Consider the following 116,976-nt stretch of genomic DNA (forward strand, 5'->3'; position numbering starts at 1 on the left):
GCGGCTGCAGAAATGCCCCTGTCCGGTCGCGTCTTCCCGCCGCACAGGAAATTGATTTTTTCCCAACCGGGCTCTCTGGTGTGGTTTTCCTTGGCTGTGACACTCAACCAGCTCACACCTTCGGCGATGCAGAGCCAGAAACCTCAAAGAGCACACCCTTGTTGTAAAGGAAGCCACCAGATCACGCCACATTGCGTAATCGTCATGTTTGCGGAGAAAGCCAAGCTGAACGCCGTCCAGGATGTACCTGCACACTGCTGACGGGAGGGAAGGGTTAAGGCAGCCAACTGGCTCGCTGCGGTGCCCGCGTCCTGAATGCCTGCTGTAGTCCACTCTCTGCTGCGGCCTGTACCGGGATTATGAAAACAAACGAGGAAACCCAACAAACTGTATTACACTTGGCATAAGGACAGGCCAGGAAGCTGTTAAAGGCATACTTCTTCTCTCCCTCTCCTCCAGGTGTTGAGCTCATTTATATTAACCCTGACCCGAAGAGCATGAGTCAAGTGATACACAGAGTAAACAGAAAAGAGTGGACATCTTCAGCTCTCAAACATCACTCTGTCTGTCACTGATGCTGAGGTCACTTCCTCAGTTCCTCAGGAGTTCAAAATAAGTGAGGCATAGACCTTACATTGGTCTTTTTCTTGATGAAAATGACTGTTTCTCTCAAGCTTTTTCCACTTTTTTTGTCTGTTCAACATTCATGCAACCTATTTGCTGACTAATCAGCACGTTAGGAAATAATTCTCTGCCTATTAATTGTATGTCCCTTGGTAAGGTTTTTGTGTAATAAATTGTGCAGCACTTATCACACATATCCGCTGATGATTTGAACTCAGGATATGTTCAAATCATGTGAATGTGTCCAAATCATCAGGATATGTCCTTGTGGTAAAGATTCTTAACAATACACTAATATTACTTGAAGAAAAAGAACGCCATCACATGACATATAATTAAAAGAAAGGGAATTAGCTGCCCACCTGTACAAATTACTCAGCAAACTTTTATGAACAGAACTGAACTGAACTGTTTTATTGTTAAGCAAAAACAATGAAAAACAAAAAATGATTGGTTTAAATTGGTTTAAATTGAATTGGTTTAAGATATGTGCCGTATGTCTTACAAGCCCATGAGCCACTAGATCACATCTTCCTCCCCTGCAGGCTGGCTTCATACAGAGAGATGGATGGTGTTTGGCTCCAACAGGAAGTTAGAACCTCACTTAGGCCACCGTGGCAACATGATGTCCATGTGCAGGCTGTATTTCTAATCACTGCACTCCTCTCACTTGAAGAGGCAGGTAGGTAAACTTCCTTTGCCCTTCTCTTCTCAGCTAATATTTGTTTTAATAATTAATTACCTATACCATTTTAAGCAGACATTAGATCCAAGTTATGAGGTAAATTGCTGTCACTTGCTTTGTTGTGTCACACATGTTCAGCTACAATGAATTTTGTCCCAGGATTCCAAATGCAGTTCTTATTCTAGGTGAAAGGTCTCTGGTGGCTGTACATATAAGCATTCAATTACAGCAAAAGGCTGCCATATGTAACTACTTTGCGTATTTGAGAATACTTCAGTAAAAATGTCAGATTAAACTCATACACAGAAAAATATATATTTTGGCATCGAAGAAATGCCATTGCACTGCAGTCTACTGCAGACAGAGGCCTAGAACCTGAGGTCTGTGTCATTGAGAAGATTGGTTTTCCACTGTAGGCAAGTGATTTAACAGTGGGTGGGCAGTTTGCCCTAGATGGAAAGTAAAGGGCTGCTTATATATAACTTGTTTTTTTCTTGAAGCTCCAGGTGAATATATAGGCCTCATTCATCTGAGCAGGTCACAGACATGTTGTAAAGTTGAGTTTTTGTTGGTTGGCACAGCAGTCGGTGTATATTATATTTCTGTGTACTCAAGATTGTTCTAGGGATGTTTGGATTTGTGTTCAAAACCTCTCTGAACTGCCTAGCCCAGTCCTACAAAGACACACAATTTCCCTCCAGTTAGTCATGCACACCACCTTGTCGAGAGGACAGCTGTGTTGGAGTTGGAATGAGCAAATAAACTTCTTGAGTTACGTTTGGCGAGAGAATCCCTAAGAATTAAAACCAATAGCCGACTGTACTGTTTGGAAACAAATCAAAAGGTTGCGGAAACAATGATGATTGGGTAGTAGCCAGGGCTCAGGTCAGGTCCAGACTCCAGTGGATTGTGTTCCAATCAGGACTTGGCGCAACGCTTGGCTTTTGAGAACCTGCTGCTGATGGTCGGTCAGCTGAGCATATTGGCAGGCTCAGGCCCCACTTCAGCATGGGAAATGTTCCTTCCTATTAAGAGAGTTTGGCCCTCATCAAAAGACTCCTGACCTAAGCAAGACAATGGCCCAGAGATGCAGAACACATCATGACAAGGGAGATAAGATGAACTGTGGAGTCCTTTAGATTACAGATGTGGTGATTTTTTAACATTTCCACACAGCAGGCAAGACAGAATAAAAATCAGACTGGTTGTTACAAGTATATTTGTTTCAACAGGACCACTGAGCGAAACTGAACTATTATTGGGTATCATATCTTGTTAATTAAAACATCAAAAGAAAGACATTTGGTCTTGACCAATAGTATAGTTGATAAATATATTTTAAACACTGAAGAGCTATAGTTGATCCAGTTATGAATTTTTATGTACAAGAAATCCTGCACATTTCTGTTTAAATGATATTTACCCAATTAAATTGCCAAAAGGGATTATTATCCAAATCAGACAATGGAAGTTGTAGAGAAGCTGACCGGTACTTCTCCAATAAATGAGCCCAAAAGAACAAAAGTTTAAAAACCAATTATTTATTTTAAAACCAAACAAAGAAACAAAGGAAACCTGCCTATACACAAACAGCAGCAGGGACAAAGTGAGCCTTTCCAGCTCTGCAGCCACACCTGTATCTAGTCAGGCCTCAATCAGAAAGGTGTGGCTCGTTATCCAATAGGCTGGTACCCCACACAAACACAGGTGCTCATAGTCAAACAATGATTGATAATCAATTAACAATTAGGCTTTAGGGAGAGGTGGTGAAGGCTCTCCTTCACAGAAGTCATATGCAGCAAACGTAAACACTGAGTTTACGCTGAGTAAAAATTCATTTGATATACATTTTGGGTACATTTCAAACACCAATATTGTAATTGGTATTGTAGAATATGAAAGAAATTATGTCATTGTATGGATGACAGAAATAATAATACCACTGCTGTAATATAAAAGAAGTGTTGAAAGAATGTGAAGAAATGTAAGCCCTCTGTGTTTTATTGCACACTTGCATCAGTGTGGGTGTTCATAAGGAAGTTGTATAAAGGTTAGGAGCACATAGGGGAGTTGTAATATGTTCTTCCTGATAAAACTGTAACAAGCGCATGATCAGGATCAGCCTGTTGGATAAGCGGATGCAAATGAATTACAAAGAACGGGAGACCAGGCTGTCCTTCTTGGCGCAGGCTCAGAGTCAAGGACACAGTGCAGCCATGAGGTCATGTAGAAGTTGAGACTGTTCTTGAAAATGTTTCAAGACCTATGAAAATGGAGCTGTTTTTTTTCTTTTTTTTTATAAAGTCCTTCCTCTGTGTTAATGCCAGCTAACAAACAATGTGTACTCGTAATAGTAACCAGCATAGCTTATTACAAATTGGTGGTAGACGTGGGATTTCTGGGGAAACAACGATCTTAACCGCCAAAACTGGGAACTGAACCCTGGTCCCACTATGTAATACTTTCTGCCCTTCTCACAGACAGTCAGGTGGTCTTAATTAGGGCCAAACCTGAATATGACAGTGTCATTGATGAATTTGTTACAATCAGAATTAATCTGACATGGTGCTGGAGCCTATGCTGTGAAGTGTTAATTGCAGTTTGAATATGGTGGTGGTGTTCACTAATTTGGTATGCAGTTGTAAAATTACCACCTCATTATCTGCTACTGTCTATTCATTATACTATGGCAGGGTTTGCTGATCGAACCGACAATAGACAGCAGTGTATTTGGAATACTGAGCCTTACAACATACTATACTGAGTTTTATAGACTTTTGTAAAATGAAGAGAAGAAAGCTATTTTGAAGTTGAGTTCTGCCTTTGAAACTACATTCATTTGGGTTTATGACTCCTGCAATGGCACTATGGCAGAGATCACAGTCAACGGGGTCAGGATTACTAGTTTGGATACACCAGTAGGATGCAGTGGCCAATCTTAATGTTGCTTCTCTGAAAAAAAACAGCCAATCAGCCAATACCACACTCTATGTCCTCTCCCGTTACGTAAGTGATAGCCCATTCAGGCAAAATCTGAAGATCTGAAAACCATGAAATTTATCAGAAAACTTGCGATGACCCAATATCTCATCACAACACATCACAACCAACTCCCTGCTTGTCTATGTACAGTATATGCATTTGTTTCAAACTTACAGAACACTTTCTAAAGATATTAAGGAACAGATACTCTCCATTAAAGCTATTCTCCAATGTGATCCAGTTACAAAGAAATGTGAATGCATCATGCCATAAATATATTGGAAAAACACATGCTGTGGGCAAAGTGTATCTTAATGTGTCGTATTTAGCTCCTATTTAATGGATGATATCGTTCAAAGTGTATGCGTTATATAACGTTCACTTAAACGTGAGTGGGACTTTGTGATCGAATTAGTATATAGCATTTATATTACTGGCAGTTGATTGCTGTTTGAGTTTCTCGTTTTGTTTACAACCAAACAACATTTTGTGACGTTTTGGAATAAGGTCCAATTGTCAGCTTATATACTTCAAATTAAACGAAATATACAAAAATTAGAATAGAATATCAATAGGTGTTTACTTTTCAAAACCATGTTTGAGACATGAAGATGCGTTGGGTAATGAAAATGAAACAATCTACAATGTAAAATACAGCATAACACGCGAATGCTAAATTGATACGATTTCTCTAGTATGGCTAGTATTTTCTAATTATTGCTATTAATTCAAAAATGATTTCGTCTGCGTCTAATTCTTTTGTCGACGGTATTTTTGCTTGCCTGTCTAGATGTCAAACTATCAATCTAAACTCCCATCAAAGACTCCAATCCAAATTACTGTCGATCTCTTCCCTGGTTTTACCATGCGTAAATAGCCCGTAATCAGAAGCAATCCGGGGAGCCGTAAGTGATGCTACGTTTTGTATAGCCTAGTTCATCAGTCGCCCTCGTTTATTTTTATTTATTTATTTATTTTTTGTAGTTTTCCTTACAGCGATATTCATTTTTAAGTATATTTACATTTCGATTAAGTGCCATATTACAAGTTTCAAATAATTAAACGTTGTATATCTTCTATATTAATGGATTTATCTCAAAATATTTGTTTCCCAATGAATGTAGGCTATATTCTATATCTGTGAGATTTTTTCTTTGCAAATCAAAAGCGTTTTTCTAATATTCTCCTTGTGCGGGAGACAGATTTCCAGGCAAATCCAAATCCATTCTTTCCACGAACTCCACCACGGTGTTTTGCTTCCGCGCCTGCTGTTTTCACTTCCATTGTGATACTCCGGCTCTCACTTTACTCTGAGTTTCTGTGAGTGTGTGGAAGCAGGCAGAGAGAGACTTGTATTTTTTTTTTGTTATCATCGCTTTTAATGATATTCTTTTTTTCCTTTACGGATATCCGGAAGATGCATTGATGTCGCTGTCAAAAACTGAGGGAGGTTGTTTGGCTTACAGGACGCGTTTTAGTAACAAAGTTGAGAAGTAGCTCGCTCGATAGTTCCGTTCAAGTTTTCCCTGGGCTGCAGAGAGAATTCCCAGTTTACTATACAGCTAACTAAGCTAGCCATCATGGCGAGGCGGCCAGTGGAGGGATCTGTGATTTTAACCTGTATTACTTCCTCTGTGCGGCATGAGAGCTCTCAACTTCATTGGAATAAAGATAAAATTATTACTTGGAGTCTCGTAACGATCTGCACGCTGATGTGCTGTGGATTTTGTGGTGCAGACACCGAGTTTTCCATCTTGGAAGAAGCGCAAGTTTTAGCAGTTCAGATGAAAAAGCTGTCCTCGCAGGAGCTGGGAGTTTTCACTATGCAGGTAACTGAAATTTAATGCTGTCTTCCAGTGCGGTTTCGTGTGTTGCTGCGGAGGGCGACCATTTTCGTTTGGGAAGTGTTTTGAAGTTTGTTTGGGGCTGCGTGAAACTGATTTTAGTTTTATTAAATATATGAATTCAGTCATTCATACACATCAAAAGTTAGTGCCGAAACACAAAATCTATTGCATGTGAGAATTTTGACGCGATTTATTGAAAACTTGAAAATATGTGTGTATGCCAGAAACTAATATGCCAGTTTTTGTTATCCAAGTGTGTTTTTCAAATATTATTTCATCAGCAGGATTAATTTGCCTGTTTTGCTGAAAGATAGACTAGGGGCTCGCTGGTCGATATGCGGACATCGATAGCTCCTTAACTATTGTTGACTATCTCATCTAACGCCCTTTATCGAGTTGAATGGACGGTTATTTCAAAATTGATAACCCATCGACAGACTACATGTTTTCTTTCTTTGGGCTGATAGTGATTCGGTCCAGCTATTTATCTTTGTTGCGCTCAATTTGGCCGTGCTGCTGCTGCTGCGGTGATTGGCGTGTGTGTGCAATCAGATAAGTGAAATTCTTAGCTGTGATTTTTTATATTCCCATGTATCCAATTTATTATTACGTTTGTAATTTTTGGACAAGACCGGTTACTTTCAACTTTGCCATCTAAGTTTAATTCAGTTTTGTCGACCAAAAGAAAAAGAGTATTACCGACGATTATTATAGATTATTCCCACATGGTGTTCAGTTCAACCCAAAAATGTAGTTAATTTTGGAGATGCTACAGAAACCCTATACCGCTACCTTATAGCTACATAGTACGCACAGTTTTATGCGAGAGAATTATTTAAAACTGGACGCAATCAAAGCCTTTTCAGAAGTAGTCTGCATATAATTATAATTAATGGCTATACCTTACGTTCTCCCCGCAGTCAGTAGCATAATGAGGAGTTTATGTAAATTGTGATTAGGGTGTAATGCTATTAGATAAACACAACGTTAACGGGTGGGGTCTTCATTAAATAGTTTACAGCTGAAATATGACGTTCATCGGCCCGATGTGGGGGTGTTTGATGTCGTGGTAATTTAGTTTTTAGGGTCAACCAACAAATGGCAAACTGTTATTGTGGTGTGATGTGTGGTGGACATCCTAACACTTCACAGAAAACGTGCATAGAGGTGGTCAGTAGGGGGCCTGGCCCAAATGGCGTTTCATCTCTCAGAAGGGCTTTATCCCGCTGCCATGACCCATCTTTGAGGCCTACACTTTTCCCAGAGCTACTCCTTTGTCACACTCAAATGGTAATTCACTTTTTATTCTCTCGCTCGCTCTGCCATAGGTCGATTCATTCACGTTTACTGTAGAATTCCCCCCATTAAATATATGTATGTATATAGATGTATGTCATGGCTTTGTCAGGTCTCACTCAAAAGAACGTTCTGCAAATGGTGTGAATTTTTGCCTTTAATTTTCCATAAGTGCTGGTTAGTAAAATGCAGAGCTTTTTAAAAAATTCTTATTGCATGAATGCATATTTGAATGTGTGACAGAAATATTAAAAATGGATATTTCTTTCTAGAATAGCTTTCTTTTGTTACAGGTTTAATTTAAATATACAGTTTGGTGAGGCAGTCATTAATGATGTGAGTTTGTCACTTTCTTAATTTTCTTTTTAGCATTTACTGTATATGTTTGATGACTTATGATGGTTGAATGTGAACACACCACAGAGAGATGGAGAAGAATGCTTGGTATAATTTAGGCCTAATTCTAATTTGATTTGTCTCCTCATGGACGGTTGGCTTTTCATATGTACATGGTATCTAAGACCAAGAAGTTTGTCATGGATGTAGGGTAATTTTGCTATATACAAATATCAGATGTACCAGTTGATTCCCTTATTAATCAGGTGAATTTTGAGGGAGGTTTCATCTAATATTTTACTAAGCATTGGAACTGCCACTCATTCATGGGCTGTTCTCCAGAACCTGACAGGTCCTCAGAATGTATTTTCTATCAATCAACAGTAAATGAGTAAATACTTAAATAAATAAAACATACCTGTGATCTTAAATAATCTTGTTCGGCACGTCGGGTTGGCTTTATAGTGTACATCCATTTTTTTCCAGAAATACAATTTTATTTTTAATGGAATTGCACAGGTTGTATTTTCCTCTGTGTCAGACAGAAGTAATTTAGTGTGCATTCTGTTAAGTCTTCTGAGTCAGTGGGTCAAGTTGATACAATCTAACATGAAGTAATTGATTTATCAAGTGGATTGAAGTGCACACACACAGTGAATTGTTTCCCTATTCTGATATAAATTAAATTTAATGGAAATGTTCCTGCTGTTTTCACTGTTGAGAAGCAGACAGATTGGCATTGAAACGCATTTAATATTAGGGAAGACTGCATGGAATCACATTGTGTGAAAATATTTTCTTTCAGAATGGGTGTTTAGTACTCTAAATTTGACCTGATTTATTCATTTATAGGGCTATGAAGTGTCTCTTATTTTTTCATTTTTATTTGAAGTCGAGCTGTTGTGTTCATTGTATGAAGTTACCATACGCATTAATATTTTCTAGGCTTTGGTTAACTGACAGCCTAACTGTGAACTTGGTCGTTTTTTCTGATTTCAAAGGAGTGCTTCATTGGTAAATGTTTTACAAACAGTCCTGAGAGTGTTCAGTGTTCAGATCGGGGTATATTGACATGTACTGGTGTGAGAGGCAGCGGTATCACTTTACTTAGGGAACATTTTCTTCTCTGTGAGAATATATGAGGGGAAATGTCAATAGTTCTCTCTCTGGGGCTCCTTTTCCCAGGTAGCAATTTTCCCCTCTGAATATTGGTCCCAATAATCGTCGGCCGGGTTGTGGTTTGCTTTCAGGTTTGTGTGTTGAGGCCACCTAATATGCTAATGATGGCAGTAGACGAGGGACCTGTGAAGAGTCCGGGGGAAAGGGGGTTGCAGTTTCCCCATCCTCTGTGCATGATTCTGGGTTGGTCGTCTTCCAAGGACAACAGTCTTAAGAGGCTATCTAAATCCTTTCGCTGCGGAATTATTTTTGTTGTACAGAGCTTGGAAGAGTCTGCGCAGCACCTCTCTCTCTCCTCCTGAGACTACTCCCTGCATCGATCTGGGGAGGAGGGGCGGACGAATGGTAGCAAGGGGAAAAAAAATAAAATCAGAATTTCTAATCCCTCTCAGAATTGTAGCGTCAGAAGCTAGGGGGGCTATGTTACTGACGTGACTGTTCTTTCATCCGCAATTACTGCCTGCCTCATGCATTCAGCTGACACCACATCGAAACGAAAGGTACATTAGCTGGTTAAAGTGATCACAAAAGACTTGCACATGTCTGATTCAAATTCAAATTTCAAATGAGCAACACAGCGGCCAGGTGTGTTGGGGCAATCTGCAGCAATGATCTGTTATTGCGGTATTACAGTAGGGAAAATGCTGCTTTTTCTCATGAGAAGAGCAGCTAGCATTCACAGCGCAATTACTGGAACTATTACCATTATTTTTTTACACTAATTTTTTGCATCTCTTTGATATTTCCGAGGACAGCATGAACACCTTAGCTTTTCTTTTAAGGAAACCACTGTCATTTGGGGAAAGGCAACCAGCATCAGCTGCAATTAAAAAAAGTTGTTTATATGTGAATGAATCATATTGGTGGACATCAGTCTTTGTTTAGTCGTGTCATAGTTGTTGGGTGGGAACATCTCCTATTGAGTGAGCCGTTGACACGGCCTATGCTAATGAGCCATCAAATTAATGAGTCATCCTTCAAGCTGGAGCAGCGGGAGTTGCCTCAGGGGTGCTTTCTCTGTGGAGGGTCTCTGTGGATATCACCTCCTCTGTCCTGAAATCTCCCACTTCACAAGTACCATTCCTGCTGCAGGTTCTCTGCTCCTTTGTGTGGAACAGTGAACTCCTTGTGACCTCACCTCACCGCATTCTCTAACCCCCCCCCCCCCCCCCCCCCCCAAAAAAAAAGAACTGGGGCTGGTCGGTTTGGTGTTTGAGTTATTTGAGAGCTGTGGGCATTTTCCAATGCAATGCATTTTCAGTAAATCACAGTTGCAAGCCTCTCATTCCCATAAAATTTCCAAGGGGTCCCATTGTTTTCTGGAATAGTTGATTTATAAGAGAATGTTTCCATCAGGTAGATGCACTTCTTAACAGGATTCCAAGTCGTGTTTTTTTCTGTGTGACAAAACCATGATGCCATTACCCAAAATGACGTGGCTTAACAACATATATTACTTTTTCAGAGCAGTCTGCTTTTGGCCTTGCCCCGCATGGCTGTCAGCGTATTTTCTAAGAAAGGCTCACATGTGCCAGGCCGAAAGATCTCTTCAAAGGAAAAGCTGCTGAATCAAAAGATTGTCGCTGCTATGGTTCTTGTCTCTTTTTTTCCACATAGGTGCGGGACCTCAAAAGCTCATTGCCTCTGTGAAGGAACGTTTCCTCACAAAATGCGCACATGAAAGATGTGTAGACGTCATTATATACGTATGGCCGCTGGAAGCGTGAAACAGATGTGGTCGGATCACGTGGTTTGGCAGCCATGTTAAGCATGGCAGGCTTACAAAGATGTCTCTTCTTCAGGCGCTTTAAGGCACACTGACGTTAATCTTTGGAAACAGAATCTGTGGAAGTATAACAGTAATACAGGCCTCGGGAAGGCACTTGTAAGTGAATGCTGACTACATCTTGTTTCCCTTTGCTTGATTGCACCCTATCAGACACAGACGTCTGTGAAGATGGCAACCCCTGCCCTGAAATGTTATGGTGTGGAAGTATAGATGTGATAAAAACTAGAATTTTGGCATTTGTTGCATTTTGGAAGCTGAGTCTGTTGTCACTTTCCTATCTGAGTGAATCAAGACCAAAATAATTTTGCGGGTACTGCATTCTTTTTAGTTTGCGAGCAGCTGAATGTCATATCAAATTTCTGCAGTTCATGTCTTTAATTGCTTGTAAGGCATTGTCTAATACATTTTTATAGATTTTATCAAGTAAGTAGTATCAAGAATAGATTTATTAAGTAGATGAACCGTGTGTGACATTAATTTGAGAAAATGGAAGTACCTGTAAAATGTGAATGATGCTTCAAAACCATTAACGTCCAGACTTGTAGAGATATCCCAAATCTCTGACTATATTTCGAATGCATGTATAATCACACCTTTGGGTCTCAGCTTTTGGTGCTTAAAGTTGTGTTAGTGACTAACCAGAGCACAACAAGTTGTGTGGAAAAGAGGACAAAATGGCACGTGGTTAGAAGTGAAACACACACTTTAGAGACCTCTTTCACTCAGGGAAGGAGAGGGTCTCACTGTCCTGAGATGTGCTGTTGGCTTTGGCAGATCTCCAGGCACTGAGGTACCCCCAGTTCCTGGACCCCCCTGTTTTTTTTTACTGTGAGGAGGATGAATATGGTGCATTGGAGATGAATTGGGAAGCACACCATAAGAGGGCTTAGTACTGGTGAGCAAATGATTTTTCAGTGCTCAAAACAATTTTTCAGCTTCATCATTTTTCACCCACCTTTGTCTGATGGATATTCAGTATATTGTATCTTCGCACAAACTTGCCCCAAGCATATCGTGCCGTAGTTAACAATCTGGAAAGAAATGTTCCAAGGCCACTATCTAAAAGACATTTCAGTATGCTTTGATTTGTGTGCTCCGTTAAATATGAAAACAAACTTGCCCCTTTCTCTTTTCACAATTTATTAACCGCTGTCAAAGATGTCTTTATGTGTATTTTTTTTGTTTCCCGCAGTCTTAAAAAACAGGAATAAAGGCCACATAATGTGGAAGGTTTTATCTTAATTTCTTCTTCAAAATAGTTTAAGGATGAGCTCAAAGCTGAGCTGAGGTTTGAAAAGAGACAGCCCTCTGTTTAGTTTTCTTTGAATTTTATCTTCCGCTGAAACGATGAAATAAGATGGCTGCAGTTACCGACCCCATATGTTTGGAGATGTGCCTTACTTCTCTCAGCCCTTTTCTTTTTTTTTTTTTTAACAGGATGTGTAATTAACTGGCCTTATTTAATCAATTCACACTCACTCATTCACACTCGCACATACTGAGTTCTTCTAGAAAGAAAGCTTTATGGGAGCCAGCTATTGTGTGGCCAAAGATCCTTCAGTTAGTTCCTGCAGGACTGACACAGAATGGCAGGGGAAAGGACCTTATCACTTCAGCCTTCAATTGGGCACAATGAGGGCTGATATGAACTCTCCAAAAAAGGGGGGGGGGGGGTGAAAGGAGCTGCAGTGTTGGAAGAATTGTGGGTGGGTGTGTGGGGGGGGGACCAGCGATACTCCCTCTCCAGTATGTGCGTTTGTTAGGCCAGTGCATTCCCCCTCCCCACCCCCCCAAGTGGAAGCTTTGCATTCCCAATGAGTAGAGAGAAGGGCCCCCACTGCTAAGGATGGGGCTGCATTTTCCATTTGTTTCTTTTTAACCCAGCAGTCCTCTCCTCTCACTGGCTGTTTCTCCCTCGCCATCCACCTTTGTTACATTTTCTGGCACATTCTACGCACGCTATTTATTGGTGGTGGATTAAGGATGTTGTGGGAAATGGAACGGAGGGCGCCGATCTACTTGAAGCCCTCAGTTTTGATAATAAAAACCCTCTCACTATTGTTGCATGTTACATTTTGAAGTACATAAGCACCAGATTTGTGTGTGTGTTTTTTTTTTTTTTCCCTTCAGCTGCGCTAGGTGAGCTAGCGGGAATGATAGATTAGGCTTGCGTGGTAAAGAGTAAACAGAAAGTGGCCCCCTGTTGTCACAGGACTGTTTGTGTCATTTCGCTCTGCTTGTGGTACTAAAGGCAGAGTTATGTATGTGTGCGCCTGTGTGTTTGTGTGTGAGAGAGAATTTCAGTGTGGCGGTCAGGACTATGGGGGGGCTCTTGGGGGGGGGCGGGGGGGCTCTTAGGGGTGGAGGGCCAGTAGGATGAAAAGCCCCACAATGCCGAGCGACACAGGGAGGTCACTGTCCAGGCAGCGCCGCTCTTTTATTGTCATGAATAAATAAATAACTCCACTTCATTAATCCTGAATCCTCTTTCAGAGGCCTCTCTGTGCCGGGGTTACAGAGGTGATCTGTGTTATTGTAACTCCGCTCCATTCACATAAATCCGGCACATTGCCCATAGTGAAGTCCCCAGTCCTGTGGAAACTCTTGCAATGTCTGTATACTTTCGGAGTGTATTGTATGTCTGTTTGTAAATGAAGGCTTTCCAGTTATGTCATTTCTTTGCTACGTTATAGTAATTACGCTGTAGATTGAAAGTATTCATTTAAGGTCTAAAGATAATGTTTTGGGTATTGTCAGATTAGCAGAGATACGCAGATTGTAAATTGTAGGCTCTCCTCAGTGGAAGTTGCTTCCAAAGTATGGTATCAAGAATGAGCTGCATTGATGCGCAGTTATGGTAATGAAATAAAGCTATGCATTATAGCTGTATAAATATGATGACAAAAGTAACCCTCCTTATTACAGCCTCTGTCAGAATGAAGGGCAGGGGAGCCGAATGCGCAGAGAAGGCTTCTTTGTGTAAGGAGTTGTGCTCCCTCTATCTCCCCCATCTCACACAAGGCCTTTGTGTTCCGTTCACTGACTGTTCCTGCAAGCCAAAGTGTCTGCTTATCTGTGCTGGGATCGTAGCCCTCCAGGAAGCGTCTGCGCTGGGGGCGCTGAGGGTAGGGATTTTGTCTTGGTAACAGACTGTGATGGTTGCGTGCTGGCGGGTTCAGATGGCGGGGGTATGTCACGCTCCTGTTTCACTCTTGTGCCCAATCGTGTTTCCGCTGCCTGTAAGGGCCAACGTAGGGCGGCCCAGATTGCTGTTGACCCAACAAGCAATCTGGTGTTGGACCCTCTAAAGCAGGCCATGGGCCGGGATAGCTAACCTCATAGCCACGACTGCTGAGATCCAGTATGCCGGCTCAAGTTACAGCTCAATGGCTGTTGCAAGTTTGAGCTGCTGTTAGTGGCTAGTTACTTTTTCCTTTCTGGATTTTTATAATCCATTCTTGTGTCTATATCCAAGCCTTCTGCCCACTTTGTCATATTCTGTATATTGTGTGTGCGCACATGCGTGTGAAATAAATTAAAACAGCTTTGTCTAATGAGAATATAAGATAATTGGCCAAGAATTGTGAGGATTGTGAGATTTTTTTGAAATATACTTGTGCAGCAGGCTTTGAATTACATATCCATAGATTCTGCCTTTTCTCTGTTATTTTTGGTTGTTTTTTTACATGCTAATAAACCACAATCTGTTCGAAAGGATCTCTGTGATCTCACTGTTTTTGTTTTGTCTAGCCTGTGTTGCACAGTATATGCCAATTAAAAAAAAAATAACGAGCTCGGGTTTGCCTCAGTGCTGGGGAAACCGGCAGTTTTTTCATTAGCACATTTTAAGGTGAGTTATAACGTGGTGCAGAAACACTTTGGGGATTGTTTTGCGTCGTTTTCCTTATTTGGAACGATTCTTTGCATAATGTTGGTGCAAGCGTAAAGGTGACGTGCTAATTTAAATCACGTTGAAGAAGCCGTCATCAGATCACAGTAGTCTGAGTAGACGGTACCTGTGACATTCCTTGCATTGTTCTAGTCTGTGGGTTTCTTCCCGCCCGTGCCCATTGCACGTGATGTCATGCAGATCAGCCTAACAGCCTGCTTTGTGAAAATTTCCATTAAGTGGAAGAACAGCTGGGCTGTGCTGCCAAACTCGGCTATAGCCGCTCCATAATGCTAAACCGGTTTGTAGTGTCACAGGCACATATGGACTCTCCTACATCATGCACTTCTGTGAACACCTGAGGACAATATAGGACTAAAGGGAACACTGTGACTCATGGCTAAAAAGAAATTATTACATGTTATGTTATATTCTGACACTAGCCTTTTTCCTGGGTGAAGTGGGTGGACATCAGTTGTTTCTTCAAATGTTTTCTCCAAAACTGCTGTTTTGCTGCCACTAGTTATGTACAGACTACACAATTGCACTATAAGTAGTAGAGGGTTGTTTGGGGAAATAACTCAGTGAGGGTTTTTATCTGTCCTCCTTGTTGTTTTCTTCCCGTTTCATCTTATATCTTTGTTTTTCTTCCACACAGAATTCATGATAGCAAACCAGGTGCACTTAGTGCATGTATATCACCAAGTCAAACATAAATGCAGGATGCTGTCCAGTTAGCATAGTACAGGTAATGGTAAATAGAAATAGGGATGAATGCAATGTTAGGTAGCTTAGAAAGTATTTGCTTAGAAAGTATTAGGTGAAAGTATTTGCTGCAGGAAGGATAGACCGAATAAAGGGTTTTGTGATCAAAATGCGTAAACAGTAAAGGAAGTGTTTTGGGGACAGGCAGAGCTGGATAGAGGTTTTGGCGTGTGAATGGGGGCTAATTTATGATTATATTTAATTTAATTTAAAATGTATGAACTGTTTTAGCCTTAAAAAGATATTATTCAGGAAATGAATAAATTACTGACTTTGTACGTGCGCACGGGAGGTTTTTTCAGTGATAGAATTCATAATGCAGAAAAAATATGTCTTGTGCAAGTTAAAGTTGAACTTATCTCCACCAATGCACACAGAACATACACACAATAGTTCATTTGTTGACATACCCCGGTAATTCTATTCTGACTCCCTGCTGTTGTTGAAAAAGCATGGAAAATACAATGAAGTAAAATGTGTTAACATGATATACAGTTTGGTGTTCATTAGGCCTAGTTATTCAAATGGCAGGAGTGTTTTCCAGTTCATTCTGGTGATTAAACCAAAATCTTTAAAGGGAGATTAAAATGCACTCCCTATATGTTTTAAACACCCCCCCCCCCGCCACCCCTTTCTGTCGTAGAGGAAGCTGGCCTGTCCTTGGGTTTGTGTGTACTGGTGTTGCCAAGTCTAAACCCCTCCTTATGTGTCTCTAATTGCGCTCGGTGTTGAAATCTCAGCCAGCGCTTGGTATTTCTCAGTTGGTTCACTGTCTCTAGAGATGAAACAGGAAGTGACCTCAGATGACGTTTGACCCTTGTCCCCCCCCCCCCCCCCCCCCTCACTCGCGCAGGGTTGTTTGGAACATGAAAGGGGGTGCAATTCTTTTGAAAAAAAAAGAGGCACTAATTGGGAGGCAGCGATGAGTGTTTGGCTTTGAGTCTAATAGGAAGGGAAAAAATGGCTCGGCAAACACGCGGCAGCTGTGTTTTGCTGTTACTGCTCCAAGTTCAGGGTGAATCTCACCAAGGACACCGTCACGTTATCTGCCTCGAGTCATTCGGAACGTGACACCATTGTAACGGGAGGGAAACTGCTTTGATGTTAAACACAGCACTGTACATTTCCTTGTGCCGGTATATAAATGTAATACTGGTTCTCTAAGGAACTGTGCTGAATTTTGCAGGACATAAACAAGCAAGCCCCACCTATTCCCTCTGGGGAGCCCCAGGTGCTTGTGTGTCTGTGTGTGGGTTTGTTTGTTGTGTTATTGCTTTATAAGTGAGCTGTGGTAAAACAAAAAAAAGTCACAATTGGGTATGTTTTATGTATCAATTACTTGCATGCATAATTAAACATTCTGAACTTTGTATGCCTAGAACCTGTCTTGACTCATTTTCCAGTTGACGACACAAGTCGTTTTTATTCTGAGCCAGAGTTTTCATTAGTGTGAACAGACAAATATAAAACCTTGTAAAACAAAGCTAATTTTCCATTTTTTCCATTGCTCTCTGATCACTTGAACGCCTTACAAATTAATAAGGATTTGTACCTTATGATAGGCACATTGCACTAACTGCACATTGATAACCTCACAGGAAGCTTCTGCATAACTGTTGGTGTCAATAAGCGACCCATGGAAAATAAGCATCATTTTGTGACAAGGTGTAGTGCTTTCCCTTCACTAATGAAAACCTCTGCTACAGTAATGTTGGCTTACATCAGGCCGTCTGTTTGCAGGCTTACACGACACACATCTGAGTGCTCTGTAGTGCATGTAGATGCTCAATACATATCACAGTGCATAAAGTGTTGTTTTTTTGACAGGACCTCTCCTTTAAAAAAAGCCATATCTGGATTCAAGTAGTTTACTTTCCTTTGCATTTTAACAGCAGGCTCAATAATACTTTCAAATGATGGTTTTAGTTGCACAGAGAATCTCTGCCCTCAGTGCCCTGACAGTTACCTGTGATCTCATACGAGATGTTCCGATAAGTTGAGATGAGGGATGTAGAGAAAGCAGCTTCAACCACACACAATCAATGAATAATTAGCCTTTTTCACCTTACTGAAAAATACATATGAAGAGCAGCATTTTTTTCTCTCTTTCTGAGATTTCTGTTCTGCTGTTTGATTTCTGTGCTACCAGGGTCACGTGTGCTACACGTTTCTGGCTCAGAAACGCGACGCGACAGTCGCGGCTAGCGTAAGCGCATCGTTGCAGACAAACAGAAGTTTGGGAGCCGCGTTAAGCTGGGGATCTCTGTGGAGTTACAGCGTTTCATGTTGTGCCGGTGGAGCAGTAGCGCTAATCTAGATCTTTAGGCGAGTTTCACCACTGAGGAAAGTGGGTCTCGTTGTTCAGACACTGCAGACAATGGGCCCCTTCTCTGCTGGTTACTTTTTCACGCAAGAAGTGGGAATCTCTAGTGTCAAATGCAGATTCAGCTGGGGTTTTCTGTCGTGTGAGGGCATAATACTACTGCAGTCTTAAATGCTCATTTTTGTACTGCAGGCAACACGCAAAAATAACAGCAGCTCACTGGTAGTCTAATGAGGGACAGAGGTGCATTGCGGAGAGAAAGGAGCTGTACTGTAACAGCTGGCCCTGCAGCAAACATTCATAAATATTTGTGAAGTTTGAATTTTGAAACAAATACAACAAGTCTGTTTCAAAAATGCTCAAACATCATACAGTGCAGTACAGTCAAAATATCATGAGTACGCTAAGTGGTAACAACAGTCACTGGCACAAGCCCTCATTAAATGCCCTGCAGTTCAGAAATCACGGTTTCGAAAGCAGTGTTTTCGCAGAATAGCTTGTAATCATCCTTTACCCTGCTGCTTTAATGTGCTTTTCTCTTTGCTTCATCGTCTAGATTTGCATATCAAGTTTTCATATAAAGAATTGTAGCTGGCTTTGGTGTGTTCAAATGATCGCTAGATCCAAGACCATCAAAGAGATTTTGCTGTTGGAAGTAGGAGACATTTGTCAAAACAAAAACCTCTTGTAGCTTTTGCCCTCAGTTTGGTGGCTAATGGCAGAGATAAATGCCCTGCTTTTTAGCCAAGTTCACCTTGTGGCTTCAGTCAAATGTTCACTCTACATTGTAATAAGTAGAACGTAGCCAGATGTCCTCACACCTGGTGTGCCGACCCACTTTGAGAGCACACGTGTGAGAGGGAGAGAGCTAAGCTAATGACTTATCTGAGCAAGGAGCCCATTTCACTCCCAGTTGGGAGTACCATTATTGTTCGCATTGCAAACATCAACACCAGCATCAGTTGACTAAGCTGTAAAAGAAAATTCAGGGAAATATTGAAAATGTGTTCTGGTTGAGCGTGTGGTATGCACTCGATTGCATTGTGTTGTGTTTTCCTCAGCAGACCGTTACCCAGATTGGCTCACATAGAGTACAGATTTACATGTTATCCATTTAGAGTGTGCGGCAATTCAGATACCTTGGCCAAAGGTACAACAGCAGTGCCCCACCCAGGAATTGAACCAGCAACCTTTGGGTTACAAGCCCTGCATCTTAATCTTGTCGTTACACCTTACATTGATTCCCTTATCACGGCTCTGTCTGTATGCCAAGGTTGTGATGACAGGTGCATTTTAATTTCTCACTTCGCCCGAAATGGTCTGGCAGTGAAGTATCAGTGAAGTGCCGAACTGCGTTGCCTCAGTTGTGCATCATAGTTGGTGAAGCAATGAAAATGTGTCTGCTCCGCAACTGCATCTTCAAAAAGCTGTGGACAGAGTGCATTTTCCAGAGGGAATTGAAAACCCAGGGCCACTTTGGGAAAGGTAGTCTAGAAGGAAAACATTGGGAAAGAAAAACAACCAATATAGACAGGTAATGGCAAGTGAAAATGCCTTGTTTCATTTGCCAAGCTCGACTGTAGCTAGATAGCCACAGTAGAAAAAAGGCCATGTACACAATGTACTTTTCTTCTGTTGCATTTTCTGCAGTGCTAGACTTCAGTCAGAGGTAAGCCACTTTTCTGTTCTGTCTCTGTGGCACTGCTAGCTGCCTCATGTTACCTAAAACTACCACCTGCTCACTACCAGTTTAGCTAGTTGGCTAACTGGGTGGACAAATGATGCAAATAAACAAATTTACCTTATTGTATACCCTGCTGCATTGTTTGGTCTGTAGCATTAGATAATTTGTAGATATTGTTTCCATGTATTTTGCAAACTCGCTTGCTAGCTAGTAGCCTAGTTGTTCAGAGGAGACAGCAGTGTGAATGAAACTAAAATAAATGTTCTCCTTCCTTCTCCCACTTTGTGAATGACTTCCCTGTCTGGGTGATTCAGTGTTGACTTTTCTGATAATTACTATTTATGAGAGATTGCTCTGTTTACTTTGCACTGTCCCAGTCTGTTTCATCCTTTGTCAGTTCCATAAACACACCTACAGTACTGAGTGTTCTAATGTGCCAGCAGAGTGTGGCTACGCTCTGGTCACATTGAATACTATGTAGCTAACTCTGCTTAGAACTACCAGCTTAAACTCTACCTCACTTCTAGCTTACTGTGAGTAGAATTGGCCTCACAATAGTGACTACATTCAGGCACACCCGGACATAATATGTGATTTTTAAATGAGAATGAATGAATCAAGAGGACTCGTAGGTGGCTGGAGCGATGGCCAATTGTAGGTTATGGCAGGCAACAGGTTATAACAGGGGCTGAGGGAACGATCTTCTCATCCAGCGATGACCTGGGTTTCCTGTTCATTCATTGGGGGGGGGGGGGGGGTATTCCAGTGGTGCAGGGTGAACACTGTTCATGGAGGTCAGAATAGGAGGGCAAAGTGATTGAGCATAGTATGTAATGGGCAGTGCAGCACTTTGTATTGTCAGCAGGGACAGGGACCATAGCAGCATACTGGCGAGCTGAGAGGCGAGGATAAGACGCGTGCCCATGAAGGTGATCCGAGACTGTTTGCTCTGGAGAAATCATTGCGAGGATGTTCTACTAAGTACGTGGGATTTGATTTGTGTAAGCTTATCTCGACTTTCTGCCTGAAAATGTTTCATGGGCTGAAGCATAATTTAACACATGTTAACACATGTAATCCTTAAAACATGGACTTAGAAAAGTGAACTAAGTGAGAATGTTATCTGGCCTCAGGTCATTATCTTCAGCAGGGGTGTGTGGTGAATTAGGAATGTCTGAGACATAATCTGAGAATAGATTTCCTCTGAGGGTACATTTTAGACATGGCTGCAAAGGTTTGGACTAATTCTGTGGGTGTTTTGGACTGCTTGTCTGGGTGTTTTTGTACGGTTTGCTGGGTGTTTTTGTATTGTTTGCTGGGTGTGTGGGACTGGTTCTCTGGGTGTTTTGGACAGGTTGTCTGGGGGTTTGGACGGGTTCTGTGTGTATTTTTGTAAGGTTGGCTGGGTGTTTTGGTCAGGTGTGGCGGGTGTTTGGGGAATGTTTGCAGGCCGTTTGAGGGCGTCGCTGAGCGAAGGTGCCTCGTTGTGCGCAGTGCTGCTGGCGGAGCTTCAGTGGCAGCGGTGACGGCTGGCTGGGCCTGTGCCAGGCTGTCTCTTTAGTGGAGCCTTGGGGACAGCTTGTTAGCTCCCTGGCTGCCGCTGAAAGGGGATCATGAGGAATGAATGTCTGAGGAGAGAGTGCAACGGAACACTGTGGGAATGCAGGTGGTCCGAGGCGGCCTGCTGGGACTGGAACATCGTGCTCGGACAGAGGGAGAGAGAGAGAGAGTGTGTGTGTGTGTGTGTGTGTGTGTGTGTGTGTGTGTGTGTGTGTGTGTGTGTGTGTGTGTATGTGTGTGTTTGTGTTTGATTATGTGTGATTGTGCATATGTGTTTGCTTGTGTGTGTGTGCGCGCGTGCGCTTCTTTATGTGTGATTATGCGTGTGTGTATCTGTGTTTTTGTGTTTGTTTCAGATTGTGTGTGTGTTTATGTGTTTGTGTGTGTGTGTGTGTGTGTGTGTGTGTGTGTATGTGTATAAGTTTTTCTGTTTGTGTTTGTGTGTTTATGTGTTATTGCTTGTGACTTTGTGTTCCAGGGTCTTCTGTTTAGAGATCTCAGGACTCCAGTATTATGCACCTAACAGCCATATAGGCCATCTGTAAGTAAGCACCATTGTCCAGTGATGACTAGGTCTTATGCCTACATCCACCAGAAAACTCATTAGCGTTCAGTGTGAAACGAGGTGCACAGTGTCTGGGTCTGGATTGTCAAAATGTAAAGTAGAAAATTAGGACATTTGTAAGCAGAATGTTGCCTTTATTAATGACCCATTTCCTGTGAGCTGTATGAGGTTGGTATCTCTCTCAGATTTTGCTGAACAAATATCTGGGGCTTTGTGGACATGCTGAGTTGAGAATCCGCAGTCATTGATTTTGGGGGGAAAAAAATCCCCTTTTAAGTTGTAACCAGGCAAAAATCAACCAGATGTGAAATCCTGACCGTGAACAGCAAAACTTACCCTAGGCTCAGTTTAAATCTACTTTAAATTCTCAAACTTTTTTATCAATATTGTATGGTATAAGGTTAGCCTATGTGTAGCATTAGCTTGGAGTTGCAGGGTCAAGAACATAGATGTGTTTGCTGTGGATGTGTCTGAAATGTGTGAGGTAAAATTTGAACCATTGACACATAACATTCACTTAGCTGTCACCCACACACATACGTTGGGAGAAAACAAAAAAGTCGATTATAGATTTGGATACATTTTTTTCCTTGTCTTACTTTTATTGGTATTTTAACATTTTGTTAAAAAGAATTTTTCTAACACAACCATGCAAATTCACTCAGATATACAGTAGTCACTGAGGCAGGCAGAGAGAAGCTTACATGTCACCACGCCTGGACAACATTTACACACAAATATACATGCAGATACAAAGGCATACAGATAACCAACAAACAAATGTTACAGGACTTCAGGAGTTACCTTACAATGAAGGAAAAGGGTTTTTTTCCTGTGCCTTCTGAGGCTGGTCTTTAAGGATGTCATCTTATTGTAGCCAATTAGAGAATTGGTCAAGACTTCTTTCTCTCAGTATGTGGTGTTTAGCAACCGCACTTCAAATAGTAGTAAATTCATTTAAGATATTAAATACAACAAAATTGTCTGGTGAAGATGCATCATCAGTTAGTTATGTGATGTATTAATGGGTCCCAACACAAGGAGTGGCCTGTATGTAGCAAACATTGTGAAAGTGAAATGAAATTGATGCGTGTCAGCAATGTTTCTTAATAGTTTCATTAAATGACAGTTTTGAAAGCGTCATTCACCTTATAATTGCTGTCAGGTGCAAAGTGTCCTTGAGCTTTAACATGGTTGTAAAGTGATACTTCTAATACTTGAATACCGATTCCATTTAAAATGGTCTCTGGGAGTGTTTTGAATGCAGTGTGGACCAGTGTTAGAGATCAAGATGGAGTTGCTTGGACTGAGATGAGGATGATGATGAATTGATGATAAGGATGGTGATGATAGTGTGTGTGTCTGTGTGTGTGTTTGAGCATGAGTCTGCCTCTTTGTGAGAGAGATACGATTTAGTCCAAAGTAGTATCGGCAGTGAAATTTTCTTGTCAGTTCAGTTATTAGCACAGCATGTGGTGTGCTCCCCTTAGGTGAGATGAACTTGAAATGAGTTAAAAGGGCATAATTTCTCTGACAGAAAAGTAGGTCTGCTCTGAAAGGAACGACACTTTTAGGTTACTTTCAGTTTAGCTGAAACTGAATTCCAGGAATCGACAGGTCTAATAAAAAAAAAAAGTGGTTTCAGTAACAGTGCATTTGCAATTCCCATTTTGAACTGCTCGAGCAGCGAGAATCTGGTAAGAACAAAAGGCCGGCGTATGAAGCACTGTTGTTTGTTGTCCTGATTATTTAACAGCTTTGTTTTAACACTGCACAGTGTAGACTTAGATTATTTCTCGTTTGCTTTTGGACGTTTCATTCTTCCTTAAGCCTTCTCTCTGGAACGGAGCATGCTCTCTGCTGTACTTCAGGAATTAGGATTAGATTGGTCTTTCATCATGATGTCAATCTTAGTTTGGGTATCTAACAAAGGATTAGGTGTTGGTTTGTTTGTTACAACACCGATGCCTTGGCAAGTGTTAAAAACAACAGCTAGACCCAACAGCGCCATGTCTCACTTTTGGCAGCAAGGAACCAGAGTGTTTATTTTTAATGAGAAGTTAAATAAATTGCAGAGATAGCAATCTGGAGACATGTTGCTGCTCTGTACATTGTAGACTGCTAAAGCCCTATAGATGGGACAACTGTTACTTTGAGCGTTGGAAATGTGTCAGCGTTTCATATCCGATGTATACAAAGGCCGAGTTTTGGGAACCACGCCTGGTCTCTTCCAGATAAATACAGTGACATAAAATGGTGGTGTTTTATGTCACTGTGTTTAGGTGGAGCTCTTTTCAAGAAGCTGTTGGATGATATGATTGCAGGATGTTTAAAAAAGAGCTTTCGTTGTGAACATGTAAAAAATCTCCCCTTTGTAATGAACACATCTGTGGCCAAGTCCTCCAGACCACCGAAGCATGAGATTTATATACATGGTCACTCATAAACATGTTGTGTATAAATATCAGATTTCCATATACAAAAATCTTCCAGTTTGAAAATGTGTGTTTACTGACTTGATTTGTACATGAGAATAGCTTGGTCTTTTTGTAAGCTTACATTTTATTTATGTGCAGCTCAACCTCTTAGAAATATTTTGCTTACAAAGCGGCATAAGTTTCCTTATACAGAAAACGCCATGCATTTTGTTGTTTTCATTCTTCCTGCACATGACCGGCCTCAGCGGGCCTCATTTGGATGGTCCGAGCGCGTCTCTTATCACACTCGATCTATTTCTGAAGCTGGCCTGCCACCCCCACCCCGCCTTACTCCTTCCTCTCTGTGGCTTTGGGTGGGTGGTGGGGGGGAAAAAGGCGGGGGGAGTGGGGGGTAAGGGGGGGGGGGGGTGAAGCTCATTTTGTTTGCGGAGCCACAGGAATCTCAACCGCATGCAAAGGATTTCACGTCTAATCAGCCAGTGCCCTCGGCGATGGCCCGTCGTTGGCCCGCCGCGGCCGCGGGGAGGGGGGGGGCCGCACATGTGTGACCTGGCGCTCTCTCTCTCTCCCAGGCCTCCAGGGACTGGAGCGGCGCTCAGGCCGCCCCAAGATGGAGGGGGCTGCCGGGGCCCCGCATTCCAGCAGTGCGTGTCTGTGTCTGTTGCTCCATGATGTTGCAGCCTGTTGCTCTTAAATGCTGCAGTTACACCGGCCAACAAAATCTATTCCTCTTAATACAGATCAACATGTTACAGCCTTATATTTTCTGCTGTTCATATATTTCTTTGATGTGTTGTTGCATTAGTTTGTGTGTGTGGTGCAGAGTTAGCATAACCTCTCACTTATCTGTTTTGTTCATGACTTGTTTAGTGTTGTAAATGTTTTTGGTTTGCTCTCCTGTTTTTCTAATAAGCCATCATTTCTTCCCTTCTCTCAGAACTTATCCATCAGCTTGATGGAATTATCAGTGAAATTCTGTCTATGTGTGTTAAATTTTATATCTTTTTTATCTTCTAACATATGCGATATTCTCTAAATCACATTGTGTCAGTTGGGAATTTGCTCGCAGTTTTATTTGTTATAATTATCACAGTGTTGGCAATAATAATGATCATGATTTATAATTATGATTTGTCAGCGCCCTCAGTGTACATATGAATTCCCTGCAGAGGGAATTAAACAGAATTAAGTGCTAGGAAGCTAACAAACATTTCCACCATTACATCAGACTTTTAAAACTTTCATTAACTTACTGAACATGGGACGTAATAAGCTTGCTATGACTTGTGTGTTTGTTTTGTTGTGTTTGATCAAGTTACACCTCATGTTATTGCTCAAGGTGATTTTTTGATCACTGTGCTATAGATTTTTGTATGTGTCACATCTGTGTCTGAGGTAAATTCAGACTTCCAAATTCCTATATTCTGCCATCAAGACAACCCATTATCTGTGTGAGTGAATCACAAGCACATGATTATGTAAAATATCCACAGGTTTATTAGATACAGCTGATGAACCTATAGGATGTATTATGGTCAGTGACAGGTAAAAGATTGTGTGACTTATACTTATTAAGAGGATTAGTATATTTTTCATGTTGTAGTAAAATTTCAGGAATTAATCCTAACCAACGGGGAATCTGTGGCCATTTTACTCATTATGTTTTAGTAACGCACAGAATTTATTTCTGTCCAGTTTAGTATAATATTAGCCCAACTATTTTCACGCCATTAATTTGTTTATTTTTTCCTACAGATTCATTTCTGCTAAATGTGTCCCCATAGGTTATTCCTGTGGAGTTACAGCTGTGGATCTTGGCCTGGTGTTGGCCTGGGTTTTTTGGTGGGACATGAGGACTGGAGTGGGATGCAGCCGCTGAAACGCTTCTTTGTTGAGTGGCACAGTAACTCTGCAGCGCTGCGCTACCATTCCCCGCCTCCCGCCATAAGGGAGCGTTTTATGGCGGACTTCTCTTTCCCAAATTGTCTGCCTTTTACTGCCTGGCTGGAGGTTTAATTGTTACGTGAGGGATGGTGACGGTTTTTAAGGGGGTAATTAGCGCGCTCCTCCTCGGCGGCACCGTCGGGAACGGTATCTGACTTGTCTGTAGCGCACAGGGCTAGTTCCTTTTGAGCGTCCCTCGACGAGCTGGACGCAGTTATCTCTGCTCCGCAGCCTAACCCAGCTTCTCCCAGCTCCGCTGCCCGTCTCTGTGTCAGTAATAACGCGTGGTGTCTGCTCACAGAGGGTAATGTGAATGAGCGCTAATGCCTGACCGCGGAAAATGCCGGAAGAAAAGGCTGTGAGGAGGAGGGTGTCTGTGTGGGGGGAAAGTTCTGTGGCAAAGGTTTAGCGTGAGGTTAGGCCGGTCTGTGCTGCAGTAGATTCACTGAGGCGTGCTGCAGCGGTGTAGGCTGGGCTTTTGAAGAGCGCTCCGGCGCGGCCTCTTTGTGTGTAAACTTCCCCTCACAATGGCTTCCCGGCTGGGGTGAGGGGGGCCTCCTCCTCCTCGGAGCCCTGTCCTCATTAATGGCTCCCGCGCCTGTGCTGGTCTGGCCGGGCTGTGGCAGTGGAGAGAAGATGGCCGCCTGGCCGAGAGCAGGCCCTGCGGAGGTCGGTGAGGCGCTGCGGGGGCCCCTCTGTCAGAGACTAATCGACTTGGACAGCTCAGGAGACCTCCGCCGCCATCAACCCCCAAACCCGTCAGCCAGCGTGGCCCCCGAAGGGGAGGCCCTTGCCTAACGGAGCGCGCACACATCGCTGCTGGAACCCGGGTCTGCTGAACCGCTGCCAGTCACCGTGGACAGACCCGTGCCCTCCGGGCCGAAGCCCACGGCGGGAGCCCTCTCTATCCGAGCGGAATCCGCTAGAATCGCAGCGTGGCCGGAGCCACCAAGGAAACGTGGAGTGAATAGCCAAGAAACGGGAAGGTTTAGGCCTCTGGGCCTTGTTGTAGGGCGGGTGTGCATCAGTCCCCAGCCTCCCCTGTGTTTGTTACTCAGTAATATCTCTGTCTGAGCCGTGCGCTCCCTGACCTGTCAGCTCCCGGCGGAGTCTGCAGCCGCACAGTGTGTTGGCGTACACACGGGAAACCCAGCAAGAAGCAGCCGGCGTCGTGCGCGGGGGCGGGAGCGGGATTCTCCGACAGCCCGGAGTTCCCCGCGAATCAGGCGGCTGTCCCGTGTGACGGCCCCTGCGGTGACGGCTTCCTGTTAGATGCCGCCGCAATGTCAGCTCGTGTCACTTCCGTCACTGTGACCGCCGGGGTGGTGGGGTTGTGGGGGGTGGGCCTGTTTTGCGTTGTGCCTTACTGTTGTCATCTCCGGGCTGCTCCAGATGCTCCTCTCAAGTCGTCGCACTGGAATGTTCTGGCGGGTCCATCAAAGCGTGCAAACCCCCCCCCACGCACGGATGCGGTCCCGTTCCCCGGCTCCCCTCCACGCCGCCGATAACGCAAACGCCTTCTCCCGCTCCGCTCGGCTTAGCGCGCTGGAAGGACACCGCACTTTATGTGTGTTCTTTGGCATGGCGGCTTCCTGCTGCAGATGGGGGTCACTGCTAATAAAACGTTCCACAGCCTGAGACTGCGTCGTCTTTATGCGAGGAAATGCCGTGAGGAGGAGGAATCAAAAGTGCAGACTTGGAGCGCCGGGGCCGTAATCTCTCATCCTCTGAATGAGTGAACCAGCGCAGGTCGTCTTTCGGCATCTGTTTGCTGCCGTTTCCTTTGTTTCCCGGGATGAGGGGGGAGGTTGACTTTTTTCCACCTCTCCCCTCTCTGTAGTCCATTTCCTCTCCCGAACCTCCGATGAAGAATGCCAACCAAAACGTGTCAGGAGCCAACGGTGGAGCACAAGAAGGAAGTGATCGCACCCCAACCGAAAGGTTGCTGGTTCGATTCACCACTTGGGCACTGCTGCTGTACCCTTGGGCAAGGTACTTGACTGACAATTGCCTCAGTAAACGTCTAGCTGTATAAATGGATAATGTAAAAAAAAAAACTGTTGCTCTGGATAAGAAGTGTCTGCTGAATGCCAGTAATTTAACGTAATGTCAATAATAAGCTGCTTCTGAAGCCGCCTTCAGAGCAGCAGTTTGAGAGCACCGTGAAAGCAGTGGTCCTGTCGCTTTGATGGGTGTCGCCCGGGCCTCTCGGAGGTGCCTCCGCGCTGTCCTGTGAGGAGGACCACCTCTGAGCCACTTAAGGGCGTTCCCTCTCCCTCTCCCATTCCGAAAAACACTTGCAATAAGTCCTCTGCTGCCAGTGTTGTGGTTTAGCTGCAGCGGAGGATATTGCGCTGTTCCTCAGATATATGGTCCTGAGGTGGAAAACAGATCGGGAGCAGCGGTTGGTCAGGAGAGGTTGGGTTTACCTTGGCGGGCCCGACCTGAAGCTCTGCCACTAACAAGCCTTAAGGCGCAGTTTGATGGGCTTTATTGCCTTATTCTGAAACGGGCTCTCTGGGACATTTTTGTCTCTTTTTTTGTGCGAAATCTGGTTCTCTCCTTGCATCCGAATCGGGGCCTCCTCACCCTCGCCCATGCCCTTGGTGTCGTGAACTCTCTCCGCGCTTGGAACGGCAAGCCGGGCCTGGGCTGGCGGCAGCGCGGTGTTGCCCTCCGCGCGGCTTCGGCAGCAGGGTGAGAACCCGCTGTCGGTGCCAGCGTCACAGCGGCGCGTCTCGGCGGGCTCAGCCCGGTTCCAAGGGGGTGTGGGCGAGACCGAGGGCACGGCGGGGGGGCTGAAACGCCCACCGAAACGACCCGCTGTCTGTGGGAGCTGCGGGCTGGACCGTGCTCCAGCAGCATGGTGCCAGGGACCCGACACGGGCAGCACACACCCAGATCTCAGCTGCTAATGCGAAACACACACACACACACACACACACTCTCATATCCAGAACGAGGTGGAAACACTGCGTTGGCGTCTTATTTGCCTGTTTATTAATACGGTATCCGTTGACATCCAAGAAAACAGAAACGCCCTCTTCTCCTCTGCAGCTTGCAAATGCCCCAAGTCTAATTCCAGCATATTCTATGATGTTTGCACATGCACCGTGTGGGAGACTCTCTTTGATTTATCTTCCATGTACTTGTCTGCGAGTAAAAGGGAAAAAAAGGCATTCAGGTGTTTTCGCTTTGATCAGTGAGAGAAACTACAGTGGAGGGAATCATTAGATATTATTCCCAGTGCGTCCGTCCGTCCGTCCCCCCCCCCCCTTAGCTTTGACTAAAGTTTGCCCGGCTCTCCGGGTGTGCGTGAGACGCGCCGCCGAGGAGGGCAGATTGGGGAGGAGGAGGAGGTGTAATCGCAGATGTGCACTATGTTCAGGGGAGCATCCCTTATTCTGGCAGGCCTGAGAGGAGCGTTACTGAGTCCATGGGAGCTTGCAGATTTATGCGCTTTGGCCGCGGAGGAGCAGTTCAGGTGGCCCGGGCGCTCTCGCCGTAGTAAAGGCTCCGCCGCTTTTTCGCCCCTGGCTGAGGTGCTGACCCCTGGCAGATGTTTCGTGTCCCGTCTCTGCCTCCTCGCCCTCGGGGATTACGGCGCTGTAAACAGGCCTTGGGACTTCTGAGAGGTTCCAGCCGCAGAAGACATTCCTTGTTGGTGTTCTTAAGCTCCGAGTGAGTTTGCCACCGACACCCAGTTAAATAAAAACCAGAAAGCGGGCTGACGGCAAAGCTGGGAGTGAAGCCGTGCACCGCATCTGTTTCTTCTGAAGGCCAGCAGCGGTTCAGGTTTTTGGGTGAAGCTTGCCAAGCAGTCCCTGGGTTTACCTGGGTTCATACGATTACAGCATGCAAGAACCATTTCCTGAGTTTGTGCAGAGGTTCTTAATACAGTCGCTGTTTGGCACAGCTTAGGTACTTTTTTTTTTTTTTTTTTTTTTAAGGTAACTCTTTAGAAGACCAGAGGAGCCATAGTTTTAAAATCAGGGTGCAGGCCGGAGGAGGAGAGGGTGAGGGGGCATTGTGCTCCTCTTGGTTAGGTTTACATTTACATTTATTCATATGGCAGATGCTTTTATCCAAAGCGACTTACAGTACAATACAGTACATCATAAGCAAAAAAGCCACATAAGGAGTCAACAATATTAGAAGCACATCAGGACCAAGTTTCAGTAGTTGGCCAGACAAGGTACAAGCTAGCTGGTAGAGATGAAAGTGCATGAAACCATAGAGAATTTTTTTTTATGGAAAACATTTGGATCTCCACAGAAACGGCCAGCCTTAAGTGTCACACCATCATATGGTAGTCCCTCTGGAAAACCATTACCGTCTCCATTTTGATCAGGAGTCTTCAAAGGAACCCCCCCCCCCCTTTTTTTTTTTGGGTCAGGGGGGAGACAGCAGACGCCTTTATGACTCACCGCCCCGGTCCCTGACCATAGCTCCTTTGGCAAATGTCGGTCGGCTTCCTGTCCTTCAACTGGTGGACCGGCCGTCTGAGTTTGATTTAGCACGGCGCAACCTCCTTTGCTTTCAGATCTCCTGACCGCACAGCAAACACGGTCTGATGAGCCGGGCTAATCCTGGCAGGAAGTGGGGGAGCTAGCTACTCCTCGGGTCTGGGGGAGATGGATGAGCTCGGGGAATGTCAGGCTGAGATGTGAGCTCAGCCGGGTTTTTTTTTTTTTTTTTTTCTTCCCTCCCTCTCTCTTTGGCCTGCTCAGAGAGGGGCTTTGTTTTTGAGGCTTAGAGTCTCTCGCTGACACTCAGGCAACCTTTTAATGCCTTCTGGAGGAGAGATCAGAGATGAAACACTTTCTATTTTCGTCCTTGCCACTTCTTATTTACTTATTCTCTCAAATCAGCCGAAATTTCGCAATGGGATCAGAGACGAAACGCTGTCTGTTTTCTGTCTGTATCACTTTGTGTTTGCCTGCTTCATCACGGCGTCTCACTTTCTTCTTTGCAAATAAAAAGTTGACATTTTTAGATGAAGGTGACGGGGAATCTTGTAATCTTCCCTGTAAAGTGCCTATCCAGAGATGTTTAAGGACTTCAGCATATAAGAATCCCTAACAACTTGTTTGCTGAGTTTATGTAGGTGTGGTGCTGAGTACTCAACCATGTGGGCACTAGAAAGCATTTAGTCTGTCATTTTGACCCTTAGAAAAACAGACTGCTGATTCAACCCTAGATAGCAACATTGAAGATGGATTTGATTTCTTGTTTCTGTTATTGGCTATGGTAGCGGGCGCCTTGGAAGTTAAAAGACCAGAACCTTTCTCCTTGAAAACGTGCGGTGTGAAGTATGTGGCAGATTAATCGATTATCCAACTTCAAGAGCTGCGGAAAAATTTTTTTTGATAATCAATGTCACGCGCATCCCTTGTTGTCAGCGCTCCACCTCCATGTTTTACAGCTACGAGTAAAAGACTGAAAATACATCATTCTGTCATGCTCCAGTTTTAGAGCAAATCTTTGTAAATCCTCTGGACGTCTAGAGTTCTTTTCGCTGTTCAACATCGATCATGAACGCCGGATCCTCCAGCGCTGGAGGGATATCGTTTGTCTCGGAACGTTCTTGCCTGCACTAGCCGGTGCGTATGTGGAAAGAGGGAGCACCACTGAACACGCTGCAGCTCAACAGTTATCTTTGTTATTGAGGCCCCCCCCTTTTACATGTGGAAACCATTATATCCTGTCTGCCTGAGCAAAAGAAAACAGTGGCGCTGTGGATTTGAGATGGGCGAGAGGACAGGCTCCGTGACTCACTGCCTCAGTGGGCCCTCCGATGTTTTCTCTGAGGGGTTTGTTATTGTAGGACCTCGCTCTGTGACGGCTGTCTCCTCTGTAAGGGACAGCTAAGCCACAGATCACAACAGGGTTCCAGCTCCAAACTGAAAAGCGTATGCCTTTGTCGTTTGTGTATGTGCTGTCTTTGGGTCAACCATTTTGTTTCGTATACACAGATTTGCCGATGCGCTTATGAGTAAGACTCTCTGGGCTCCTCTGAATGTACAGCTAACGAGGTGGCTGGTAAATGGCCCTCCATATTCTGTCATCCCGAGCAGGCATAATGTCGGCGGTCTTGAAACGGCAGATACTTTCCCTCCATTTTTGTGCGCATTCTGTTTTGTCAGTACTGTAAAAATGGTACCCATGGATACGCACAGAAGTCATTATTCTAAAAAGCCTCGCCAGTTTGTGGGCCTTAAAACAGCACATTTCCTCACTTCTGAAAATCAAACAAATAATACTGTAGAAATATTTATTTAAACAAACGGTCTGTCACCGTGATCAATTATTGCAATGGAATTTGTGTGCCATGACAACTCAGTCACCCGTTGACGCGCACGGATAAAAATGGGGAGAGAAATGTTTTCCTTTCCTGCATGTGGAACTAATTTTCCCATGTTTCTGCCCAGCACAATACCCCTCAGCTGTCTCACGGGTTACTTTTCAAATGGAGAAGGGAAAAAAAAACCTGTATTGTTCTGCTCACCATCTTCAAAGACCTGTGTCTGTTGCTGGCCGGTGAAGCGGCTTTGGGGATTTAGAAATGTAAAAAAAAAAAAAAAAAATTGGTCTGGAAGATGTGACAAATTTAATTTACTCCTTTTGCTGCCTTCAGAATGAACCAGAGGGGGTTTTGGCAAGCTTCGAAGGTTGGTCATTTAATTAAGCAACGCAAGCACTCTATGGGAATTGAGACAAATGAATTAGGGTTTGTTTTTCTTTGTCTGAACGGTTCATTTGAAGAGGATGTTAGCGATTTGTTTTCATCCGTGTGCCGAAGGAGCTTCGACTCGTCGCTCGAAAACGGTGTGCCGCGCTATGTGAAGGCTCCACTGCAGTTGATTACGTTGAGGAAGACATTTCTAAACCTGTTGTACCTTAGTGCGGTGGGGGGGGGGGGGGGGGGGGGGGTTTGCATCGGAGACCTTTGCGCCGGTGAAGCAGAGCAGCGTTTTCAGACAGCATCCGCAGGTGCGGGGGGCTTTCTGGCTGGATCCTGTTTTGTAGCCGTCATGTCTTTAGAAGCCGAGTGGAAGGGAAAAAAGCACATCAGAGGCAAAGCAAAGACGCCTCATTCTCGGCTCCGGCCCTTTGTAGTGCAATGAGCATATTGGTTCTGAGAGGGAGGGGAGTGGTGGTGGGGGGGGGGGGGGGTAAAAACGCTACCTGCAGCAGGAAGCAGCAGCAGCAGCACCTTTTCCCAGGCTCCTGGAGCTGCTTTTGTCTGGCCTTTCATCTGCCTTGGTTTATGCGCCATCTCTGGCAGACCGGGTGAACCGGGGGGCTCCCAGCTGCTCTAAACCCACTTCAATGTAGGCGCCATTTCCCTCAAGCGCACAGGCTTTACCTGGGAGCTGAGTGGCCGTGGCGTGGGCTGGACAGAGACGCCGGGCGGCGGCCGGCAGAAAGAGGGGTGGCGAGGGGGGAGGCCAGCAGTCGGATGCAGATGCGGGAGTGACCCCCGCGCACCCCCCCAACCCCACCCCGGGTGTGACTGCAGGTTGGGCAGCCCCGGGCCCGGTCCACCCCAAAGACAATTACAATGTACCCTAAAGAGAGGATTAGGGAACTTATCTGCAAGCTGCTTTATGTGATTGCACCCTTTCACTAGCTGGTACAATCCCAAATTAATGTGGATTACCGCTCTGGGCTGGCCTTTGAAGACGGCTGAATTGCTAATAGGTTTATCCCTCAGCTGCACCATTTTAATGGAAATGCTTCAGAGCCGGCGACTCTGGCGGGATGATTTAAGGAATCTATTTTCGCGCCGTGTGTGTCAGCTGTTTCACTGAGCAAAGCCTGGAAACGGCACTTAAGAGCGACTTTATCGAGATGAGAGAGTCACTGTTAAGGGCCCGTCCAATTTTGCGCATACCAAGGAGACAGGATGCCTAGACAGGGAGAGAAAGTGTGCTTTATTTACTGCAGTCCTTGTAAGTTTGGTCCTCAAGAATGGCCTTTACGGAGTTAATTTCCCATAGTTTGCAGCGTTGCAGGAAGACACAGTAAAACGTAGTGGAGCTGCAACTGGACTCAATAAAGCGCAGCGTGAGATTTAGGAAGTCAGTGAAAAGGATGTAAGTGATGATCATCGTTGCTGAGTGTTTCCAGTCGAAAGGGTGTCTACTCGGCACGCTCCTAGTGATTTTGGGGGTGAAGGCCCCCACGAGATGCTTGGCTCCTCCCCCAGCCCCCAGGAGGAGCCACTCCGCCACGGTCGCCGGCCGATATTGCGGCGGCTCGGGTTTCGAGCTGCGAAAATTCCACCCCGCCCGGGGCAGAGCTGCGAAAGTCATCAGAGCAGCTCGAAAAACAAACCCTCGGAGCTGGGGGAAGAAGAGAGGCGACGCCCGCCTCTCTCTTTCCCTCCCTCCCTCCCTCTCTCTCTCTCTCTCTCTGTCTGTTTGTGCCCGTGTTTATTTTACTAGCGGCCCAAAGCGGGGAATTCTTCACTTCTTTATTTATGGATTTCGTGTCCTGAGCCCTTTTATGAAAGAGCCAGGGCGGCGTTCGCTCGGCGCTTTATTTGGCAGATGATAGCCGGTGAAGGCCCCTGCTTTGTGTTGCCTGTGTTTGCGTTTTGCAGCCTCATGTCAGAATACAGCCACGGCAGGCCTCTGAAGGCCCCTGAGTATGTTTCGGAGGTGTCCTGAGTCAACCCCTGCTTCTCAAACTGGCTCCCAGAGTACGAGTGAGAGATGCACCCTTTCCTTTTTGCTTGCTAAATCCCTATCAGAGCTGAAAATGGCTGCCTTCCTCATTGATTTGGGAAGTCTGGTGATAAACATTCCGGTGCTTATACGTTGACGGTAGTTTTGACAGGTTCGCGGTTAAAACCGGAAAAGGAAGGAGAGCGGCCATTCCTGCTTCCGTGGCGCTGTCCCAGATCTCCTCCCACGGCATTGGAGCCTGTCGCTGTTTGACTGCTAAATTGCACTGAGCACTGCTGGGGGATTAGGGTACCTTGCCGGCGTTGGTGCGGCCGGGGCAGTGTGAATTCCAGGTTACCATGGAGTGGAGGAATGCTGGGTAATTTGCGCACGCTGGCATTTAACTGACAGCGGATAAAGACGAGCAGAAAGGTGCAAAAAAACAAAAAAAACAAATGAAATAATCCTGGAAAAAGCCGTGCATGTTCAGGGGAGGCTCGGAGAGAAACACCTGCTGCCCATTTAAGGTGGAGATTTATTTAGTTACGTGCCTCTCGGTGGTCGGGGGGCTATTGCTGAGTGTTGCTCCAGCTGTGGGCAGGTTTCTCGAGCTCAGGAGGGCAGCTGCAATGCACTCCGCCACAAGTGAATGTCTGAGGCGGGTGGGGGCGTCGTGTGTCTGTCCGTGATCGCGGTTTTGGGTTTCCAAGGTCCCCCGGTCATGGGTGATGTTGCGAGTTCAGCATGTCAGGAACGTGACGGGGCGATCATTTGAACTTTCAGCCAGGAGATCACGAATTCATTACTCGGATCAGTATTCGCATGCTTGTTTGCTGACAAAAAGTTGAGGAAGGAAGAATAAAGTTTCTTCTCTACATAAATATTCATGAGTCAGACTCTAAGACCCTTGCATAAAATAACACAATTCATTATTTTAATTCTCTTGCACGAACGTGCAAGTGAAGACAGGTGGCTTTGCAGAGAGTCATTATCTACACAGAAAGGACTGACGTTTCAAACCGTGTGCGGGGAAAATGTGCCCTTCCATTTTTGGATATTCAATCTTTGGAGCCATAGCATATTTGAATATCAAATAAATCAAAATGCGCTTCCCTAGTGCAGGTTGGGCTTCATCCCCACGACACGGAGGTTGCCTACAGCTCAGGCTGTGTAGCGATCATTGTCATGCAATCTGGACTTATTTTGAGCTCAGCTTAGGTTTTGCGGTCGCTGGAGGTTTTTGGGGTATGTGGACGCCGTGCCAGGATTTTGGGGTGGATGAATGTCTGTCTGGAATGTGGTGTGCTTCTCTGAGGTGTGGGGTGGATGTGTCAGCTCTCTCCCTGTGTCTGTGTTGGTCCCTCTGTGTGCTAAAATGACCAGGGGCCCGTAGGCTGCCTCCTGTGTTCACCTTCGGGCTGGCAGCTGTGATGTTTCTGTGGAGACGAGGCAGCGGCCGTGTTGACCGAGGGGAAGCCCGCTGAGAGAGGTCCATACGGCTGTTTTGTGTCCGGCCACATGCTCAGAGTCATGGCAGCAAAGTCTGTTACCAATTACTTGGTCTGGGCAGGTTGGATTTTTGTAGGCAAAACAAAATTATTGCAATTTACATCAATTAGTAGAAACAGCATAATTCCAGGAAACGGATCATTAGCTGTGAAATAACAAGATAAAGGGGTTGAACTTCGGAGGCCAAGTCTTTCCAAAATTCTTTTTGCAGAAATAAGTATATAATATATCTTGGAGACTGCTGAGGACAGAAAGGTGTAGACCACCTGATTATCCAAAGCAGAAATACCTCATGATCTGATACAGTCTTAAGAGGTACAGGATTTCTTGTTCACCAAAAAAGCCATCAATTGTTCCCTTTCAGTGGTATGTCTTTTCACTCAGATGATAGTAAACCGTTTTATTAATCGTCACCATATTCCTTTTTCTTTTGCAGAGAATTTTCAACTCCTTTGTGTACACCGAGAAGACTTCAAATGGAGAGACGGAGGTGCAGCAGGTGAGTCACACCGGTGCAGTGTTGAACATGCTGATTGGAGCAGCCCACACTGTGTGTACAGCATGGCTACAGTCTAAAGCGCCATTCAGAATCCACCACCACTGTTTTTTCAGCGTTGAAATCTGCATTTTGTTTTCTTTTCTTTTCTTAATGAGGCAACCCATGTGTCAGATTATACATATACAATATATAATATATATTATATTATATATATATATCAGAGATACAGGCTGTCATATATCATGTCTCATGTGTATGTATAATGTAAACATTCACTCACAAACAGACAGACACACACACACACACACACACACACACACACACACACACACACACACACACACACAGCATAGAGGTTTGCTTTTTTTGTCTTATTGCAGTAAATATCCAGCAGAACATTGAAGACTAACCTGGCATCTGTCTAAGCACTGAAAGTTTGTGGAGTCACTGGCTGTCGCGCATTGCAGAAATGTGTGTGTGTTTGTGCATTGCATATTTGCCAGGCTCCCTTATTGCACAGGTAGGAGTGAACATATGGCGGGGGGGGGCGCTTATCAGGTAATGGGTAAAGTAAACGGGAGCTCAGTCCCACTCAATCCCGCCCTGTGATTAAAGAGCTGCGGGGCGCAGCGGGAGAGCTCTGACAGGAACTCGCCCTGGGCCAAAGTCAGGAGCATTCGGTATCTCTAGCCTTTTTTTTTTTTTTTTTTTGCATGGCATTAATGTTGTAATGGCTCCTGTCCCTGAAATAAATCTCTGAGAGTGACAGCCATCTGACAGCGAGCGGGGCGCGCTCCAGAATTCTCTCCCCGGATCACAAAGCGCCCGAGCAAGAACGGGCAGGTTATTTGTTTTTCCAACCCTGAGAGAAACCCCCCCCCCCCCCCCCCCCCTCCCCAATCAACCCCGCGGATCCCTTACCTGCAGCTGTTTACCGTCTGCAGGCGCATTTGAGAATGTAAGCAGGCTTGTTGGCGGCGTTCGTTTCGACACCTTGATTAAAAGTAAAACTCGGGGCTTTGGGGGATGAAAATAATTGATGATAAATGCATCTCGTCTCCGGGCAGCTATAAAGGGCCGGCTCGCATCTGGATCCTTGCAGCTGCCGGGTCGGGGGGTTGCGGCGTTTCTGTGCCAGCAAGCGCTTCAAAACAAGATCTGTGCACATGGCACCCGCGCCTCGGCGAAGGCGAGGCGAAGGCCAGCTCATTCCTCAGCAGCGCCGGAGTGCGGTTTTTTCCAGTGTGTCGAAAGGGTGTAGGCTAGGTGAGCGCTTTTCCATTGGACTCCTTTCAGCTGTGCTCACCTGCCAGGGTGTCAGCAAACAAGGCCCGCCTTTAACGCTCGCCGCTCGTGAATACAGCGAATGTGCCCGACTCTGAGCTGCTGCAATTATTTCACCGCTCATCGTTAGCATAATGAGCCAGAGCACCTCTACCTGTATCAAATTGTTGCCTTTGTCAGGTCTATTAAGTGTGAATAAGTTGATCTTGGCTGCCTGGAGAAACCATGGCAACAGAATCAACAAAGATGTCATTTTCTTGCCTTTCGCTTTTTTTTTTTCTCAGAACCCTGGCAGAGGTGAAATAAGTTCTGATTTGTGTTTGTTTTTTCAGTAATGAGCACAAGCCATTTATTATACTATATAAATAAGGCTCATTTATGCCTCAGTTTTCTTTACTTACAGCCATATATTCTCCATATATCCTCTGAAATATCATACCTACAAGTGGTAGCAAAGTAGTATAATAGATGACAATTAAGAGAGGATCTCTCAAGTCCTTAAAGATCCGCCCCACTATCCACTATATATATACAGTATATTATATATCCAGAAATATACACACACTAATGTGCATGCATGAAAATCTGGTTGATTTAGTAGTTTCATATAAATGCCTGTCTTTTCCCAGCCAATCACACGTTAGATTGATGAGGACTGATTTACATAAGCCAACAACCAACCGCATATCAAATAGGAACAGTGACGATAGTGAAGACAGTTATACTAAGCACTGAATGCAGCATGTTCCCGACAAGGATCGCGAGGATGTCAAGTCAGCACCCAAAAGGCACAACTTAAATGACGCAGGCATGGCGCTGGCGGTTTTTCACCACGGTGCCCCCCCCCCCCCCCCCCCCCATCTCTGACTCCAGAAGAGCGCTGGGCGGACAGTGCTGTGTTCTAGAGGCTGAATTGGGTGGAAGGTGTTTTTTCCTGCTTAATGGAGAAAAGCCTTCTCTCCATTTACAGTGACGTTCCACCAGCGTGACACGCCTGTCATCATGGCGGATGTGTTGTATCCTTTCCTCCTGCAGCGCTCTAGCCGCTCGCGGTGTTGCAGACGCTGTTTGTTTGCGTGTTGTAAAATGCAGCGGCGGCGGCACTGGGGAGGTCGGGCGCTGCAGCCCCCTGTCTAAGCCGGAGCGGCTTCTTTTGAACAGTTCCTCTGCAAGGTGAATAAATATCCCTCCAGTTGTAGCTACGCAACATATGGAGGTCTGCTTCGCATTCCACCCGCAGCAATGCAAAAGCAGATTCACTGCCTAAAATGGTGTCTGCGTTCTGTGTGCATCGTGAAATGGAAGCAGTAGAAACGTACTGCTGAAAAGAACTTTCATTACTATATTGTTATTTAGCAGATGCTCTTATCCAGAGCGGCTTGCATAGGTTACGGGTTTTACATGCTATCCATTTATACAGCTGGATATTTACTGAGGCAACTGTGGGTTAAGTACCTTGCCCAAGGGTACAGCAGCAGCGCCCCTGTGGGGAATTGAACCAGCAACCTTTCGCTTACAAGCCCTGCTCCTTACCACCATGCTACACTGCTGCCCCTTTCAAAATCGATCGTTCAGCACAATGAAATTCGGAACACACCCACCTTCCCCTTTCTTGTCAATGCTCCTGACGGCAAAGTTCCATTTCGTTCCATCCCCAGAGGTTATTAGTTTCTTGTGTCAGAGGGGGATTTAGGAGGTGATGGCTGATAAGCCGTAAATCTCAAATACCAAGCTTATCAATCTTGCCAAGAAATGTGGGAAAACACTACCATGACAAGATGGTTAAGCCGAAGAGAAAAGGTGACGGTGAGAAAGTTGGGCTGGATAGTTTAATTGCGCAGCGTTGCCGGCGGACTTCGGCGCACCCCCTAGAACACAGAGGTTGACGTGACAGCCGTGGACCAGTGGCCTTTAAGGGAAGAAGAGATTGCTGGCTTTCAAACAACACTGACATTTTCTGTGGAGCCTCACAGGGTGACCTTGAGGGGGGACTCTCTGCTGTCACTGGGAAATGAAGCGGCCCGCAGCCTAGAGGTAATCCCTGGATTTGGATGTGGAGCAGAAGGGGCCCCTCTGAGGAGGGGAGTTCAGAGGAAGCGGCCGACAGGAAGTTTAGGGGCGCTGTATGTTAGGATAATGCATACCCCAGTCAGGACCTAGGGAGGTAACTTCTCTATTGTGCCGAACGCACATTGAACTTTTTCATCTATTCCTCCCGTTGTGTAACCCTTCTCTGTTACTGTTCAGAGCTTTGGACCAAGCCCCATTCAACACACCAATAGAAATACCTTATGAGTCCTTGTTTTGGCAGGAGTTTACCCTTTTCCCTGTAAATATGTAACAGCTGGGCAAAGCCATCAGCCAAGTGCAGCAATAATAGATATACCTGCTGGCTTATTAATCAGTGGGATGTAGTACATCGCCGCGCTCTTTGGTCCAGCCGCGCTGGCCGACACACTTGATTGTGGTATTTGGAAAAGAGGATGATTACCGTGGCTCGGTTTCTTTCTTTTCTTCTTTTTCTTTTTCCTTCTTCGGAGCATGATTTCTCTGGCGCCGTTTCCCTCGCGGAGTAGGTGCCATAAAGAGCGGGGTTTTGAGCGGTTCTTGGTCTGGCCGACACGCAGGCTTTACCGAGGGAAGGGGGCGCGGGCACCTGGTGGAAACGCTGGTGCGGTGGCGGCTAATAATGAGCCCACCAGGAAAAACCGTGGTGAATAAATGAGGCCGGCTCACAGAGGCGCAGGCCATTCAGCCCCGACTCCCCTGCGAGGCCTTGCAATTGAAGTTGCTGAGGCAAACCAGGACTAACCAGCATGGCTGCTTTTTTCTTTTTTTTTTTTCCTGTTCACTGGGAACTCAATTAGCTTTTGTACCGTTGTTGGCATTATGTTCAAACGCAGAGCTAACCAGAAATGCAGAGGAACATGCATCATTCTTTTCATGTCCCTTGTGGCTCTCTAGGTGCAGGCGTAATATTGATAGATTGGACTCCGAATTCCGGCCGTGGGCTGTCTTTGATGTAACAATCTGATTGACGTTAGAAACGGAGGCCTTCTCTGTTGTAATTTAAGAAATTATGCATGACACTGTACCAAACTGGGGGGTTGAGATCAGCTTGGTTTGCAGACATGTTTTATATTTTTTTTCCTGTTTTTCTTTAATTTGAGGTTTGATTGGCAGTTGTCTTAAATACTTCATGAATGTGGTTTATTTATTCGTTTATTTACATTATTCAGTGTTTTTTACTTTTAGATTTTCACTTAGAAATGAGTCCGTGTGCTCAGTTTCTGAGTTAACAAAACATAATTACCCAGCACAGTCCATGTACTCACAGCTTCTTCCATGTTATCTAACCTATGTTGTTTTCTCTTGGTCTCTCAGTTCCGGGAGGGACAGTGTTCCTGAACATCATTTGTTTGTTGTTTGTTCACTCAGCTGGCAAAAAAGATCCGTGAGAAGTTCAACCGCTATCTGGACGTGGTGAACAGAAACAAGCAGGTGGTGGAGGCATCCTACACAGCCCATCTGACCTCGCCCCTGACTGCCATCCAGGACTGCTGTACCATTCCGCCCTCCATGATGGAGTGAGTACCATCGCCTGCTGGACCCCATCAACAGGGCACACACATACAGAATCCAGCCAACACTGCACACTTACACTTCACCCAGCCAAAGCCTCTCACATATACTGTACATAACCTACACCTTACAGACACACACACACATGCACACACATGCACACACGCACACACTTTACCCAGCCAGAAGCTTTAGACATATTGTACCCAACCACCATCTACTTCTCAAAGTACCCAACCTATACCTCACACTGTGTTCCCCGTGTTTCTTACACACCCAACTGCTCCACACTCACTTGCCATTTCTCAGCTGTGATTTTTTTTTTTTTTTTTTAAATATACCCCAGGGTGATGCCTCACACACTGTAAATCTAGAAACCTACAACCCCACCGATGTTGTATTCGTATTTTTATTTCTCTCTAGCAACAATTATCACCTTTCATTACAGGGACGTTATTCACTAGCTTCAATGAAAGTGTTCGCTCAGCTGAGCAGTGATGATTTTAATTGCACAAACAGACACGCAGACCTGATGGATACTTGGTAGTAATGTCTGCAGGCTTGTCAGTAGGGCACATAACGGGCTAAGGTGAACATTTTTGCAGGCCTTAAGTATTGCAGCAATCTCAAAATCCAGTGCAGAAACGCGTCTCCAAAGAGAGCTGGCACAGAGACCGGGTTCTGTGAGGGTGTGCTTTCAACCTAATCTCCACAGAAGCAGCTTGTGGAGGCTGGCTGGGGTCTACTAGTGTTTTGATGGTGTTATCTCTCACCTAAGACTCGCAGTGAATTAATGGGTTTTAGGCTTGATTTCTCACTGAGGGAGCCCAGGTTATGGAACTGCAGTACTACTCCACCACGCAGAATGAAATCCAGGCCGGGCTTTCCCTTTCGCAGCCCTGGTTAGTATTCCCTAGCAGTGTGCGATAGGGGAGGTAAGGAAGAGTCATAGGAAAGATTATATAAGACATGGGCCGCGGGAAGGGAGGGGGAATTAGAAATGTGAAGATTCCCCTCTGACAGTGCTCTGTCTGATGCACCCTACCCTTCAACTTCAAAGCCCTCAAAAAACAGACTTGGAGCTCATTTTGAGAAGTCCGTTTTGGAGCGTGATGGTTTTTCAGAGCGTGAAGAGAATGTTTTCACACTTCTAATGATTAGCCAAAGGATGAGACCATCTCCTGCACATCGCCGCAGGTGATGTGCGTCAGCAGGTGTGGCGCGAGGAGAGCCGAAACCGCAATGCCGCCGTCGTTGTTGTCACAAGTGGGCAGACTGGCGGTGACCCTCGTGATCGGTGTCACAGCCCTGTGTCCTTTAGCAGCACTTGGATGCAGCTGTCGCCCAGGCCAAGCCCTGACTCACACCAGAATGGAAAGGGTATTTCGCATACTATCCATGTCAGGCTGTCATCACGAGTCCAAAAGTTCTCCTGCTCCCTGACACTGGCGGCGACTCTGGAGTGCGTCCAGAAATGCTGAAGTTTCTGCTAAACTGGCTAAACTTTTGTCTGCCTGCGAGAGGACGTTCACAGTGTTCACCTAACAATGTGGCGATAGTCTTATCTGGGTCCAACGCTGAAAATAAGTACTGTGAAAATGAATGGAGAAAGCAGTTGGCAGCGTGGCCAGGGAAGTGGTGTGAAGGCTGTTGTCTGTGTGCCTGCCTGTCGCGTATGTGAGTTGTCTGCAGATGGAGTCAGTCTACTTGTGGAGGGATTAGTGAGGTCACTTACTTGCTAGCCAAAGAATAACCTACTATCGAAGTTGCTACTTGTCACAGTCATATTTATTCATAACTTAGCTAATTGATGACAAATCAATTTGTTATTAGCTAGCTATCTTAAACAGTTATGCATTGAAATTGAATTTCTATGAATAAATTCAGCAGCAATAAGTAAGCTTACACAGATTGCTAGCAAGCTAATTAGCAGGTTAGCTAGCTACCAGGATAAAAATATGTCTAGCTATAAGGTTAACTAGATGTTAGTATCACAGTTGGGGTCAGTTGTGATTCAGAAAATTAGGAAAGGGATTGAAATTCCATTAATTGAAAATTTCCCATCATTTTCCATTTTCAGCTAATTTTCTGAATTAACTGAATTGAAATGGAATGGACCCAAACTGTCATTAGTATTCTGTTTAATAAGTTTTTCCACACACACAGCTTAGCTAGCTAGCTAATATAGCCAGTTCCATGACTGACAGATACAAAAGGGTACAGTGCTATAAGGGCATTATACAGCTAACTTGTGTATCTGTGAGTTTTATCCACAAATGTTGTGAATATGGTGGCTGTTGTCCTGTATATTGTAGTATCAGCTACTGGCCGGCAGTGGCATTCCAACAGTGGTACTTCTCCTTAGCTAAGGGAGGTCCTGGCACTCTCAGAATGAGAGATGAGATCGTCTGTCAACAGTGATTGAGTGGCTTGAAAATAGTGCTAATTTGGAAATGGGGAAAAAAGAGAGCTTTTAAATGATTATTCAAAACCTACACAGTCAAAAAAGATCCATAGCAACTTAGTAAGTATTTGAAATAAATAGAATGCAGCTTCATATCTGTAGTAGGAAATTTAATGTTTTGGTTTTATTTGATAGGAAACCAAAACCGTGAGTAATCATAACAGAGAGCAGTAGTCTTGAAATGAGTCACACACAGACATATAGAGTTCTGTGAGCCAGGTCTGTTTGCTAAAATATATGAATCTTGAAAATGGTATGTGTATGAGTGACAGCCTTTACGCACAAAGTGGTATGGAGCTGTGTAATCTGGTTATTACACAGGCATACTGTTGGAGCCAGTGTTTGCATTCCCTAAGCTGTGCTAACTACTTCAGTAGAGAATGCAAAAGAAACGTGTCGTTCTGTTTTCACGTCAATGTCTTCTCTCAATCTGAAAGCTATGGAGGAGCGGTTTGCCAGCATGCTGTATCCCAATGCAAATTCACTGACTCCAGAAAGCAGCGCTGACTGTCACCACTACAGCAGTAGCTGCCTCTAATCTTGTGGCTAGTCAAATTTGATTTTCCTCTCTTACGAGGGTATTAAGCGTGCCGTCACGTTTTTTTTTCTCCCGGAAAAACAAATATCGCAATCCAGGTGCAAATCTGAGGGGTTTAACTGTGTTTTTACATCGTCCCTCGTTTCCATTTGGCTCCTCTCCCTCATTGTTCATGGTAAATCTTCTCCGATTGTTGAGAGCTCGGATACAGCTGCGCGGTTTCCCGTGTGACCGAGCCAATGAAGCCGGCGGTTTGAGCAGGGGGCAGAGAGGGCTTAAGCGACCTTAAAGAGTTTAATAGCGGCGCTGATAAGGCCTTGTTTCTGACCGCATGTTTCCGTCCGTATCTGAGGTGCTCGGCTAAATCCACGTTGAGCCTCTCCTCTTGGTCTCCCCGACGGCCGCGCTAATGAAACGGCGCGCTTATGTGCTGACAGATTTAGAGCAAGATCATGCTGCGTGACAGGGCCGGGATGGAAATGTGCCTTCAAAGCGCGATTGCTTTTTATTTTTTTTATGCCACAGATCTAATCTGTAATGAGATTAAAAATGCAGAACTGTTGATAATAAGAGTGTCGATGTCGAATTTTCGCAATAATTACTGCCCGCGAGTAACGCGGCCTAATTGAGCTTCGCTGCGTTTAGCTCTGTTAAAGACGTCCCTCGTATGCAAATGAATAGAGAGAGGAAATATATTTCGTTTTACAGTCCGTCCCCATTGCGAGCATGTGTCGATCTGGTGGAAGCCATGAGCTTCCCGTTTAAGCCGTGAGGAACGGCAAAATACAAATAAAGGAAACACGGATGATTCTGTTGAAGGTGATACTCCTCAAATCCTGCATAATTACGGCAGCTTCAGGGCCCGTCTAGCTTTATTTATTTATTTTTTTATTTTTTCCACTACCCCTCTAACCAGAATGTTTTTCAAGGCCTTCATTTACATGGTGGATCCAAATCAACGCAGGGAAAAAATAAAACGCTTGAAGCTTTTTTTTTTTCCCCCCTTCTCTCTCTCCCTTTTTTTTTGATGTAAAATTCAAAGCGCTTGCAAATGTATTTTTTATCTTGCACATTTGCTTAGCCCCCACATGTAAAGTGTGTTGAAGGGGAATAATAATGACTGCAGCCTGATGGGAATTAAATGTCTGAAGTTCAAAGCAGTTTTTACATCAGAGCAGCCGTCAATCAGGCAAGCTTCTCGCAAGCTGAGGCTGGGTGGGAGGGGGGGAGGTGGTGGGGTGGTGGTGCGGGAGAGAGGTGGTGATGGGGGGGAGTCTCTGGTGGGGAGGGGGATCAAAGTGGGAGACGTGGTGCTTGCTGCTCCCCTGAGACGTACTTTCGATCAGCTATTCATTAAAGGGAGCTGAGGCGGCCTGGAAACAATGCTGTGATGTGACTTCTCTGGAAGAGCTGAGACTGCGCCAGCCATTTGATCTGCGGCTCAGGGCTCCTCGCAGCCCGAGAGCAACCTGATCCCCACCAGGTCCACCTTCAAGGTCGGGGGCTGCCGAGGGGACTGGAGGGGCGAGTGTTTGGCCCTGATAGGATAGGCTTTTTGCGGGGAGGGGGGTTTCTATAAATGGCTATTTTTTGAATCCAGCAGTGCTTGGTTTTCTCCCACTCAGATGATTCAGATTATTGCTTCCGTATGAGTCGTGTGCGAGTTCATTCACACACACACACACACACACACACACCACCCTCCTTTTATTACAGGATTATGCCTCTCACAAATGGCTCTCTCATTCTGAGAGAGAGGGTTTAATGTTGGAAGTTGTTTTAGCAGAAGCAAGATCATGATCTGTAATGGTGGATATTGTAGACACCATGACCCAGAAATGAAGCCAGGCTTCTTGTGAAACAGTTGCTTGTACACTTCTCTGTGTATATCAGTAATCTTCCTGCTGCCACTTCCTTCTGTCTTGATCTTGATAATCCCTGTGTAGAACACAGGAAGGTTTTTTTATTTTATTTATTTATTTGCTTTCTCACACCCACACTTCTAAGCCCCCTGTGTTTTCTCCAGTGTGTGTGATGCAAGTAGCAGATCAGGAAAGAAAATCCACCAAACTCCTCACACACATGAGCATTTGGTGTGAAATATATGTGATTCATGTCCAGTAACTGACAAGGGATTCTGTTTGTGTTTTCTTCTTTGCTCAGATTCGATGGCAATTTCAACACAAATGTCTCCAAAACTATCTGCTGTGACCGCCTGTCCCCCACCGTCAACAGCAGAGCTTTCAACCCTGGCCGGGACCTCAATTCAGGTGGGTTACCCCCCCCCCCCCCCCCCCCGCAGTTCGGCTCCACTCTCCTCCTGCAGTCTGTGCCCCGATATGGCGAGGCCGTTACCATGTGTGAAAGCGTTGCCATAGAAACCAGCTTCTAAGAACCAAATATGCCTTTATAAGTCATTAAAATTTTAAATTGAAAGGTTTTGATTTTGGGAAAACGTGACTAGCAGGCCTGTTGAAGACATTATAAGATTAGTTTTGTACTTTCTTCCCTCTCTTGCTCTGATTTTCAAACCCTGTTTTTTGTATTTGGAAAAGTCTGGGTCCAAGTGCGGTTTCCTTTCATTTTGGCTTTTTTATGATATGCGTGGTTTAATCATATTTAATTATTTTGTAACTGTTTTAGTACACTGTGTTTCTGCCTGTTTTTACTCTAAAGATTAAAATTGTGAAATGGTGTTGACACAACTCAACCATACATGTCATTACTCTCAGATGAACATTGTAATTCCTTAGTTTTTTAAAATGACAAAAATAATAAAACTTGTTTTTCGCCATTTATAAAGGTCAGATAAGAAGGAAATTAAAACAATAAAATGTCCTGCGTGTATGCAAGTATGTATCCTGCTGAAATGATTTTCTTAGTATCCAGTCTTAGTATCTATTCTAGGCAGTTTTACAATTTCTGTTTACACAGGCCTCATTCACACATATCTTTTGGCTTGACAACAGTGCCAACAAACGAAACATAATACAGATATGTGTTTGTTCACACACACATGCATTACATGAGGAGCTGCACAAAGGAAAAACCTTCCTTTCATTCCAGGGGCCTGCTAGTCTCAGTCAACAGTATTTACACTACAGTTAAGTATAAACAGTATGGACAGTATCTATGCTGTGTTGGTGTAGCGAAGGGCGAGAGCAGTCACCTGCCCTCAAACCCAGGTCTACGGGGTACCAAACCTACAGCTTGACCACAAAGAGCCAAAGAGCCAGGCTCCTTGGCATGGCAGTCAGAGCGCATACTCAACCGTAGTGACAGCACTCTGTCACACTGCCCTCCCCTTTGGGAAGCACGCCCATGCGCTTCACGCACAAAGGCGTACCTCGCACATTCTCCCACTGTACTTCTCCCATCCCAGGGTGCCCCACTCACTAGTGCTTCACCCTTCTCTGGGGTCCCTCACACCAGAGTCAACCTAACCTGGGGGTCCCTCATACGGTTCACACACTGGACACTCCTCCGATGGCCTCACAGCAAGCCATCCCACTGCTGACACCATATGTAGCGAAGGGCGAGAGCAGTCACCCCACCCAGCCTTGACCCAGGCTCTTTGGTGTTGCGGTCAAGCTGCAGGTTTCCTACCCCGTACACCCGGGTCCCAGGCCGGGTGGGGTGACTGCTCTCGCCCTTCGCTACAGTTAGTAACCTTGTTTTTTAGCTCTCATGTATGATGCACACTTCTTGAAGATTGCCGGGGATATCATAAAGCAATTTAGCATCATTGTTGCTAAAGTTGTAACTAATAAGCACAAATGGATTAATGGAAAGGAATGGAATGGTGGGAGTGTCACTTGTTGTGAGACTCCAATCATTCCATTCCATTATTCCAGTACAGTTGTCCTCTCCACATCTACTGCTTCTACTCTGCTGCTACTTCTTGGTCATACAAATCAATGCTCATTTAGCTTGCTGTGTAATACTAGCAAAAGGCTTTGCTATCTGGTTCTAGAAGAGCTGACAACTTTGGTTAAAATTCCTAATTGTAACTCTGCTGTATGTGAACTTGACCATATTATGAACAGACACTGAGATTCACTAATGTACTCGCACTGTCTTAGCGAGGTCTGAGTGTTGCTTAGGGAACACTGAACCTCTCAGACTCAGGCTCTCTTTCCATCTCCCATTTGGCCGTCAATTTCATTTCCCAGCCCCCTGTTGCATTCCCCCTCTCTACACAAATTCCACTCGCCCAGAGCGGAGAGCTGGACAATTCATCTTCATATGCAGGCTTATTTTTTTAAACCAGTCATCAAAAGTTCAGGTTACCACCCCTCCTCTATTTTTCGGAGTTTCTTGACCTCCAGTCCCTGAAAGCGTTCGGCGGGCAGATTTGTCTTGGTTTAGTCTAAACAATGAGATATGCCTCTCAAGGTAATTAATGTGTGAAGGTGTTTAGCTCCATTCAGGCCCTGTTTTTATTGCAATCAAGGGGGCCCGCTTTGCCATGTGGGATTCGTGCTCTCGTCTTCCCCACTCTTCCCTTCTCGTTCCTCCGAGCTCAGGGCCTCGCGCACTCTGGCCTCCTCAATCTGTTTATTTCCCCAAGATCCACGCCGCTCCAGGCACTTGGCCGTTGTATAGTTTAACATGTCAGCCCAAATTGCCGCTCTAACCCCTCGCAGGTTCGAGAGACACGCCGCCGCTGGGAGGAGGAGGAAGAGGAGGAGGAGGGGGGGGGGTTACGGAGGACTGTCACAAAGTTTGCCAGCCCCTCTCCAATCTGCGGCTCTGTTTTTAAACACCGCTTTGAGGGCCGGGCATTGTGGGGGGAGCGAGTGTATATACTTACCCTTTCACTGTCAACATTCCCTCAAGGTGTTTATACGGCTCGCAGAGACTGATGGATGCGAGCAGACAGACCTGTGGTTGAGTTTATCGTGTGTTGCGTGCGGAGGCGTCTTTCAGACGAGGTTTATTTCTGTCTCACTAGCGCTTCATTGATTAAATTAGCCACACAGATAGTAAATGGAATCAGGAGGAGTATGTATTTGTCACCAGGCATGCTATTCCCTGGCGAAGAGGGAGGCTCGCTAACATCTTAATCGTGACATCGTGTTTGCTGTTAACTTGTTTTAGCGGAGAACCGGGGCGCGGTAACGTCGTTTTGGGAAAGTGAAGGATGCCGGTGCTGTTTTCGTGTGTACACACACTGTCCTCCCTTTCAGAAGGACTAGTTTGTGTTCCCTCAGTGGTGAAGGGAAGTTTTTTGGAGTGGTGATACCATCTTTGTGAACCTGCTCTTGACTTTCTGACCCAAGCAGAAAAATGTTTGTCTGCGCAGTGTTGATTTCATGGTTGTTGAGACTCTCAGATCTCTTTCAGATGTAGTGGACAAGAGAAGAACATTGCACCCTCTGTCACTGTTTGGCTTGACAGTACACAGAAAAGTCTCTGGTTTTAATCTGAACTTCCAACACCAGCACCTTTGCTAATTTAATTTGTTTAGTTTTAGCACTTGACTTGAATAATACACACGGCCTTATAACAGACACATGAATAATTTCAGAAACCTGTGATATCAGACAAAGTGCCGTACTGATATGTTGAATATTGCCAGAATAAATGCTTCTCTGCCAGAAGCCCAGGCTGTCATGAGGGTCCTTTCACCTACTCAGAAACAGAGCCAAAATGAATTAATCCAAAAACAGCTCTTAATCAACCTCTCAAGTTGCCCGGGAGACAAAATAAGGTTGCAGTGCTGTGTGGCCCCTGAGAGCCGTCTGGCTCCTCGGTCCAGCCCAAGCCCCTGTAAGTTTCACTAAAGCATGGAGCCTCCTCCCAGACTCCCCCAGCTGTGACACGCTCTCAGCGCTTAACAGAGTCCAGCTGCTCCGGCTCTTCCCCGGGATTAAACGAGCACTTGAGCTCCAAGCCGTCTTCTGATTGTCCTCACTCTCCCGCATTTAGGGAGGATCATCTCGTCCGTTTCGATCTGCGCCAAGGCATGCCCCCCCCCCCCCCCCCGAAACGCGCCGTTGGCCGTTTGGGCCAAATTAGAGCAGAGTAGGTTATGTTCATTACGACCACAACAGGCTGCCAATGTCTATTGAGAGCACATGTGGCTGGGGAGCAGTTGAGCACTTAATTCTAGTTTACCCATTGTATGGTCGCAATAAGGTAATTCAGACATGCATCAGAGCAAGCCCTCGCTTTGGATTTGGGGGAAACCAAATACACGCATGGGGGGATAATTGAATTTTACACGGCGAGGGTATGACATCGAGTCAATCTGAAATGTTGTTTGCGTACGAACACTGAAACCCTATCCTTGCCTTGAGTTAGCCGTGCCTCTCCGCCACGATCCTGCCTCGTTTCTTTTGTTCGGTCCGCCCCACTTGTTTTCCAGATGGATGTGTCGCCCCCCACGTGTTTGCGGTGTGATTGTTTGGGCACTTTTCCCGCGGTGAGGGAGAACCTGTTTATGTCCGTCTGACTCTTAAACCACCGCCGCTTCGCCCCGCAGTGCTCGCGGACAATCTCAAGTCCAACCCCGGGATCAAGTGGCAGTATTTCAGCTCAGAAGAGGGGATATTCACCGTGTTCCCGGCTCACAAGTTCCACTGCAAGGGGACCTACGAGCACCGCAGCAGGTACAGTGAGCTGATCGCTTTGCCCTCCCTTCTCCCCATCCCAGCCCCCTGAATTTAAACCCAAGTACTAAATGAGTGTACCACGCTAATGTTGCACACTAATGCATGTTACAAATCACCCTTGGAGTCCTGGAGAAAGATGTCAAACTGGAAACCCATTAAATTTGATGTGGCTATTTCTGCTACAGTGGGTATAAACCACTACAAAAAGCTTGACATTATAGGAATGTGCTGGATCATGTCCAAAAAATTGGTGAATAAAAAAAAAAACTTTTTTTTCCAGATTTTTTTTCTTTTTTTTTTGTTCCCGCTGAGATTCCCCCCCTTTATTGTTCTTGTGTGGCACAAGTAAATAAAGCTCCAGACAAAGTGTGAGTTTACGCAACAGAAACACAATGACCACAAGCCCTTTCTGGAATGCAGACAGGGCTCAGTAAAGCCTGATGGAATCTTTTGCCCTTGTGTTGTGGTTTCTGTGGTCTCCTTGTTGAAAGTTGTCCGTTGCCTGCTGAAGACTCAGTGGGAACCGTACTGCAGCTGACAGACAATGAACTCATAGAGAGGCTTTCCCCAGCAGCAAAGACATTAGATTGGGCGTTTCAGCGCACCTCAACTCTTGTTAAGGCTTATCCACGTGGCGCTGTACTGTAATACAACCAAGGTGGCCAAACCACGCAAAGCATGATTCATGCAGAATATGATTGACCTGATGTTCACATTCGTCTCAGCGCACAGATCAAGCCTCTCAAGCAAGAAGCATGCACCTAACAATAATATTCTAAAAGGAATGGCGGAAAAATGTTTAGTGGCCCAAAAGCAACAGGCTTGAGAAACGGATCCCTTCTGCAAACAGTGCAGAGAGGGCAGCTGGAGGTAAAGAAGGATTCAGTAATGGCTCTGTCCCGAAGGGGGAGGGACTCCGGAGTCCGGTGCCGCCCCAGCCCACCTAAGAAGCAGTGGGAATGGGGGGATAAGATTACCAACTGGCGCAGATAAAGGGAACTGGTGACACAGGGGAAAGTTCTTGAGTCAATAAACCCTTCCCGAGGCGGTGACGGGCCTTGTGTTCTCGCTTCCCCGCAGACCCGTGTACGTATCTGCGGTGAGACCTCAGTCCAAGCACATCGTGGTGATCATCGACCACGGGGCCTCAGTGACTGACACCCAGCTCCAGATTGCCCGGGACGCGGCCCTGGTCATCCTCAACGCCATCGACGAGCACGATAAGGTCTGCCCCCTGTCCTCCGGTACCTGCCACGGAGCTGTGGTGCAGTAGAAGGGGAGGAAAAGGAGCCCACACCCAGGCGCTCATGTCTGTATGCGCTGTCTCCTCTCTTCCAGATCTCGGTGCTCACTGTGGCAGACACCGTGCGCTCCTGCTCCCTGGACCAATGCTACAAGACCTTCCTGTCCCCGGCCACCAGCGAGACCAAGAGGAAGATGGGCTCCTTCATCAGTAATGTCAAGGCCTCCGACAGCCCTACCCAGCACGCTTTGGGCTTCCAGAAGGCCTTTCAGCTCCTCAGGAACACCAGCAATGTAACGAGACAGCAGACCAGTAAGAGCCTGACCTCTCCCTGTGTTAGCCAGTGTGTGAAGCCCGCAGTCTTCGTGTAGCTGTGCTGACTTGAGCCTGGACTTTTCTCTCTGTCCCCCCTGCAGACACTGACATGGTGATCATCTACCTTTCCTCGGGCATCACCTCCCAGGACTCCTCCGATAGCGAGAAGAGGGCCACGCTCAGTGTAGTTAAGGAAGAGAACCGGCACCTCAACAACTCTGTCATGATCCTCACCTACGCACTTATGAACGGTAAGATTCAACCACATGGTCATGATCCTTATCTATGCACTCATGAACGGTAAGATTCAACCACACGGTCATGATCCTTATCTGTGCCCTCATGAATGGTAAGACTCAACCGCTTGGTCATGATCCTTATCTATGCACTCATGAATAGTAAGGCTCAACTGCATAGTCGTGATCCTTATCTATGCACTCATGAATAGTAAGGCTCAACTGCATAGTCGTGATCCTTATCTATGCACTCATGAACAGTAAGGTTCAACCGCACAGTCATGACCTTTATTGTGCACTCATGAATGGTTGAACGGTAGTATCAGAGAGAGGCACCTGGAGATTTTCTGCCAAGTGTCCGTCTGTCTGTTGTTTCATTGGAGATCGACTCCCCATAAGCCGAAGCAATCACAGACGATGTGGTAGTCAGGCAGATTTAGGACTACACCTTGAGAAGACTCTCTGATTCCTATGGGTAGACTTCCAACGAAATTGCACTGCCAGCATATTGTACTGAGCCTCTGTCTCGGGGGAGCAGTCAAGGACAGTGAGTTGAGAGTCTGAGGCCAGATCAGTGAGTCTTGTGTGGGCCTCTGGAAAGACAGCTGGGGTAGGAGGAGGTGAGGGGGGAGCGCTGTATGGGGGTGGGGGTGGGGGGGGGGGTGAGTTTTGTCCTGTTGTGATGTTTTGTTTTTTAAGTCCCTTCCATGTGCCTCCCTTCATGTTTCTTCATTATTTAACCCAGAGAACGCTGCTCGCATACATTTGCTTTTCATTAACACAAATTATTTTTTATGATGGAATTAAAATGGGGGAAAGCAGGGAGGAAAGAAATTAATCAGAATACATCAAAGCTCATGTATTTTTTTTATTTTATTAAAAGTAGTGGGGACCGCTGTTCAATGGATCCCCTGATGAAAGGACCGATGGAAAAAAAAAAAATGATTACAGTTAATTAGCAATCCATATCAAGTGCTTCTATCACTCAGACCATTGTAATCTGCTGAAAGGCCCCCGCGCATTGTAAGGAGACAGGATACTGCTCACCTGAATTTAAAAACAGCGGTGTATGGAGATGAGAGTGTAGCCACTGATCCTGCGTGAGGTTTTAGAGAGATTTGCTGAGATTGCTTGCATTTTTTTGACCTGAGGGGGGAAAAAAAAAGAACAAACTCTGTACCCCTTTTAAATTGCTCTGGGGGGAAAGTGTGGCAAATGCACTGTCCTTTTCATAGTGTTCCTGTCAGCCTCTCACAAGATGGCAAGCATGGAGCCAGAGCCAGATGCAGGCTTGGATGTAGCCGGTATATAGCCGTTCTGTGGTTCTATTCCGTCTGAGCAATTTTGCAGCTTGTACTGTGCAGTATCAATGTACAGTGTTATAAATGCCTCTATTGTTCCTGGGATCGTTATCATGTGACGTTCAAGCCAAGATCTACTAAACATGATAAAGGAACCATTGATCTGTAATTTGATTATAGATACGAATGACATGATGTCTGTATTACAGATTTCTGTTCACCATTAGTTAGCTCAACGATTTGGATGAATTTGCTTTTGTCCTTTATTCAAGGATTCTATGCTTCTGTTGCCTGAAGTCTTTGTCTTTAAAGGTGTTTTTTTCCCCCTTGTCCTGTAAATAGCTGTTGCTATGGCAATATGCTTGTTCTCAAGATCTTAGGACCTTACCATCATTAAAAGTGATAATTCAATGTAGTATAGTGTGGTTCTGTGGAGTTTTGACAGGTCCGTTGACTGTTTCTCTATGTCCACACAGAGGGGGTGACCGGGCTGAAGGAGCTGGCGTTCCTCAGAGACCTGGCAGAGCAGAACTCGGTGAAGTACGGCGTGCCGGACCGCTCCGCCCTGCCTGTCGTCAAGGGCAGCATGATGGTGCTGAACCAGCTCAGCAACCTGGAGACCAGCGTGGGCCGGTTCTACATCAACCTGCCCAACCGCATGATCGACACGGCCGGCTTCAGCCTGCCCTACACAGACCCCATGGGTGACGGTGTGTGCCCCCTACATCTCCCAACAAGCAGGGCCTGCAAACTTTTAAACAAACTTCCACATCTGGAAATGCAGTGTTACCCTAAGATCATCACTGTCAGCATATGATGGTCCACTGCAGGGCCTCAGAGGCCTCTTGCAAGCGCCAGATTGCTCTCAGTCCATCTTTCAGTTACAACTCTAGTTCTTCATCTGTATCTATCTCCAACTCTTCTTCTTGTACACATGGGCTGCCCAAGTCTATTTGCTCTTTTAATTGTAGATCAACCACAGTAAGTCACAAAGGCTCATGTGTAAAATGACAAAGGGGTTTGTTTGTTTTTTCGTGGACCAGACCTTTAATGCAAAACCACAAGATGAATCTGAACTGCTGGACCTGTTGGCAGTAGAGGGTGTTATGTGACAGTTTTTTGTGGCATCGGTCTGCTTCAGGATGACTCACTTTTGATCCGCCTTCCCTTCCCAGGGTTCATCATGACGGTCAGCCGCCCCTGCTACTTCGGCAACCTGCTGCTCGGAGTCGTGGGCGTCGACGTGAACTTGGCCTACATCCTGGAGGACGTCACCTACTACCAGGACTCCCTGGCCTCGTACACCTTCCTCATAGACAACAAAGGTTTGTGTCGGGCTCGACCTCCCCCCGCTGTTTTCCACTTGTGTGTCCTGTCTGAGGTACCGCCGGGTCGACCCCGCTGGGAGATTTGAACCGAGGGGCCCCCGCTGGTCTGAATGAGTCAAGGTGCAGGAGTGAAAGTCATTAACCTGATTTACAGCTCGTTAGGAAAATACCTGTCCCACATGGCTGGGCTCAGGCTTTTACAGGTGACATCAGCACAGCTGAGCAGGGGCAGCAAAACAGAGGACCTCTTCATGTTCCTGCCAGCTCTGACTCAGGCTTGAAATGAGTCTCACTTTCCTAATGAGTGTGACGGGACTCGTAATGCATTGCTCCTGAAAGCCGGCCTGAGATGTTTGTGTGTGGCGCTTGTTTTTGAGGAAAGTTCGGAAGGTCGTATGTAACGCTGCATTTCAAATGTACGCTGCGAGTGTTAACCATATGATTCTAAATGAGTGTTATTATTTGTGTCATTGGAATAACAGCATAATCCAGCCATTGAGTAATTGGTTTGTGATGACTATCAGGTGGTCATAGCAGGAATGTTGACTTAAATTAAATGTGAAAATACAGAAGTCAGATGCTTGCGTAGGCCACAGCAAAAGGTAGAAAGGTTTGCTTTTATTTTTATTTATTTTTATAGCACATTTCATACTGTAAAGTAGTACAAAGTGCTTTACAAGCATAATAAAAATAAATAAAACAAGGACAAAGACAGTTTGTAATGCAAGATCCAGTAAGATGTAAGGACAAGACACCAGAGAGATATCCTGAATCAATAATAAAATATTTAAAGAACTAATGTAAACCCTATAAAATATTAGTCAAAACAAATTGAGAACAACAATGAAAAATCAAAAGTAAAATATAAGTATCTCACACTTTAAAAACAATGCCATTCTAAACAACAAAAAAAGAAATATAACTTGTCATGAAAGGAATGGGAAGTCTTTTGAGATGAACCACTGAATCTGCCTACTGACCTGGTTGAGTGTGTGAGTCAGTCAAATTTTATGATCAGTTCATTAGGAATTATCATAGAATACAACAGTGCAACATTGTAAGAGCGTCAATCTTTGAATGTAAAAGAATTTTTTAAAAAAGATCAATGACTATGACAATGACTAACTCAGCGCCGAGATTGGTAGCCAGTACTTATACAATCAGACATGTTATTATAGAAATAGACACATGCAGACATGTGCAGTACAAACACTGACATATATAGACATATCTATTCAATGTTTAAATAAAAAAATTAATATGATGTTATTACGTAGTAAGTTCACTCAGTGGCTTTGATTTGGTTAGTTTCATCTACTCCAAATTGATTAGATAGCGGTCAGTTGTTTTAAAGCAGAACAGGTAAAATAAGGACATGCAGCCCAAAGGTAGAAAATACCTTCCAGGAACAGTCACTTTATTGGCACACCATCATGCCCCCCGATAGAAGGGCTCTTATTGGCTCAGATCTCCGCTGCTGTGTTCCACTAGACTTTAATAGACTTGAAGAGTTTGGTAGTTTGGCTGACTTCCATGGGGAGGGCACACTCGTCTCTGCAGTGCAGAGGCGGCGGACAAGGTCAACACGTTCAGAACCGACACCGTGGTAGGCTGATTGCGCCCGTCAGGATCGCTCTGTGTGACGCTGTGCGCGGTGCTGCTCTCCTGCAGGCTACACCCTCATGCACCCGTCGCTCACGCGGCCGTACCTGATGACCGAACCGCCCCTGCACACCGACATCATCCACTACGAGAACATCCCGGGGTTCCAGCAGGTGCGGCAGAATATCCTCAGGTGAGCAGGGCTTCGGCGCGGGGGGAGGCGACGTGTCCTGCTTACATTACCAGTCAAAAGTTTGGACACACTTTTCTTTCTTTGTTTTTGCCATTTTCCACATGTTGGAATAATCTAAGACAGCGTTTCCCAAGCCTCTCCTGGAGGACTCCTTGTCCTGCATGTTTTAGGTCTCTCCCTTCTCCAACACAGCTGATTCAAATGATCAGCTCGTTAAGAACTCCTGAAGCTGCTTAATAACAAACTGATCATTTAAATCAGCTGTGTTGGAGCAGGGAGAGATCTAAAACATGCAGGACAAGGAGTCCTCCAGGAGAGGTTTGGGAAACGTGATCTAAGACATCAAAACTATGAAATAACACAAATGGAATTACACAGTGACCAAAAAAAGTGTTATAAACAAATTAAAACTCTCATATTTTAGATTCCTCAAAATAGCCAAAAATATTTGTTTTAAATATCTGAAATTTTCTTGGAAAGAAATTCATAAATAGGCATCAACTTCACTAATTATATTTGACTATGGAACAAATTTCAAACATTTAAGCATAAATCTTTAGATCTAAAAGTCTGAGTGTATGTTTCTCATTATCTCGATCAAGTGTGTCCAAATTTTTGACTGGTACTTTACATACTGGAGCGGGTGTTACTGTGCGATGGAGGAAGGAAATACAAATTCAGCCTACATTATTCCACTGCTACAGTCCATCATTTTCTATGGAAAAGATGGATACTTAAGAGACAGTACTTCAGAAATGCAGAACATTGATAATGTGGTTTTCCCTCTCTGCATGTGCGGCTTGAGTGTTTTGTTATTCCTGAGTTAGCTGATAAGAGGCCGTTGAGTGAACTACTCTCTGTGTCCGCCCTCTAGCCTTCCCCTGGGCAGCCAGGTCATCGCTGTCCCTGTGAACTCCTCCCTCTCCTGGCACATGAACCGGCTGAGAGACCCCAGTCAGGAGGCCTACAACGTCAGCTACGCCTGGAAACTGGTACCGCTGCCCACATTTCACATCTTCTCCATCTTCAGCCATCAGAGAGATACATTGGATGTGGTCTGAGCCACAAAATGATTTCGTCCTGAAAAAATACAATGTTTTAATTAGTAGTAGTACTTGGCATTACGATTTTCCCATCAAATCTGTTGTTGTCTTAGATGGAAAGAACAAAATCCTTGCTGTAATGCAGACCTTACTGTGGTCTTCATCGGCTCCAGATTTCTCTGTAAACACCACTGGCATACCACCGCCATCTACTCCCAGCCTTCCAAACCTTTACGCTGCTGTTCCTGCTCAAACTAAGGCACAAGCTACTTCAGAGAGTCAAAGGGGGAAAAAAAATCTGCCATCAGAGCTAGATGCTTTGGAATTTTCCCACACTTTTTTTTGTGTGTTTCGAGCCCATTTCAGAACGCGTCCCATTCTAATTTCAGGAGACGGCGAAAAAGGCACTTTGGCCGGCGCCATCGTAAAGTCTTACCACATTTATCTCATCAGAGGCTGGGAAGAGGCACAGCACTGTAAAACACTCGGTGACACCGTGCGAAGCGCGGGGCCGTTCCTGCGCCAGAGCTGCGGGGGGGGGGGGGGGGGGGGTGTGGCCCGGTCTCTGTGCTGCGCAGCCCGGTCTCTGTGCCGCGCAGTGTGTACGTCCTCAGGGTCCCGGGCCTTGTTGGGGGGACAAACCCAATGACGCGTTCCCCGTCCCCCTCTCCAGGTGCAGGACACCTCTTTCATCCTGTGCATCGTGTACGTTCAGCCCGAGATCCCCGTCAAGCACCTGAAGAACCTAAACACCGTCCCCAGCAGCAAGCTCCTGTACCACCGGCTGGACCTCCTGGGCCAGCCCAGCTCCTGTCTGCACTTCAAGCAGCTCGCCACCGTCGGTAAGAGCCGGGTCAGAACCGCGGTGCCGCGCAGTGAGGCGCATATAGCAATGACCTTACATGATAAAGCGAAGAAGAATCCATGCTGACTGTTGGATCATCCTCAGCTTTTCCGAGCGTCACTGCTTGTGTCTGTTGATGTGGGTTACTGGGGTTATCTGTGGTTTTGGCTGCGGGCTGGAAGCCTTCTCTGGTTATGACTGGATATATTGCAGCCAAACTAATAAGTCGAATATGGCTCCGTCTGTTTCTTTAGTTCTTAGTCTCAGATCATATAAACCTTGGATTTGAACCTCAGCATTCAGACTCTGAAAGTAACTTTCACAGTTGGATCAAAATGTTGAGTGCTGTTTGTAAGTGCCCTTCCTGAAGAACAGTCAGCAGACTGCTACTTACCTGTCCTTTAAGAAGTGCCGCTATCCCTGCTGTCCCCTACAGAAAGCCCCACTGTGATGCTGTCTGCTGGGAGTTTCTCCTCTCCCTACGAGCACCTGAGCCAGCCGGAGACCAAGCGCATGGTGGAGCACTACACCGCCTACCTGAGTGACAACACTCGCCTCATCGCCAACCCCGGGCTGAAGGTATACTCAACTGTGTCTCACACGTAGGCGGTCCACCTATACGAACAATTCAAGGTCTGGCCCAGCGGCTAGCGCAGAAGACCTGCTGCTGTTGATTGACGAGAGATGTTGAAAAATGGTTAACATTAGTTCTGGGCAGACTGGGTCAGGCTGAGAGGGGAAGGGATCTGGGTCTTCATTTCTCACTCGTGTCACATCTGAGCGCCAGTACAGGGAGATGAATGAGGATGTTCAAATCAAAACAAAATGACCTGCATGCACTTGTGAGAGGTGTGTGTGTGTGTGTGTGCGTGTGTGCTTCTTTAAACCCGAGGACTTTTTTTGGGCTGTGTTTTTGGCAGCTTAGCGCATTCTCTGGCTCCTCCTTAAGAAAAGTGGGGCTGCAGCTTAGGATCTTCTCAGGCGAGTCTTAAAGGAACCCTGCTATGTGTTCTCATTGTCTTCCAGTCGTCTGTCAGAAATGAAGTAATGGCTACCAGTCACGTAACCGATGAATGGATGACACAAATGGAAATGAGTAGCCTGAACAGTTACATTGTGCGTCGTTACATAGCAACGCCCAATGGGGTGCTGCGGATTTACCCAGGCTCTCTCATGGATAAAGCTTTCGACCCCACCAGGAGACAATGGTAAGTTTGGGGCGCACTTTGAAATGATTCCAGACTCCCAGTGTGCAACAGTGAACAGACTCTGGAGCTCTATTCCAGCAATGTTTTTTTAATAGACTCAGCCATAGCCTCACAATTCACTTTGTAGAGTAAAGGAAAACATATGTGATTACCCAGAGATGTTCAGATGCCTCTAAATTAAGCAAGTCCAGTATATAAATAGTATTTGTTGCTTTAGGTTTTATCATTGCAGTAACAGTTTTGATGGTTTTCCCCAAAAATGATTCTGTCAACACAGTTACTAATGCCTTGCCTAGTCATTCCAGTGTTTTGGTTTTTATATTTATAGATATAATACTTCTAGGATGTACAGTAAATGGTGAGTGACAATAGGAAGGAAGCAGTGGAGATTTAATTCTTAAGGATTCATGAGGATGTCAGCTCTGTATTTCTGAGTGGCTCTGTCCCCTGCATCTGCAGGTATCTGCACGCTGTGGCCAATCCCGGCCTCATCACCTTCACCGGCCCGTACCTGGATGTGGGCGGGGCCGGCTACGTGGTCACCATCAGCCACACCATACACGCCTCCAGGTAGAATACCTGCGCTCAGAGATGATTCAGGAGTGATTTAAGCACACACTCTGTGCAGCCCTTTAATGTGGACCCACAAGGCAGATAAACTGTCAATCAAATGTGCACCCCCGCACACTCAGCCTCTCTCTTTGAACTTTTATTGTGAGAAGCGTCCAGCTTTCAGTCAGAGCAACCCTTCGGTTTTCTCTCGAGGGCATTGGAAATAGTGGTTGTGCTTTGTGGTGAAATGCTGTTTTATGTTGGGTCATTTTAGAAGGCACTCACAGAAAGAGTCCTGGAAGGGGTTGGAATTTTGTCTTGTTACATGTACAAGCTGAGCTACAGTGAGCTAAATAACAAGGCTAGGCATGGCCTTTAGTCTTAACCTCTATCCAGTAGTGTTGGAACGCATGGCCAGGCACCTGTAAACCTGCAAACCAGGGTCACTTTTTAACCCTTAATAGTATCTCTCCCTAATTAAACCTCAACAGCTTTAAACCTCATAGATTTAGGATGTTTGTCCTTACTTTTACTGAAGCAGGTGCCAATGTTTTAGTAAGCAAGGATATGATTTAAAAACATGTATTTGGCACTTTGAATTCATGGCGTGGCTTCTTAATCCAACTCTTCCACACACCGCATTTGCAAATAGTTGTTACATTCTTTAAAAAATGTTAATCTCTTAAACACAAAAAGATCAGCCTTCGAAAGCCTAGCCAATCAAGCTGTAGATATAGTGTTCTCTGTGTGTGTCTTGTTGATTTGTGTCTTAATGTGTGGAATGTAAAATCTCCTTTTTAGTGCTACACCAGCTTCATGCTTCTAAGCAGAAGGAACGTGCCCAGCTTCACAGTGCATTTTGTGAATTAGAGGCGGACCAGATGAAAGGGAGTACAACAGTTTCAGCGAAGTAGCAATAAATGGCTTGAATGTTTCAGGACGGCCTGAACTTTGAACTCGTGTGGAAGGCTTGTGGAGATCAGAAAAAAAAAAAAAACTGGCTTGTTGAAGGGGGTTTTAAATGACCATTCATGGCTCATGTGTTCGAGAGTAGCAGTGCAGAGGGCAGTATGTGGAATGAAATGGAGATTCCTCCAGCTTTTTCCTCAGGTTTTAGTGTTTACTCTGCTGTTATCTATGCTGTTCTCCTTTTGTGTGATGCAGTTGTAAAAAAAGCTCTGAAAGTCAACAGTACAAAGGAAGTTGTTACAAAAGTTCAGGGGGAACAGTCACTTATCTTCTTGCTCAGGTAGTGTTCATGTGTTTCAACTGTGTAGTGATGCATTAACATGTTATGTTGCAATAGCAGGAAGCTGGCAGTGTACCAAGTAGGTATTTTGATTTGGCCTTTTACTTTTGAAGGAGAACAAAAGTTGCAAAACCATTTGTTTCACCTTAAACAGATTTGAAGCCCTGCCATACTGCCAATGGAGCATGACACCACAATACAAAGTGTATCTTCGCTGCTGATAAGGCCGCCTCTCTCTATTTATGCTGGATTTGCACCACTGAGCACAACCTGTGGCGTTTGCAATCTAAATAAAGTCCTGATGTGAAACGAAGGAAGGCCGGGCTCCTTGAAGCTCTCAGGAGGAAGTGTGAGGGGAGAGCCGGCTCTCTGTAATAACGGGCCGTCCCGCGCTCTCCGCAGGGAGGGATTAGCTGCTTTGGTGCACTTTAAACAAACCGCACAATGGCTGCTCCTAAGCCGTGAGGGCTGGGCCGGGCCCTGGCCAGTCTGGTTAGGACGGCCAGGAAACCCCTGGAGTCTGCAGAGCCTATCTGTGCTTGTTTAGAACACACATTTAGACTTTCTCTCTCTTTCTTTCTCTCTGTCTCTGTCTTTATCTTTCTCCTTCCCAGTTCTGTTTTTTTTTAAATCCAGTTCCATTCAAAGGTGCTTTTTTTGTGGTAGGACAAATGATGCATTGACAATGATGAATGACGTATTGCCAAAACAGGCTTATACAGATAAATGGAAATGGTAACAATGCTGGTTAATAATAATGAATGATAATGGTGTAAGATAGGGGAATATATCCCTTGTGTCCTGAGTGGTGCTGGGAAAAAGTTTGTCCTCTGCTGTCTGGCTCTGACTTCAGAGCCTGGGACAGCCTGGGACTGCTTACGTGTGTCTTTCATAAAAGGCTTGCTCACCCCCGGTCAGGGCCCATCTCTGCTCTGTATTTCTGACACTGAAGAGACGCCATGTGTCTTTTCTCTCCCCAGCTCTCAGATGGCCCCTGGCTATGCGGTGGCAGTGATGGGTATCGACTTCACCCTGCGTTACTTTTACAAAGTGCTGCTGGACCTGCTACCCATCTGTAACCAGGACAAAGGCAACAAAATTCGGTGAGCGCTGGGATGGTGCGCACTGGCTGGCTTAGGAACGGCAAGGGGGGTTTTCTGTCCATGCCTGAAAGGGTTACTGAAGGATGCCCCACTGAGGCTGTTTAAAATTCCGTAAATGTAACTAATCTGATTTGCTCCTTTTTGAATTGTGCGTCCTGATAGTCCTCCGGTGTCCCATAATACCTCTCTTCACAGAGAGAGCCATGAGAAATGACACGGTGGTATTTGAAAGTGGCGGAAATAGACAGTGCCCCACTCCATAAAGAGAGAGAGAGACAAAGGGAGATAAGCTGATTCTAATTGCATTCCACAGACATCCTGTTAGGAGCTACTGCAGCAGGCTCCTCTGGAAAGCTCCCAAAGTGACAGGCCCTTAAACTGGCTTACCTTTCTGCAGAAATAGCAGGCGATAAAGCTGTGGACAATAGTGACTTAATGAAATGGCTAAAGGAAGTCCTTGTCCCGGTTGTTTTTTCCCCCCAAAATATTCTGTTTTGCAGCTTTGCTCAGAGTGATGAGGATTAAGCAGATTTTTCTGCTTCTCAAGTGACTTGTGGATGAAATAGGCTGGTCATAATGTCTGCGTCTTGGTTTTTAAGTCAAGATGTGTGTTAATTTCATTGCCGCGAAAATACCCGCTCTGAAGTGCTCAGCGGTTTGACTGGAAATAATCCGAATGCAAGTATTTTAATATGCCTGTGCATATAATGACAATTTTTGCTTTGACCTGTACTCTGACTTGTCCAATGTGCTCTAAGTTGTCCAGTGTTAGGGGGTCTGCTGAATTAGTGGTAGCAATGATGTTAGGGCCCTTATATTTACATTTCTGTTGGTAAGCTGGTTCTCTTATTGCCCACTGAAGATGTTTCATCATGGAGGACCGAGGCTACCTGGTGGCACATCCCACACTAATTGACCCGAAAGGACACGCCCCAGCCGAGCAGCAACACATCACACACAAGGTGACCGTCACCTTCTAATCACCCTAAACATGACATTCTCCACCTTCTGACTCCAATACCTGCCTCTGTTAGTTTCTCTCTCTGTTTCTTTCTCCTTCCCCCTCTCTCTCTCCATCTCATTGTTCATCCAGTTCTCTCTGTCACCTGCTAATCACTCTGAAGTTGACATTCTCCTCCTTTTTTCTCCAATACCTTCCTCTACCAATCTCTCTTTGACACATTGTTCACATATTGCCACACATTGTTCCTCCAGCTTTCTCTGACTGTCACCTGCCTTTTTAATCTATCACTTGCCTGCTTGCCGGACACTGAGAGACTCCGCAGTCCATGACCTCCCGTGTGTTTCATTTGACAGGAGCCACTGGTTGCTAACGACATCCTCAACCACCCCAACTTTGTGAAGAAGAACCTGTGCAACAGCTTCAGCGACCGCACGGTGCAGCGGTTCTACAAGTTCAACACCAGCATTGTGGTAAGTGAAGGGAGGCAATGATCAGGGTCCACCTGCTCCTGCTAGACTCACATCCCAAAAAGATTGCTTTAACAGGACTCTGGCTTCACAGGCTGGGTTTCCTGGTTCTTTGCCTGTGTCACAGCCCCACCAAGTGGTGTAATGTGGAACCGCAGTCTGAGTTCCCCGCACCCCTTCATGTATATTGACTGTACTATTATTATTGCTGTGTTAAAACACAGTTTTGAGTTTTCAGTCATTATATCTCATATTTTCATGTTCTGAAACACAGGAAAGGTCAATGTGTGTCAGACGGCAGCACTGTGCTCTTATGGTCACATACCCATAATGCCTCTCTCCTCTCCAGGGCGATCTGACAAACCTGGTGCACGGCAGCCACTGCTCCAAGTACCGCTTGACCCGGATCCCTGGCACCAACGCCTTCGCTGGCATCGTGAACGAGACCTGCGACTCGCTGGCATTCTGCGCCTGCAGCACAGTGGACCGGTTATGTCTCAACTGCCACAGGTCAGCATGGTTTCTGAAACAGACAGCTGGTCACCTCAGTGCCCCAATCCCACATACTGTATTTCATCAGGACCACATTGTACTGTTTATTCTCCACACAGTGTACTTCTCTCAGGTGAAACACTACAGTTAAAATGACGATACACCATTTATTTCCCTTTTCTGTTAAATGATCACTAATCTTGAGGGCTTTGTTGTAATTTGTAATTTAGTTTACATTCTGCTCCTCTTTTGCATGATTTACTAGTGAAAATTCCAAAAGCAGAAGTGCATTCACACAAAAGCGCAGTACACATCTACAAAAAAAGAGTGAAAGTCCTGAACCCTGTTCTCCACAGGATGGAGCAGAATGAATGTGAGTGTCCATGTGAGTGCCCCCTGGAGGTGAATGAGTGTACCGGCAACCTCACCAACGCAGAGAACAGGTGAGCACCAGTGATTGTTCTCCTAATCGAAAGAGACTCTTCAGATGGGAAGGAAAAGTGAGCTTGTCAAGAGGCTTGTGCGGATGCTTGGCCGTCTGTAGTGAGTAATTCACTGTTAGTCATGCTATTTTGTCTTCTAACGAGTGTAGTTGCTTGTCATTTCATCAAGCACAGTTTGTCAGGGTAATTGGACGCTGAGCCACTGTCCTTAATTAACAATTCATTTTCATGTTCCAATAATAAGTGCCAGAGCTGTCTCTTTTGACAGGGTAATTGTATTGAAGTAATAGTTTCCGTATGTTGGCCACTTCCTTTTAAGGCCTTTTCCTTGGTATTTTCTGCACAGGGAGTAGAGAGACTGTAACAATGGTGTCTTACAGGAACCCCAGTTGCGAGGTGCACCAGGAGCCCCTCTCTCTGACGGTCATCGACTCCAGCCTGCAAGACACCCTGCCCCAGTGCATCAACACCCGCTGCAGCCAGCGCTTCACCAGCAGGTAACCCATCGGGAACGGGGCCAGGCGGAGCAGAGGGCAGATCTGAGATCAGTGCTGTTGCAAGGGGGGTTCAGATGGGTCGGGTTTAAAATAAAACCAACACTGGAGGAGACCACACCAAGTTACTTATTCCTGTTGATCACAGTAGAGCCTGTGCAAAGTTACTGTGCAATTATTGCAAAGATAATCGCCATGCTTAAGAATGCAGGTCGCCATTCTTAAGAATGACAGAGGCCCAGTTTTTCTTTGCTGTTTGTAATTGCAGTAAAGGCAAGTGACACAATGAATAAAGGTAGCAAACACCTTGCCAAACACTATCCCAATTTTGAACCAGGTTAAAACATGCAAAAATTTTAGACCAACGATTGGCTAGTCATGCAGGCATGCATTGAACATTCTTAGCTCACCTACTCTTGGGGAGGAGAATTTTAGGAAACTCTGCACAACAATGTTTTCATGCAGGCTGAGTTTAGAAACCTGGTCCTACCTGAGATGTCTTGACAGGCCACAGAATAAAGTGCTCATTAGCAGAAGTTTCTCCTTATTCAAAAAAAGGTGTACATTGTTGACTGCTTTGAGCAGGGTGGATGTGCAGACGTTTTTGTCAGTTAAGACAAGCTCACTAACCAGTGTAGTTCAGCTGATTATATCCCTGCATAGTTACTTCACAACACCACCCCACTCACTTGGATTCCCTGGTCACAGCAGTTCTGTGGCTAAGCATGGTGTTATTGCTTATATGAGTTATTTAAAATTATACACCTAAAGGAGAGCTATAATTTTCAGCTCTGAAGGTGACAGTAAACAGCTTTCACTGTGATATTAAGAGTGCATTTAATACTGAAATCAATTCATTAAAACATTAAGAGGGCTGGGGTATTAAGTAATGTAATATTATCCAGGAACATCTGTGTATATTGTTTCACATTAGAATCCGCTATTTTGCTGTGTTTTCTCGGCAGTTAATATGAAGTTAGACTTGTTTGTGATTGAAAATAAGAGCATGGTCATTACTGAGTGTAATGCACACTAAGACGATACTACTACTGCTAATGCTAGTAGTAATAATAATAATAATAATACTAAGTGATAATAGATAATAATAATAGTCATAAAGCAAATACATATGTATTGGTCTTTTCCCATAATGTTACTCTACCATATGATGCCAGTGATTTATCAGTACTAGTTATATGGCAGTATTTTTGAGGTCACAGAGTTGATATGTCTGACCGCTGTCAGACATCTGTACACGAGGGACACATTGATAGTTTAGTGTTTGTGATTCCACCGACTGTCTGTGATGGTACATGAATTAACTTGCATATAACAACAGTCCCGCTCTCTGCTTGCAGTGACTGCTTTGGGGTGCTGGACTGCGAGTGGTGCATGGTGGACAGCGATGGGAAGACCCACCTGGACAAGCCGTACTGTGCCCTTCAGAAGGAGTGTTTCGGGGGCATCGTGGGAGCCAAGAGCCCCTACATGGATGCAATGGGTCACCTGGGTGAGCCTCCGTCCCTTTTGAGCTCCCCGGTTCTGACAGTGCCATGACAACTGGGTTTCCATTTTTCTCATTCCTCTCCCCCCCCCTGTCTGTGGACAGTTTAGCTCACAGTTACAGTGATCAGCGTGTAACGGAGGAGGGTCCTCTGGGGTGCGAAAGAATCACTGAGTCATAGCTCTTTCATTAGTCTCCCTGCCCCACTGCTCGCATCAGCCCTCCGCACAGGCACCGAGCAGCTCGGGCTCTACGCTGGAACCATGCGTCCTCAATACACTGCTCTTGACAAAAATAGACATCCATCTCAAGTCAGTACATATTGTCCTGTATTGTGGCACTGAGCGTATAAGCTTTGAGAATCTATTTCTATGGCAGCCGCTGTAATAGTAGATTCCTCAGTGCGACTGTTTCCGTGTCCTCGATCGGTATTTGGAAAATGATCAAGTTTGTAATTTAGAGGGCTAGAGGGGCTCTTTGAGGCACAGAGGAGCAGTGTCCATGAGAGGAGCACAGTGGTCTGGGGGTGGCAGTGTAGCATAGTGGAAAGGGGCAGGGCTTGTAACCAAAAAGTCACTGGTTCCATTCTCCACTGGGGCGCTGCGGCTGTACCCTTGGCCAAGGTACTGAACCCAGAATTGTCTCAGTTAATATCCAGCTGCATAACTGGATAGCATTTAAAAATTGTAACCTATGTAGCCTACATTGCTCAGGATAAGAGCATCTGCTAAGTGAGAATAATGTAATATAATGTAGCGGTAACCACTGTCCTGTGCTCCACAGACGACGAGGTGACTTCCCTGAACATGATCAAGAGCGCGCCCGTGGGGCCCGTGGCCGGGGGAATCATGGGATGCATCATGGTCCTGGTGCTGGCCGTGTACGCCTACCGGCACCAGATCCACCGCCGCAGCCACCAGCACATGTCCCCACTGGCGGCGCAAGGTGAGCTCCGAGAGGCAGCCAGGCCGGGCCTCCGCGCACCGTGCTGCGTTGGGGCGGGGGGGGGGGGGGGGGGGGGGGGGTGATTTAATCAACTAAAGCTCCTGACTGCCGTCCGACCTTTCCAAATGAGGTCTGCAGCTTCGCCGCTAATGAGATGATAAACACAGATTATTAGCATTGAGTAAAGAGATAAATTAGAGCAATTGCTTTAGGTAATCCTCTTCCAGGCGCTTTTCCCGCCTGGGCCCGGCGGCTTATCGGGTTTGTTACACGTTACCTCCAGATGCAGAGACACGAAACGGAAATGAAATCCATTCCATATCTGGACCTTTGACCGCTGGCTTTCAGCCCCTGCCTTGTTCTCTGATAGAAAAGCAATAACATTACAGAAATGCATGACCAAAAGCCACGGAAAGGCTAAAACGGCCAAGCAAATCTTTTTTTGAGTGGATAAAATTTTGTGGAGTAAATTTGCTTGATGGAAGGCTCTTGTTTAGACACCTGATTCTCTGTTTGCTGTGATGTAGTGCTCTACTTCTCTGAATTGTGTAGCTCTGAAAGGTGCCCCTGTCTGTAGTGGGAACAAACCAATTCAATCTACCAGCACTCAGTTGCTTTGCAGAGATACTCCAGAGCAGGGCTGACTATAGAATTAGCATGCAATGAACAGTGTGGCTTCGTGGGATGGAGCAGGGCTTGTAACCCAAAAGTTGCCAGTTCTGTTCCCAGGGAAGCCCACTGCTGTTATATGCTTGGGCAAGGTACTTACCCCAAACTGCCCCAGTAAGTAGCCAGATTTTCAAATGGATAATGTAAGAATTGAAAGCTGTGTTCTCTGGATAAGAGTGGCTGCTATGCAAAATGTAATAAAGTGTCATACTAACGTCTGTGATTTTTCTCAACAGAGATGTCCGTCAGGATGTCCAACCTGGACAACGAGCGGGACGAGAGAGACGAGGACAGCCATGAGGACAGGGGCATAAGTAAGAAGACTTTCTGTGTACTTGTGAGGTTTGGGAGTGTGTGTTCCCCTGGTGGGGGTGCTGTTGAGGCTCCCGTAATGTGATATAGCAGGGGAATTGAGGCAAAGAAGGTATTAAGGATGGAAGAGCACTGTTTCTCCTCATTTTCATGCCTAGAACTCCCATAGCTAGGGGCCCCTGGCTTTACCTCATCCTCCTGTAAGGAGGATTAGTGCAATTGTGTGAATCCTTACTGTGCTGCTTTTATTTCTTACAGCAGGGCAAGATGTGGATTGCTACATTTCAAATTTTCTTATCAGTTTATTTAGTCTGTTTTTGGTTTGAAGAATATGTGTTCGGCCTCAATATTTTATATCCGAAATGTAATTCACACAACACAGCTAGATGTTAAGGTGAACCTCAGTCAAAATACATAATTTAACATGATTACTGGATGTCTTTCTTATGTGTTTAAAGAGGTCAGCTGTGTAAAAGCTTGAATTATGTGTTGTTTTGCATTTTGCAGGCTGACCTTGCTTTTTGTGTTCCCTTCACAGTCAGCAACACGCGCTTCATTGCTGCGGTGATCGAGAGACACACGCACAGCCCTGAGCGTAGGCGGAGATACTGGGGGAGGTCGGGCACCGAGAGTGACCATGGTAAGACCGTGGGACCAGGGGAGCGGTTTTTCTCTTCACAGTGTGGGTGTGGACTTCACTCTAGTCTAATATAAATAAAAAGAAAATCGTAACGTTTGTCAAGCTAGGTTCCAGTGCGTTGTCATTGTCCTTGGACTAAATCTGGGTCTTAGCGTATTGTCAGTGTTTGCCATTAGTAACCTGAATTAAGTAAATTGCTTGTCACAGTCATCACAACATAAAACACTGTTGCTGATATTTTTCCATGCTGGCAGGAGGCTTTTATTGAACTTATGTATGTGGCTCTGGTCTCCATATATGGTACAGGAAGTACCCGCTTTGTTGCTAGCTGTTTCAGAAGCGCTGTCTTCAAACCCACGTCCTGAAGATGGATTCGGTGTCTGAACTCCCCCGGGACATGCCCTTGTGTTCCCTTCCTCCCCCTCTGGGGACCCCCCTTTCTGAAAGGCATTGTGTAACGCACAATAAGGGAAGCGGCTCTGTTTGCACGCATCTCTGTGAGGAGAAGAGCAGCCTCTGCGAGGCAGGGAAAGTTTGCCTGTCAAAGGTGGCCTCCCACAGCAGGCCTACTCACACAGCTGAGGGGGTCATAAATACGAAAATCGATTCAGCCTGCGTGCGAAACGGGGGATTTTAGCCTTTAATGCGCTCTCTGAATCATTCCAGCCACCCCCAACACAACTTTTCAGGAGGTACGTCGGGCCATTTGGCTGCTGGTATTGTGGATAGTTGTAGCTGGTTTTGATTTCACCGGCCTTTTTGACTCTGTAGCATTCTGTTCAGATGAAGCTGGTAATGAAGCTTGGACCACAGTACTGGGCTGCCTTTCAAGCACCACAGTTCTGTTCAGAGCACCTGCAACCACTTATGACTGGTTACAGCCAGGGTGGTCAGTGCGTGTTCAGTTTCTAAAGTGGTTTGTGACGATGGTAAACATTCTGCTGTTAGGCAGTGGCAAGCGCTCGAAAGAGTGCCACAAAGGCAAAAGATTATCGTCCTCGTTGACATTTGCAGAACAAGTAGATGGTATTGTTGGAATCCATCTTTGTGAAGTAACGCTAAATGAAGTGATGGTCTTTTGAAGTGCATTCTCAGTTTACTTAGAGAGTAGCATAGTACATTTCAAATCAGCATCACCTTTGTAGCCCATCAGAACCACAGTTCAATGTGGTTGAAATCAAACTGAACAGCTCGGTTTGATTTCATGAGTTGCTGGTTTGCGTCTTGGATTGAGCGATGTAGTTTTTTTTTGTTTTTTTTCCCCATTCGAAGTTTTTGAGGAGTACATTTTTTATTTTATAGGATAAATGCTTTGGGGTACTGAATGTTAAGCTTTTAAGTATCAAATACAGAACTGTCTCTTTCGTTTAAAGTGGAGGATCTTGAGGGAGTCAAGACATGGTGCTTTGTTTGAGAGCGAAGGTTTCAAAGGAATGCTGCATTCCCACTGTCTGAACTCCTTCTCATTGTGCCTGAGGAGCAGAAGCCTTCACACAGATACCTCTCCGCCGCTCCGTCTCTCTATCACAGTCCCCCACGCACTTGCAAACAAACAGGCCCTTCGGTTTCCAAGAAAGGATGGGTTTCTAGAACTTCCTCGATTGTTTAAAAATGAGATTACTGCTGAAAACTGTCATTTTTAGATGAGGAAATTTGAAAAGGTTAACAGTCAGCTGTGCCGGTGTTTACAGCTTGCATTGTAGAACAGCGGCAGTGTAATATCTGAGCCTCTGACCTGTGTGTGTGTGTGTGTGTGTGTGTGTGTGTGTGTGTCCATGCTCAGGTTACAGCACCATGAGCCCCCAGGAGGACAGCGAGAACCCGCCCTGCAACAACGACCCCCTGTCGGCGGGCGTGGACGTCGGCAACCACGACGAGGACCTGGACCTGGACACGCCCCCTCAGACGGCCGCGCTGCTCAGCCACAAGTTCCACCCGTACCGGCACCCCCACCACCACCCGCTGCACCACACGCACCACCTGCAGGCCGCCGTCACCGTGCACAGCGTGGACGCCGAGTGCTGATCGGCACAGCCTCGCCCCCCCTGCCCCCCACCCCCCTCGGACAGCGGCTTTTGCAAGCCCCGCTTGGACCCGGTTCCGCTCCCCCAGACCAGAACGTTTGATCCCACTGAACCTGTTGGAGGTGAGAGGAGGATAGACTCTGAGGAAGAACAAAGTGGGGCCCCTGCTATTACACCCCCGCCTGAGGCTTCCTCTGAAGGACTCATGTGACCTTTACACAGCGCTAGTGGAGGCGCGGGCCGCGGAACAGGGAAGAGTCCAAGCCGAGCCGGCACGCATTGGGGGACTTTTTCAGAAGTGTAAACAATGCATCTCAAATTTTTTTTTAATGAAAGGATTATTTTTCTACTATTTATTTGACTGGAACTGACATGAACAAATGCAGTAGATGAATCAGAACTGACACTTCAAATGGGGTGAATGTCCTGTTGACTCCAGCGTCCTGTCTGGGTTCTGCTCCAAAGTGCCCTTTAACTTTCGACGCCAGCAAGTGGAGACATGGATGTTCAGCACCTTTTGTTTTCTGTTGGGAAAGACTCATTTTAAATTGTTTTACGTAACGTACGAGAACTGACGTACGGTAATTTAAGATGATCCAAGCTAAACTGTAAAGCTAAAAGCTCTCAGCGGTAACTCCGAGACTGCATCAAAGCATTCGTTTAAAAGTGTGTTTATGCAAAGAGGTGAAATTCTTAAAGCTAGAGAGAGTATCTATCTCTATGCCTGCCCACATGTCCAGGTGCCAGAACAGGGCAGGGTCAGTCATTTATGACGTACGAATGTGGAAGTGATGCTCCAGGATCCTCAAAGCGTGGTGCTGGATCTGAAGTACCCATGTGTGCAGAGCAACTGTGACCATGTCACCTTAAGATCCAGTCGGTGCAGAGTGAAGCTCGAATGACTCATTTTGACTCATTTGTCAATCAGGAACAACTCCTTTCTCCTGTCAATGGCTGTGTATCTCTGTGGAATGCATCAGTGTTGGCCAGGTTGAGTTTGTCTGTAAGCTGTCATAACCTCTCTGTCCATTCTGATTTTACTGCCTACTGCGTACGCCTCTGAATGAATCCCAGCTGTGTGAGTTGGGTCAGATATAACTTAAAGGGACACAGAGACTCAGGCCATCTCCACTGAAGGCATGATTTTACGGTTTTGTCTGGAAAAAAGTGTGATTAGTGATATCAAATGCTTTTGTGTTTAAGCATCGATCCAATGCACTGTTGCAAGAAAGGAGCTGTCACAACAGTTCTGCCCCCAGTTGAACTTTTAATGTTTTGATTGGTTACTTCAGCAAAATTGGAGAAAATAATTGTATTCATTTAGTTTAGAAGTGGACTAATCTTTTGTTCTCCATGCTGTCTGATCCCAACAATATAATGTCTTTAAATGTTAAAAAAATAACAAATAGCTATACCTGTGTTTCACACTCCAGTACAAAATCCTTGGTTTTTTCTGTGTAAAGTGTATAGGTTGTGTGTTCTTGATAATCTTCAGTTTACTCTGGGTTGTTTTGAACTTAAAATATATGTACTGTTCATGGTATTGGACAAGACTAGGTTCCTGATACTTTATGTCCATATTGGAATTTAAGATTGACTGACATTGGTGATATATCATTCCCCCATATCCCACAAAGTTGTAGATAAAATGTATTTTTTAAAAAACTGATGTTTGACAATGTTGCGAAAATTGTGTCCTCCAATATTACGGTACAACTGCCTCTCACCCCAGATACCCGTTTTATCCAGACTCCTGGAATTCCCATCATAATAAACCAGATTTAGAAAAGTCATCTAATAGAATATCCCATAATCTTTGCAAATGAAATATTTCATAGATAAGAAATGAAACCGTTACTTCAAAGTCTTGTAGCATCCTCTTAATGACATCTGGTATTACCGTAACATGTTTTTTTTTTTTTTAAAGTACTGCCATTTTTGATGGAAAACATTAACAGTATTTACTGACTGTTGTAAACAAGTATAATCTTGTGTATACTGAACACTATGAATTGCATTAATGTACTGAAGGAGCTTCAATTTCTGTATATCATTCCTTTTTCCCTATGTAATATATAAAGTAAAAAAAGGAGATTTATTGCAACGTGAATGTAATAAAAGGTCCACTTCCCTACTTTATCGCATCCTTGTCTTCTGAATGTGTCTTCTGGCTCCTAGCAGGCTGCTTCACTGTGTTGTAAGTGTATAATAATTGGATTTAAGTATCCAGATTCATGCAGATCAAGTACCCTTACAAATCTGTGGTGGACTGGCGACCTTGTAAGGAATCCTCTTAAATAGCAGTTCTGTTATGAAAAAGGCTACACTGGATACACTGGAGGCCACAAAATGGGATTTCCAGGGGATTTGTTTTAATATCTGCATATAACCCAACCTCTCGGTAGCCAATTTATTATTTATTTGGCAGCTGTAATTTAGGCACATATTGCTCAATAAAGAATACCAAGCATTCAGTGGAGGTGGATATCACAAAGATGTAAAAGGTCTGGCTAACGGAAATATCAAAGAAATGCAACATAAAAATATTTAAGATTGTGTAAATTGAAATTGTTGGCGAGAGAGATCTTGGTCTGTGATACGGTTGTATTTTGTGTAGTGCAATTCCACTACTTATTTATGGATATGTATGAAATTAACATTGCTGTCTGATGTTAATCACAACCCTATCTGCTCTCAGAAGTGCTCTCATGTCTTATGTAATACTGAGGAGGACATACAAGTAAATTAAATTAAGGCAATTAATTAGTGTCTTCACAGTGAACACCGAAGGGTGTGATCATATGTCAAATGCTGTTAATTGTTGAGAAAATAATAAAGCCTAGTACCAAGGGAGCAATATATCCTTGCATTTACTAGAGGATGAACATGTTTTAGCATCACTTACAGCTAATTGCCTCTTCATTGTAATATCATCTGAACACTAACAGAGGCAAAACGAAGTAGTTCCCAAATATGTATATGAGTGAAAACACATTTCTGTTACTTCTCTGAATCTGGGTGTGACCTACTGTAAACTGCCATTCATTTCAATCTGAAATGTTTCACTTATACACATTGGTGAATAATAAATTGAAAAAAAGTATATTTGTGTTTAAAAGTGGATAATTTTATGTATGTAAGATTTAAAGATCCATAAGCATAAAATATTTCTGAAATTGGGCCCAATTCCTTAACCTGTATATGGGATACCTGTCTGGCAGTGCAGGTGGAAACCAGGGGAAATTGAGGAGAACCAGGAGACCAATATGAAAAAGATAAAGGGAGAGGAATATGGGAAAGGGGAGGGAGTACATACAGCAGGGAGAGGGCACACTGCTACAGAAAAAAAAGCTTTGATAATTGCACAGTTGGCTGGGAATAAGAATGGTGAGATTGTAATTTACTTTCTAGAAGTGTGGGACAGAGAGAGAACAAGAAGGTCCTGATGGAAGTAAGTCTGCAGCGTTGTGAATCTGAAAGCAAGTGACGTCAGGAAGGAATCCATACAGACTGAGAGTATAGGCCGAGAATAGTGCAGTCATTATCAGATTATATCCAGTAATACATTTTGGGTTTCTAAAGTAGGATTCTCCTTTAAGTATTGCAAATAGCTGTGCATATGTGATAGTGATTTAAGTGCTAAAATGACACGCGTTTATAGTCTATTAATAAACTGTCGGATACAGTCAAATATGTTGGCACCATTTATGGAGAGCAATCCTTGGATGCATATTTTGGAACTGTCTTGCTAATTATGCTTAAGATATAAGGGAGAGAGGCACCAGGAAGACTTTTCTGTTGCGAACGCTGGCAAGAAATGGAACAGCTATTCTCAAGCAGGGGCCGTCGGGGAAATGTGAGCTCAAAATCCTTCATTCTGCCAAAGAGCTGCTCAGAATCAGAACACATTCAGTGTCCAAGTCTCCTCAGGGCATATCATGTGTGCACTGCAAGGCCTGCACAACCAACAGAAATGGGGGAGCCTTTCCACTGTGAGCAAACGGGAACATGTTCTGAAGCCCTCTTGGATGTATCCTCTCCATGCCATGCTTACAGGTTAAAGCTGATACCAGATAAACGGTAAATACACCAAGTGCAAAATGGCAAAATTGCCAAATGAGGGAATAAATGAATAAATCTTGCTGGTTTCTGATCCCAGGATTCCACACGGGGCCCCTCTCCTGCCTCCCACACGCCCACTTACTCTACCTCGCAGGCAAGGGTTCAAGGTTCCCACAGCTTCCTTACATAAACACATACATCCCAGGTGTTCAATTAGCCCGCTCCGCCACTCACTGACACCCACACAGTAGTTTTGCACATTGAAATTTCCTCTTTTCTTCTCCAACTCCCACTCAGTAGTTTTCTGAATCATACATTTAGCTGTGGCCCTCTTTTGGCTGAGCCTGTTCATTTCTACCACACTTTTCTGAAGCCTTTTATTATCAGCCTTGTCAGTGGTGTCTGTGTTTTTTTTCTTTCACTTATTCTATTTAGGGTCACTCGATATGGTTGTTTCTTATCTAGGGCCCGATTTATTTGTAGAAAACAAATGATGAGACTGACAATACAGTATATTTAAAGCCACAGCTGGGATGGACACATCAAAACATTTTTGCAAGTAAGCCCACTGCAATTTGAGATATTTATATACCGAATTCCCGCTGACTGTGGTTACCCTTCAATGCAAGTTCATAACAGGTTTTGATTTAAAGTATATACGTAAGAAATCATTTTGGAACTGAATATAAGCACAGCATATATAATTTATAATTTATTTATAATGTCATTTACAACTTTGTCCTTTTTGGGTAAATCAGAATGGTAACTTAATTATGATCAATGTTTCTGTGAATTAATAAACTGATGAACTCTGAACTAGGAACACAACAATGGAATTTCAGTTAATACTCCAAATCTACACACATTTCACCATAAAACAATATAACAGTGATGTTCTATTCAATAATATGGAGAAAATATTATGTAGACTGTAATCTCACTCATTTACACACTAAATATTATTAGACTGTCTTTATATGGCTAAGTAAAAATAAAGTTACAGATACTAATTTAATCTTGGATAAATGGATTCTTGTACATTCTTGTACAGTCCAATGTCAGGGCGTTTAAACGTGTCGACAATCCACCATAATCATAACCATTTCATAACATCATCACCTTGAATCAAATTTTAGAATAAGAAATTGTACGTGAAATATTTTTTCAAGGCACCTCAAGTTTTGTGCTTTCAGTTCCAAATACAATCCACTCTGAATACTGCCTAGGTGGATTGCAGTGTGGAGAAATTGGACGTGTACATGTGAATATGAAGACGCTTCCCCGGGAGGCTGCCAAAAGCAGGCATTTACTGTTCAGTCTGTGTCGCTGCACACCCACGGGGAGACGGCCTTTCTGGCTCTGAAAAGGGCTGCCATTCATTCATTTCCTGCGTTCTGTACAGTGGAAGAGACCTTCAAATCTTGCATTGTTCCAATAAGTTCCTTAATTTAGAAATCTGTCACCACCGTCTCCTCACAACGTACATTATAAGCACTGTTTTTCATGCATGCATTTGAACATTGTCTTGAATTTAAGATTGGGAATATTAAAATACATATTGAACGAGAGCCTATTTTGTCGTCAAGTTACAACAGAATGATGCTTCAGGGCGATGCACACAGGGTAATGGACTGGCTTCTTCGAGAATATAATCGTAATGGACTTTTACAAAGCTTCGCCCAAGCCAGGCGCATCACTCTTACGACTCCAAACGTGTGGCGGCCACGGGATGGCGTATCTTTTTTGCTTTTAACGTTGCGTTTCCACATCTTACTGTTCGTGTACCAAACGGTGGGGGTCGCCAAGCGTACGGCATAGCGCGGTGCTCAGGCCTGCCTGCCTTGTACCTTTCTGTCTGCAGTAGTGTCGATGGAGCGACGACAAAATACAGACGCCCACCTCCTGCTGCTTGCACTCACTCGCCACAGAGCTTTTCAAAATGGCGGCAGCTTCCTCCATCCAGCCGCCGAGCGTGCACGCTCTAAACCAGGAAAATACACCTTTCCCGGATTCTGACAGCCCCGAAAGCCGGCAGGATGAGGACACGACATCCGAGTGGCCGAGCCTGCGAGTCTTGCCCGATTTAGAGCCGGACGAGATCGAGAGGAGGCTGGAAAAAACTCGCAGGGAGCTGAGCAACAGGAGGAAAATCCTCATTAAAAACCTGCCACAAGATATAACCAACCAGGTAATGATTTATTAATTGTCAAACGAAGTGCAACTCGTGTTTTCTGCCATACTAATTTTAAAGTTTTAACTAACGTTTAGTAATTGTGTATTTTATTACAAAACCAGGATAACGGCCGCTTTAGCGTTACTTTGGCATACTTTTTCACAGTTTGCCATCGCACAAAAATAAAGGTGGCGGGTTTGCATGTTACAAAATCGTGCGGGAGACCCGGGGATTAAGTGATTGAGCGCCGCGTTACACTTCTCAAGCCAAGCCTTTATGGACAGCAGGCATGTATGGAAAATTAAGCGGAATCTATGTCTGTGCATACAATTCCTAGAAAGATAATAAATACCGTAACTCCATCAACTCCCCGTTTTATATCCGAGGAGTTGTTCTGTTTTTAGTTTTTTTTTGTACCAGTTTGACGTTGCTTGTCAAGTATTGTAGGTAATGATATCAGTCGCTGGCCTTGACTTACGGTTAATCATTTCCACAATCTCACCAATGTGTCCGAATATTAACTAATAGCTGTCTGACCCGTGCAGTAGCTCGCTGTTTTCAAGTACGCTACGCCAGTTCTCTTATGTTGTATGGATGACAGCTGTCCTCTTATTTCCCCCAAACTTCTCATGTTCACACTGTGTGCCACTCACCTATTTGACGTAGCTAAACTTGAATGACCCCCTTCATTTAGCGGCACAAGAGGGCATCCTAGATGTTTACAAGTGACGTTGTAAATGATGCAGCATTATCGAACTACGAGGCGAAACGCTAGCGGGTACCTGCTCACAAGAACTGTGCTGTAAGTTAATCGCCTTAACGTTTTCAATTTCACATGTTTTGACCACAGAAGGCAGCGAGCCAGTTAGCACAATAGCTAATTAAACACAAGTAGAGGCACAAGTTGGCGCCTCGAGTGAATTTGTATTGTGCACCGCTTGCTGTTTTTACAGTGAATCGGTGCTCTGGATGATGGGGGTGGGGTGGGGGGCAATCAGAACAGTAGGGAATCGTATGTATTGAAATCAAATCGATTCAAATCTGAATTGAGGCTGATTACGTTACAAGCATGGAAGGATGCATATTTTTTGACGTGTTCACTACGCTCCTTTACACAAGTGAAACTGAGAAAGCATTTCCTCTCAAGATGTCCATGTTCAAATGTCATTTAATATCTTTTCAAATGTTGTGTTTGCAGCGTTGCACACATGAATTATTGCCTTATACCTGAGTATCAGAGCGTTACTGAATGCCTGCTCTGGGCTGTAACATCTCCCAATGAAAAGCATTGTGCAAGCAGAAGTGTATTTGAGAAATTTACATTGAGCCAGGTGAAGCCACCTTTGTGACATTTTCACAGATGTTGTCGGTGCCAGCAAAGACGGTGGCTTTTGTGAAGTGAGCAAAGAGCACGGCTTTGTGTGAGTGAAAGGCCAAATTGTTTTCACGCTGTCATTCTCAAAATACTGAATTCTCCCACACGGCCCTCTGTAAGATGTCTCCTACATTGTGAGTGGTGTGTCTGAAAAGCAAGTAGACTGTACATTGTGAGGCGAGTGACAGCACTGTATAGAACGGATTCTTTGTCCTGTCTCAGTGTGCCTAGTATAAAAAAAGAACTGTCACTACACTACTGCATGGGCTGGATTTTCTGTTGGCGCTGATATTATGTAGCAGAGTACTCACCGTGAGTGGGTCTGCACATGAACAGTGTCTCTCTCACCCTCACTCTGAACTGTGCATTTCGCATGAAGCACAGTGAAAGATGGAGCTGGAAATGCCGTGTCACATCATTTCTCTGACCACTTGTGTTGGGCCTCACCGGGACGTTCTCAAAACGTAGCCGTGTAGCGGTCCATTCTGAACGGGTGAATTTCATTGTCATCTGGTACAGGGATGAGGGTGTCCTTTAAACGGCCTAATGATAATAAGATCAGTGACGAATGATCTGTCAGAGGGCGAGCGGTGCGCTTCCTGCTCAACACCGGCTATCAGTTGAACTGCTCAATTATTCAGGGCCCCTCAGCCGCAGGTGTTCCTGCGCACTCCTTACAGGTGCGGCAAAGCAAGGACGGCCGCGCGGGGCTGGCAGTGTCTGATCCGCGCTGTCCGCGTGGCAGGAGCTGGAGAGCGTGTAGCCCTCTCCCCAGCTTCAAGACATAGCCGCACATGTCAGCAGCAGATGTTCCTGAATCTGTCTCTCACACAAAACTGACTGGTTGTTTATTGATATGTTATCGTTCATTATCGTTCATGGTTCAGCTACCCCCAGATCTAAAGTAGATGACATCTGGGAGGTATGGCCTGCAGGATTATCTAAGAAGGCTGGACGGCATGCTTTTCTTTTAGGAGTATGGGATATCGCTTGGATGGAAATAAAATGCCATGCATTGAGCCAGTAGTAGGTTATAGATACTAGATACAGGTTAGTGCACTGAGTTTAGGGTTGCAAAGGTAGGGAATATTGAAAAATTCTTTTGTTAGTTCATGATTTTCATGAACTTTGAGAGTTTTGGGAATTTTCACTTGCATGTTGAAATCTGAAAAGATTAAATAAAACCAGATTCTCTACAACTGTCCAGAGGTGATGCAATATAGGATGCCCCACAGCATCAACCTGGTGGAAGAGACTCTGTAGTTCTGAAACCCTGTCCCCAGCTGCTGCAGCTGATCTTCAGATTCTGCCAACATCATCAGTCTCTGAATGCAACTGGTCACTCTTTGCACTCTTGAACTATCCACACCAAGGTGTGTAACAAGCTCACATATGGAAGGGTACAGAAACCGGTAGAAATACTGTCCAACCTTAAACTTTTTGTCACAATTAACAATGTTTCAGCACAAGCTGAGAGTGATTCAGAAGACATGACTATGGATGTTTCATCATCAGATGATGAAGCAAAGCTCCAGAGAGATGGTGACCAGAAAGAAATGTGCTATCAAAAATTTTTATGTTTTGTTTTGTATGTTTTTATTTTATTGATCTCTAAATTACTGAGTATATGTCTTTAAAACATTCACGGACATGCTGGTGGCATTTGGTGTAAAAGAAGAAAAAAAAGATTTTTAACAGCATGCTTGTTTGTCCAATTGTGACTTGTTACAAATACTGATATAGAGATAAAGAATTAAAGAAAAATATTAGCAATTTTCCAGAAAAATATCAGCAGTATAAATTACCAAAATTTCCAACTAAACTCACATTTAAAAAGAAAACAAAATGGGGTGGATGATTGTGTTCTTTACTGATTTCTCCTTGGTAATATTTGACCTTTTAAGCGCATCCGGCCTATTGTGGTGGAGCGGCGTGAGTTGTATGTGCCAAAGCAATCAACAACAGCAGGGACACCTTGCCTCCTTGTTTGTGAAGGAGTTTGCTGGTGTCGTGATATTTGAAGAGATTGTACTGTGCTGAGCCAGCCAAGTGCCCTACACCTGAGATCAAACTTGAGCACAGTCACCCCCCATACTCACTAAATGACCAGAGCTGTGGACCAGGGCCATTTCAGCTGCCCTTCTATTGCTCTTTGAAGAAGAACACTCACTCACTCACTCTCGCGGCTCTATAGCATGAATGTCAAAGAGCCATTTTCACGCCGCAGAAGCGAGCCGTTGCATAACGAAGATGCACTCTGGGCCTCGCGTTTGCTGTAACGTTGCATCAACAGGCAGAGGGACGGATGAAAAACAAACTTGTTTGAGTTGTTGAGCTCCTTTGACACCGCGTCACCTGCAGCCCTTGCTGTTCTCCAGAGCAGTGTCAGCCACGCTGCCGGCACGCCCCGCACGGTGTCAGCTGCAGTCTGAGGTATCTCCCGGCCCCCTGCTGTGATCTGGGTGCGGTAGCTGAACGGCTCCTGTCACGCGCCGCTGACGAGCCGCTCCCTCCAGCCAATCACCTGCGTGCGTTAACCGGGGAGGCAGGCCCGGGCGTATCTGCCGTGCCTCCGCTCTGAGGGCAAGGTGACCGCTGGGGCAGCACCAGCAAGGCCCCCGGGGGGGCGAAAGAATGCTGTAAAGATGCCTTGTCGCCTAGCAGACACCGCTCTGTACAAGGCTATCACTGTCAGACTTCACCTTCACCACGGGTCCCACTGAAATACAGTCATGCTGTGTACCTAAAACATCCGGTTAAGCCGGGGCATGACGGAGGGCCTGGGAAATAGATGCCTAAACAGATGAATGGGATGGATGCATTAGGAACGAGAAAGGAATCAACATTTCCTTGCCCATGCTTATGCCATTCCAGATGTTCGCTGCTGAAATGTTTTTCTAGGCCGATTAAAATTTAATGACGTTTGTGTGTAAAGCAATAGAGAAAGGAAAAAAAAACGGATGTCTTAATCCATACGCCGGTGCTAGAGTGCATAGGCCGGGTTTTCTACTCATTTGAGACCCATTATTCTCCCTGGAAGAAACTGCATTAAGAGGATGTGGGGCAGAGTTGAAAATCCTCTCTATTGAATATCACTCTTTTATTGCGGATTGAGTGAGACAGCTCTCCTTCCCGTATTGTATGAGTAATCAAATTGGAAAAGGTTGTGGATTCTCTTAAAGGAATATAGAGACAAGATATGAAGCCAGTTTCAAAAGTAATATTATAATCTCATAGGTGTGTAGCTTTTGCTTTGAGCATGTAATAACGTGGCTTGAGCTATTGTCCTGATACAGCTGTAAGCTGCACTGGGCTCATGTCACTTTGCTGTACATTTGACTGTACATTTCCTGTATATCTCACAATGGTGCGTGCGTGCATGCGTATGTGTGTGTGGGGAGCATTACACTCACTTAGTGTTGTCATAAAAGATAAGATGGATTCAGAGATTGTATTTTATTTTCTACCTGAAACCTTGCTCACCACAGCATCACTTTAGTGCTTAGAAAGCCTTTGACTTTTGATGCTTTTTATCAATCCATCAGATGCCTTAATATTTCATTAAAATGTTCAGAGAAAGAAGTTACATCATCAGAAAATGACAAACAAACCATAAAAAACATTCCAACACCTTGATTCCTATTAGCGAGTTCTTCAAAGGAGAGCATCCGCGGCATACAGCACCTAGTCTTCACTAGATACAGTGAGAATTCGATAAAAATCCTGGGGAAAGATACAGATATGGTGAGCTGTAGGAGGCCCTCAGGGGGTTTGATTGTCTCTCTTTTCCATAGGATTGTGCATTGTTCTGTCTTAGAATAAATATATTTCTCTCTTGACCTTTTTGCACCGGAGCTGGAGGGAGAGAGTTTCTTTGTCTGATAAGTGGATGACTCCTCTGTGGGTGGTTCTCTGGATGAGGGGAACCTAAGGAAACTCAGATTAGACTGATTAATATGCAGAACCTCTCGTACCGGCTCTCAGCATTTATCCACACTTCTCTCCACATTTTAAAGTAATGCTGAATGCTTCCTGGAGGTTAAAGACGCATATTCTCCCTCATGCCCTAATGTGCTGTATAACATTTCGGTGTAGATGCAACATCAGAGTTAGTACTCTCGGTACACTAAACAGCATTAAAATGTCTTCACCATGGTTATTTCCTTCCTTTTGCTATGATTCTTGACCCCTCATGATTCATATTTTTTACAGGTAAGGTGAAAAACGCAGAGCAAATCACCGACTTATCCAAATGATTTTCTCAGATGTGAACAATCGGATCGGCATATGCTGGACTAAAATACAATGCATAGAGATTTTGCAGAATGAATAACTTCCCTGTTTCGCTACCGGCGCATCAGGGTTTACCGTCCTCACTCCATGAATGCATAATGTTCCCATCAACATCTCCACCATGCTACTCTAAATTCCTGTCAGTCATACATCTGAATGTGATGCAGGCGCACACTTTCGTTAGAGTGAATAGCAGTTTGAATTGACTAGTAGCTCAGTGTCTGTATAAAAAAAAAAAACTTCACATTGATTTTTCAGTGAAAGTCACCTAGTGTGGTCATTCCTCCCCTCTGAAGTGTGCTTTGTGAAGGCATTTATATTTTGGACAGGCTTTTGTACGTTTTGTACGGAACCATCCAGTGGGTCTTTCCTTTTTTTAACCTTTGATTTTCTTTCTCTGATAGGAGGTCCATGACATTTTGAGGGAATATGAACTGAAGTACTGTTACGTGGACAGAAACAAAGGAACAGGTAAAAACCTTCTTGGAATTATTTTTGACTTCATCGACAATGGGCCACCCAGAAATGGTGCTTCTCTGGTGTTAACATTGCGTTTCATCCCATTTAGCTGGAGTTGGAACTCCCTTAACGCAGCACCTTTTTAAAGGAGAGAAGTCAGAAAAACAGTTTTAATTATAAAGCCCTTGATGTCAGGGGTGCCTTCAAGGTTAATAGTTTTCAATAGCATATGGGATCTTAATGGAAAATGTTTTATCAAGTGGACACATCACACCGTTTAATTAACGTACAAGTGTTGCATATTCTACATAGCTACAGTGTGTTGAATATGTTTGAACAAAGTCTTTGTGGGCTGTCTATGCTTGGATGATGATGGTGATGATGATATCAATGATGTATCTGTGATCTGTAATGATGATGAAGGCAGTTGGGTGTTTCATTTTTTCCCTCTCATCATTTCACATTTCGGAATCCTCAGTGATTTTCTGACCTGAAGCAAAGCTGTTTATTTATTTTATTGCCTTTTTGCATTTTTGGTGCATTTCAACGTTAATACTAGGTGGAATTTTCATTTGTAGACATTCACTGCCATCTCGGGATGACTGTATGCAACACACCAAGTTACGGGGTTTGCGAGGCATACCGTACATTTATACAACACAGAGTTAGGCCCTCTCTGTGGTTCACTACACAAACACAATGACCCTGAGGACCGAGTCTGTGCATACATTTATTTCTGTACCCTCTGACCTCATTTGAACACACAGGATTTTAATACGACTCCATCTTAAGATCCCTGTTGCATTACATCATTGCAAATCCTTCAATATCCGTACAGCGACTTCTCACCATTAGTGTCTGTTGTATTGACCCAAAAGAGGTATCTACTCGTAGTAGTCAATTTCAAGACAAAGGCAATATTAATACTGTCTACAACCAGTGTACAGCCCTTAATGTATGTTGGTGATCCTACTTCAGCTAACAGGATGCACAAAAAAGGCTGCCGTCATTGTTGTGCATGAAATCTAGCTAACTAATAATCAGGCTCTGAAACATATTAACTCAAATTTATTTTTAAGTGGGGGGATCTTCAAAGAGATCCTCAAAGCAAATAATGCCGAAAAGTGCTTTATCTATATCGCAGCCACTCCTCCAGCTGATAACACCGTGCTGTAGTTATTGAGATATGTGTCTTCACAACTAACTATAATAATTCTAACCATTTTTACCTCAAATTCCAAAAGATTGTAAGGCATGCGGTGCTCATTCTGAGGATCTGAAAACGTTTTAGCGCGGTCATCAATTTTTCATGTTTCCCCCCATTTCTGAAAGTGTCTGCTCTTCTCGGCCCCGGGGGCACGTTAGATGGAACAATGTGTGTCTGTCGGCTCCTGAGAGCCGCGCTCCTGCGCACAAACCGGCAAGTCGGGGTCCCTGATTGGACAGGGCTTCATCGGGCTACTGAAACTGTGTAGCGCTAAACCCGGAGCTAATTATCAGGGATCGCACTGTGGTTACTGGACCTCTGTAATGCTAAGGTCTTTTCACCGCTCTTAAAGAGTCCCAGCCTCCTGCAGCAGCGCGGCGTGGCAGGGATTCCTGTGAGCCGTAATTAGTCGAGGGTGGTATTGAATATGAACCTATGAGCTCATGTCCTAACCCTCCCAGCTTGTCACCTTTCTGACTGGCGGCTCTGGTGTCAGACCTCCGCTGCGGACGGACGCCAGAGAGCCATATCGGGCAAGGGCCGTGTTTCTCCAGCAGCTGCTGATGATGTTGTGGACCCGGCAACAGGCACAGCAACAGTGGGGACGGTTATTGATATTTTTTGCTCTGGTGGCTGTGGGGGCTCGTTTCTGCCCGGCTTCCTCGCTGAGCTGAGCCATCTGTAAGATGGGGGTGGGGGTGGGAGGGCTGTGGTTCGCTGAACCTTCAGACAGGGTCAGTCTCCGAGATCAGGGAGCCGCTAACCTCAGTCACAGGCTAAGCTGGTAGCCCATTGTGTTTAAGCCACTAAGCCTGCGGTTGAAGACTAGAACAAAATCATCGGGAGGTGTGTGAATCTGTCTCCCTGTCTGAAACTGGCAGACAACTGCAGCAGATTGGTCTCTCTAGCTGCTACTGAATTTCAGGCCTTTCGTTTCTGTGTTTCTTTGCTTCAGACGTGTCAGTGGCTCTCTTAGTTGCCGAATGCCTCGCCATTTGATTAAGTTGGGAATGTGAGAAATTTGAGAGGAGACAGTCTGGCCCCATGACCCCAATGGAGACCCAGAGCCGCACGCTGTTCTCCCCGCCCCCACGTCACGCTGCCGGGGCGACACATGGTGCGTGTCCTCCCCTGCGGCCCGGTGCCCGGAGACACCCCGCTGCTTCTCCTGCTCACTCACAAACCTCAGAATAATGGAGAGAAGCTAACCGTCACAGACACGGTGGACGCGTTCAGAGCGCAAGCACAGCACGCAGCCTGGCCTTTACAGACGCTCTGCTGCATTCCAGAACCAAGGACATAAGCGCACGCTGGATGACCAGAGTGAGACTCCTTTTGATGGAAAGTGAAGCGAATTTCAGCAGGATGACTGGAGGAAGCAGCTGAGAATACACCACGGTTGCAAACCAGAAGCATCACTGTAACGGCACTTGGGGGAACACCCAGGACTCGTTTTTTAAAGGCTCATTTAATTGAAGCGTTGATATCGAGGAAGGCCATTAGACATTAAAAAAAAAACACTTTAATCATTTCTGGCTAATGTGAGTTTATGTCTGCACCCTCCATGAAATGAAATCTGCGACTCCGGGGGCCTTTTCTGGTGTGGGCCCTCCTTTTAATTAGAGCACACAATCTGCTGGCTCTGGGCTCGGCACCGCGCTGCTGCTCTGTCTCTTTAGGTAATGAGGAATATTTATCCTTTATCCCCCTGTGCGAAGTTTACTCACCGACAGTGCTGCACTCAGCAAATTGCAGCTCGCACATTGGTGCGAGGAACGGCCACTGTCGCCGCCGCCGCCGCCGATGCACGGGACGTTAATTTCGAGCCGGCTGTCTGTCATTTTGTGCCCCTGTTTTCCACCCCCGGGGAGATATGGGATGGAGCGAGGCGCTGGCCTCCACAGAGGACTCCCAGATGGAATTCCAAAGGTATGCGCGGCGTTTGGGCCCGGCGGGACGTGACAATGGAAGTGGCCGGCATGGGAATCTGTGTAAACAATAGGGGATTTGTTTGGACTGCAGTGTCCAATAATGAAGACACCAGGGCATTAAAGGAGCCCTTGCGGGGCTCAGTGTGAACTATGTTTTGCAGCCCGAACATGAAACAGACACTGAAAGTCGTGTCCAGGTTTCTGTAATGGAAATAAAAAAATAAAAAAAAACGCTTGTCATACTTTAGGCATGACTACTGTGGCAGCGGTGCTGGGGCCATTTCCTTTTAAATAAGCTGTGATTTCCTTTTTTTTTGTTTGGTGTGCAGGTGAAAATTTTCTCTGCAGATTAGAAATGCCTGTTAGAAATGAACACTGGTGATCTATGTTTTTATCATTTGTTTTGTCAATGTCACTTACCCAAATTTAGACGTGATTACACAATCATTTGATGATGAAATTAGGGAGTGCTGGCTAGCCACAGACGGTTAAACCTGAGGTTGTCATGCCTAAAAGCCACTTTTGTCCTACACATCAATAACTGCTGGAGGAGCCTTGGAAAAAAGGAGACTGTGTTTCAAAACCAGCAGCATCCCATAATTGTTTTAATGTGTTTACTGTGTCCTTTTTCCACCAAATGTACAGTTTTTGTTTCATAATGTGATGTTTGTTTATTGAAACACCCTCTTTGCTCAAAGGTTTTTATGATATTAAAAAAAGGGAAAGACATGCGGTCAGAGTAGTGTTTTTTCAGCACTAATGACCGCAAGTATTTTGAATGTTTACATTTATAAATCAAGGAATGTAAATGTTTGCACAGCTTGTTTTAAAATTGGGGTGTTTGAAAGCGTTCAAGTTAACGGCTGAATTGCGAAGCAAAATTATTCTGCTATTAAATTTGATTCAGATTGCCGAGACAATGCCTGTTTGGGCCCTTAGCACACGTTTAATAGCTTTTAAAACAGGCCATTTTCAGTGGTGCAGTGAAACCACATCATCTGCTGATTTCGCCTGGATGACTAAGTGAATGCAAATCGACAGCGGCCTGCCCTCCATCTTGCCACACTATCCCAATGTGTGGCCAGCTCTGAGTCCTGTGCTTTCTCCTCCGCCGGGGTCCAGCGCGGACAGTATGAGCCCGGGCTTCTGACTGGACTACAGAGTTCCAGCTAACATGAGTTAACCATCATGACTGAATTGTATCCAGCGCTGCCTTTGTCAGATGGCAAATTCAAATTTAAAAACGATCCACTTGATTATGAAGACATCAGGCTGTGTGCTAGTTTCTTTCTCAGAGTGACAGGCACTGTATTTGATGTTAATATTTAAATGTGCTTGAGAATCCACAGATTCTCATTAAAAGTGTGCGCGTAACCCTGCAGAATCATAAAAGTGCATTTAACCTATGTAAAGAAAATCTTTCTGCCCTTCTGATGTTGGCTAGAAACAACAATGAAGAATTCATATAGGCATTTTTTATTCCCTTTAACAATTTCACATATTCAAACATGACATGACATTTTCATTTGTCTAAATTTTATATGACCAAGTGGCAAATAATGCTAAAACGTAATAATAATAATTACTACTACCACCACTGATACTAATACTACTAATAATAGAATGACATTTCAATAGGAACAATCAATACACATACATAAAAGCAAAAGAAATTAACATTTTCAATTTGAACATTTGCAAACAAGTGTTGCTTTTATATGATTTGTTATTTAACATATATGTCATAAAAACATATTATTTCAACAATTAAACATTTAATGTTGCTGTACATGTAATTTGCTTGTTTTTTTCTGTTGTTAAAATGTTCATGTGCACTTACTGGTATTGTCAGATTTGTGTAGTTTGCATGTCGTCCGGTTTCCTCATCTCTACACTGACAAACCTGCATGTTTGAGACATTTTACCAGCTTCTTTCACCTTCGGCTCTGTATGGTACATAGCCTGCTGTTCAGGCAGCAGCCCTGTGAGTTTTAGTCCCTGAAAGAGCAGGCCAGGGAGGGATGGGTAGGGCGCAGACCAAGGGGGGCAAAGGAGGGCTACCGCTGAATGCAGAGGTGTAGTTAGCTAGCTACGTTCGGCTCATTAGATTAGTGGTTGTGCTGTGCTGCACAGCACAGCAGTCTTTGTAATAATAAATTACAGGCTGCAGCACATGTTCTTGTCCATCCTAATGATTGATGCCTTTTATTCTCCCGTCCAAGATTCCAAAATTATGCAAATGAGGGATTGTTGCCTGTAAACGGAAACCCAGGGTTTACCAAGCATTTAAGATGGAGATTTGTCTCGTTAGGGTAATCTGCAGCCTGTGTTTATGTACATACACATTCCTTGGCTTTCATTTCCAAATATATGTGGGCTTTTTCATGCCGGTCATGTGGCAAACTGTTTTCTCATGCCCCTTTGACTCTGTGAAACAGGGGTTCTGTTTTAGAAACTGTTTTAGTTCTAGTAAAACGTGGCTGCCACTTTGAGTTATTTGTGACTATGTAATGTCACTGTTTGCTTTCTTTAATTTTGATAACGCTACTTTCTCTACCCCTTAGTAGTATCCTTTTATTTTGAGAGTGTTTCTTGAGGTTAATTTGCAGGTCTTCACAGTTTTCTGTATACCAAAATATCTACAACGTAGGAAGCCCTCTAGAGAACTAGTAATTTGCATTAGTTGTGTCTAGGTAATTAAGCAATTAATACAGCAACCACTCGTCGGAGCTTTCCGGAGGGAGGGGTGGTTCTCTGTGAAGGTGTGAGTCAGGATGGCTATGAGGTCGTGAGGACAGGATGTGAATTCATGAAGCGGCACCGCAGGTGGTCATGTGCGACGGGGCCACACCTCACCGTTATATGCAGGGTACCCACCACGCCTCACTTAGCCCAAGCGCACAGGCGTGGTTCCCTCCCACGCGTTCCGGTTCATTTCAACCTGCAAACTTTGAGATGGATGTTTAAAAAAAAAAAAAAAAAAAAAAAAAAAGTGGAGGCATTCCTTTTCTCGCATTTTCTGCAACTCTGTATTTACCAAGATGGTGCTGGTGTCAGCGGGGACTTGATTTCGGCTGCTTGGTTGGGGGCAGCTGTCATGAGAGCCGTATGGACGGACAGAGGTCGCGTTTCTGCCGTGATCAAATCGGCAATCATGTGGGGAAGGGGGGGGGGGGGGTGGGGGGGGGGAGAGAAGGTGGGTGCATTAGTGTTCCAGAGTCTCGTTGTCCACTCAAAATCGAAGCGCCGCTTTTTACACCAGCGCGTGGGAGTCAGTCCTTCCATGTCTGCCACTTGTGGTGGATGATTGATGCTTGAGAGCAGAAGATGATCATCATTAATTGATGCGATGGCAAGTGTGGGTGGCTGTAACGCTGAGGGGAAAAGCGCGTGCACAAAGACAAAGGGCACAGCGCGTGAGGCGAGTCGTGCCTGCTCCAGCGCCGTGTGGCTGCTGGCTTTCTGGCTGAAGGGTGCTCTGGGTGCGGGGCAGCGTGGAGAGGGGGCCTGGCCGGGTGCAGGGGCTGTCTGTGATGTCTGCGTGCATGTGCTCGTGTGTAAGTCTGTGTGAGTGTTAATGGTGTCCTCTGGGCTCTTGTTCTTGTGTTCTGCAGCTGCAGCTATCATTTAACTGGATAAGGCTGTGTATGTGTGTTTGTTTGTGTATGTGTGTGTGTGTGTGTGTGTGTGTGTGTGTGTGTGTTTGTGTGTGTTTGTGTATGTGTACATGTAAGGGTTGTCCAGTCTGTTCATAGTCTCTGAGGAGCATTTGCTTTGAGCCAGTAGGGAGAGCAGGCCTAGCTGGCTGCAGGAAGGGCCTAGCCTGTCTGTTTGTTCTGGTAAGTGACATGCTGTAAGTCAGCAGGTGGAGGCTTGTTAGTGTGCTCTGATGCTGTTGAGCCCAGACTGGGGGCATTCAGGCCCTCTAGAGGCTTTGCTGCCTCAGTGCTGTCAAACCTCCGGGCCTGGATTTTGTCCAAACTGTCCACATCAGGTGACTGTATGCAAAACTTGAGCAAAATCCTTCAATAAGCATTATAGTAGGGGAGTGCCTAGTGTTGTGTAGTCTGCAGTATCCATCGATGCAGTCAGCTAGGATGATAAACTAAACATTTCCGTGGCTTTATAGAGTCTTACCATTAGCTAGTCATCTACTCTTCCTAATTATCCCCAGGAGCATTGTGACAGGAGAATTGTTGTTTTTTTTCTTTTTCCTAAAGTGAATGGTTTTTTTTCCCCCCACATCCACTTTAAAACTGAACAGCCCGTTTTAAGGCAGCCTGTAACTAAGCCCATCTTTGTATTTAAAAAAATATATTCTCCAACCTGCCACCAGTCAAGCGGCTGATTATTGTGTAAGCTATTTAAGAAGCTTTTAGGCTGTAACAAAAGAAAAATTGGAATAATTTCATTTAATCTTCGTAAGACATTTGAGAAGGCAAAAGTATTGTGGCGTGGTAGACTATATTGTATGCTGAAAAGGACTTATTTATTTAAAAGAAAGCATGTCTACATGGGAAACTAAATACCTGCTTTTCTGTTTGTTTTAGTATAAATATGTTAGTGCCTATATAATGATGAAAAGAAATAGATGACATGTGAATATTACTGGATACATTTTCATTGATTTTTAGTGTGGGTGAGTATGAATTTTTGTAGCTATCAGCCATGAAATGAGTTACAGATGAATGTTTATACTGAAATATGAAAATAAAGTTGAATTAATTTCTTTAGTACTACATGAGTCTGTAGTCCAAGTTATCTTCTGAGACCAATGGCATAAATGTGATTGCTTCCAAAGGGCTTTCATCTCTTAATTAAAAGAATTTCTCCTAATACCTGCCCCCCTCCCCCTTTTGGACTCTAATTACATGCTAGGGTATTTGTGAAAGATCCACTCTAATCCTGTTATGCTTTAGGAAGCAAGCGCTCGACACAGGAAATGCATCACGACAAATATCCCGAACCTCTTGCATCACTGCTAATAAAATAGAGGCCATTTGAGATGCGGAATTCTATTTGGGTTTAAGCTCTCGGAGTCGAGTCAGAGCGATGTGGCCATATGGGGATTTATTAAAAATGCGCCCTGAAAGCAATGAGGAGGGGGCCATTATGAGGCAGAGAGAGGGGGGGGCTCCTGGCCGCTAATAGGGATGCATTAGCTATGCCTTCCATTAGATGTGTAATACATGACAGCATAAATTAACCACCGTATCATTTCGTGCTTTGATACTCCACTTCTGTTGGAGAAATCCACTGCCGAGTTACTTAAATTGGATTGACATTAAGGGTGTTCAGATTTCATATACCATTTCATTGAAAGGAAACAGAATGAAATGGGAAAAAAATGTGCATGTTTTGCTGTTAACACCTTCCTGTTGTTTTAATTAAGCAGAGTCAGGTATAACTGAGGGTGACTGTGTTTAGGGGCAGCAGTATGGTGTAGTGGTAAGGAGCAGGGCTTGTAACCAAAAGGTTGCTGGTTCGATTCCTCACTAGGTGACTGCTATTGTACCCCCGGGCAGGGTACTTGGCCCACAGTTGCCTCACTAAATATCCAGCTGTATAAATGGATAAAATTGTAACCTACTGTATGTAAGTCAGTTTGGGTAAGAGAGTCTGCTAAATGAGAATAATGTAATGTAATGCAATGTAATGTCTTCCAGCCTTTGTGACGCTGCTGAATGGAGACCAGGCCCAGGATGCCATCCGCTCCTTCCACCAGACCACCATCCGGGGCAGGGAGATCACGGTGCAGCTGCAGCCCACGGACTCGCTGCTGTGCGTCACCAACCTGCCGCACACCTTCACCGGCGCCCAGTTCGAGGAGCTGGTGCGCGCCTACGGCAACATCGAGCGCTGCTTCCTGGCGTACAGCGAGCTGACGGGCCACTCCAAGGGCTACGGCTTTGTGGAGTACATGAAGAAGGACTCCGCCTCCAGGGCCCGCTCGGAACTGCTGGGCAAGCCGCTGGGCGACCGCGCCCTCGTGGTGCAGTGGACCGACGTCAACCAGCTGACCGCCGACCACCTCCACTCCAAGTGCCTTTGTGTCGACAAGCTTCCCATGGACTTCTGCGACACTGACGAACTTGCACACATTTTCTCCGACAGGTACAAGCCGGTCTTCTGCCAGGTGAGTTCTGAAGGCCTGCCCTGGCAAGCCTCGGGTCAATTAGTCAACTGTCCCACCCATCTGTAGAAATCTGCTTTGCACAAGAGTGCCTTAGCCCTCAGGGGGGAAATTCACTGTCAAATGGTGTTTGCTGTGTCGGGTAAATATCTGCTGATCCCTCTTCTGGTGGTAAGTGTGTGGCGTGCGGGTCGATCGCGGTGTTTCCAGACACGTCGGCGAGACTGCGGCCCTGACTCCCAGCAGCTCGTCTTTCCTCGCTGCATCATTTTGAGCACATTTGCGAACAGCGCGGACAGAAATCAATAGAAGGCACGGTCAGCCCTCCCATGATGCCTTGCGTGAGAGCGAACTGCGCTCTGTCAGACTGGAGCCCGACCGGCGTTTCCGCAGTAGCGGCGGAGCCTTCCGGACCCTCAGCTGTTAATGCCTGTCCAGAATGCACTGCCAGGGTGCTCCTTCTGTCGGCTTCTCTTTACTTCGTGTCCGAGACCGCTCTCCTCGGCTCCGAGCGCTGATTTCAGGCGCTTGTCACAGCATCCAATTCCTCGTCCCCCCTTGTTCGGCGCAGGTATAAAATGCCATTTCTGAGTCATTTCTGACAGTGAATCATCCTCCATGAGCCGGAGCGTTCGAGAGCAGAACAGGTTACGGCGGAAGGTGGAGACAGGTCCGTCGGGCTGCGCGCCTCCCTCGCTCCCCCCAGAGACGCGCGAGGAGAGGCCCCCTTTGCTCTGTGCCAGGGGCTCTTGATGAGACGGGTTTGAAAAACATTTAACACATCAGATGACTCACCTGCGAAAATGATTGAAGTGCTGCCTTTGTGGGGGAAAAAAAAGTGCAGAGTTTCGAGAAGTTGGGTAACCCATGGCAACGGAATCCTCAGCAGCGCGATGTTGAATTGCGGAGCGTGAAGGCCACGAATCAACAAACATTTTTTTATTTTATTTCATTGTTTTGTAAACGTTGGGTATCTCACTGTGGTGCTTGCATGCAGGGTCCAGTCTGGAGTCTTGACAGTGTCTGTCTTGATGGTGTAAGCCTGAGTTTTGCCTCCTGTATTCTCATTCCTAGCATCCCCTCCGTCTGTGACAGGCACACAGGCCCTGTCACTCCAACTGGACTTGTGCTTCTCAGCTCTGACAGCCCTGACAGCTTGGGGTGACCTCTCTCACAGTTTCTGCGGGGTGATGCTTCTTCCTAAGGGCCCATGGCACCTTAGTGTGCTCAAGGTTAAGCAGTATCACATAGAGTGACATGCTGTTTGCCTGTTTATGTCAAACTGCACCTTCTCTGTAGTCCTCAGAGATCGTCTTGATAGCTGACATTAGGGATGTCAACAATGAAGTATTTACTGGTTATTCCAGTAAATAGACAGTTAAGACTATCTTATTATTAAAATAACAATGAATAAACTGTAAATGAGTACTGTGTCATGTGAATTACATATTACACAAGTTAAAATCAGAATATATCGAAAGCCACTTGCAGGTCAGGGACTGTGAAGTAATTACATTAATCACATTGGAATCACATTGCGTTCATAATGGAACCACTTCAGTTCATTTTGCTCAGTAATGGGATTTCTAAAGCTTGTGCTGTCTTTGGATGCAGGTGTGTTGGCTGCTGTGATTGAGAGCTCTGATCTTGCATAATTGCATTGTTAGCTAAAAGAATTAGCCTGTTTGTTTTTTCTGTTTTGTATACTATTAGTTGAAGGATATAACAGCCTTTTATACCACCAGCTTGGATGAATAATGGTTTCTGATTGGTTGAATAGGGTTCTGAAGCTGTCTAAAGCACACATAAACGTGGTATAAGGATAATTGGAACAAGATCACGTAAAACAGTCTGATCATAATTTGAATAGATATCGAAACACAAGCACTATGCTGGAGTAAAACGTCCTTCAATGTGGCTTTGGTTTTTCTCCTGTTCTCTCTACCTCCACTGACACCCTGACCCAGGCCAGAATCAGTCTCCCTCTGTTCAGCTGTCATGATCATTCTTACAGTAGTCAAAAGCACACTGAGGGGATTTAGGTGTGATTATTGTGACACACTCTTACACGGTCAGGGAAATCATTCATGAGCTGTAACTGTAGCTAATTGCAAAAGCTAAAAGATGAAAACCTCCATTTCCTTAAATGAACTCATTGAAACACATTTCGGGTAGACATTATTTAGATGCGATTGAACGCAAAATGGTTGTAATTTCATTGCTGCCAACTTGGCTAAATAGAACTAAGCAGAATCAAAGTGTGACAGTGGTAATCCATAAAGACATATTTAGAGTAGATATGCATTGCCATAATCACATTGTCTCACTCATTTGTTAGTGTTTCTTCAGCTTACAGGCTGTAGATCGCACGCACCCGGGAAATAAGTAGAAAGTTGCAAGCACTTCTGTGGTGTTACACTAACAGCTGGCATGTATAAAAGGCGCAAGGAGCAGTTGACCCTTATGCTGTTAGAATGGATCTGAGGTCAGGTATACCTGCATAAATTCACAGGAAGGGCAGACAGCCATTTTGAGTGGTTCAGAGTGGTCACAGTACAGGCCAGGTACATTGAATGAGAACAGTGAAAACATGGTTAGAAACTGCTTTCCTCAACAGCATACCTTTCAATACTGCCTATAGATTATTAAGTAAATGGCTGAGTAAAAAGGAATTGTGCTTCAGTTGGGAAGGTTGTTAATGAAAAACCAGGTGGATCATAATTATCAGCTTAAGGATAAGATTATTACCTTCTGAATTTTTTTTGCTCATGGGTTAGCACTGCTTAAAAATTCCAAAACTGGCTGAGTAATTTCTGCGATATGGTTGACAAGAATCTGCTAAATTAATGTCCAGGAAAAAAGTCATCATTGCTATGGTTGTGGTAGACAACAATTTGCAAACATGCAGTAACATTTTGCTCATCATCCTTCAAAAATGTGCAGTTAAGGTGATGTACACTTTAAGTAGAATAAGTTGAATATATTGGGTCATTTTCATGTCAAGAAGATTTATTAGCAGGGCAAATTTCTGACAGAGGCCCACCTCAGCCTGTTTCTGTTTCGTAATGACTTCCTGTTTTTACTATGTAACTTTACTATTGACTGAAATGCTGAATGAAACTTCAAAGGAGAGATTCTCATAGAAAACGAATACTGTCCCAGATGTGTAAATTGTTACCTTTTCTGGGATTTGTTAGATAAAATCTAAGAGTGCAGATTTGTATTTTACTTCACACATTGCTACTGCAGTCGTTACTAGGCTTAGTAGCAGTGGTATAACCAATAGAAGCCACTGCTGGGGTCTGTGGGCTCTGCATGTCTGTGAGCTCAGCCACTGATCCAGGGCTTTGACTTGGACTGCATTACCACTCCTCCAGTCATCGTCCTCATATTTTCCTGTTGAACTGAATAGCTCCGCATGATTAATCCCTTCCATAAAGGAAAGAGGTCACATGACAGGACCTTTCTCCCTTAAATGTAGGAGCGGGTAACACCTCTTATATGGAATTTCTGGCATCAGTCATTTCATGCGCGTATGAGGCAGTTCTTCAAAGGATTAATCATTTTGATGCCCAGCTGGGTAATTCAGATGACAACCTTAAGTAAAATTTTTCTTCTGCCCTTTTTTTTTTTTTGTTCGATAAATGCCAGATTTGGAGATAAATGCAGCCTGTCGGCATTAGTCTGTGTGAGGATATGACTATGAAGAGAGAGGACTGCCTCCCAATGGTTTGTTTTCCTTCATCATTTATTTTCAGCTTTGGATTCACTTTTCTGTCACACTCAGTTATTTTCAATATACTAAGTAGTAATCTGATTGCTGGTTTGTAAACTGTATCGCTGTTTACCAAGTCCAATCTACCTCCACGTGGTGACTATTTAAGATACAAATTGTGCTTTTATTAATCATTTTACATGTTATCCAGTTAGTCTTTAACACTTGAAATGGGATAATCACTTATGTTAAATCGTTATTTACATTCACAGGTAAACACCTGTCCTTGTCCTGCAGCTGTTTGTTGATTTGATTATGCCACTTTTTTTGGCATTGTATGCTATGTATCTACAGATGTTGCAACAGATTAGATACTCGTTAAATAATTGTTTGTCACAAGAGTCTGTATGCGTGGGTTTGACTCTTTTTTGGGATGAACAAATGATCATTTTGAACAAAAAAATGGCAAGAAGACAAGTTGAAAATGATGAAAATTTTTTTGATGAAAATCAGAGATGGTGATGTTACAAAGGGGTAGCATTTTCCCATTTTTCACAGGGGATGCTCCCTTCTCTGTGACATTAAATCACACCCCACTGACTGGCATTGCTGTGTCTGTGAGGTTAAATCACACCCTACTGACTGGCATTGCTCTGTGTCTGTGAGGTTAAAACCCACTCTACTGACCGGCATTGCTCTGTGTCTGTGAGGTTAAAACACACTCTACTGACCGGCATTGCTCTGTGTCTGTGAGGATAGATCACATCCCACTGACTGGCATTGCTCTGTGTCTGTGAGGATAGATCACATCCCACTGACCGGCATTGCTCTGTGTCTGTGAGGTTAAATCATACCCTACGGATTGACTCGCTCCGTGGCTGTGAGGTTAAATCACACCCTACGGATTGACTCGCTCCGTGTCTGTGAGGTTAAATCACACCCTACGGATTGACTCGCTCCGTGTCTGTGAGGTTAAATCACACCCTACGGATTGACTCGCTCTGTGGCTGTGAGGTGAGAGGTCCTTCCACTGCTGCTCATTTACAGAGATGCTTCAGAGCAGGAGAGCTTCAGCATCTGAGGAAGTCACAGGGATAAACACTATAGAGATGGGTAGAATACAGTTGCAAGTAGAAGATAATCTAGGGTTTGTCTGTGATTATTCAGGAATACATAATGATGATCCATCTGTTCGAAAAGGGAATGAGCAGTACATAATTCATTATTTTCCATAATTCTGTCATACTGCTTATTTGTGCAGTAAACAGTATTTACGTAACAGGCTTATATCCATGAACTGATATGGCTGTCTGGTGGTCCTGGCCGTTCAGTATACCGGTGAAGGCAGCTGCCTACTGTAGGAAACTTTGTGCACAGCATAAACACTGGAAAGAGTTGAACCCATGACATCATCCCTTGGTTAAGATGCCGTGGAGGCACTGGGACTGCAGACCCTGGCATGGAGTCAGCCCTCCTTTTCCTCCTGCGAAGAAGCAAATCTTTGGCTTGCATTTATCGCCGGGTAAAATAACAGAAATAATCACAGCCCGAAGAGAAGAGGGTAAGGGATGCATCTTAGGCTGGCCGCTCGGCAGCTGTACATAGGGCTCTCTCTCATCGTGGGCTTGCCGTAGGTGGACGCCGGGGTGTTGCATTACGGGAGGCGCTCTGTGGAAGAGCAGCATGGTATTGATTAGCTCCTCTTTAATATCATCGGGATGAGGTCAGTGCAAGTCGGCCGCGGCCCTCTCTCTCTGACAGCAGTGCTGTTAGTCATCCTGCCGGCTGGCTCTTAGGCGCTGTTCATACTCCTACACAGAGCAGCGCCGTGCCGCTTGTCGGTCTCACGCGCACAGATCCATCTATCACTCGCGGCACAAAAAGCCGGGGGGAGTCCAAACGCATACGTCCTCCCAGTCTCCTTGCAGTGGAGCAACACTTATTTAAGCACACACACGTATACACACGCACACACGATCACGCACGCTTCTCACGTACGCACGCACACACGCACTCTCACAGACGCACGCATCACACGCACACACACGCTATCATGCGCGCGTCACACGCACGCACACGCAGCGTAACAAAGAAATTTGACGTGCCGTATGTGTAAAAAAAAAAAAAAAAAAAAGCAAGGCCGGTTTTGTTTCTGCTCTGTCGAAACGAAAATAGCCAGAGAGGTGGAGAGCTAATTGCTGTAAAAGAAGTGAATGGCTGTGTAAGGGCCGTTTTCAACATGTCAGTTTATCTGCGAGCAGATTTTTGGAGGATCTGCTCCAGTGCATTATCTCACATCAGGCATGTAGGGAGATGCTTATCCTAATGCCTGCGCTGGAGTGAGGCCTGCACAGTGGAGGATGAAGAGCCATTTAGCCCGCTTAGGCGTCCGCGCGGCCACGGCACCTTGACCGCTGGGTAATGTCTGTAGCCTGCATATTAAACGTTGCATAAGTAACCCCCGTGAGCAGGCTGACAGATCGGCCTGTGTTTTTTTTTTTTTTTTTTTTTTGAGCTGTGGCCGGGAAAACCTCACTCCAACCCCCCCAACCCCCCCCCCCCGTTGTGTCATCATCGCAGGATGATGGCGAACAGAAAGTGTGTGTGTGCGCGTGCGTGTGTGCGCTTGTCAGGAGGACGCTGAAGGTCTTGCACACTGTGGAAGTGTCTCTACTCCGCGAGGCAGTGACCTGTTTGTCTTTCTCTCAGGGTCCGTACGGTGTAAGTTCCCGGTGTACAGTTTCACACTCTGAGCTACTTGGCACCCGGCGTCGTGACAAATGCTTTTTGCGTGATATATATAGAGCCATTTGTAGACTGCAGTTGCATTATCTTGGAGACAGAAATTAAATTGAGTATCTTGGTGTCTTGAGAATCAATGTTCAGAGGTGTGATTGAGGTTTAACCTGTCCGGGGGAGGTCAGAAGCACTTAGGTGATTTCTCTAGGAGCGCATCACCACCGAGCATAATAAAAGCAGGGTTTATCTGGCGTTCCCCGGGCCCGGTCGGGTAGCCCAGCTTTTGAGTGGTGGAGTATTGATATTCCGTCTAAAGGGTGCAGATTGCATTAGCATTCAGAGACTGCCCACACATTCACTCAGTCATTTAACCAGCCACCCCAGGAGGATTTTTTTCTCCTCTGAAGAGGGGTGAGGATTTACATACCGGCTCACTCATGCGGATGGCTGATGGACCCCCGCCGTGCTGCCCAGGGTTTGAGTCTGAGGGAGGGCGTGGGGTGGGGGTTTGGGGGGGTGGGGGGTGTTGTGGGGTGGTGGGGGGTGCAGGAGCTGACTGATGTGTCACTTCAGATTCTGTGGCTGCCAGCGAGCAGACCTTGCCAGCAGGCTAGTGGATTCATCTGCGGTGGAGAAAGAAAAACTGCCTCGTGACTGGAACAAAGGAGAGTGATCGATCCAGGAGCGCTTGTATTATTTCAGTTACTGTGAAGCGAAAAGTGCTGTTTGAACTCGAGTTCATAACCCCTTCCCACACAAGAGTTTGAATTGTTTACAGACACATGAAACGAAGAGTCACCTGATGCCGGGTTTATTTCTGGGTTTATGCAATACAGACTTATGGAGATGAGGCTGACAGATTGCTGGTAAATTGGCTGCATTTTTCTTGCATGATCCTGTACAGTTTTCTTGAGCAGCTGAAGAGTTAGCATTTGCTGTATCAGAAGTGAAACGCAGCTGGCATTCAGACCGGCTGTCATTTTTTCGTTCAAGGCTTTTTGCAGAGGCAGAGTAGCCAACCGGATTAGATTAGCGGACTGCCAATCAAATTGACTGTTTACGAAACCGGGCAGTTGCGACTCTGCGTGTCCAGATCCAAGGTAATGTGCGCTGCAGAATAATTGCGGGTACAAGCATTACCAGCAACATTGGCCTTGCACTGACTTATCTCAACCTAAAAGGAGTGCAGCCAAAAAGACTGGCTAATAATAATCAAACATGCTTTTTGTATCATTAATGCGAGTTACTGGAATGATGTAGGGAGGAATATTTGAGGCTGTGTGCAGGTGCAGGCAGGCAGGAAGGGGTGGCCTGCTCCCGCTGCTCAGGTACATTGTCTTAATTCCTGCTTGATAAGAGTGAAATGAGCAGTTTTAATTAGGCCCTTCTGCTGCGGCGCGTTACTTTGCTGTCGTTTCGGAGGCGTGAATTCCCAGGGGACCCCACAGCAGAAGTGACGCACGGAGGAAGAAAAACAAAGCGTCGACGCATCGGGGATTCGCTGTTTGACAACTATTACATGTCGCCCTGCAGACTCTCCCCAAAGGGACCGCGGGGTTCACGCAGCGACAGGCCGGCTGTGTAAAATTGCTGTGGGGATAAGGGTCTGGGTGTGTCTGCGCGCGTGTACGCCGCTTTGCGGCGTGTGTACGCGTGGTGTCGGCTTACGCTGCCCCGCTCCTGTCCCCCCCACCCCACCCCCACCCCCCCGCAGCTGGCCCAGGATGAAGACAGCCATGTGCGTGGCTTTGCCGTGGTGGAGTACGAGACGGCGGAGCAGGCGGAGGCCGTGCTGACGGAGATGGACAGGCAGGTGATCGGGGGCCAGGAGATTCGGGTGTCCCTCTGCACCCCGGGGACCTCAGGGAGGAGCACCCTGGCCGCTTTGATCGCCGCGCAGGGGGTGGTGAGTGTTCTCTCTCTCTCACACACACACACACACACACACACACACACACACACAACCACCAAGAATGAGCTGGAACAGTGGCAGTTTAATTACAGTATTCACAAGGCTGCTCTGCCTCAGATAGAGCCCACTTCTGTGGTTCCCAAGATAAAAATAAATCCTACAGCGTTTCAAATATACCCCCCCCCCCCAAAGGGCTGCTGTTATTTTTGCCTGTTGGTGCAGAAATTATGGGAAGTGGATGTCAATTAGAGCTCCCCAGCACAATAAAATGATCCAATTGCATGTTGATTTCAGCAAGTGGGCCGGAAATTGGAAAAACAAAACAAAGAAGTGTACATATTAAAAAAAAAAAATCAATGAGGTAAAGTGCTGCCCTGATGCAGCAGCTGAGCATAATAAGGGGGCTTTGGAGATCATCAGGACCTGCTGTTTAACCTAGCCTTAACCAAATGGAGGTTTTTTTCTGCGCTATCGTATTACAACACTAGTGAAATATACTACTGAGTGTAGTAGTTGAAGTGAAAACATTGTTGGCAGGATTTATGTAAATGATACCAATTACATTCTACATTAATGCCTTGTAATATTTACCAAATAACCAAAACAAGTGTGTTTAGGCATCATATTGGTTCTAATGCATGCCTGTAGTGATGGAAACTTCAGATCTGTGTAGATGCTCAGTTATCTTTATGGCAAAATACTGTCTACAGTACCTATGGCTTTCATCCATTCTTCTCTCTATTAGTGTACAGCAGATTTGGAGGAATTGACACAGTAATATTGTCCAATACAGTGAATGTAGGTAATTTTTTAAAAGTTAAGAGTGCACAATGTCAATCTCCATGTTAAAAAAGGCTTCATTGAAAACATTAGCTGTATATGGACAATATTACACAGCTAATGTTTTCAATCAAGAATCTATAAACTGTAATATTTCTCTTTAAGATCAGGAATTATCTTTACAAATTCTCCGGAGTGCCTATCCATTCTGTAGTGTTTCAGACATGAGCCCACCCTCAGTTAATAAGGCTGTACCAGTATGGAACAAGGTTGTCTCAAGGTGCCTAGAATATAGTTATACTGGAGGCTGAAGTTATAATGAAGGGAACGAAAGTGAATCGATTCTCAACGAGATGAGAAAACAGTGTATATAAAAAAACCATCACCCACAACACTCAAGTAAATCTCATTTGTTTAGTTATTTCCAGCTAAGCTTCAAGTGCGCTTGTTTCAGTCATATTGTATGAAATGAATTCTGCCCAATGTTCTTGTTTTGTGCACAGCGTTCAGGTACTTTTATAAGATTTGAGGTTGTATCCCTGGCAAAAGACATTAATTTAATCCCTTGGCAAACTCCTTGCACATTGCACTTTAATATTTTTTGCTCCCTTCGACTGATCCCTTCAAGTTTTTCCAGATAGGAGACTTAGGCAGCAATATCATCCCTGCAATTTTTCCCGTTCATTAGTCTTTCCCTACATGATTTAAGCTGGTCCCATGGTATGCAGATGCACATGGCTAGTTACTGTTTATTTGTGATAACACCCTTTAATGTCATGTCTAAATTCTCAGATGAGTTAATGTGCAAATTTTGGTCATTTCAAGGAGAAATGTACAGTGCAGGGGCACCTCATTGGAACATCTTCCATAAATTTACTATAGATTACATATTTCTGAAATGTCAGAAAAAATTGCACAATTAAAAGCTAAACCCATTATGCTGGAGCACATTTTCCCCTGAAGCTAATGGCACCAACAGCCCAATAGCACAAATCCAGAAGAGGCTCTTCCCATCCCTCATGAAGTGTGCTTAGATTTAGCTGGAGTGAGAGTAAAGGCAGCAGATGGACCCCTCTCTGGTCTGATTGTGCTGTAGCTGGGGGGAAGAACCAGCCAACCAAACAGAATGATGCAAGCTGACATTTCTCAGGAAGACTCAGCCTTGGAAGACGCTGACAGCAATGGCTCTTGCTGTGTTCTGAGGGCACCTTCAGTATCAGCCCCCTTAATGCACACGGTCCGCTTTGCGGGGCTGTGAACATCACGTCCGCTGGAGTTCAGCTCAGGGCTCAGGCTGAAATAGTTTTTAAAGAAGAGATTTGTCTCCACAACGAACTAAGGCATTGCGCTAGCGCTCGTGTCCTGTGCCGTCGTGGTTAGACTGAATCCAGGTTGTGTTCACGGTGACGTGGGCTTGTGGTCGTTGCGTACATCCAGAGCAGAAATGGATCTTGGGAATTGGTGGGCTGTATCCCTGTCAGTCCTGCATCCCCAGCCTGAAGCTGCAGTGTGCGGTGTATGGTGAGAATGCCTCCCTGAGTGCTGTAGGATTGCTCCTCTCCATGGTAGCAGATGGGTTCCTGGCTGTAAACAAGCTGCCCGTGTTGGAGGGACATCAGGAACGCCCTAATTGGGGAGATCTGGTCTTCCAGAGGGGCCAGCTTGATCTGATGGCGTGACCACACAGAACAATAATCACCTTTGATTCACACAGACAGGAAGGCCACCCGAGTCATGCACCGTGTCAGCATGATGGTTCACTGTGGATATTTCAGTTGATCTTGCCCTAATGATCCAGTCCTGTGGGATTTATTTGTCTGTAACGTGCCTCTCCTGCAGCACTGGCCAAATGCATTTTCAACAAGAAACACTAAGAACAGCCGGGAGACTGCTATAGGGCGTGTGCGTCTGTGTGTCTCTGTCTCTGTCTGTGTCTCTGTCTGTCTGTATTTGTGTCTGTGTGCGCGTGCGTGTATGTGTGTGTGAGTGTGTGTGTTCTGTCTGTCTCCTGTTGTAACACAAGGCCCGATGTGTCGTCCTGACAGATGTCGAGCAACAAGAAGGGTCTGCTGCCAGAGCCCAGCCTGGCCCAGCTGCTAAACAGCATGAGTAACCCTGCAGCTCTGCAGGTGCTGATGAGGCCATACCTGGCCACCGGGGGCAAGCGAGGAGGTGAGCGCTCATACACACACACACACAAACACACGCAGAAATACACACACTCTCTCTCTCCCTCTCTCTCTCTCACACACACACGCGCAAGCAGCATCTCACCTGCACCCCTCCCCTCCCACGCTACCTAAAGTGTCTGCAGCCCGCTGTGTGCACCAGGCTCGTAGCTCGAACCCCACACCTGGAGTGTCTGGGGTGGGAATGGATTTAGAAGCAGCCACTGCGCAATCAGCACAACCATTTAGAAACGTCTAATTAAGTTAATAGGGCCCCATATACAGGAATAGAAATTGACAGACCAAAACAGCAGGCACTGCAGGAAATGAGTTTGACAGCTGTAATACATGTTCTGACAGCACCACTGTCTAGCGTATTTACATTCCGTTTCATCACATATACCTATTCCACCTAGTTGTGTGTCCACTGATTTAAAAAAAAAAAAACGCCTCAATTTAATTAAAAGATCTTTTATAATCATTAATTCTGGATACTTTTTGATTAATGCCTAATCATATATTAAAATGAGCTTTTCAGACACACAGAGAACAAATGAGCCCAGGAAGGCATCGGGGCTGGCTCTTTTAAGAGGACACACAATTGTAGAGCTAAAATTAGCCCATGATTAAATGTTAAACTTTTCTACCTATTCTGGAGCAGGTTGCTATTAATGTGGGTGCACGCAGTCGTTATGGAGGGACTACAGAGGGGTAAGTGGCCAGACTCAGGCCAAGCGTAGTATTGTGTTTCAGTCTGACCTTTTGTTTTTCTTCTCAGGCAAATTTGGGAGGCCGCAGGGCTTACCCTTCCTCCGCCCCCCTCTGACTGCAGCTCTGCTTCAGCTGGGGAAGGTGCAGCAGGTAAGAGCATGTGGATATTCAAGATCACATGCTTCCGTATCACTGACGCGTTCGATAGCTTGACTGGCTGATTTGGTCAAACATAAAGCATGGACATTTACCTCAGGTTTAAAATGCATGGCATAGCTCCGTATCTAGCTAGCTAGCTAGATACGTAATGCTTAACTAAATAGCAAGATATGGAACTAGCAAAGCTCAGTAGCTAGATGCTTGGCTAGCTAGCTAGTTAACATTATAGTTATCTCAAGCAGGAGGTAGCAATTTCTGCTCACAATATAAGAAGTCAACAGACTGTTGTGCAGAAGCAGCTGATCATCGTAGGTTGTTGCAAACGTGTTATTATTATTATTATTATTATTATTATTATTATTATTATTATATATTTTGTCCTAAAGGATTTAAAGCATACAGTATTGTATCCAATAAATAGTGCCTAGAACATTTTATTTTGACCAATACTTTCCTTGTAAAAGCTTGCGATTTTATAATACAAAGAGTGTATAGGGTTGTGGAGTTGGGGAGGAGAGTAGGGTAGTGGAGTGAGGCAGGAACATACAGGCATGGTGTCAGGGGCGTGGGCGATAGTAGTGGAAGCCGGGAGCGCTCACCATGGGGAATCTTCCTCTCACAGAATGCCCTGCTCGGGAACGGCCTGGTGCTTCAGAACCTCCTGCAGATGCAGCTGGCCCAGCAGCAGCTCCTCCAAATCAAGGACAAACACATGAACAACGTGAGAACCCCCCGTGTGCGCGCGTGTGTGCGCGTTCGTGTGAGTGCATGTGAACGTGGGTGCGCGCGCCTGCTCTTCGGTCTCCTCCTCTGCTGCCTCTCCTCCAGTTCCTCCATGCCTTCCAGAGTAATCCTGCTGTGCGGGAATGCAATGTTAACCCGCAGCAACACCAGCCTTGATTTCATCCGGTTTCTTATGTAACGCTCGGTTAGAAGCGATGCGGATTGTCAGTTTCAGAGCTCTTTCCAGGAGTTCAGGGAGGTCTCCATCTTCGTCAGGGCATGCATATGGAAACGGGAGGCCTCTGGCCGGAAGGCGTCAGCTTGTGGTGCGCCTGCTACGCCTGTGGGAGAGGATTGGTTTACGCAGTGTTATAAACGTGATCTGAGCGGACTCTCAAAGAGCCCCGCGGCCAGTTCAGCACTGAGGCTGGCACATACCACGTCAAAGCGCAGGCCTATCCGAGCGCCCTCTGGAATCTAAGCACAGCAGACCTCCCTCGTACATGGTTTATCAAGCCAGCGACATTAAAAGCAATAGAGAAAGGAATGCAGGATACTTTAAATCTTTTTATGTAAATGGTTTTTGCTCATCTTATTGAGAAATAATGAAAAATGCCCTCTTTGTTTAGTAACATCAGTCATTTCTGTTTATGTCTCAAAAAAAAGATTGTTCTATGAAGCACTTTTAAATGCCCGCTTTACTGTACAGAATTCCTCGCCTTTTTCGCCCCTATGCGTACACACAACGTCAACTGAAAGTAATCTCCACCAAGGTTTTCAATTGCGCTCAGAAGGGAAGACAAATCTCTGTAATAAGAGGCAGCGCTACCGTACCCTGTATTGCCATCATCAATCCTCCCTGTGATGCTCTGCTGTGAACATCTCAAGCTGCTGGATGCCGCAGCGTGAGGAAATGTCAGATCATTACCTGTGCGCGTGTGTCCCGACGCCGTCTCGTCCCTCCAGGTGCCGAGCCTGCTGGGCGATCCCTCCAGACTGCTGCTGCAGAAGGCCATGGGTCTGCGGGCCGCGGCCCCCATAGCCCTGGGCAAGGGGCTGCTGGGAGACTCCCCCGGCGGTGAGTGGAGACGCGCGATGCGTGCGGCTACCCGGTCCAGCACCACTGCCCCGAGGCAACGCAGGTCAAAATCAGACATTCCCACATTCACATAGATCCAGCCAATTCCGGTTTGTCTATGCTGTTGGCCTGTTTACCTTGCCTGTCTCGAGTGTGCCGATAAGGAACGGACCTCCTTGGCTGTAAATAGAAGGCCATTTATCAGGTGAATAATGGTATTCACAGCGAATGAAACCCCGGAGGTGCAGCACGGCAGTAGTGTGCACTCATCTCCGGGAGATCAGCGTGGCTCAGCGTGTGGAAATGTGTGAAGTGGCTAAATCTTATTTTCATGATGAGTTTATGGAATGTAAAATTGCTCCCTTCTGAGAAACAGCCTCCTCTTCGACCCTGAGACACGAGCGCTGAATAGAAATCTTTTGATTGCTGTCAGGGAGCGTTGTGCTTGGCGTCTGTTAGCAGTGGAGCAGTGTTTTAGGCAGGGTGTAGGGAGCAGGTGAAGCTGTGTTGGTGTCCTGCGCGCTCTCTCTCTCTCTGATGGTCGCCGGCGTGTGTCCACAGAGCTGCCTCAGGACTCGCTGCAGGCGTCCGCCCAGGGCGCGGGCGCGTCCGCCGGGATGATGCCGTACCTGCCGGGCAGGCAGCACCTGGGCGCCGCGGCCGGCGGCGAGCAGAACGGTGCCCCCTCCGCCGACAAGCAGCCCGCGCCCCCGGGGACCTCGGCCGCCTCCCAGCCCATGGCTCAGCCCAGCTTCCCCATCATGGGCGCCCTGCTGCCAGGAACATCTCCCAAAGCACAGCAGAGCGAGAGCGCCACCCCGGGCATGGTACGCACCCCCGCCGATCCCTCCAGCACCCTTGCACCCCCCCGTCCCCTCGGTCGGAGGGGGGCGCCCCACGGCGCGCTCCGTTTAGATGTTGCTGCGAATCTGATTGGTTTGTCAGACGCCCTTTGCAGACCCGGGGCTCCAGCCTGAATTAGCTCTGAAAGCTGTTGAAAGGCTCGATCACTCACTGAGCAAAAAAGCCCCGTCTTGTAGCAGGAGGTGATTCCTGTGGCCTCCAGCTCTGCAGCAGTCGGAGTCAATAGACAGCCTGCGCTCTGCACTTTGCAGCACACAGGCTGTGAACCTGCTGTTTCTGTTGTGATTCACGATTTATTATTTACACATTTATTCATTTAGCAGAAGCTTTTATCCAAAGCAGCGTACAAAAGTATTTTTCCCCTCGTTTCCCCCGAATTTTTTCCCCTCTTTCAGAGACAATGGCTGAGTTTGCTGCATTTACGGGTCATCATTGTTCCCTTTGCCATTAAATGAGTTTCATTAAAATTCAAGTGCCATAATTTAGTAGTGGAGAAGCTCTTAAGGGAACATACAGGTAATAATGATAATTCTCAATTCCCAGAAGGGCTGCTTTAATTAATGGAGAACAGAACCCACTGTGCTCATCTCCATCAAGCAGGCGATAGGACATAAGTCTGTGAATGGTGTTTGTTTTGACTACAGACTCAGAGTAGCAACCAGACCTCACTGCTGGGAGAACCGCCCAAAGAACTGAAGCTCCCCTCTAACCCCTACTTGAACCTGGCCAGTGTTCTCCCAGGCATGGTCCTGCAAGGTACCCAGCATCTGTACATGTGCACATTTACATAGACACGCAGCCACGCCATACTACACACACATGCACACGTATATATATATATATATATATATATATATATATATGTATATGTATGTACATACACATAGACACACCACTCGCACATGCACACACATTGCGCACACACACACAAAGCCATGTCACCCATAATTGCACGCAGGAAATGTATACGGAAGCTCAGAGCCACACCACTCATACATGCACACATGTGCACATCTACACACACAGCCATGCCACACATACATGCACTCATATACATGTCCACACACACTGGATGCACACATACACACACACAGCTACACCACATATAGAAAAACACATATACATTTGGTCACACAGCTGCAGCATGCATAGATGGACACATATATACATACACACACACACACACACGACACTGTGACAATTCATATGTGTGCATATGTGTACACATGTACACACATACTCATACACACTCATGCATGTGTATACTCCGCAGAGACTCCACAAGGCATTCATGCACATGTACACAGACTTCTCTGTGCCTTTTCAGAGGTGGTTACATGTGAGGCACTTTTGTGTATTCAGACTAATAATAATGGCCATCAATCAAGAATAAGTGAAGTGTGAACAATAACAGTAGGGGTGAGTGTATATGGAATGTCTAAACTGGCAGAGGACAGAGCGGCCCGTGCTGAAACTGGTGTGTGTGTAACGCTGCTGTGTGTTTGTGCCTCCAGCTCCTGCCAGCAGTAAAGGCCAGAGTGTGGCCTCTCACAGCGGGGTGTATGGCAGTGTGCTGGCCCCTGTCTCCCAGCCGCCGGCGCAGCCCGCTGCTGCCCAGTACAGCTCTGATACCTCCACTGACTACACACAGCAGTACAGCCAGCAGTACTCCCAGGTAACTGCACCCAGAGTTACTAACACCTCTGACATTACACACAGAATTACCCAGAGGTAACTAACATATCTACCATTACACACAGAATTACCCAGAGGTAAGTAACACCTCTGACATTACACACAGAATTACCCATAGGTAACTAACACATCTACCATTACACACAATGTTTCCCACAGGTAGCTAACACCTTCGACATTAGACACAGCATTACTTAAATTTAACTAACACCTCCACTGTTGCGCACAGCATTACTTACATGTAACTTACACCTCTAACATTACACATGGTACTATTCACAGGTAGCTAACGCCTCTACTATTACACGTGGCATAACCCATGGGTAACTAACACCTCTAACATTACATATAGTGTTGCTCACTGGTAACTAACACCCTCACCATTGCACACGGTAATACTTACAGATAACTTACACCTCTAACATCACACAAAGTATTACTCACTGGAAATAACACTTCTACCATCACGCACAGCGGTACTCATAGGTAGCTAACACCTCTAATATTACACATAGCATTACTCATAGCTTCACACTTCCACAAATGCATTCTGCATAACGTGCAGATTACTAATACCTCCATGACTACAGCATTATTCATTTGTATTAGATCTTGCCTGCACCAATACACAGAGGTAGGCATAGAAACTATTGTCTCCTGCACTAATATAGATGTACCTATACAATGTTAAATGTTCCATCTGCCCTTAATATATAGGTTTGGTTCCCCACCTCTATTCTTGAGTCATCGCCCAGTAATCATAGATTATTCATACTGATCTGGTAATAACTGCAAGTGGCAGCAGATTGAAAGGGAGCTAGAGAAAGGCTGAACAGAAAATGGAGCTTTGATGAAGTGTGTTAAGTGTGTGTAATGGTGAGAATTGCACACCTCTCTTCCGCACGGCGTTGGCAGCCTCCGTTTCGCTCGAGCAAAGCCTGCCGTGTTTTGTCATCATTTCTTCCTCGCTCTTGGAGGGCCGCTGTGTGCCGTATCTTTACAAATGGGCCTGGTGTGACTGGGCTCTGTGTGTGACACAGACAGTGCGCTTGGCTCTGGGTATCCTGTCCCATCTGGTCCTCCACTCCCCCGCAATCCGCCACCTCCAGGGGTCTGATGCACGGCGCGTTCTCACAGAGCGCTCAGCCGCTGCAGCTGAGAGGGAGAGAGAGGGAGGGATGGAGAGAGGGAGAGAGGGAGGGAGGGAGAGAGAGAGGGAGAGAGAGAGAGAGAGGGAGAGAGGGAGAGGGAGGGAGGGAGGGAGAGAGAGAGAGAGGGATTCATTGACAGGGAGGGAGGGACGGAGGGAGGGAGGGAGAGGTACTCGCCGTGATTATCCCCTCAGAGCCCAGAGAGAGATGGAGGGGGAAATGGGAACGGAGGGAATGAGGGAGAGAGAGTGAGTAAGCAGTCATGGATGAAAGAAACAGAGCGAGGGAGCAGGGAAGTGAAGGAGTTCACAGACGAGAACTAGTGGAAAACAAAGGGATGGAGAATGAGTGGGCACAGGCAGGGAGAGGAGGAATATGAAGTGAGGGAACGAGTGAGTACAACCACAGAGAGAGAGGGAATATGAAGTGAGAGAACGAGTGAGCGCAGAGGCAGGGAGAGGGGAGGAGGGGGAATAAGGGAGTGAAAGAGTGAGCACAGCCATAGCAGAAGGAGGAATTTTACTCCTTCTGTAACTCCCTCTGACTCCTGCACTTTTTCTTCCCTCGCTGTAGGAAGCCATGCAGCAGTGGTACCAGCACTATCAAGCACAGGGCTACAGTGGCGCCCCCCAGGAGAGCACGGCGAGCGAGTACGGGAAGGAGCAGGCGCAGGTGGGTCCGGCGGCGTGCGCGCGCGCACACACACACACACACACACACGCACGCACGCACACACACACGCGCACACACACACACACACACACACGCACGCACGCACACACGTGCACACACACACACGCATGGGCACACACGCGCATGGACACGGACTCACACGCACGCACACACACACGCGCACGGACATGGACTCACACGCACGGACACACACAGGGACACACACACACGCACGGACACACGCGCACACGCACGGACACACACACACGCGCGCACGCGCACGGACACACACGCACATACACGTGCACGGACACACGCGCACGGACACACACACACACACACATGCATGCACAGACACACGCGCACGCACGCATACGCGCAGCAACGCGCCACACTGTGGCAGTGTCTAACACTGCCTCTCCTCCTCTGTTGAAGATATCGGCCTTTGCGCAGGCCACTTCCAGCTCCTCTGAGACCTACTTCACCCAGGTGAGCCGGCCAGCTCCCAGACAGCGCCGTCACAATGACAGAAACACAGAAATGAAGGCTGCTTCCCCACGCCATTGTATTCACTCAGATCTATTGTTTTTGAATATCGTTGTTATCTGTGTAACAGATATGTTTATGAATTTGTACTTAGATGTATTCAGGGTTATGTGCGTTCTCTTTATCATACAGTAGTTTTAAAATGTTGTGGCAGGTGACGTGATGATTTCAGCTGCTACCATTTGCGGCTCTGTGTAACCGAACGCTCTGTGTTTACAGGGAACTGCCACCACATCCTACGGGGATTACAGCACCTACATGCAGGCTGTCAATCAGTACTATTCTCAGACACAAATGTCTCAGGCAGCTGCCCAGGCCTATCAGCACAGGGACGCAAGCAAGGTACCCCCGCCCCCCTGGGCTCTGTCCAACCCCCAGCCCCCACCCCTCACCCCATGGGCAGGGTCTCTGCTACCTCCCTGCATGATAGCGTCTCTCTCTCACACCTTTGCTCTTACGCTCCCGTCGGCAAAGCGTTCTTAGATCACAGCGAGGCCCCGTGGCATTTATATGGCCCGCTGAGTGTTTGTTTGGGTATGAGTGGCATGGCCGCTTTGAAATGGATATTGTGACTGAGAGCGCGTCAGTCTTCGGGAGAGCAGGTGAGTGTGCGCTGTTGGCGTGTCGTGAGGGTGTTTGTGTGCCTGTGCGCGCGCGGGTGTGTGCATGCGTGCCTGTGTGTGTGTCTGGGACGAGCGGGGGCGGCTCTCAGTTCCAGTGTCGTCTGTTAGGAGGCCGACGTGACCAAGTCCTCCCTGGCCAGCGCCCTGCACCCGGCCAGCAACGGCAGCGCCCACAGCTTGCACCCAGGCGGCCTCCTACCCGGCTACAGCTCGCTGCCCGTCATCCCGGGGTACATAGGGGCGCAGCAGGCCACCGCCAGCTCCACGGCACACTCCCAGAGTGGGCAGGCCACCGCCGACTGGAACCAGTACTACTACGTGAGTGACCGTGCGTGCTGAGATGAAGGCAGTCAGCGTGGAAGAGGTTAATAAGGGTTAAGCTCAGCTTCCTCGCCGTCATTCCTGTGGAGCCCTCCATGTACCAAGAACTGGACCCTCGAGGACTACATGCCATGCATATTCTGCTGTATAACTTTTAAGATTTAAGATTTACAAGACTCATCATGTTTTACACACCGTATATTGTTGTGTCTTACTACCTACATGTCTCACCATTCTTAAGTACTGTTAAGAACTTCTTAGGAAATTCTTTCCTACTCTATTTGTCCAGCCAGTGCCAGCCAGAAGCAGATGGGCTCCCCCTCTGACCCGGGCTCTGCTCAGGGTTCCTTCCTATTTGTCAGGGAGTTTTTCCTTGCCACTGTTGCCTTTGGCTTGCTCTGAGGGAGTTATCAGGCCTGGAACACTGATGTAAAGCTGCTTTGTGACAACTCATGTTGCAAACAGTGCTGTATAAATGAACTGAACTGAAATTGAAAGTTCAGCTGAAGCAGACACTGAAAGATGTTAGACATTGTTAGCTCTGACTCAAAGTGAGTCTTAAGAAGCCACTTAGCCTTCCTCCCTTTGTGGGAGTGAAGCATAGTGGATAGGGAGCACACCTGTAACTGAAAGGCTGCTGGTTCAGTTTCCCTTCTATTCCACTGCTGCTGTACCCTTGGGCACAGGTACTTAACCCACAATTGCCTCAGTAAATATCCAGCTGTATAAATGGATAACATTGTACAAGCCTGTAATTGATGTAAGTCGCTCTGGATAAGAGCATCTTCTAAGTGCCAGTAAAGTAAAGTAATGCAATGTATGTGTAATGTCTCCCTGCAGAACCAGGCCCGGGGACAGAAGCGTGAGTACTCCCAGCTGCCCCTGCAGGACCCCGCCTCGGACGGGGCCTACGTGGGCCAGCACTCCCAGGGCCTGGGTGGTCAGTACGCAGACTATTACAAAAAGAAGAGGATCTAGGCCTCCGTTGCCCCCCCCCCCCCCAGGACCTCCAGTTGTGTCCTCCACGCTATCCGTACCCTTCCCCTCCCCCGCACCCTAATGCCTGCCCCCCTTGCTCCTGTCTCTGATGTTGTCCATGCCTTAACTTTGAACTCTGCTCAGTTGATGTTGAAAGGTTTCTTGTTTAAATAAATGTACATTTTTATAATGTATTTGCTTTTGTATTTACATTAACACAGGCCTTCCTGTGGGACGTGTGTTGTCAGGTAACACTTATTTCTGTGGAAACGTTTTTTTGTTTTTTTTTTTTGTTTTTTTCTTTCTCCTTTTTGAAACGGGGGCAAACATTGCCCCTTGCAAGAAGGTACACTTTTTAGTTGTAATTTTGAAGAAATGAGATTTCCTTCTATTCTTAGGGGTTTTTTTTCCCTTACTGCAAATGCATCCTGTGTTCCTCGCTCTGTAAGGAAACCTCAAGGTGATGTTTGCGCTCTGTATATTGTGCTGTCACTTTGTAAGTGTAGGAGTTGAGCAGCTGTTAGCAGGAGGTACTGATGCTGCTGGAGCCTGCCCAGGCAGGGACCCAGGTCCTAAACAAAGCTCTCTGTCCTCGAGGGTGGGAGCAGTCTTTCAGCTCAATGGTCATGTTTAATAGCAACTGCAATAAGGCACGGCAGTGCTGGGCTAGACTCCCTGTAAACAATGCTGTAGGTATAGTAGCTTTGCTGCCTGTTTTTCAGTGAAGTGGACTTTCAGGTTGAAAACTACTAGGGATGGATTTTATGGAACTTTAGGGAAGCTTTTCAACTGCCATCACAAATAAATAACTTGCTACAAATGCTGTTGTTTTTTTTTTAAAAAAACAGTCAAGGTCAGAAAATGTTATTTGGACAGCAACAATACACTGTTGGAGCTCTCTCCTGTAAATATTCTTTCATGTTTTTTGCCTGAAAATTGCAAAAGCGGCAAGACCGTGGTTTTGGCCTTGGCTGATAATTCAGACGCTGTTATTTCTGAGACCCGGGCAATATGAATCACCACACACCACCAATACGTGAGCGTTACTGCTCTGCTGTGATGTGTTTAAATCTCTCCTCCTCTCGGTAGTCAGTGGCGAAATGACTGATTTCCTCCTGTGGTCTCCAGCACGAGGGATCAAAGACGCAATTCACGCACTGCTCTGGTCAGGCTACCGATCAATTCAAAAGCCATGCTTCTACTAGCACAGAATGTTTGAATAATGTTAATATACAGTTGTGAACTGTTGACATTTTGCAGCATTAAGTTACACTGGCAGGACGCCAATCCTTTTTATTTCAAGATGTACTGTGCTCAGCTGGGTAATAAGTATACTGGCTGATCGCTTTTCTCCAGGCCTTAAAAGGGCAATACTTTAAGAGTGAAACTTATATCTTTGTAATAGTGAAACCTTTTATTGTTTTCTCATTTTGGAAAAAGCAAACTTGTTTTACATTCATTCAGGAATTTTAAAGAGGCTGTTTTTTATGCCGTTCAGGTGATTGTAATACCCTTTCTTCATACCCTTTCCTGGTTAATAGCCATCAGCACATGGTCCGCAACTGTACTGAGAACAGTGTGGACGTTTGGTTTGGTGTTAACCCCCACTTGCCTGGCTAAGACGAGTTTGCTCTGGGGATTCTGTGATTCTGAAGTCACGCTGAACCAGCAGACTTTGTGGGCAGAGAAAGAAGAATAAGCAATCAGCTGACATCCTGATGTGCGTTTATCTGGCGGTGTCGTCCTAGCTTGATTACCAATGCTATACTGCAGAGCTATTTCCTCTCGCGCTGTTCCTAGTGCTGCTAGCTGTAGGCTTTATTTTCTCTGTGTCCGTGTTTCTTGCCGTGGGGAATCCTTTGTTACAGGCAAGGTCCGTTCCAACGTGAGCGTTCTTATGGCTATGCAGGGACTTATCTGAAAACAGGTACCTCCGTGGTCCTTCATGAATACACTTCTTAGCATTGTCCAGATCCCTAAGAGTTGGCATTAAAAGAGCTCTCAACCCCACATTTGTCTTTTGGTAGTGAAGGTGTTGTGAAGTGTTCAGAAATGGAAGATGGCTTTCGTGAGACCCCCCACAACCCCCCAATCTCTTCGGCGTTGCATAGTAACCCCTCTGGTGTGACAGGAGGGGATTCCCGACTGTTGCTGTTGTGCCTATTTCCGCATGTTGCCAACCAGGTGTGTCCGTCATATTGATTGTAAACAAGACAGCTTTCCCTGAGCTTTACAAACGACCATCGTCGGAAACATTTCATTTCGG

The 116,976-nt window shown here is 45.6% G+C and overlaps 2 protein-coding genes across 2 annotated transcripts; both read left to right on the forward strand.

Annotated features, from left to right (window-relative positions):
* Positions 1–5,652: 5,652 nt before the first annotated feature.
* cachd1 (cache domain containing 1) lies at positions 5,653–74,097 on the forward strand. The gene is made up of 27 exons (XM_036522103.1): positions 5,653–6,120; positions 36,524–36,586; positions 41,309–41,457; positions 46,618–46,724; positions 50,942–51,068; positions 52,152–52,296; positions 52,410–52,626; positions 52,731–52,880; positions 54,643–54,876; positions 55,342–55,491; positions 57,166–57,289; positions 58,164–58,281; positions 59,006–59,174; positions 59,613–59,755; positions 60,203–60,384; positions 60,844–60,954; positions 63,166–63,288; positions 64,151–64,250; positions 64,606–64,722; positions 65,069–65,229; positions 65,568–65,654; positions 66,035–66,151; positions 67,507–67,658; positions 68,436–68,597; positions 69,503–69,580; positions 70,117–70,218; positions 72,002–74,097. The coding sequence occupies exons 1-27, from the start codon at positions 5,872–5,874 to the stop codon at positions 72,241–72,243; spliced, it is 3,879 nt and encodes a 1,292-aa protein (XP_036377996.1). The 5' UTR covers positions 5,653–5,871; the 3' UTR covers positions 72,244–74,097.
* A 4,078-nt stretch (positions 74,098–78,175) lies between these two features.
* Positions 78,176–114,722, forward strand: raver2 (ribonucleoprotein, PTB-binding 2). Its single transcript, XM_036522774.1, has 16 exons — positions 78,176–78,492; positions 84,550–84,616; positions 93,409–93,878; positions 102,044–102,235; positions 105,067–105,193; positions 105,968–106,050; positions 106,682–106,780; positions 107,749–107,860; positions 108,422–108,687; positions 109,369–109,480; positions 110,239–110,399; positions 112,144–112,242; positions 112,678–112,731; positions 113,008–113,130; positions 113,520–113,729; positions 114,573–114,722. Exons 1-16 carry the CDS (start codon positions 78,244–78,246, stop codon positions 114,708–114,710), a joined length of 2,562 nt encoding a protein of 853 aa, XP_036378667.1. The 5' UTR covers positions 78,176–78,243; the 3' UTR covers positions 114,711–114,722.
* Positions 114,723–116,976: the final 2,254 nt, after the last annotated feature.

The sequence above is a fragment of the Megalops cyprinoides genome, chromosome 2 (assembly GCF_013368585.1).
Source record: "Megalops cyprinoides isolate fMegCyp1 chromosome 2, fMegCyp1.pri, whole genome shotgun sequence".
Classification (NCBI taxonomy): domain Eukaryota; kingdom Metazoa; phylum Chordata; class Actinopteri; order Elopiformes; family Megalopidae; genus Megalops; species Megalops cyprinoides.

Excerpts from the sequence above, each read along its gene's own strand:
- cachd1 (XM_036522103.1), top strand. The coding sequence starts at position 5,872 with ATGGCGAGGCGGCCAGTGGAGGGATCTGTGATTTTAACCTGTATTACT. Across the intron at positions 57,290-58,163 it reads GTGCGGCAGAATATCCTCAG|CCTTCCCCTGGGCAGCCAGG; the intron begins GTGAGCAGGGCT and ends TCCGCCCTCTAG. Across the intron at positions 66,152-67,506 it reads AGCCAGCGCTTCACCAGCAG|TGACTGCTTTGGGGTGCTGG; the intron begins GTAACCCATCGG and ends CTCTGCTTGCAG.
- raver2 (XM_036522774.1), top strand. The coding sequence starts at position 78,244 with ATGGCGGCAGCTTCCTCCATCCAGCCGCCGAGCGTGCACGCTCTAAAC. Across the intron at positions 105,194-105,967 it reads CACCGGGGGCAAGCGAGGAG|GCAAATTTGGGAGGCCGCAG; the intron begins GTGAGCGCTCAT and ends TTTTCTTCTCAG. Across the intron at positions 108,688-109,368 it reads AGAGCGCCACCCCGGGCATG|ACTCAGAGTAGCAACCAGAC; the intron begins GTACGCACCCCC and ends TTTTGACTACAG.